Source organism: Sorex araneus, chromosome 5 (genome assembly GCF_027595985.1).
Source record: "Sorex araneus isolate mSorAra2 chromosome 5, mSorAra2.pri, whole genome shotgun sequence".
Lineage (NCBI taxonomy): Eukaryota > Metazoa > Chordata > Mammalia > Eulipotyphla > Soricidae > Sorex > Sorex araneus.
The window spans coordinates 208787198-208916298 of record NC_073306.1 but is presented as its reverse complement, the minus strand read 5'-3'; the positions used below and the strand labels follow the sequence as shown (position 1 = coordinate 208916298).

At 54.2% G+C, this 129101-nt stretch overlaps 3 protein-coding genes across 6 annotated transcripts in view; 2 read left to right on the top strand and 1 right to left on the bottom strand.

The window, feature by feature from the left end:
* Positions 1–32244: 32244 nt before the first annotated feature.
* HSD17B11 (hydroxysteroid 17-beta dehydrogenase 11) lies at positions 32245–56999 on the top strand. The gene is made up of 7 exons (XM_055140836.1): positions 32245–32538; positions 40958–41065; positions 42900–43031; positions 45760–45866; positions 49765–49902; positions 54051–54167; positions 56156–56999. Exons 1-7 carry the CDS (start codon positions 32329–32331, stop codon positions 56244–56246), a joined length of 903 nt encoding a protein of 300 aa, XP_054996811.1. The 5' UTR covers positions 32245–32328; the 3' UTR covers positions 56247–56999.
* A 19573-nt stretch (positions 57000–76572) lies between these two features.
* On the top strand, positions 76573–101204 carry KLHL8 (kelch like family member 8). 2 transcript variants are annotated; one of them, XM_055139410.1, is made up of 10 exons: positions 76573–76774; positions 86931–87294; positions 89136–89603; positions 93160–93346; positions 95579–95722; positions 96975–97086; positions 98397–98565; positions 98801–98960; positions 100061–100262; positions 100841–101204. In XM_055139410.1, the coding sequence occupies exons 2-10, from the start codon at positions 87082–87084 to the stop codon at positions 100962–100964; spliced, it is 1779 nt and encodes a 592-aa protein (XP_054995385.1). In that variant the 5' UTR covers positions 76573–76774; positions 86931–87081; the 3' UTR covers positions 100965–101204. The 2 variants fall into 2 exon arrangements, with proteins under 2 accessions (XP_054995385.1, XP_054995384.1); XM_055139409.1 differs by having other exon boundaries at positions 89055–89603.
* A 7153-nt stretch (positions 101205–108357) lies between these two features.
* AFF1 (ALF transcription elongation factor 1) overlaps positions 108358–129101 on the bottom strand; it is a 143052-nt gene continuing 122308 nt past the window's right edge. For all 3 annotated transcript variants that reach the window (XM_055137931.1, XM_055137932.1, XM_055137934.1), the window contains 10 exons: positions 128538–129101; positions 121596–121699; positions 120618–120858; positions 119646–119737; positions 119163–119223; positions 117647–117783; positions 117367–117435; positions 116489–116626; positions 114542–114726; positions 108358–112875 (listed from right to left, as the gene is read on the bottom strand). The exon at positions 128538–129101 is cut by the window's right edge and continues 237 nt beyond it. In XM_055137931.1, the coding sequence (XP_054993906.1) occupies positions 112769–112875; positions 114542–114726; positions 116489–116626; positions 117367–117435; positions 117647–117783; positions 119163–119223; positions 119646–119737; positions 120618–120858; positions 121596–121699; positions 128538–129101 (1698 nt within the window). In that variant the 3' untranslated portion in view covers positions 108358–112768. The remainder of the gene's footprint in view (positions 112876–114541; positions 114727–116488; positions 116627–117366; positions 117436–117646; positions 117784–119162; positions 119224–119645; positions 119738–120617; positions 120859–121595; positions 121700–128537) is intronic.

The following is a 129101-nucleotide window of genomic DNA, read 5'->3' as shown; positions in this document are numbered from 1 at the left end:
ACTCCAGAAAGTCAAATACCTTGGGCTGAGGAGGCAGCCCAGGACTGGTGTGCATGCTTTGATGCGGGTCCCAAGGCCCCTCACCCCTCTTACCACATCAGACATCATCCCTGAGCAGCACCATGTCTGACCCCAAAACAGCTGTCACTGTCACTGTCATCCCATTGCTCATGGATTTGCTCAAGCGGGCACCAGTAACGTCTCCATTGTGAAACTTGTAACTGAATTTGGCATATCGAATACGCCATGGGTAGCTTGCCAGGCTCTGCTGTGAGGGCGGGATACTCTCGGTAGCTTGCCGGGCTCTCCAAGAGGGGCGGAGGAATCGAACCCGGGTCAGCCACATGCAAGGTAAATGCCTATCTGCTGTGCTATCACTCCAGCCCCCCCCAAACAACAACAATTTAAAAAAAGATAAAAATAACTTTTTTTATAAATTGCGCGAGATTGTATGTGCTGTCCAATAATTTCTGAGTCCAGCTGAATTCCTGCTAGAACAGAGAGACTGTAATGAGCTAGCACAGGAGTGTGTGTGAGCTGACGTAAACTGTGAAAGACATGCGTTTCCTGCTGGTTTGAGGGCCACAATTCAGGTGCTAAACTCCAGTTGTCAGCAGAACCCTCCCACTCGCATGGAGACTCTTGGTCACTGTTCTTTGCCTCTTCCTGTCTTCAGCTGTGCTCTGGGCCTACAGCAGCACTCCGGGTGGTTTCTTGCCTTCCTCACTTGTGAAAATGCTGACGGCTTTGAGCACTTACAACTTCAGTCACTTCTCACCTGTTGCATCTGGAGTCCACTCAGCATCTCAAGGCCTTTGATGACCTCTGCAAAGATCCCTTTTCATTTCAGATAATGTTTACAGGTTTCAGGATCTTTTCTTCATTGCTCCGTCCATTGCACAAGGATTCCTCTCTGTAGGTAGAAGACTCTTAGACTCAGATTTCTGCGTGTGGGTTTGGTTTGGAGGCCACGAAGCTGTGTTCCGGGGCTTCCTCCTGGCTCTAGGTTCAGGAATAACCTCTGGCAGGTCTTAGAGGATCATCTGTGGTCTCGGGAGCACCTTGCTTGTGTTGTGCTGGCGCGAGCCACAAGTGGGCAGAGACAGAGAGAGAGAGAGAGAGAGAGAGAGAGAGAGAGAGAGAGAGAGAGAGCTCAGGATAGGATAGTGAGTTTATTAGAGGCTCAGCGCTGAGGACCCCAAGTCAGAAGAGAAAGAGACTCGGAGCCCCGTTTGCGGAGAGGGCCTCTGTCTTATCTTCTAAGAGTGGGCTGCAGTCTCCGTACCTTCTTATCAGTGAGACAGGAGATACAGAGGTTGTTGGCAAAAGAAAAAGTAATCCATGCACCCTTCCCACACAGCTCGGCCCTCAGGCGCCCCAGAGGAGAACATCCTGTGTCAGTCTGTCTTTTTTTTTTTTTACCATTTATTTATTTATTTTTTAATTGGTGAGTCACAGTGAGGGTACAGTTACAGATTCACACATTTTCGTGCTTGTTTTTCCCTCATGCAATGTTCGAGAGCCCATCCCTCCACCAGTGTCCATTCTTCACCACCAATGAACCCAGTATCCCTCCAACTCCCAGTCCCATCCCCCCCACACCCCGCCTCTGTGTCAGGGCATTCCAATTTGATATCTCTCTTTCCTTTTGGGCGTTGTGGTTTGCAATAGGGGTATTGAGTGGCCATCATGTTCAGTCTCTAGTCTACTTTCAGCACGCATCTCCCTTCCCGCGCAGGATCTCCAATCACATATTACTTGGTGTTCCCCTCTCTATCTGGGATGACTTTCCCCCGTGTCAGTCTGTCTTGCCAGTGGTGTGGCCCTCAGGCGTGTCTCCCGGCAGGATGCTCCCAGAAATCCAGTGGTGGGCTTTGAACTCCATGAATTGGGGTCATCAAAGGAATGCTTCTCCCTGCCTCTCTCCAATTTAGGGGGTCAGTGTCAGTTTCTCAGTCCCCATCACATTTTCTTAATTTTCACTACAGTTTCCTAATTCTCATGACATCCAGCTTCTTATTTGTCATTTCACCTGTATACTATCTCTCTGCCCCTGAGCGCAAATTCTTAACCCTGCTCTGATGAATACAATGGTATGAAGCACCAGGTATGTACAAACAGAGCAACGGGTACCGTGAAACAAAAGGAAACGCCAGCGACCCAATGCAGAGTTCCGGGATCAAGGCACCGGCCCTGCGTGTGATAAGTCCGGCTGGGTTCCCAGCCACAGACCTGGCCCCTGAGCACAGAGCTGAGAGTCACCCCGGAGCATCTTCGGGTGTGGCCCAATCCCTGCCAAAATGCAAAGTTCTAGAACAATTAGAAGCAGGGCTTGGGAGTCAGCAACAAGCTTGTTGGGAGAGAGAGAAATTTTCAAAAAAATTGCAAAAACTGTCAAGTTGCAACTATGATAGATGTTAAGAAGAGAGTTTTAGGGGCTGGAGCGATAGTACAGCGAGTAGGGCATTTGCCTTGCACGCAGCCGACCTGGGTTCGATTCCCAGCATCCCATATGGTCCCCCGAGCACCGCCAGGGATAATTCCTGAGTGCAGAGCCAGGAGTAACCCCTGTGCATCACCGGGTGTAACCCAAAAAGAAAAAAAGAGAGAGAGTTTTAGGGGCTGGAGTGATGTGTTGCAGGTAAGGTGGTTTGCCTTGCACATGGCCAACCTGGGTCTGATCCCAGGCACCCCACATGGTCCCCTGAGTGAGCCAAGAGCAAGTCCTGAGCACACTTGAGTGTGACCCAAAAACAAGGAGGGAAAAGGAGGTGGAGGAGGAGAGGGAGAAGGAGAGGGCTTGGGAGAGGAAGAGGGAGAGGGAGAGGAAAAGGGAGAGGAAGAGGGAGGGAAAAGAGAAGAAGGGGAGGAGGAGAAGGAGGAGGAAGAGGAGGAGGAGGAGGAGGAAGAGGAGGAAGAGGAAGAGAGAGAGGAGGAAGAGGAAGAGAGAGAGGAGGAGGAGAAGGAGGAAGAGGAGGACAAGGAGGAAGAGGAGGAGGAAGAGGAGGAGGAGGAGAAGGAGGAAGAGGAGGACAAGGAGGAAGAGGAGGAGGAAGAGGAGGAGGAGGAGGAAGAGGAAGAGAGAGAGGAGGAGGAGAAGGAGGAAGAGGAGGACAAGGAGGAAGAGGAGGAGGAAGAGGAGGAGGAGGAGAAGGAGGAAGAGGAGGACAAGGAGGAAGAGGAGGAGGAAGAGGAGGAGGAGGAAGAGGAGGAAGAGGAGGAGGAGGAGGAGGAGGAAAAGGAGGAGGAAAAGGAGGAGGAAGAGGAGGAAGAGGAGGAGGAGGAGTTAGTTTAAGGTAGCCCTAGACAGTATGCTAGGGAAAATGGTTAATCTGTGATACAGTTTTCCTCAGCAAGGGAGAAGCTAAGAAACAAACTTACTGTACAGAAATGCAAGCATGTCAGTCGAATCAGTGTTCCCAGAGGAGTCTGGGCCACAGTCAAGGACATTCAGCAGTGGACAAACCAAGCCCTCACGAACATTGATTCAAGAGAAGGGTTTGATTATGAAAAAGGAGTCTTGAATGGTCTTTATTAGATAAGAAATCTTTCCAAGGATAATCTTTGCAAATGTTACCATTTCATATTTAAAAGATTTCCAAAATGATTTTTGTTTGTCTTTGCTGTTGAGACACACGTTTCCCAAAGTTTCCTTACTATTTTTAGAGTTGATGTGAATAGAGGAAGCCTGTATAACAACCAGTTGGAAAAAGCAAACATTTCGATTGCATGCTTAAAGTCTATTTGTTTCCCTTTTGGTGAGATCCACAGAGTTTTAAGTAAATGTTCATCAATATTATAGCTCAAGAAACAATTCAGAAATGTCGAAATGCGGGTTAACTAGAAGTTGAAGTTGTGTGCGGTGGGGCCGCAGAGCTCCGGGAGGGCTTGTCTCGGGCCGGTCCACACCACGGAGCAGTGTCCTCCGAGCCCCGCCAGGAGCGATCCCAGAGCCCAGAGCCAGCAGGAAGCCCTGAGCCAGCCCAAAGCAAACAGTCTGTCCCAGTGGCAGGGCTGCGGGGAACTGCACAAGAGCCGTGATTCCATTATGGCCTCTAGCCCGTCCCTCCCTCCATTTCCTCTATTAGAACAAATGTACTACAAACTGCGCATTAGTCATCCCTCAACTCTGTCTGTTCACACACACAGAGGGAGAGGGAGGGAGAGAGAGAGAGAGAGAGAGAGAGAGAAAGGGAGAGAGAGAGAAGAGAGAGAGAGAAAGGGAGAGAGAGAGAAGAGAGAGAGAGGGAGAGAGAGTGAAAGAGAGAGAGGGAGAGAGAGAGTGAAAGAGAGAGAAGGAGAGAGAGCGAGAGAGAGTGAAAGAGAGAGAGGGAGAGAGAGGGAGAGAGAGTGAAAGAGAGAGGGAGAGAGAGTGAAAGAGAGAGAGAAGAGAGAGAGGGAGAGAGTGTGAAAGAGAGAGAGAAGAGAGGGAGGGAGAGAGAGGGAGAGAGAGTGAAAGAGAGAGAGGGAAAGAGAGGGAGAGAGAGGGAGGGAGAGAAAGTGAAAGAGAGAGAGGGAGAGAGAGTGAAAGAGAGAGAGGGAGAGAGAGAGAAAGGGAGAGAGTGAGAGAGAAGAGAGAGAGTGAAAGAGAGAGGGAGAGAGAAGAGAGAGGGAGAGAGAGGAGAGAGAGTGAAAGAGAGAAAGAGGGAGAGAGGGAGAGAGAGTGAAAGAGAGAGAGGGAGAGACAGAGGGAGAGAAAGGGAGAGAGTGAGAAAGAGAGAGGGAGAGAGAGAGTGAAAGAGAGAGAGAGAGGGAGAGCAAGAGAGATTAATAGTTTGGCATCTTCTAAAATGCATGTGATAGTTTGCCTGTTTGCCTGTAAGAGGTAATTGCATATAAACTGTGTTCACTGAAAGCGAGCAGGGATGGGGAAGGAGCGGCTGAGGATGCAGATAAGAATGTCGGGAGAGTGGACACAGGCAGCCTTGGCACGCACACGGCACAGCGACGGTCAGCAAGCAGTCGCCCCCTTGGGATCTGCCTTCCTACAGCAAGAGGGATTTGAGGGCACCCAGGGGATGTGTCCGTGGCTAAAGGCATTTGTCTTGCAAGTCAGGACTGACCCTCGGTGCCAACACATGCACCAAGTGTGACCCCCACAGCGATGCTGTCTGGGACCCCATTGACATCAGCACATGGGACCTCTGGGGAGCACCTGACTAGAGATGAAGGAATGCAGCAGCCAGGAGTGTGGCCTCCCTGCCCTCCCACCACCCCCCTGCACACCACAGCCGAGTGTGTGATGCTGCCTGCGAGGGAAGGAGGGAGGGAGATGCTCGATACTGCCCCCGTCTGTGACAACCTGTGAACCAGCTTCAGCTAACCACTGAGCAGACACAGGGGAGCGGGAAAACCAGCCAATGAAGGGATGTGACTCCCTCGCTGAGGAGACCGCCTACAATCTTCATTCCCTTTGCAAAAGAAAATCTTCGTTTATTCTTTCAAAAGCAAGTCCTAGGGCTAGCGAGATCTCGGAGCCCAGTAAGGCGCTTGCCTGGCACACAGACCACCTGGGCTCCACCCCCGGCATCCCAATGGCCTCTCACCTTCTGAGTGCAGAGCCTGGAGTAACTCCTGAACATCGCTGGGTGTAACCTCAAAACAAGAATGACTTAACTAAAAAGTAGATTATCTCTTGGGGCTGGAGCAATAGCACAGCAGGTAGGTCATTTGCCTTGCACGTGGCCAACCCAGGTTCGATTCCCAGCATCCCATATGGTTCCCCAAGCACCACCAGGAGTAATTCCTGAGCACAGAGCCAGGAGTAACCCCTGAGCATTGCCGGGTATAACCCCCCCCCCAAAAAAAAAAAAGTAGATTATCTTGATTCAACAGAGAAGAGGCCAGGCAGTCTGGTGAGCAACGCGGCCCGAGAAATGCTCCGGTCCCGAAACCGGGCCAGCAACACTGGGGATCCAGACGGAGGAGGTACAGCTGGTACACCTTCTCCAGACGGAGCCCTGGCGACACTGAGCAGCAACTAACACGGCTCTGGGTTTCGGGACTGGAACACATCCGAACCGCTAATGCAGCTGCGCGACCTTTTCTAAAACCTGAAAACAAACAATCTTTTAATGGAAAACCAATTATCAAATGTTTCCCTACTAGGGCTGTCTTTCTTGGGGGGAAACTCCAACAACAATAGTGAGTTTTGTTTTGCAATATGGAATGTAATCAAGGTAAAGAGAAAATGAAGTGAAATTCATCAGTTATACAGTTGGGGATGGGGGGGGCGGGGGTGGGGGGCGGGGTATACTGGGGATTTTGGTGGTGGAATATGGGCACTGGTGAAGGGATGGTGTTTGAATATTGTATAACTGAGACATAAGCCTGAAAACTTTGTAACTTTCCACATGGTGATAAAATAAAAATTTAAAATAATAATAATAATAGTAAAATAAATAAAAGTAATTGCTCTGAAAAAAAAAAGTAGATTATCTCCCCACTCTGGAGGAGGGCCAGGGGATTCTGCCCTTCAGTTTCCCAGAGTGGGTGAGAGTGGGCGCGTTGTCCTGCAAGGGGGCTGGGAAGACCCGGGCGGGTGCAGAAGCCCTGGGTGCCACAGGCGGTGGGGCCAGGGGTGCCTTCTGTTTGTCCACTTGAGGAGGGTAGAGCCCGGGGAGAGGGGTGTCAGTCTCTTTTGTCCAGAAACAGGCGTCTAAGTCAGATAAACATGGGGGTCCTCAGCTCCCGTCAGCAGCAGCCAAGCTCCCCCGTTTGTGGCGTCAGGCCTTTCTGCCCAGGTGGACGGCAGGTGGAAGTAAGGGTGGGGGTTATGGAGCCCCACATCTCCCCTCACACTCCAAAGGGTTTGTTCGGTGGGCACCACACCACGAGGAGACCCCCTTCTTATCCGAGTCAGCCTGCCTGGGAAAAGAGACAGGTGAACGCAGTCACTCCAAGGGACCCGCATTCAAGCTGTACCTGAACTTGTCATTTTTCATGTGGTTGTAGCCACTGTAGCACTGTAGCCCTGTTGTTCATCAATTTTCTCAAGCGGGCACCAGTAACGTCTCCATTGTGAGACTTGTTACTGTTTTTGGCATATTGAATATGCCACGGGGTACTTGCCAGGCTCTGCTGTGCGGGTGGGATACTCTCGGTAGCTTGCCGGGCTCTCTGAGAGGGACGGAGGAATCGAACCCACGTCGGCCACGTGCAAGGCAAATACCCTACCCGCTGTGCTATCAAATTAAATGTAGCCACTGTAGCACTGTCCTCCCATTGTTCATCGATTTGCTCGAGTGGGCACCAGTAATGTCTGCATTGTGAGATGTGTTGTTTCTGTTTTTGGCATATCAAATACACCACGGGTAGCTTGCCAGGCTCTGCCGTGTGGGCGGGATACTCTCGGTAGCTTGCCGGGCTCTCCGAGAGGGATGGAGGAATCGAATAAAAATAAAATAATAAAAAAAAACCTTTCTACACACACACAACCTTTGCCCACAGAACACACACACACACATACACACACACATTCTTTACTTGCGGTACTCACTAAATGTAGCCATTGAACATTAAATACAGAGCACAGAGTGTGTCCTGGCGTTACACCTGCAGTTTTGCAGTAGAAAGGTGGGTGAATGAGCGAGTGGAGTAAAGGAAGCAGGTGTCAGTAGAGATGATACAGTTAGATGTTTCGTGACCAGGTGATATACAGTTTACTGTGTGATCTAGTGGTGGTGAAGTCCTGGGATGACACAGGCCACAGTGTCGCCCCATTGGGACCAGAGGCTGGATGTGAAATGACAGGAGCAATGAGAGGACAGGGCTGTCTGGGGGTGGGGGGGCGCGGGGGGCTCTCTGCCGACAAAGACTCTCCTGCCCAACCACGAGCCAGACGTCAGACGTCGAAGGAGCGTGTGCTTTGTCAGCAGGGAACGCGCCGTACTGTGCAAAGTCGGCATGAGCTGGGGTCCCGCAGAGTCAGCGACAGGAAGGTAAATCGGGTCATCCCAGCTCCAGTTATGGGTCAGCCAGCTTAAAGGCGGCAGGATGGTCAGCGGGCTCAGCGCCAGGCAATGCGCTCCCAAAGATTAGGCTTGTTTTTCATTGAATCACCGTGAGATACACAGTTGCAAAGCTGCTCATGATTGGGTTTCAGTCCTAGAATGTCCCGACACCTGTCCCCTCACCACTTTCACCCCCAGTGTCCCCAGCTTCCCTCCCGCCCCCACCCAACCTGTCTCTGTGGCAGGCACTTTCTCTCCCTCTCTCTGTCTCTTTGTCTCTCTGTCTCTCTCTGTGTCTCTCTGTGTGTGTGTCTCTCTCTGTCTCTGTCTCTCTCTCTCTCTCCCTCTCTCTCTCCAAAGCCTGAGATTTGTAGGAAGAACCAGCATGTTGGACTTAGGACAAAAATAAGTAGTGAATTCCTAAAAAGAAAAAAAGAGAGTCCATGTTTATTATACTAATGAAAGACACGTTTCTTGGATGCTTCCCTCAAAGTGGCGCTGTTTCATTTTATCGTGGTGAAACGCACGGCACAAAATGTTCCGTGTTAATCAGTCTTGATTGTGCAATGCGTGGGCTCAAGTCCTCTGCGCTGCCAGACGCCAAACTTCCAGGTCCCTCAGGAGAAACATTTCCCTCCCCACCTTTCCAACACACGAGCCCTCCCTGGAAAGCCCCAGAAAGACCTTCCCCTCGAGGCCTGCGGCCCCCTGGCTGCCCCTGCCCCTGTCAGAAGTCTCTCGTCTCCTTCCCTGGTCCCAAGCCTGGAAGCACCGACGTGGGCCGCAGCAGAGAGACCCCCCGCTGCTGGGGAAGTGTCCCGATTGCAAACTTCACACGGGCCTGCAGCTTTCGGGGACTGCCAGGGACCGGGAGACCTCAAGCGCTGGCCCAGTGTGGGGATAAACAAGAGTGAAAACCCACGTGGAACTCGGAAAACGAGCTTTCCTGTGAAGCCTTCTCCAGGGGCAGAGCAAAGCCGGGGCTACGCGAGGCCCTGGGTTCGACCCCAGCCACAGCTTCTCTCGGAGGACTGCCGGGTACCGCCCCTCTGGGTCCCCACACCTCCAGGCCACCTGGAGACCCCCTCCACCTGCTCTGGACAGCCTCCACCCCACCCCCATTTCACTCCTACAGAGGTGCTAACACGGGGGCTGGAGACAGCACAGCGGGCCCAGCGGGGACCAGGGGCAGCGGCCACGGGCAGGAAGATGGGTGCTGAAGAGGCAGCGTGTGCTCCGGAGAGCACGGCAGGAGGACGCAGCATCCTGCTACGACGGAGACTTCTGACCCCTTGCGGGGCTGCCACGCCAGCAGCAAAGCAAGCAGCGCTAAGGAAACACCCACCTTCCTAAGGAGGTGAAAAGGTGTATTTGCAAAGGCAGGACCGGAGCAGCCAGCGAGGGTGTCTGAGTGGAGGAGGGAGGGAGGCAGGTTAGAGTCCTGTGTGGGGAGACGTTATCGAGATGGACACCGTCCCCACTTTGGGTCCACGTCACATGAACCTTTGGGTTCCGTCCTAACTTGCCGGAATCTATCGTGACAGGCTGTGGGACACGAGCTGAAGGCTGGCGCTGCCTCATCCGAGCCGTGGAGACACTTGCCGATGCGTCAGGAGACAGGAATGTGCGAGTGGGTTTATCACCCGAGACCAAGAATCTGCTCCCTCCCCGAGGGTCCTGGCAGAGGGAGGGGACCCGCCTTCACTCCGGGGCAGGAACTGCAGTCATGGCAGGGGCTCCGGCCTGTTCCCTTGGGGAGGGGCTGACGGTGAGGTGCCTCCTGATACTGGCCCCCGGGGACACAGGCCCTCAGACTGTCACTAGCCAGCGCAGCACTGAGCCAACAGTTCCCCCGACTCCCCCGAGGGGAAGTGAGGCTGCGAGAGGACAGTTGCTCACGGAGGATGAGGCCGATGTCGCAGAGGTGAGCACTGCAGGTGGAAGTACGCAGGTGGGACTGTACACCGGGAGCAAGAGCTGACGAGGCTGCCATCAGGATGGGAAATCATGATTTTTTTATCTTGTGAAGCTGAGTTACCTCCTAGAGTCACTAACTCGGGGTTTTTGGTGCTTGTTTTGTCTTGGGGCCACCCAGCAGTGCTCGGGGCTGACTCCTGGCTCTGCACTCAGGGGCCACTCCCTGACTGATGGGCTGGAGGGCCATGTCAGATGCTGGGACTTGAACCCAGGTCTCTGCATGCGAGGGAAATGCACCATTGCTCTGCTGTACACTGACTGCTAGACCGTCACTCTAACCCCAGAAGCAGCATCTTCGGGGATGCCGAAGGTTTGCACAGGTACCAAAGACTGGTAAAGGCAGGAGAGGGGCTTGTCATTCTCAGTCACTTCACACCTCAGGCCTTTGCCGAAACCAGAGAGACTGCAGGGGTGCAGGAAGGCGGCAGACCCCCACCAAATGATCGACGTAGTGGCTGCCTTCTCAGCAGCGCCAATGCTGTGACCTCGTGACCAAACCAGGGGCCTCTAACAGGGGTGTATGTTCAGCTCCCTAGCTGGTGAATAGCTCCTACTCCATCCTCATCATGTTAAGACTCAGGTAGATTTTCCTTTGGAAAAGGGCAGATACTGGGACTGGAGTGATAGCACAGTGGGTAGGTCATTTGCCTTGCATGTGGCCAACCCAGGTTCGATTCCCAGCATCCCATATGGTCCCCTGAGCACCACCAGGAGTAATCCCTGAGTGTAGAGCCAGGAGTAACCCCTGAACATCGCCGAATGCGGTTCCCCCTACCCCCGCAAAAAAAAAGAAGAAGAAGAAAAGAAAAGAAAAGGGCAGATACTAACCTTCAGCTGTCTCTCCTGATAGAGTTTTGGACACAAGGGAAATGGTCAGACTGTACTATCACCTGAGGGGCTAGAAACCGCGATGCAGGTTCAGCAGGACAGAGGGCAGATTCAAAAGGCCGTAGGGAATGGCCTGGGCTCAAGATCATCTGTTATGGGAGCCTTTCAACTGCCTTCATCCAATCAGTCTGCAGAAACCCCCTGGAGGCCGGGGCTGGGGGGTGCGAGAGGATCAGCAGGGCTGTTTCTTCAGAGCACTGATTGCTGACTCAGCCTCTTTAATTTCCACCTCGAAGTCTCCGCGTGACAGTCTGGGACAAAGGAGTCTCTCTTGTCTCTCTTGTCTATCTTGGCACCAGCATCCACAGAAGGACCGGAGAGCTACCACAGGGCGTGGGGCCCTTGTCCTGCAGGCAGCCAGCCCAGGTTCGATCCAAGGTACCACATTCGGTCCCCAGTGCCTGCCAGGAGTGCTCCCTGAGCGTAGAACCAGGAGTAGGCCCTGAGCTCCGTGTGGCACTCGCGCACAGCAACCGTGAGGGGTGGGGTACACGTAGGTGGGGTTGCAGACTGTCGTAGCACCAAACAGAGGTAAAACCACCCCCTCAGGGGAAGTTCGAGGGTAAATCATCTGAGGGTTCAGCACTCCAGATTACTAGCAGATCTGCTCAAGGGCGGGATTCCACCCAGGGTGTGTTGCTTTCTCCTTTCCTCAGGTAGTAATCCACCTAAACTGTCACTGTCACTGTCACTGTCATCCCGTTGCTCATCGATTTGCTCAAGCGGGCACCAGTAATGTCTCCATCATAAGACTTGTTGTTACTGTTTTTTGGTATATCGGACACGCCACACGAATCTTGCCAGGCTCTGCCGTGCGGGCAAGTTACTCTCAGTAGCTTGCCGGGCTCTCCGAGAGGGGAATCTACTTAGACAGTCATAGTAAATTTACTTCTGACTAATATTTCTAGTCGTTTTGTATGAACACAGTAAGAGATATGCTAAGCTTAAAGGCTGGCTCTTCCTGGGGACATCTTGCTGTGTGTTCCAGACCACAGTCTCAGGCCAGGTCAGTCTTTCCTAACCCCAGCAGGGTCCGTATCCAGTTACTTCATTTTGGGTCATGACAGAGTTTGTGCCATGACCACGCTCTTAACTTATACTTATGGCACTTAGCTTGTCCCCTTTCGATGCCAGGGTAGCTCACAGCTTGCCCTGGGTCCAACCAGTCCCTTCATCAGGACCCTGCTCTTGGAGTGCGAGGAACTAAGGGCAACTGAGGCTTCAGTCAAGTAACTATGGATGCCCAGGAGTAAATATTACCTTGGAGTCAATGAGCTCCCATGTTACATAGCACAGCATCAACTGTCTTCCAGTGTCTGTACAAAAAGGACACTGCTAAATAAACCGTGCAAATGACATAAAGGAAAGAGAAAAGCAATACAGCGCTTGATGGAATTGGGTGTGCCTCAGGGGCACTGTTGTGGGAGTAGCTCAATAAACCTGAGCTCCCCGAGGGAGCAGCAGGGGCAACCCAGTGTTATCCAACACATAAGAATCCGACCTGGGGGCCGGAGCGATAGCACAGCGGGTAGGGCGTTTGCCTTGCACGCGGCCGACCTGGGTTCGATCCCCGGCATCCCATATGGTCCCCCAAGCACTGCCAGGAGCAATTCCTGAGTGTAAAGCCAGGAGTAACCCCTGAGCATCACTGGGTGTGACCCAAAAAGCAAAAAAAAAAAAAAAAAAAAGAATCCGACCTGACTTGCCATTCTGCAGAACTGTATCTCGTGGCCCAGGTGTTGGCATCAAGACGCTATGGCACCAAACAGACCCCTTGGTTTCCTGTCCAGAGGTGCCTCAGAAGACACTTGTGAGCGCCAAAGGGTAGGCAATAAATCCTGCGAAAGATCAGACATCTGGCGCATCTGTGATGTTTTGGAAGGTCCCGTGGTCTGAAGCCTTCTAGGGAAAAGCTGCCTTGCTCACCCTCCACCACTAAGAAGAGGGACACTGTGCCATGAACGCTTTGGGCTGGAGGCGGCATATACACAGACATGCACAACTGTTGGGAGTGCTTCCCCGACCCATTTCTAGATGAACTCGGGATGCTGCCCTCTCCGAGCGTTGCTTTGCAATTGCGATTCTGCTTCTTGTTCACACGTCCCTGCAGACCCCCGGGGCAAGTGCTGTGATGCACAGTGGGTCAGGCTGCTCTGTGAGGGTCCTTGAGCTGGTCCTGATGCTGCTTTGCAAAATAACACGCTTGGAAGTTTCTACTTCTATATTCTCCCACCAGTTGCCTGCAAATGTCTCGTCATGTTCTACAAAACAGAATTCTCTCTTTGTTCAGGGTCGAGAGGAATGACTGTTAGGCTCACCGGAGTAATAAGAGTGAGTCCTCCCTCTTCTCAGATGGTGTCACTTTTTTTTTTTTTTTTTTTACTCTCTCACCAAAAGAATATTCACATGACCTGTTGGGATTCAGCTCCTGGCATGATTCTCGGTCTTGGCGGATCCCAAGAAGCCCACCCTGGGCCATGAGGTGACAGGTCATCTCAAGGGACCCCTGCTCCCTTCACAGCATCTGGGCCAGCCAGTCTCTCACTTGCTGCTTGTCCTGTCTCTACACATTTGTCCCACTGAAATGTTGGTGCACCCCCAGCCCCTGGGTGCTGTGGTTCATTTCTGCTGGAGACGTGGCCACTCGAATGTCTCCCGGTGAGGACAGGGTCAGAGGCTAGCTGTGAGAGGGCAGCATGAATGGGCCTCGGGCGACTTTACAATGCACCGGTCCCGTGAGAATAGGTGAGTGAACAGACCAGGAAGCTTGCAGGCTCTGGTTTTTCTTTTGGAAATCTCCCTCTGGCTGTTGTGGAGTGATGGGTGTGATTAAGCAGAGATTGTGGTTTGAGATAAAGAATAAAGCACGTTCACATGTCAGTGAAGATGATTCAGTGTGGCAGGTGAGAGAACACAGCCCTGCAGCATGAAGGTGACTTGAAACTGAAGGCATTTGTTTTATTTTATTTATTTATTTATTTATTTTGCTTTTTGGGTCACACCCAGCGATGCTCAGGGGTCACTCCTGGCTCTGTACTCAGGAATTACCCCTGGCTGTGCTCAGGGGACCATATGGGATGCTGGGAATTGAACCCCGGTCAGCCACGTGCAAGGCAAACGCCCTACCCGCTGTGCTATCGCTCCAGCCCCCAAACTGAAGGCATTTGAGGAGAGGCTTACATGAACGTCCTTACCTGAGAGTCTTGCAAAACTCAGTTTTAAATCCTCTTCCCAAAGTGTCTTTTTAACATCAATTTTATTTAGAGTGACATAAAAAAAAATCCATAGGAACTAATTTAAGAAACACAAATTATAGACTCTGAAAACTGGGAAAGCTTGTTGAAAGAAATAAAACAACTTAAATTCCAAACCGGTTTGGTTCGTGAATTGAGAACCAAATTTGTGCTTTTTATTTTTGATATGGTATATGATTCTTTTCCTCTTGGGGGAGGTGGGGAGGCACTCTGAGGGCTTACTCCTGACTCTGTGCTCAGGCTCAGTCCTAGTGGGTTCAGGAGACCGTGTGTGGTGCCAGGCACTGAACTGGGGTCACCCATGCACAAGGCTTTAACGCCTGTCCTACATTTCTGGCCCTAGAAGTTCTTTTCTTCTTTTCACTATGTTTACACTTTTTACAGTGTGGGCTTGGGTTCCACGTTGTATCTGTAAACATTTATTCTCCATGATTTATGAAACTGTTGGCAATAGAGCTCCAGGCTTTGAGTGTTTCAACTCCGAAACCACCACCAGTCTCAACGTTCCTGCACCAAAGACTTCTTATAGCTGAGAAGTATTCCACCGGGCATCTATGCCAGGACTCGTCTTTCTTTCTGTTCTTGTTGTTTGCTTTGCCAACCTGTCCACGTTTAGGGTCTACTCCTTGTTTGATAGTTGGGGATGTTGGGTGACTTTCCCCAGTGGTATTTAGGCACGTGGTACCAGAGACTGAACCTGGAGCTCCAGAATGCAAAGCTCATGTGCCAGCTTTGAGCGACCTCGCCAGCCTTCCTGTAAAGTCATTATCTGCTCACCTGTCCTGGGCATTAGTTTCCAAACCCTGCCGATGGTGATCTGGAATAAACACAGATATGCACGTATCGTTTCAAATTAATGTTTCTGTATTTGGAGGATAGATGCCTAGGAGTAGGGCCACTGGAACAAGAATATTTTATACTGTTCTTTATACTAGAAATTTCCATACTGTTTTTCATAGAGGCCGAACCAGATGACAGTCCCACTAACCATGAATGAAGTTTCCCTTTTCACCATGTCCCTTTGTGCTAACACTGGTTGTTTCCCTTCGTCTTGATACAGGCCACACACGTTGGTGTGAGGTGACATCTCCTTTTGGTTTGCACTTTTCTGATAATCAGTGACCACGAACACTTTTTTTAATATGAATTTTGGCCATCTTTAGTCCTTGAGGCAGTATCTGCTCAGCTCCTTTATTTTACGATGGAATTTGTTTGGATTTTGCAGTTAAATTTTGTGAATATGTTTATCTTGTTTTATAACAAAATTTTATTTTGCTATTTATTTAATTTTTGTCTCAGGGTCATGCCCGACTGTTGTCAGGCTTTCTGCTAACCCTGCACTAAGCGCTGGTTCCTGGCAGGGCTTGGGGGTCCATCTGTGGTGTTGGGGATCATCAGGGGTGGATGGCGTGCAAAGTAAGTGCCTTAATCCCACACCTTCATTTTGCTTTTGCTACCAATAGAGTCAAATCATTCTAGATGTTTCTGAAATCAATATCACAAAGAGTTCTGCCAACTTTCTCTGCGACGTGTTTTACTGATTCTGGCCCAACATCAAGGTCTTTTCTCCATTTTGAATTAATTTCTATTTATTATATGAAACAGGAACACGATTTCGTTTTTCTTATGTGCCTATCCAGTTTTTCTCAGCACTGCTCATAGAAGAGGCTTTAGATCATCCAATTAATACACCGACTCCTTTGTTATAAGTTAACTGTCCATCTTGGGTAGTCTCAGGCCGGAGCCGATACTGGCTCATGCTCCGCCGAGATTCAACCCGGGTGGCCACACTTTTGTGCGCCCGCTTTGCTGCTGATCATCCACGATCTGGAGGCCAGCTAGACTGCTTTTGGTTCCAGCAACTGCTTGCAGCCATGTCTCTAGACTGTGAACTAAGCCATTGCCCCATGCTGCCCCAGGAAGGGAAATGATGCAATTTCTAACATAGATCTCCCTGGACTTAGTTACTAAAATACTAAAGTACAGAAATCCTAAATCGCGGTAGCGGCCGCGTGACTTCATATCTCTTCATTATCAGCAATGGAAAACTAATTATCAAATGCTTCCTTGTAAGTAGGGCTGTTTTGGGGGAGGGGAACTCCAACAACAATAGTGAGTTTTGTGTTGAAATATGGAATGCAATCAAGGTAAAGAGAAAATGAAGTGAAATTTATCAGTTACGCAGGTGGGGGTGGGGGTGAGGGGTGGGAGGTATACTGGGGTTTTTGGTGGTGGAATATGTGCACTGGTGAAGGGACGGGTTTTTGAGCATTGTATAACTGAGACATAAGCCTGAGAACTTTGTAACTTTCCACATGGTGATTCAATAAAATAAATAATTTAAATGAAAAATAAATAAATAAATAAATAAATAAATAAGTTAATTGTCTGTACATCTGGTGGGGGCTACTTCTGGGCCCCCAACTCTTTCTCACAGACCGAGAATCTTTTTTAATTCCAGTACCACACTGTTCTTATACCCATGACTCTATAATATAGTCTGAGTTTAGGACAGTTTATACTTTACTCTGCCAGTGTAGTATTCAATGCCTTTCTTTTCCTTCAAAATTGCTTTGGCAATGCTGGAGCGATAGTACAGCGGGGAGGGCATTTGCCTTACACGCAACCGACCCAAGTTCGATTTCCAACATCCCATATGGTCCCCCAAGCACCACCAGGAGTCATTCCTGAGTGCAGAGCCAGGAGTCACCCCTGTGCATCACCAGGTGTGACCCAAAAAGGAAAAAAAAAATTGCTTTAGCTATCTGTGCACTGAGTAGTTTGCAGCAGGGATGGGGGAGTCTGTAACCCGGGGGACCGAGAGGGAAAGTGGCACACCCCTAGTGGGCACTAGCACTACACAGTCACGTCTCCCGTGGGCTCTCCCACAGGCCTGGTATTCCTCTCTGGATCCATTCCTTTTTCCCAACAGACATCTGTTTTCCTCAAGTGTCTTTCCCATCTTTCTTTCCTCTGTTAGAAATGGCCCCAAATTGGGGGCCCTGAGTGATAGGATAGTGGACAGGTGCTTGCCTTGCAGGCAGCCTACCAGGGTTCGATCCCTGGCATCCCATACAGCCTCTCCCCTCCCCCTCCCCGCACCACCAGGAGTGACTCCTGAGCACCACAGGGTGTGGCCCCCAAACAATAAACAGACCCAATAAATGGCCTCCAATGCTAGCACCCCTTTGAGTTCATTTTTCTGTAAGTTTTCACACGTGAACTTTTTTCCGTGACCTTTTATTTATTCAGGAGATGAAGGTCTTTCTTGCTAATGAGGTTTTTTCATTTGTTGAAGCTGCAGATGCCCAGTGCTGGGTAAAGGAAATGCTTTTCCTCCCTGAGAGCTGGAAAATGATTCAACAACTGCCAAATAACTGACCTCCAGGGCTGTGAAGGAGGGGAAGTGCTCGTTCTGTTGAACAGTCAGCTCCAACAGGAAGTGGTGGATACTTCACTGGGCAGGAGGGCAGCGGGGAGAACTGGACGCAGGGTACGAGCCTGGCCGGAGGGAAGAGGAAAGAGGCTGATAGGCGTAGGGTATGAGCCTGGCCGGAGGGAAGAGGACAGAGGCTGAGAGGCATAGGGTACGAGCCTGGCCGGAGGGAAGAGGACAGAGGCTGAGAGGCGTAGAGACCAGGTGCAGGCACAGAGCTCACTCAAGGTGGCAGCTAGCTGGGGCAGCCACGCCAAGCTCGCTGGCTCGGCCTCTTCTCTCGCCAGGACGGGTTCATCAGCTGAGCTGGAGAGGAGGGATGGAAGTGAGGGTAGTGTGCAGAGCGGAACCTGGGGAAAGGCTCCCTTCATGGAAGGAGAGGAAACAGACTAGGAAATTTCCTCCTCGGGAGAACGTGGTCCACATCTGAGATTTGTGCCGGTAAAGTTGTCTGCACATATGTATCTGTAAGGATATATGTTGTCTGTGTTGAGTAGCTGGAGCGATGGCACAGTGGGTAGGGCGTTCGCCTTGCACGCGGCCAACCCGGGTTGGATTCCTCCGTTCCTCTAGGAAAGCCTGGCAAGCTACCGAGAGAATCCCGTTCACACGGCAGCGCCTGGCAAGCTACCCGTGGCCTCTTGGATATGCCAAAAACAGTAACAACAAGTCTCACAATGGAGACATTACTGGTGCCCGCTCGAGCAAGTCAATGAACAGGATGACAGTGATACAGTATCTTAAGTAGACATGATGTTTGTTAAACAGCCCAAGAAAGCTAGAAGCAAAAATTAACAATAGATATTTACAGTCCACTATCCTCTCGGAGGATCTCAGGCTAGTGAAAAGAATTTTCCACATGGTCCTCCACATGCTTGTGAACTCCAATTCAACTATTGATTTTTATTGCATTGGCTCACTAAACTGTCATAAGACCACTGTTTTAAAAAATATTTGTTTTCTATAAAGAAGGTTTTTTTGGGGGTGGGGGGACTGGAGCAATAGCACAGTGGGTAGGATGTTTGCCTTGCACGTGGCCGACCCAGGTTCTATTCCCAGCATCCAATAGGGTCCCCTGAGCACCGCCAGGGGTGATTCCTGAGTGCAGAGCCTGGAGTAGCCCCTGTGCATCACTGGGTGTGACCCAAAAAGCAAAAAAAAAAAAAAAAAGGTTTTTTTTTTTCCCCCTTCTAGCAGAAAATGACTTATGTCTTCTTCTATTGGTTTAAAAGTAAACATATTTGGGGGGCGGTGAACAAAAAAAGTATTGATTCAAAAAAACTCAAAGTACTCATAAAACCATTTTGTATAAAATTCCTCTAATAATTTTATTATCTTTTCATCTTTATGTTTTCACCTGGTGGAGATCACACTGTCTGTGCTACTTTGATTTTTCTTTTGTATTTTGGAATTTCTTTGTGCAAAACAAATACGGAATAATAAAAATGTGGGGGGAAAAAAGAGTCGTCTGCGCAGTTGAGGCTGGAGATTTGTTTGCAGGGCGGCTGGGTCCGGGGGCCGACACCGAGTAGGAGTTGGGAGCTTCCCAAGGCTCGGATCTTTGCCGGTAAGCCCAACAGAGGGAGCTCGAACCCGGGACGAGTGCCAGTGAGGGGCTTGGTGTCTAAGCTGAGAGTGAGAGGGGGCTGAGACTGTCCCGAGGGGACCGGAAGTGAATGAGCCAATGCCCGAACACCATGGCCCATGGGTGCCGTGTGGGTGCCCTCGCGTGGGGAGAGGGGCCCAGCTCTGCTGAGCTTGGGACGCTGCAGTCCCTGGGGGCGTCAGAATCACGACCACCCTCCCAGAAACCGGTGGGCAAGAGGAGGCTGGGCTGTCCCCTCGGGGCCGATTCTTGCCTCCTTAAGGCCCATGTGACTCTGTGCCACAAGAGCTGGCCACCCAAGCTGGTGAGAGCAGTGAACTCTCTAAGGTTATCGCTGGCATGGAGACAGTGCAGGTGGCGATGGTACAGCTCCCACGGGAGAAAGCACAGCGCGCGTCTCCAGGGAAAACAGTGCACAAACCCCTGTGACTCAAAGGCTGCTGACAACTAAAATAAAAAAAAAGAGAGAGAGAAGTGCTGAGTGCTTTCACCCGAGATGAAGCGAATTAACCGCTTGGTCAACGGTGGGAAAGAATTGAATGAAGCAAATTGCTTTTAATTCCTAGGGTTACAAGGTAAGGACTAATAGCCCTAAATATGCTGCTATTTACTCCCTCATCTCACACAGGGGAATGTTTTCATTTGAAGTAAATCATTACAATCAGCCTGAAGAGGAATGTAAATGAGCGGAGAACAGAGGTGAAATGATAAGGAAGATTCTGAAACGCTCGCAGCCCAAGGCTTACTGAGTTACTGAGTAACAGAAAGCAGTTAACCAACTGGACAGAAACTACACCACATTCCAGAGCAAAGTGCAAACCAACCTCTTTCAAATGTTGGATTAATAATTTTTCAGTTTTGGGCGGGAGCAATAGCACAGCGGGGAGGGCGTTTGCCTTGCACGAGGCTGACCCGGGTTCGATTCCCAGCATCCCATGTGGTCCCCCGAGCACCGCCAGGAGTAATTCCTGAGTGCAGAGCCAGGAGTAACCCCTGTGCATCGCCGGGTGTGACCCAAAAAGCAAAATAATAATAATAATAATAATTTTTCAGTTTTGGCATTCTAGATACAAATGTCCTTAGGTAAGCTCTCTGGCCTCAATTGTTTACTTTTTCTATTTGGGTTTTGAAGCCAAATATCCAGCAGTGCTCACTCGAGCACTGTACTCGGGAGAGCACGTGTGGCGCCAGGATCAGACCTGGGCCCGCTGCATGCAAGGGGGCCCTGTCTGCTGTTCTGTCTCCAGCCCTAGGCTCCATTTCAGTCTCGTACATAAAGCAGGACAAAACACACATATCCAGATCAACCGGCCTAATACCATATTAAGCCATATTTAATACCATATTATAAATGTGCTAATATCTTTTTTGCTATTGCTACAGGCTGGAGTGATAGCACAGTGGGTAGGGCACTTGCCTTGCATGTGGCCGACCCAGGTTCGATTCCTCCGTCCCTCTCGGAGAGCCCAGCAAACTACCGAGAGTATGGAGCCCGCACAGCAGAGCCTGGCAAGCTACCCGTGGCGTATTCGATATGCCAAAACCAGTAACAACAGGTCTCACAATGGAGACGTTACTGGTGCCCGTTTGAGCAAATCGATGATTGATGGGATGACAGTGATACAGTGAATATCTTTTTTGCAGAGCCTGAACAGATAATTTTCTTATAGGGTAATTGCTTATCAGTCCTTGTATTTATGATTTAAGTTTTTAGAAACTTTCCACTCTAATAGCTAATTACTCTAATACTCTAATAGCTAATTAACTTTTGTGCCTGATCTTTTTCTTGATTCAATCAATCTAATCTCATCACCTTTCAAGTACTAAGCACTCAAGTTTAATGTCTCTAGTCAATGAAATGGTACTTTGGGCAGGGGTGGACTTTTTTGATGGGGGGGGCAGTTGCATCACACCAGCATTGTTCAGAGCTTACTTCTGACTCTGTGCTCAGGAGTCACTCCTGGTGGTGCTCAGGAGAACATACGTGGTACTGGGGATTGAAACATGGTCGGCCACATGCAAAGCAAATGCCAAGCATGGGAGAGATGACCTCTGTGCTCTCTCTCCAGCCTAAAACTTTAATGCATTTCATTATTATTCCTATCAATCCCTCAAGATATATTTCAGCATAATTATACTTTTTATAGTCATTTTGAGTAACATTAAAGAAAACCATGAAGTTTAAAAATGATTTTTAAATTCAAAATGGTCTCATGTTTAAAAAATAAAGCATTTGCTTAGTTCTTAGTCTTAGGTCTGATGGTTTCTTAGATATGATACCAAGAATGCAAATGCCAAAAGATAATGGATAAATTAGTGACTTTTGGAATTCAAAGAGCACACCAAGAAAATGAAAGAACAACCTACAAAATGGGAGAAAATCCTTCATCACATAAGGGTCTAGTCTGGAAAATATCTGGCAGCTCAACAGCTAAAAGGTAAATGATTCAGCTTAAAATTAGACAAAGGACTTGAATCAACATTTTTGAATCAAAGATAGATAAATGGCTAATAAGCACATGAAATTAGTCTTTAGGAAATACAAATCAAAATCACAGTAAGATCCCACTTCACACCAATGCAGATGACTGTAATAGCACTTTTAATAGAAAATCAGTGTTGAGGAGGCTGTGAGGACATTGATAAAGAATTGGGCATTTCTTCAGAAAGATTAACCTAAGGGCCTTGGGCACTCTGGTGGTGATGAGGTACAATAATTGCATACACAAGACCCATAAATGTTCATAGTATTGTAAACATTTCTAAACTATAAAACATAAAAAAAGAAAATAAATGATTTGAAAGGATCACTTACCAATAAAAATTGTAATGTAGAAAGTAGAAAGAAGTATAGAAAAATAAAGGTAAACATGGAGTTATCCTATGACCCACAATTCCACAATACCTCAGAGAACTGAAAACATGTGTTCACACTAAAACTTGCACACTTGTGCATTCACAGCAGCATATTCAGAGTACCCCAAAAAAAGTAGAAACAACTTAAGGTTCCATTAACTGATAATTAGGCAAACAAAATACACTACGTTCCTAAAAGGAATACTACTTGGTAATAAAAAAGGAATGAAGTGCTAGTATAATATACCACAACACGGATAAAGCTGGAAAATATTATGCTAAGTAAGAGAAGTTGGTCACAAAACACCGCATTTGTTTTGATTCCACATATAATAAATGGGCAGAACCATAGCTGGAAGCCTGCTTAATGAGCGAAGGGGAGAAGGCTTTACTAAGGGATTACTAAGAAAAGGATCACTAATAAAATGATGGCTGGAGGAACCAGTCAGGATGGGAGATGTGTGCCAAAAGTAGATAATGGACCAAACATGATGACCTCTCAGTGTCTGTGTTGCAAGCCATGATGCCCAGAATTAGAGAGAGAGTATGGGGAATATTGTCTGCCGTGGAGGCAGGGGGAGGGTGGGAAAGGGCGGGTATTCCGGGGATATTAGTGGTGGGGAATGTGCACTGGTGGGGAATGTGCACTGGTGGAGGGATGGGTGTTTGATCATTGTGTGATTGTAACCCAAACTGAAAGCTTGTAACTATCTCACGGTGATTAAATAAAATTAAAAAAAAAAAAAGAAAGAAATGGGCAGAACAGCCCATCTGTAATAACGGAAAGTGAGCAACAGGCTGTGTGGAAGGGAAGAAGTAGTGATAGCCACTGTTGAGTAGAAGGGCTTTTTCTGTGGTCATGAAAAATTTCTAAAATTGATTGTGATGATGATTGTACAACTCTAAGAATACTCTTAAAACCATTGGGTGGGAATTTATCTGGATGAATGTTATACAAATCATACTTCAATAAAGCAATTTAATTAAAAATATTTTAAGCCGTGGATCTAAACCACACCCTTGCCACTTCTTGGCTGCATCACCTGGTAAGTGACTCAGCCTTCCTGAAACTTCCTTCTTCATAAATTGGGAGTTTATTTTTCATCTCTCAGAAGAGAAGAAATCTCCCATTTTTTTCAATATTTAGGGAGAGTACACTGCCTTAGAGGGAACTAGAAGTCAGATTATCCCTTTCATCTAAAATTATTATTATAAATAATCAAGTGTGTGTCCTCAAAATCTGAAGTGTCTGGATTAATTCTTATTAGACTAGACGAGTGACTTCCAAAATATCTTGCTTGAGATTCCTGATCATGTGTGCCCCAGTTATCATCTTCCAAGTCCTATGATGTCACTGTCACCGTCATCCCATTGATCATCGATTTGCTCTAGCAGGCGCCAGTAACGTCTCCATTCGTCCTAGCCCTGAGATTTTAGCAGCCTCTCTCTATTCATTCTTCCCAGCAGTGCTGCATTGGAGGCTCTTTCAGGGTCAGGGGAATGAGGAGAATAGCCAATAGGTACATGAAGAAGTGCTCACCATCACTTATCATTAGGGAAATTCAAATCAGGACTACAATGAATTATAATCTCACACCAGTGAGAAAAGCACATATCAAAAATAGTAGGAACAATCTGTGCCGGTGCAGATGTGGTGAGAATGGCCTCCAGCCCCCATTGGCATCCCCCCTTTAAACCATTGCATTTCCTTATCTGGTTACTCTAAATACCACATGTAAGTGATACCATCCTGTGCTTAACCTCCTTCTTCTGGCTTACTTCATTTAACATGATATCTTTGAGTTCCATCCACGTTGCATCAGATTACATGATTTCATTATTCCTTACTGCTGCATAATATTTTGTTGTACATATGCACCTCTTATAGCCTAGTTCTCCCTCATGGAGAACCTGGCAAGGTACTGAGAGCATCCTGCCCACAGGGCAGAGCCTGGCAAGCTCTCTGTGGCGTATTTGATATGCCAAACACAGTAACAATGACGGGTCTCATTCCCCTTACCTATGATGAAAGTTTATAAATATTATCTCATTTACTCTGAGATAATAATAAGGCGATCATAATTATCTTACAATCCATAATAGCCACAGTAAGACAGATACTGTAATAATCTTCTGTTCATAGCTGAGGAAATGAAAACCAGTGGTTATGCCAAAAACAGTAACAATAAGTTTCTCAATGAGAGACGTTACTGGTGCCTGCTCGAACAAATCAATGAGCAACGGGATAACAGTGACAGTGACAGTGATGTAACTTGCTCAAATCTTATCTAATCACATAGTAATTGGAGGACTTAGGATCTCAGGCAATCTGTCTCCAGAATCTATTCTCTTAATCTTTTGCTTTACAGACTCTCAAGTAACCAGTACAGATAAATACACACACACACACACACACACACACACACACACACACACACACACACACACTCTTATCTACCCACGCATTCTTCAACCCAATTTATCTAAAGCTGAAATAAAATTTTCACCTATATACTTATCCAAAGCAATATCTTCTAATAGTTTTCATTAACTATTCTATGTGTCATTTATTAAATAAATACATCTACATTTAAATGCCTTTTACATTCACTTTACAAAAAATTTGATTCCTTGACTAACCAATATCAATTAAAAATGTCCCTGATTGGGCAGGAGTTTTTCTTTTTTGCTTAGATATTTTGCTCTTTACAAAGCTAGTGGATGGATTTAAATGAGCTTAAGAAAACAGAATTTAGAAAGTGGAGTCTCTCGGGGCTGGAGTGATAGCACAGCTGGTAGGGCATTTGCCTTGCACACAGCTGACCCAGGTTCAATTCCCAGCATCCCACATGGTCCCCTGAGCACCTCCAGGAGTAATTCCTGTGTTCAGAGCCAGGAGTGACCCCTATGCATTGTTGAGTGTGATCCAAAAAGCAAAAAAAAAAAAAAAAAGTGGAGTCTCAGGGCTGGAGTGATAGCACAGCGGGTAGGGCATTTGCCTTGCACGGGGCCAACCCGGGTTTGATTCCCAGCATCCCATATGGTTCCCTGAGCATGGCCAGGGGTAATTCCTGAGTACAGAGCCAGGAGTGACCCCTGAGCATCACTGGGTGTGACCCAAAAAGCAAAAAAAAAAAAAGTGGAGTCTTTTTACATGGTCTTACGTCATTTTCCCCCTTGACTGCAATCAGAAGCTGGGTTGAAATGCCCAGTCCCAGCAGTTCCCAGGTAGAGTCACAACTAACCACCACATGACACAAATTCAGTTCGCCAGCAACTAGGATGGTCAGCCTCTCTTCCCTGCGCTCCAAAACCACCTTTTCCTTTTTCATTTCTATACAAATATGTGAGAGCACACACATATACATGCCCCCGGACCTGGCTGTCTTCCTTGGGGCCCCTCGGAGCGGATGGGTTTCAGTTTCCCTCCCCAACCCAAGCAGAGCTCCTGAGGCCGAAAACCTCCGGACCCTAGCCACAGCCGTTCAGACGAGCCTTACACATGAAGGAACCAGCAGAGGAACCCAGGTGTGTGGGACCCGGGGCTGAGACCTCCAAGCCTACTCAGATCCCCAGGCGCCATGTAATCCCATCAACGGCCAACATCCAGAGACTATAAAACCAAGTTCCCAGAAGACATCTTATAGCCTACTTCTCCCTCTGGAAGAACCTGGCAAGCTACCGAGAGTTTCCTGCCCACATGGGAGAGCCTCACAAACTCCTCATGACGTATTCATATGCCAAAACCAGTAACAATGCTGGGTCTCATTCCCCTGACCCTGAAAGAGCCTCCAATGCGGCACCATTGGGAAGGACAAGTAAAAAGAGGCTGCTAAAACCTCAGGGCTAGGACGAATGGAGATGTTACTGAGACCACTCAAGAAAAAGTCGACAATCAACGGGATTATGATGATGATGATGATTCAAATATGTGATATTCTGCTCCCATCCCCAGGTTATTTGTTGGTCTGGCATCTTTCTTAAATTAGATGCCTTTTCTTTTTCTTTTTTTTGGCAGTGATTTTTTTTTTATTAGTGAATCACCGTGGGGGTACAGTTACAGATTTATACATTTTTGTGCTCATGTTTCCCCCATACAAAGTTTGAGAACCCATCCCTTCACCAGTGTCCATTCTCTAGCACCAGTAAACCCAGCATCCCTCCCACCCTCCCCAGTCCTATCTCCCCCCACCCCACACTGTCACTATGGCAGGGTATTCCCTTTTGTTCTCTCTCTCTGATTAGGTGTTGTGGTTTGCAATAAAGGTGTTGAGTGGCCATTGTGTTCAGTCTCTAATCTACATTGGCATGAGTCACCCTTCCCCGCATGACCTCCGACCACATTTTACTTGGTGTTCCCTTCTCTGAGTACCCAGAATGAGAGACCAGCATCCAAGCCATGGAGACAGCCTCCTGGAACTTATTTCTACTATTCTTGGGAGTTAGACTCCTATTCTATTATTCTATATTCCACAGATGAGCGCAATCTAGATGCCTTTTCTTTAAAGAAAAAAAATCTCAGTGTGTGCTGAAAGTAGACTAGAGACTGAACAGGATGACCACTCAATACCCCTATTGCAAACCACAACACCCAAAAGGAGAGAGAGAGATCAAATTGGAATGCCCTGCCACAGAGATGGGGTGGGGGGATGGGACTGAGGGGGTGGGAGGGATACTGGCTTCATTGGTGGTGGAGAATGGACACTGGTGAAGGGATGGGCTCTCAAACATTGCATGAGGGAAAAACAAGCACGAAAATGTGTGAATCTGTAACTGTACCCTCACTGTGACTCACTAATTAAAAAAATAAATAAATTTAAATAATTAAAAAAAAAAGAAATCTCAGATAGAGGAACCCTTCTCTCTGCTTCATATCACTCATGGTGTCTTGCAAGAGAATATATTAAAATGTAAAATGTATTAAATAGGATTGGTAATAATTTCTTCAAAATAAACTATTAAGATGAACAAATACGTTAGAAAAGTGTTTTTCTTAATTTTGTGTGTGTGTGTGTGTGTGTAGTGCATGAGGGGGGGCGATTCACATCTGACCATGTCAGGGGCCACTTCCAGCTCTGTGCTCAGGTGTTTCTCCTTGTGTGGTGCTCAGGGGACCATGTGGTGTTAAACACCAAGCCCAGCCCTCCTCGTGCAAAGCATGTGTTCCAGTCTGTTGAATTATCTCTATCTCTCCAGCCCTAGAAAGGTTTCTTTCGGGGGTGAGGGGGGGAAGGGGGTAAAGAAAAGGAAGAATTTCTTTCTGGCTTTTTATAGCACAAAAATGGCATTAAAAAAATTAAGAAATATCCTTCTTTCTCGGGAAGAAACGCGGCGTGGCGTTAACCATAGTATGATGTCCATTAAGCTGACACGGACCTGGTGGCGTGGGAATGGGATACAAGGGAATAAATTATTATGTACTTGGAACAGCGGGACGCTGGTGGAATCTCGAGCCGGGGCCGATACCAGCGTATTACTTTTGGTTCCAGAAACTGCTTGCAGACATTCTACCAGACTATCAACTAAGCCAGAGCCCCACGCCGGCTGATGACGAGAAATAACCATCTTTTTTGGTTTGTTTCCCTTTGTCAGGCAGCGTGGTGATTACTAAACAGGCGTGATCTCGGTGGCGCGGGACGAGGGGGGAAAAAAATAGAAAAGTTATGTAAAAAACAGCGGTACTTAATATCTCTACATTCTCAGCAATGGAGAGCCATCAAATGCTTCCTTGACAGTGGGACTGTCTTCTCTTTTTTGGGGGGAAACCCTAGCGACAATAGTGAGTTATGTGTTGAAACATGGACTGTAACCAAGATAAAGCGTAAACGAAGTGAAACTTATCACTTACAAGGGCGGGGACTGGGGGGGCGGGAGGGGGCGGGAGGTATAATGGGGTGGTTGGTGATGGAATATGGGCACGGGTGAAGGGAAGGGTGTTTGAGTACTGTATAACTGACATAATCCTGAGAACTTTGTAACCCTCCACATGGTGATTCAATAAAATTTAAATTAAAAAAAAGAAAAAATCAATAAAACAAAACAAAAATAAAAATTGAAAAATTCTTTTGTTTTAGAAATCTCATTTCCTTTTTATGAAGCATTTTTATTTTTATGTTTAACACAGAAGGTAATTTTAAAAAGGAAGCCAATAAATTATATAACATTCTTTGCTTTTCAATAAATGAATTACTGAGCTTCACAATCTGAGATTTCCCAATGGATCGTCACCTTTTGTCTAGGACAATTTGTGACATCTCGATGTAATTTTTAACAATGATTTTTGTTTTCTTCACTGTAGACTACAAAATGAAATAATGTAATATAGCAAAGGTTTTTAGGAAAAAACAATACCAGAGAGAGTTTAATTGAGTCTTTTGTTTAATGTTAAATAGAGAAAATGGTTTCATTTAGATTCAGCCCCCTTAAACAACAATATCACAATAACTGGGAAATATTCCAAGAAAAACATAAATGGCATAAATGGCATAAAATAACTTTGCCAAATAACCTTGTAGCCACAGCTGTCTCTCTTTCCTACTCTTTCATAAGAACCTAAAGTCATTCAGTGCTTCCCTCCCCCCTGCGCATATCTATAGCACTGACAATGAACCGCGGCACTGTTCTAAGCACTGAAGCACTGTCGTCCTGTTGGTCATCGATTTGCTGGAGCGGGCACCAGGAATTGAACCCTGGTTGGCCACGTGCAAGGCAAATACCCTACCCGCTGTGCTATCATTCCAGTCCTTGTTCTAAACACTTTGTAAATGCTCTGAATTCTCCTCGTGAACTAATATCCTCATCCTATAAGGCTCTGCACTCGGGAATCACTCCTGGCCGTGCTTGGGGGTGCTGGGATCCAGCCCAGCCCTGGTCGGCCACGTGCAAGGCAAACGTCATACTCTCTGACTGTTGCACCAGCCCCCGCATTCATTAAGTATATTTCTATACAAGATGTCCTCTAAATTTATCATTTACACAACCGGGCTACAATTACCCACTCTCCAGATGGCATCACTGAGGTCTTGGGGAAAGTTAAATAACAAATATCCAAAATTGTCACTGTCACTCGGTTGCTCATCGATTTGCTCGAGCGGGCACCAGTAACATCTCCATTGTGAGACTTGTTGTTACTGTTTTTGGCATATCGAATACACCACAGGTAGCTTGCCAGGCTCTGCTGTGTGGGCGAGATACTCTCGGTAGCTTGTCGGGCCCTCTGAGAGGGGCGAACGAATCAAACCTGGGTCAGCTGTGAGCAAGGCAAACGCCCTACCTGCTGTGCTATCGCTCCAGCCCAAATATCCAAAATTGGTAATAATAATTTTTTTAACAACTTGACAGAACTTCAAACTCACAGGAAGAAAGAAAGGAGAGAAGGGCTGGGGTAATAGCACAGCGGGTAGGGCGTTTGCCTTGCACGGGGCCAACCCAGGTTGATTCCCAGCATCCCATGTGGTCCCCTGAGCACCACCAGGGGTAATTCCTGAGCACAGAGCCAGGAGTAACCCCTGTGCATCGCCGGATGTGACCCAAAAAGCAAAAAAATAAAAAATAAAATAATAAACTGTGTGATGGTGTGGGAGGGAGGTCTGAGCTGCTATAGGAGTTGTAAATAGTAGGAGTTATTGTAAATAGCAGGAGGCTTAATCTTTTTTTTTTTTTTAATTTCCAAGGTGATTCAGAACTGGCTTCGCTTTTCCTCTCTCCACTAAAAGAGGGAGCACCGAAGCACGATGATAATTGCCTGTGTTTAAGTTTGGTTCTACCTTTTATTATACTGTGACCTCAGCAGGTCTCTGAACCCTTCAAATCTCTTCATCCCTTTTTTCTGTTTACAGCATTGCAGCAGCACCTACTGCTCGAGGTTACTGCAAGGGTGAAGTGAACTGTGGATGTATGAGGAGCACTGAGATTTATGCCCTGCCAGGGGAGTTCTCAGGACATCCTGAAAGGGCCCTTCTCTTTCCCTTTCTAAAATACCATTTCAGCCTCTGGAAGGGCAGCATGAAGTGAGGATACTCTACCTTGTAAATAAAAATTTTAAACTCTCCCAGTGAAAAGCAAAGTCTAATTTAGAAAACCTTTTGCATATAGTTATATTAGTGCTAATAATAATTCAGAGTTGATCAGCCCATCAAGCCCTAACACCATTCACCCTAATTCTACAGAGTACTTAGTACATGCCAACTACTAAGCTAAGGGAATGTGTTGGGGAAGTGAGGCCACATACACACACGGGATTTAGCACCACCCACCCAAAACTGGCTTCTTTCACTAGGTCTTTCACTTGCTCAACTTAGTGGATCAAAACCAAGCAGTTTGTATAGGTGAAGGGCTTGGTGTGGAAACATTGTATCCTGAAACCCCATCATGAATAACTTTGTAACTCATGGTGAATTAATCGCTGTGTCCCTGTATCACTGTCATCCCCGTTCTCATGGATTTGCTCAAATGGGCACCAGTAACGTCTCCATTATGAGACTTGTTACTGCTTGGGGCATATCGAACACGCCACGGGTAGCTTGCCAGGCTCTGCCATGCAGACAGGGTACTCTCGGTAGCTTGCCGGGCTCTCTGAGGGGGACGGAGGAATCGAACCCAGGCCAGCCGCGTACAAGGCAAACGCCCTACCCGCTGTGCTTTTAAACCAAACCCCTTTTATTTTTTATTATTTTGGTTTTTCACTCCATTTTGGAAAGCCACTGTCCATTTTGTGCCTTAGGATCATGAGTTTACAACCTAGTAAGAAAAACATGCCAGCCCCCAAGCGCTGGCATTAATGCCCAAACTTTTAGGCAGATAACAAGGATGACTCAAGCCAGTGGAAGAAGATGTGTGAACCTCTCTGTTTGCCTCTGTACCCTCCACTTGCTTGCTCAAGGCCTGGCAGGGGGTACCTAGGCAGGTAGGCAGGAGGGCACAGGGCTTAAAATCCTCCCCGAGGGCCATCAGGGTTCCAAGTCTCTTAGGCTGGTTAACTCTCAGTGCTGAGTCCCTTGTACGTGTCCTTTGGTGTGTGAATAAAACCTTCACGTTATCAGCCCGTGGCTGAGCTCAGGTTTGTGTAACTTTTTTTTCTCTACTCCCCAGGGAAGTGTTTTCTTTTTGGAAAACCAAACGAGACCATGAATGTTGGGAACAGTCTGGCATAAATGCCCAAAACTTTACAAATAATCGTACAATACATTGTAAACTTGGAGGCGGAGAAAGACGCAGCTGACATCATAGTTGTAAAGAAGACGACAGAGAGGCGCTGCCGGGGCCCCACTATCCTTCATCACCCAAACAAGAGCTGAGCTGTAGGTCAGAGGGACACAAGCAGGAGCTGTTTGTGAGCTTCGACTTTTGGGATCTTCCTGTCTCCTAACTATAACTATAAAGGATGACCATCAATTATCGACCCGGCAGAATCTCTATCCAGCCGCTGCAGAACATGCTCCAAAGTCCAGTTTTGATTACTGTCAGCGACCGAGTTGAAAAAAAACATACGCATGCATCAGTGATTAACCTCTTCCTGCAAACAAAGGCTGGAGTTTAGCTATTCTCTTGCCGGGACCAAACCCAGAACGGTACAGGGGCTGTTGGGGCGGGGGCTATTGGGGCTAGGCGGTTCTATTTCCGTTTGTTTGTTCTTGTTTTGCGGGTTTGGGACCACACCAGGCGAAGCTCAGGGCTTTGCTCCTGGCTCTGCACTCGGGGATCACTCCCAGAGCGCTCAGGGAACCATATGGGGTGCCCGGGGATCGAACCCGCGTCGGCCACGTGCAAAGCAAGCGCGGGACACGCTGCCCTTGGGGAGGAGTTCTGGAGCAGCTCCAGGGCCGTAGGTGCCCCCGCTGTCCTTGGAGAGACCACTGCCCGACGGGGCTCCCGGTGCACTCTCCCGGGCCTGCAGAGACTGGAGCAGGGGGTAAGGGTGCGGGAAGCCCCTCTGCCGCCCAGCTCCGCCCCGGACTCCTCCCACCCTGGAGCACCGCCCCTGCTGGAACCCCGCCTCTCAGCGGCCCGAGCCAATGGAAAGGCGCGTCACAGGACAGCCCCGCCCTAAACTCCGCTCATGCTGGGGTCTTCGCCCCTGATGGAAACCCGCCCCTCAGATGTCCGAGCCAATGAAAAGGAGCGGCACGGACCAGCCCCGTCCTGAACTCCGCCCACCCTGGAACTCCGCCCCTGGTGGAACTCCGCCTCTCAGCGGCCCGAGCCAATGGAAAGGCGCGTCTCGGCCCCGCCCCTCCCCGGACTCCGCCCCTCCTGGAACTCCGCCCCTCGGCGCTCCCGGCGCACCCGCTTTCACTCCTGCGCTGCTACGCGTTTGGCCGGCGGAGCTGCAGGGGGGAGAGTGCACGGAGCACGGCCGCGATGCTCTTCTTCCTGTACAGCTTCCTGCTGCTGCCCCTGCTGCTCCTCTTCTACGTGGAGTCGCTCCTGAAGCTTTTCGTGCCCAAGAAGAGAAAGTCGGTGGTCGGGGAGATCACCTTGATCACCGGCGCGGGACACGGCATCGGGAGACTGACCGCCTATGAATTTGCCAAACTTGGAAGCAAGCTGGTTCTGTGGGACATAAACAAGGTAACGGTGCCTGCTCCGGCCCGCTTCTGCCGCCGTGCGTCTTGTTTTGCAGCCGGTCCAGGAGGAGCTAAATTCCTGCATTTGCATGCCTCTCTTAGGGATGCAGGGAAAGAGAACCAAGGATGTGTTAACAATCACCTGATAAACAGACCCTGAGGATTTAAATGCCTCAGTGATGATTCATCACTAGTTGGACTGTAAATCGATCCTCTTGCCCTGAAAATAATTTGGAAAATAACCCCGAAACTGGTCCCAAAGCCTCACCGATCCTCTACCTCAATCATAAAGAAATAGTTTTGCTCCCATATTGAAAGAGGTTTGTAACTGTTTTAAAAAAAAATCCTACTTGAAATTTCTGAGATAAATTAATTTTAAAATATCATATCCAACCTAGAACAACATTATGTTTCCTTAGTGATTGCAGAGAGTTAAATTTTCAAACCTTGGTTCCAATATCACCAATCCCTTCCATCTGTTGTTTTATGCCAGAAAGGTGCAAGCGTAAGTAAAAGAGGAGGAAGCTTTGCTTACCTTTATTTGCCCAAAGGCAGACAAAGAAGTTCCTGAAAGGCACCCAGGGGCTGAACCCCACCCCATGGGATCAGTCAACGCCCAGGGCGTAAATGGGGCTCCGGGCTTGTGATGGGAGATGGGAGATAATACCGAGTGGGTGCTGATGGAGTAATGAACAAATAATTGTGAGGATCCTTTTCCTGATACTCACATCTCGGGGCAAACGGGCACTGGGTTGCATGCTCTCAGTCCAAATCAAAAAAGACTTCAAATAGCCCATGCTCAGGGAAGGACAAACCAAGCCCGGCTGGCAGGGAGGGGCTGGTGGGGAAGGGTGGTGGTTAGATGCACTGGGGCTCTCCTCTTTTTCTTGGCACTGCACTAAGCATTGGGGGTGACTTCCTCAAATGTCAAGTTCCTTCTTTTCTAACAAATAAAGAGAAATGGATAAAAGAACCCCAGAGGAATGGGTGAATTATACCAGAGCACCCCGAGCGCTGAGCACATTGCCTGGCATTTTTCGTGTCTGGCGCTATGCCTAGTTCATATTCCTTCACAAAGCGAAGCTTGAGGTAAGATTTGAAATGCTCGGTGTAGCTCGGCGTAGCTCGGTGGTTCCCTCCCAGTGCCTGTTGCTGGTCTGCGCACCGTTCTCTGATCTGGAGCGTAGTGGTCCCAGATATTTATTGAGCACCTCCCCCCGCCAGAGGCCGTTCTAAGGCAAAGCTGAGGCGGTAGAGCAGCAGGAGACCATCTTGAGGAGCTCAGGGCAGTCAACTAGACGCACAGCCAGTCATGTAGGTGTGAGTGATAGCGGCAGTAGTGTTTGCTTTGGGAGGGGGCTCACGGGTCACACCCAGCGGTGCTCTCTCTGGTGCTGTCCCCAGCTCTGTGTCAAGGGTCTTTGCTCTTGCTGCTTAGGGGACCTTGCAGTGCCAGAGATGGAACCATGGTTGACTGCATGTCAGACAAGCATCTTAGCCCATGGTCCCATGAGCATCGCCAGGAGTGATTCCTGAGCACAGCCAGGAGTGAGCACTGAGCACTGAGCATACTGCCAGGTATATTCCCCAAACAAACAAAAAAGAGCCCTGACCTGCCTCTCCGGCCTGAGATGTCACAGTAAGGGAAACCGTTGGTGGTGCTGAGTGCGGAGACGCAGCGTGACCTGGGGGAGGGACTGTGGCGGGAGGGTGACAGGCAGACAGGGGGTGTGGCCTTACGGACACCTGACTGGGATGGAGAGGTGGGGTCCACACATAGGTTGCAGGAACATGAGAAGTCCGGTCACGGATGGCGGAGCCCAGGGTCCGAGTGAGGGCCAGGAGGGAATGAGTGAAGGGCCAGGAGGGAATGAGTGAAGGGCCAGGAGGGAATGAGTGAAGGGCCAGGAGGGAATGAGTGAAGGGCCAGGAGGGAATGAGTGAGGGCCAGGAGGGAATGAGTGAAGGGCCAGGAGGGAATGAGTGAAGGGCCAGGAGGGAATGAGTGAAGGGACGCTCTGGAGCTGCGCACCCATCACTTGATAGGTGGCTCTTCCGCATGGAGACGCTTTTGTCTGATCAAAAAAGAGTGTAGAGTATCTCACTAAGGACTTCTATAGGTCTTACGTGTTGGATATTATTATCCCAATATTATTGCTTTGGATGCATCAAGTTAAATAAGATACACAATAAATAGGTTATGTATTCTAATGTGGCTAACAAAAAATTTCATGCACAAATTGTATTTCTAGGGAACAGAATTAACCTAGAGACTTAAGGGACAGTGGCTTCAGATCATACAGGTTCCTTTTTTTTAAAACTTTTTTATTGAATCACCATGTGAAAAGTCACAAAGCTTTCAGGCTTAAGTCTCAGCATACAGTGATGGAACACCCATCCCTTTCACCAGTGCACATGTTCCACCATCAAGACCCCAGTAAACCTCCCATCCCACCCTCACCCCCCGCCTGTGTGGCTGTTGATTTTCACTTTACTTTCTCTTTACTTTGATTACATTCAATATTTCAACAGGAAACTCACTATTATTATTTGGAATTTTGCCCCAACAATCAGACTTGCCGAAAAGGCAGCATTTGATAATTTGTTTTCCATTGCTGAGAATGGAGAGCATATGAGGTTTTTGGATTTCTGGTATTTTAGTAACTAAGTCCAGAGAAATTTCTGCCAGAAATTGCATCATTGCAAGCTCGTACCTTTGTTTAGTGGCCTTGTAAGCTGGCATTCGCCATGCCGCCACCGGGGGAAGAAAAAGCTGAGAGAGAAAAACCTTTTCCCTCCCGTGGCGGCACGGGGCTGTAGCTTAGTTCACAGTCTAGAGGCATTTCTGCAAGAAGCTGCTGGTGCCGAAAGCAGTTAGTGGCCTCCGGGATCACGGGCGTTCAGCAACCTCATACAGGTTCCTATGGGCTATTTTATGTGCTTCCGTTTCATCATCCCACAGTGAAACTGCGCGTCTGTTCGCCAACAGATCCCTTCTTCCTTCCCCCCCAACTCAGAGTCAGAATTCTGCTTTCTGTCCGAATCTGACCATCGGTTCCTCAACGACCAAGCACGGGATCCTACTGGTTCTCGTACATTCGACTTAGTTCTCTTACTATCCTTGTGACTCATTAGCTGAAGTCACAGTTGAGTTTCCCCCGCCCCACCAGGGTACAGTCGGTCTGTGTGCGGTTGGGTTCCGAAGCCCATGGGCCAGGATTGAATGTCAGAACCAGTCACACGTGGCCCGGACCAAAAAGTACAGACTTGCCTCGTCCTGCGTCCCTCGCCAGAACCACACGGCTCTTGTGTCTGCATCGGACCCAGGGTTCTGAGTGATTCAGGGACGATGGAAAGTGCTCAGGGAGGTGTGGGCTGGACTGCAGGCTGTCGCTTTAGGCACGAGATCTGACCGCCTGCCAGTTTGGGTGTCGGGAGGGACGCTGGGGTCAAACCACCACGATGACTGAGTGCACATGTGTGCAAGTGAGTGCTTGTGAGTGTGTTAGTGCATATGTGTGTAAGTATGTGTGTGAGTGTGTGAGTGCATGGGAGTGTGTATGTGTAAGTATGTGTATGTGTGCATGTGAGTGTGTGTATGTGTGCGAGCATATGCATGTGTGAGTGTATATGTGTGCAAGTGTATGCATGTGTGAGTGTGTATGTGTGCGAGTGTATGCATGTGTGAGTGTGTATGTGTGCGAGTGTATGCATGTGTGAGTGTATATGTGTGTGAGTGTATGCATGTGTGAGTGTGTATGTGTGCGAGTGTATGCATGTGTGAGTGTATATGTGTGCGAGTGTATGCATGTGTGAGTGTATATGTGTGTGAGTGTATGCATGTGTGAGTGTATATGTGTGTGAGTGTATGCATGTGTGAATGTATATGTGTGCAAGTATGTGCATGTGTATGAGAATATATATGTGTGTACACGTGTGAGTGTATGTGTGTGAGTATGTGCATGTATATGTGAGTATATGTGTGAGTGTGTATGTGTGAGAATGTGTGCATGTGAATGTATGTGTACATGTGAGTGTGTAAGTGTGTGAGTGTGTATTGTGTGCATGTGTGAGTGTATATGTGTGAGAATGTGCATGTGAATGTTACGTGTGCATGTGAATGAGTGTGTGCAAATGTATGAGTGTGTGTGTTCTGTGTGCATGTGTGTGTTAATGTGAGTGTATGAGTGGGGTTGGTGGGTGTGTATGTTGGTTTGTGGCAAATGTTTTCTGAGTGTGTTTATGAGATTAATGAAAATGTTTTAAAATATTTTGATTAGTAAGTTAACATGCCCTGGGGGTTGGAGCAATAGCACAGCGGGGAGGGCATTTGCCTTGCACGTGGCCAGCCCGGGTTCGATTCCCAGCATCCCATATGGTCCCCTGAGCACCGCCAGGGTTGATTCCTGAGTGCAGAGCCAGGAGTAACCCCTGTGCGTCGCCGGGTGTGACCCAAGAAGAAAAAAAAAAGTGAACATGCCCCGACAGCCGGCCTCCACTACCCAACAGCTGCCACGCCTCAGGCCGCTTTCTACACGCTCAGGTCGAAACTCACACATGAGCGAATGTATTCCTGGGCCTCGCAACACATCATCATAAAAGGACATAGGTGTATATGCCTCTCGGAGAGTCCGGCAAGCTACCGAGAGTATCTCACCCACACGGAAGAGCCCAGCAAGCTCCCCTTGGTGTATTCGATATGCCAAGTGCAGTAACAATAGCAGGTCTCATTCCCCTGACCCTGAAAGAGCCTCTAATTGTTGGGAAAGACAAGTAAGGGGAGGCTGCTAAAATCTCAGGACTGGGACGCACGAAGACTTTACTGGTGCCTGCTCGAGTAAATCAATAACAATGGGGTGACAGTGATACAGTGATTAAGTTAGCATGGCTAAACTAGTGCTAATGCTTTTGCTTTGACTGTGTCGTTATTCTCGCACCCAGTGCCACTTTGGAGAGTGCTGAGGGGCTTGTGAGGGATGAAGGGCAGTGGGGGGTCATCTCCACCAGTTTGATACATCTGGGGACGAGGGCGCCTGCCACAGGGAGTGACAGTCTGCGTAGGGCATTGCAGTGGAAGAAAAATGTCCGTTTGCTCCCGTTGCCCCCGAAGTGTGGCCCGCACACGGCCAGTCCGTGCGAGCGGCTCCTCTTCCTCCTGCAGAAGCAACTGCCGTTTCTAGTGAATTGGCACACGAGTGTTCTGCTCTGCCCGCTCTCTGTGGGGCCGCGTGGCGACTCCTCTCTCCTGACAGGTGAAAGTGCTCTGTCCACTTTGCACTGGCCGACAGTCATTTCTGGGCTTGCAGAGCTCCAGACTAACCCCCCATCCAACATGTTCTTGGGGGACATCCTCTTAGAAGCAGAAGCTACGAAACTTGGTCATTGAAACAGCAACAAGAACAAAAGATAAGGGATGGGGGAAAATCATCAAAATTGTTAATTTTTAAACTGCAAAAGTGATCAAAACCATCATAGACCAAGAAAAAAATAATAAGTCTGAGCCCTGTGGTCTGCTCCTGAATCATTGCCCAAATACAGACTCATCAGCCCTTCCCTCCATGAACTCCAGAGCTGGCATTTTCTGCTGCCAGAGTTCAGTCACCAAGCCCTGGTCATGCCTCCCATAGCATCGCTTAAAGAGTCTCGGGGCTGGGGGCCGGAGCTATAGCACAGCGGGTAGGGTGTTTGCCTTGCATGCAACTGACCCAGGTTCGATCCCCGGCATCCCATATGGTCCCCCAACCACCGCCAGGAGTAATTCCTGAGTGCAGAGCCAGGCGTAACCCCTGTGCATCGCTGGGTGTGACCCAAAAAGCAGTCTCGGGGCTGGACTGTTAGAGCAGTGGGTAGAGGTGCGTGCCTTTCATGCAGCCAAGCTGGGTTCAGGCCCCGGGTCCCCCTGGAATGACCCCTGAGTGCAGAGCCAGGAGCAGTCCCTGAGCATCGCTAGGCATGGTCAAAAAAAAAAAAAAATCTTCCTGCCTTGGCAGCACACAGCCTGCATGAAGTCAGGATGACAAAGTCACGTTCCTCATGTAGGAAGCAAACTGACCAAAGCGTTCCAGGTTGAATCCTTGTACTCCGAGCACCAGAGAGAGAGTTCACGGACTGGTGTTGCAGCCAGTCTCAAACAGTGACAGGAGTGCCACAGTTCAAGCTTGTGTTGTTTACTGCTCACACACACACACACACACACACACACGTCGCCTCCTTTTTCTCTCTTCCTGCACTGTCGACCCATCGGCCTTATCAAGGGTCGTCAGGGTCGCACGAATGTAACTCGACAGTTTTATTTGGTGCGTCCCCATGTTCTCTTGGCGTAGACCCTGGTATGTAGACAGAACGCATAGCATGCAGAGAACCTGGTGAAGAGACACGGTGGGAAGAACCCAGCTTCTAGCCAGCACGCCTTCTAACCTGACGCCCCCCGGTCTGCCCCGCACGCCCTCCCCCGCCTCCTGACTTACTCACAGGTAAGCCCAGTCCAGGGCAGGAGAGGTGACACAGCAAGTAGGGTATTTACCTTGCACCCAGTTAACGCAGATTCGATCCCTGGCACCCCACATGATCCCCCAAGCACAGAGCCAGGAGTAAGCCCCAAGCACCACTCAAAAAGTATGGCCCCTGGGGCCGGAGCCATAGCACAGCGGGTAGGGTGTTTGCCTTGCACGCGGCCGACCCAGGTTCGATCCCCGGCATCCCATATGGTCCCCCAAGCACCACCAGGAGTAATTCCTGAGTGCAAAGCCAGGAGTAACCCCTGAGCATCACTGGGTGTGACCCAAAAAGCAAAAAAAAAAAAAAAATTATGCCCCCCCCCAAAAAAAAAGATTCAAGTCACATCTTCTTGCCAAGTTGCATGGCTCACCTGTTCTCCGCGATCCCGTAACGTCTGTACGTAGCTGTCGCTATCCGTGCAATACTCTGCCAGTGGTCAGCCTTGTACTCCAAAGCAGTAGCCACTTTATGAGGTCTGCCCTGAGAGCAGACTTATTTGGCGTTTCTCCTCCACCGTAAGCTCCCTGGGGCGAGCTTTGGTCTCTCCAGTCTGCGTCCACATAGCCGGAAGCACTGTGACCTGTCCTGCCTGCCAGTGTGCTGAGGGAGGGAGGGAGGGAAGGAGGGAGGGAGGGAGGGAGGGAAGGGAAGCAGGACAGAGTCAAACCATTCGGTATTTATTGTATAGCCAGAGAATTGATATCCGTGCCTTGTTTTCCAGTGATAGGGAGAAACTCTTTAAAGCGTCATCTGGATTATACCCACATTCATACATCACAAGGAATGTAGTTTGTGACTATGAAGCTACTATTTTAAGAGTTTTGCCTTTCCTTACAGAACTTCGTTTTAGGGCTGAAGTGATAGTGCAGCGGGTGGGGTGTTTGCCTTGCGTGTGCCTGACCCCAGCTCGGTCCCCGGCACCCCATAGGATTCCTGAGCCCGCCAGGAGTGATTCCTGAGTGCAGAGCCAGGAGTGGGCCCTGAGCACTGCCCGGTGTGGCCCCCAAGCTAAAACAAAATCTAACGAGCTTGTTTTAAATTTAGTTGCACGCAGGCAGGGGGAGGTGTGGAATGGGTGGGGTGAGGGTGGATACTGGCGGTTTTATTGGTGGAAAATGTGCACTGATGAAGGGATGGGTGTTTGATGACTGTATGATCAAAGCTCAAACGTGAAAGCTTTGTTACTCTACCTCATGGTGAACCAATAAAAAAAACCAAAAATTCAAAAAAAAAAAATTTAGTTCCAAATTTTATGACAAAAAAAAAAAAAACGGGGCTGGAGCAATAATAGCACAGCAGGTAGGGCATTTGCCTTGCACGCAGCCAACCCGGGTTCGATTCCCAGCATCCCATAGGGTCTCCCAAGCAGTGCCAGGGGTAATTCCTGAGTGCATGAGCCAGGAGTAACCCCTGTGCATCGCCGGGTGTGACCCAAAAAGCAAAAAAAACAAACCCAAACAAAAAAACCCTAGTTCATAAAACTGAGATTACCAAGGGGGGGTGGTTAGGGGGACAAGCGCCAGCGTGAGGAAGCGGAGGAGGTTGGGGGTTGGTGGTGGTGGCAGAGTGCAGTGACCACGTCCAAAGCGCAGGGCTTTGCGAGGGGCCAGCCCGGGGGATCCCTGACACTGTGCGTGGCCCCCAAGCACCTGCAGGACTGACCCCTGAGCACAGGCGGGTGTGGCCCGACTGCAGCCTCGAGCCCGCACACGCCAGCGGTGACGTAAGCGTGGTGCCTCAACTGTCGTAAGAATCCGTGGTCGACTGAGCAGTGAATCCAATTCGAGTAAGAGACACGGGGCGGAGTGCCGGGAGCTAAGTGTGGCCGGGCCCAGGTCAAAGGAGAGTTCCACGAGGCCCGGCCCAGACTGCCCTTGGGGTGGGGTGTCCCGAGGGGCTCTGACGCGCTCCTCTGTCCTGCCCAGGCCGGGGTGGAGGAGACGGCTGCCGAGTGCCGGCGGCTGGGCGCCAGCGTCCACAGCTTCGTGGTGGACTGCAGCAAGCGAGAGGACATCTACAGCGCCGCCAGGAAGGTGAGTGCTGGCCTTGGCGGGAGCGGGTCAGGGTGGCCGAGCGGGCAGCCCGGGGCCAGGCAGGGGGCCTCGTGCCCGGCAGCCCTTGGGGGCCGGCTGGTTCCTTGCAGGGCAGGGCTGGCTCTGCCCGCCCACCGCTCGCCCATCGACTCCGAGACGGGCAGATCCTTGGAGGACGTGGCAGGGTGGGGGACTGGGGGGCTGGGGCAGCCCCCGATCCAGTTTTCACTGCACTGGGGCCTGTTTCTGCAGAGCACGGTCAGCTCTCTCTGCACCCCGCGGCCCTCCCAGGGCCTGTCCCTGCTGGGGATTCACCCTGCTGTGGATTGGTGCGTAAGGGCAGGGCCGAGAAAGGGTGGGCGGAAGTCCTTCAAATCCAAACTCCCGCCCGCCAGCATGCAGGTGCCACCAGGCTCAGAGCCTCTGCTGGGAGAACTCGACATCCGGGGGGAGATTTTTCACCCATACGATGGCATCTTACGATGACCCGGGTTCGATTCCTCCGTCGCTCTCGGAGAGCCCGGCAAGCTACCGAGAGTATCCCGCCCGCACGGCAGAGCCTGGCCAGCTCCCCGTGGCGTATTCGATATGCCAAAAACAGTAACAGCAAGTCTCACAAGGGCTGTTTTTCATCATTTGACCTCCCAGAACGCCCGTTTTATTCCCCCAGGAGCTGATCAGTGGGTATGTGAATTGAGGAACAGATACTGTTGATCTCAGGCCGAATCCAGGTGGACTCTTCACTTAAATGCTCGCTGATGCTGTTGGTCCGGGCTGCACGGTGGTACACGCAGGAGTGGACGGGCCTTTGCACTGGCTTCCTTCCTGTTCACGGTCTGAGGCTACTCTGGGCCCTGGGTCCGGCCGTTCCAGCTCTCTGGCATCAACAATAGCCGCGTGTCCCGGTGCATCTGTGATTCATGCGTCTCATGTTTACATTGGGCTTACCCAGAGTTGTTTGTCCAACCCTTTTGGGAATCAAATATGATGAAACAGAGACACCTTACAAAGTGTAAATCCCAGGAAAGCTCTTACAAGGCTGTTGCTTACTCCCTTAGCCTCCCCCCAGAACTATATAAATAATTTTAATTCTGTTAGTCAAAGCTAAGTTGTATTTGGAATAGGATGTGTAATAAAATATAGCGGGACTGTTTGCCAAGAAACTTTGTTACTCAGAGAACCGCAGGCTTTGAAACCAAGTTCCCATTGCTGGCTCCTGAGTCCACGCCACCTGGTGGACAGCAATGGAATTGGGGATAAGGGCGTGAGCACAAAAATCAGTGTGTGTTCTAAGTGCATGCCAATTTAATGCATGTCGCATCTAAACGGTTTAACGCTGCTCCCTCTTGCAGTCCCTGCATTTTCCGGTGAGGCTGCTTTTGAAAAATTACCTCCTGAAGTCATAGTTTAAAAATAAATGCTTATTTGATGCTGGCCGCCTGCTGGCTGTAATTAATAGAGCAAAAACTGCATTCAAAAAACTAAGTTCTGGTGCTGGAGTGATAGCACAGTGGGTAGGGCGTTTGCCTTGCACGCGGCCAACCCGGGTTCGATTCCCAGCATCCCATATGGTCCCCTGAGCACCGCCAGGAGTAATTCCTGAGGGCAGAGCCAGGAGTAACCCCTGTGCATCGCCGGGTGTGACCCAAAAAGCAAAAAATAATAATAATAATAATAAGTTCTTCCTGGGAGCCTCCGAGGCAAACCGATATCGAACTTTCAAAGGTGTTTTTCTTCTGTGTTGACCGAGTATTACGAAACCCTTTCCCTCCCCCGTCTACTAGGAAAGCGCGTACTTACTAAACAAGCAAACGTTTGCATCTTATTTCTGAAGGTGAAAGCAGAGGTCGGAGACGTTAGTATCTTAGTAAACAATGCCGGTGTCGTCTGCACCGCGGATTTGTTTGCCACACAAGACCCTCAGATCGAAAAGACGTTTGAGGTCAATGTTCTTGCACATTTCTGGGTAAGTTGGTGTCCTGTAGAGAACCACCCCCTCCCGGCGGGATTCGGGAAGGCTTGGTGGGACTGCGGGTTTAGCACAGCCAGCCCTGGGGCGGGGGGGCTGTGTGGTGCTGGACCAGCCCTGCAGCCCTCCGGGGGTCTCCAGAGAGATCCTCTCCAGCCCCAGAAAGGAAGTTTAAAATGGAACTCCTAGGTTTTTTGTTGAAATATTGAATGTAGGGGCTGGAGCAATAGCACAGCGGGTAGGGCGTTTGCCTTGCATGCAGCCAACCCAGGTTCGAATCCCAGCATCCCATATGGTCCCCTGAGCACCGCCAGGGGTGATTCCTGAGTGCATGAGCCAGGAGTGACCCCGTGCATCACCGGATGTGACCCAAAAAGCAAAAAAAAAAAAAAAAGAAATATTGAATGTAATCAAAGTAAAGTGAAAATAAATTGAAACTTACCAGCTACACAGGTGGGGTGGGGGGCTGGGGAGGTGGGGGGAGGGGGGAGGTATACTGTGATTCTTGGTGGTGGAATATGGGCACTGGTGAAGGGATGAGTGTTCGAGCATTGTGTAACTGAGACTTAAACCTGAAAGCTTTGTAACTTTCCACATGGTGATTCAATAAAAGAATAAATTAATGAAAAAAAAAAAGGAACTCCTTGCAGACAGATGAATCACTACTAGACCTTCCTGTGTAAAGCAACTGTTTTTCACTCTGTGACCAAATCCCCTCAGTGTTTCTTCCTCTCCGCCTCAAAGCTCTCAGTGATGATGATGATGGTGACAATAAACAGCTGAAGGGGCCAGAGTGATAGTAGAGCAGGGAGGGCATTTGCCTTGCACGCGGCTAACCCAGGTTCCATTCCCAGCATCCCGTATGGTCCCCCAAGCACCACCACGAGTAATTCCTGAGTGCAGAGCCAGGAGTATCCCCTGAGCATTGCCAGATGTGACCCAAAAAGCAATAAATAAATTAAAAAGCGTCTGAGTCTGGTGTGGCCATGCTCTAATCCTGAGCTGCAGCCTCTTGTGTGATTCTCTCAAAAGTGCCCTGAGGGGCTGGAGTGATAGCATAGCGGGTAGGCATTTGCCTTGCACACTGCCAACCCGGGTTTGAATCCCAGCATCCCATATGGTGCCCCGAGCACCACCAGGAGTAATTCCTGAGTGCAGAGCCAGGAGTAACCCCTGTGCATTGCCGGGTGTGACCCAAAAAGAAAAAAAGAAAAGTTTCCCGAGGGGCTGGAGCGATAGCACAGCAGGGAAGGCGTTTGCCTTGCACACGATCAACCCGGGTTCGATTCCCAGCATCCCATATGGTCCCCTGAGCACCGCCAGGAGTAATTCCTGAGTGCAAAGCCCGGAGTAACCCCTGTGCATCACCGGCTGCAGCCCAAAGAGAAAAAAAAAAAAAGGTGCCCTGAGTTTGCTTTTACATTCTTGGTTATTTCTGGCCCTGAAATCGCAAATTCCAAACTCACTCTCAGGACCTTAATATATTATACATTTAAGTGTATTTAAGCATATGCTGTCTATTTAGTACTTAAGACTCAATAATATATTAATGCTCTAACGGCACACCGCCAATACCACCCATAGTGATATTGCATGTTGCTATCCAGAGCTTCTTAGAAGCTGGAAAAATATCCAAACGCCCAGTGTTTCAAGAAGCCACCAATTTTCTTGAATGTGCATTTAAGATAAGTAATCACAAGAGAATATTGAGGTTCTTGAAAATACGGTTTTATTTTAATATTCTCAGGTTTCCTGACATTGGTCCTTGTCTTTCCCTGATGTCAGCTTGCCTGCCATCCCGCACTGTCTCATTCTAGCACCCAGCACGTGGGAGTGATCCGTATTCACTGTGTGCGTCAGCAGTGGCTATGGGGCACCCAGGATTTTATAATGTGAGCAGCTGTATGTTCTGGCCATCTCACATGGAATAGGAGTTATTTTGAGAGCCGGTTTATTATGTTTGAATATGGTAATGCTATAGAATACATCAGTGACCAAGGGGGACGATCAGAGGATGTAAGAAACTCCCGTGAGCTGGGCCAGAGCCACAGTGCAGTGGGTGGGGCATGTGCCTTGAATGTGGTTGACCCGGTTCAATCTCTGGCACCACATGTGGTCCCCCGAGTCTGCCAAGAGCGATCCCTGAGAGCAGAGCCAGATAGAAGCCCTGAGTATTGCCAAGTGTGACCCAAAAACTAAAAGGAGAGGAAGGAAGGAGGGAGGGAAAAAGAGAGGGAAAAAAGAAGGGAGGGAGGGAGGGAGGGGGAGAGGAAGGAAGGAAAAAAGGAACGAAGGCAAGAAGGAAGGAAGGAAGGAAGGAAGGAAGGAAGGAAGGAAGGAAGGAAGGAAGGAAGGGAGGGAGGGAGGGAGGAAGGAAGGAAGAAGGGGGGAAGAAGGGAGGAGGAAGGAAGGAAGGAAGGAAGGAAGGAGGAAGGAAGGAAGAAGGAAGGAAGAAAGGAGGAAGGAAGGAAGGAAGGAAGGAAGGAAGGAAGGAAGGAAGGAAGGAAGGAAGGAAGGCTGTTTTAGTTTTCTAATCCAGGCATCCTACAAGATTGCCTTACGCTTTTACAATAAGATTATTGTCTTATATGCAATAAATTATCTTAATTTTCTCACTCCTGTCAGAAACCGCATGAGTAAATGTGCCCTTGTTTTGAAGTAGCTCCAATGGGTCTGTGAGCCAGAAATTAAAGTATTTCTCTCCCCTGATGCAAACGGTCTCTAGACGACCAAGGCCTTCCTTCCCGAGATGATGAACAGCAACCACGGCCATGTCGTCACCGTGGCCTCGGCGGCCGGGCACTACGGGGTCCCCTTCCTGATGGCCTACTGGTGAGTGTGTGTCTCGGGGGGGGGGGTTCCTGCGCTTCACTGCGATGGGCGTGCGGTGACACCCAGCAGAGCGTCCCGCCGAGCCCCGTCCGCCGGGGGCCCCGCCACGGGGGCGCGTGGGGAGTGGCCGCAGGAAACGGCCCCGAGAAGCTACTTGGAAGAATTCCTCCATTCCTGGGGGCTGGAGCGACAGCACAGCGGGGAGGGTGTTTGATTCCCAGCATCCCATATGGTCCCCTGAGCACCGCCAGGAGTAATTCCTGAGTGCAGAGCCAGGAGTAACCCCTGTGCATCTCCGGGTGTGACCCCTAAAAGCAAAAAAAAAAAAAAAAAAACCAACAAGAATTCCTTCATTCCTGGGGAGTGTTTCGGTTCTTTGGTTTGGTTTGGGGCCGCACCGGGCAGTACTCACGGGTTGCGCCTGGCTCTGCACTCAGGGATCCCTCCTGGCAGAGCTCAGGGGACCTTATTGGAGCTCAGGGGATGAACCCAGGCCGGCCACGTGCAGGGCAGATGCCCTCGCCACTGTGCGGTGGCTCTGGCCCGTCCGCCTCACTTTTACACAAGCACTGTCGCACTGTCGTCCTGTTGTTCATCGTTTTGCTCAAGCAGGCGCCAGTCACATCTTACTGTTGTTGTTATCGTGTTTGGCATATTGAACACGCCACGGGGAGCTTGCCAGGCGGGATACTCTCAGGAGCTTGCCGGGCTCTCCGAGAGGGACGAAGGAATCGAACCCGGGTCTGCCGTGTGCAAGGCAAACGCCCTCCCCGCTGTGCTGCTGCTCCAGTCCACTTTCACACAAGGCTGGAACCATGTTTTGTGCTGTGAACAGTAGTTGCTGTTGCCAGTTTTGTTGTTGTGAGCCGTGAGGGACCCACACTCTGTGCAGTGGGAATGGGGAGACTTGGGAGCCCCCTGGTGCCAGAGGGGAACCCACGGCCTCACATATACGGGGGATGTGAGCTAACCCTTGAGCCACCGTGCAGGGCTTCTGGCGACCTGCACTCCCGGGGCCCAGGGTGGCCCCCCTGCGAGCGGAGTGCCCGGTCCAGCCTGTGGAGCTGTGTCTCTGGCCTCGAGCCGCCTTCTGTTAGATTCTTTCTTTACTCCCGGGCTTGGGCCACACCTGGCCGTGCTCGGGGCTCACTAGCCCGGACCCCCGCCGCTGAGCGCGGTCTGCTGTGGGCCGGGTGGCCCCCAAGCCCCTCCAGTGGTGGCCCCAGATTCCCAGGAACTGCTGGGGAGCAGGAGGAGGGGAAGGGTAAATGATTTAAAAAAAAAAAAATGTTGGGCTAGAGCGATAGCACAGCGGGGAGGGCGTTTGCCTTGCACGCGGCCGACCCGGGTTCAGGTCCCAGCATCCCATATGGTCCCCTGAGCACCGCCAGGGGTAATTCCTGAGTACAGAGCCAGGAGTAACCCCTGTGCATCGCCAGGTGTGACCCAAAAAGAAAAAAAAAAATGTTGATTTAGGGCCAGAGACAGTACAGTGGTTAGTGCATTCGCCTTGCACAGAGCCGACTTGGGTTCAATTATGGGCACCCTGTATGGTCCCCAAGTTCTATCAGGAGTCATCCCCGAGCACAGAGCCAGGAGTAACCCTGAGCACTTCTAGCTGCCATCCAAATAAACAGAAAAGGGAAGGGAAGGGGGCCAGAGCACTAGCACAGCTGTGCACCCTGCCGGCCGGGCGTGACCCCCCCGCCCCACATGGTCCTGGAGCACCGCAGGGAGGAGTGTGGAGCCAGGAGTAATCAACCCCTGAGTACCGCTGGGGTTTTGGCCCAAAAACCAAGAAAGAGGGGCTGGAGCAATAGCACAGTGGGTAGGGCGTTTGCCTTGCACACAGCCAATCCAGGTTCGATTCCCAGCATCCCATACGGTTCCCTGAGCACCGCCAGGGGTGATTCCTGAGTGCAGAGCCAGGAGTAACCCCTGTGCATTGCCAGGTGTGACCCAGAAAGCAAAAAAATAATAATAATAATAAATAAATAAATAAATAAATAAACAAGAAAGAAATGAAAAAAATATTCCTCAGACTCTTAATAAGAAATTGATGCATGGGGAAAATCTACTTACTGTTAGCTTGTTATTTCACTCTTAAATTAACAGGTATCCTTTTAACAAACTCACAGTCATTAATTCTGAGTCTTAATATAATTCTACACTTTTGTTTCACTTAAGAAAAGTCAGGAGTTAGAGCAATAGCACAATGGGTAAGGCATATGCCTTGCACATGGCCAACCTGGGTTCGATTCCCAGCATCCCATATGGTCCCCCGAGCACCGCCAAAGAGTGATTCCTGAGTGCAGAGCCAGGAGTAACCCCTGTGCATCGCTGGGTATGACCCAAAAAGAAAAAAAAATCACAAAATACGAGTAAGCAAAAATAAAGGGAAGTTTACTCTGAAGTTTCACCCTGAAGAAATACCCATATTAAATACTCGTTAAATTTCTTTGGGGCATTTTAAATACAGCTGTGAAGTCTTGCCTTGTAAAAACAAACAACAACAACAACAACAAAAACCTGCAAGCATCATCTGATGATTAATCCCACCAAATTGAATATTCACTTAAAATGATAGCCCAGCAAGAAGGTCTATGCTTGAACTCTTTATGCACAACCTTAAGAGTAATCATCTAGTATTCTTTAGACCGCTGAATTGCACAAGTGAAGTGTTGGATTCTGGGGCATGTGGATTTCTATCCTAACAAACCCGTTACTGAGAAAGGAAACAGGGGGCCCGGAGGGATAGCCCGGCAGGGAAGGCACTTGCCTTACATGCGGCTGATCCGAGTTCAACTTCCAGCACCGCCGGGAGTGATGGTGATCTCTGAGCACTGAGCCAGGAGTAACCCCTGAGCATCGCCAGGTATGGCCCAAAAACAAAAAAAGAAACAGGTGTCTCAAGTGCTCCAGCACCTGCCTAAATTTATCCCCAGCACCCCTTTCCACCCCTCCCCTGCACCGCAAACTGTCACCCCAAAAAACAGAAATTAACTCAGTAGCTGCTATTTCCTTTTATTCAGTTCTTTCTGGTTCTTGTTCCAAAAAAAGGAGCAGGGACAGTGAGAACTGCTCTGTGTTGGGGATAAACTTATTTTGAAAAGTATTTACTGAGCACCTAGTATAGGCCAGGTATAGACCCGTGGGGAAAAAATCACAGGACACCAAACAGCCATGGAGCTTATAATCTCCAAGAATGGGGAGGGGGGGGGAGGGACAGGCTTTTTAAAAATCCACCCAGTTACTATTTGTTTAGGAGTTTTAGGTGGGTTCCCATGGGAACTGCAAGTAGCTTAGACCTCGTGTCGAGTTAAAGAAAGAAGACTCCACAGGCAAATAAATCCAGGACTTCCAGGAACAAATCTTCACAAGCCATGAAAAACCTGCAGTGGAAACAGCAAGAGCAAAGCCAAGCACCCAACAACTTTGTTTTGATTTGGGGAGGCCACACCCGGCACTGCTCAGGGCTACTCCCGGCTCTGCTCTCAGGAATTACTCCGGGTGGTGCTCGGGGGTCCAGATGGGAGGCCGGAGATCGAACCCAGGTTGGCCGCATACAAGGCACACCTGCTGTGCTCTTGCTCTGACCCCTGAACACCCAGTAACTCTGTAACAGCAACAATAAATCTCAGTTCTCACTGTGGTTAAGTGGTGAGGGGACGCCGTGGATGCTGTGTTGAGTGCTCAGGCATGAATAGTTACCCGGGAATCTTCTAGAATGTGGGTTCTGATGCAGGAGCACTGGGCTGGGCTCCTGCACTCTCCAAGCCAACACCCCCGTGCACACACACACACACACACACACACCTCCACCCCCCTCAGGCAGTCGCCCCTGAGTTCAGTGGCTGCAGTCCCGCCCTGCCGTGCTCTGACTTCTGCTTCTTCTCAGTTCCAGCAAATTTGCTGCCGTCGGGTTCCATAAAGCCCTGACGGAAGAGTTGGAGGCCTTGGGGAGAACCGGGGTCAAAACCTCGTGCCTCTGCCCTAACTTCATCAACACCGGCTTCATCAAAAACCCGTCGACCAGGCAAGTGGGGCCAGAAACGGGGACCGCGGGTGCCGGCTGGGTGCTCTGTCCCGCGGGTTCCCGCCAGGCGTGGAGTCTGTGTCTTCGATTTGTTCGTCCACGTCCGTCCCGGCATCTGTGACTTGCGAGCTGCCGGGGTGGCTGCGCTGTCACCGTCCCTACGGCTGACCGTGCCCGTCTCCCGCTCCTTTTAGCCCCCTCGCTGTGGCCCAGACTTAGTTCATCGCACATAACTCACACCAGGAGGGAACCACGTCGGGCTCCCCACGCCCCAAATGCCGACTTGTCAGCTTTGCTGGGATGGGGTTTTTTTTTTTTTTTTCTTCTTGGGTCACACCCAGCGATGCACAGGGGTTACTCCTGGCTCTGCACTCAGGAATGGCTCCTGGCAGTGCTGGGGAGACCATCTGGGGTGCCGGGGATTGAACCCAGGTTGGCTGTGTGCAAGGCAGACGCCGTCCCCGCTGTGCTATGGCTCCGGCCCCAAAGGTTTGCTGGGATAGGATAGTGCTGGCGAGAAGGGGACGCGGCGTTGAACTCGCCTCTCGGTTCTGGTAAGGATGGGTCTGTGCAGCCCTTTCCTGGCACGATCAGAGACGCTCCTGCAAGGTGACAACCAGACTCGGAGAAAATCACTGAGCTGTAGAGGAGGCGGCGGCAGCACCAGGCGGACTCAGAGTCGGGTCCATGCGGGCACCCTGGGCTAGCTGAGACCCCCCCCACACACATGCACCTGCCCAGCACTGCCGGGAAATCCAAAAGAATGAACCGGCTGGTGAAGGGTCAGCCCCGAGGTTAATGTTCGGCGTTTCCTCTCTCCGAGGGACATCACTGCAGCACGCTTAGTTGTTGTTGTGGTTTTTTAATCTATCGTAGGGAAGAACACAAGAATTCTTTTCGCAGTTTCCTTAAACTCCTCCCCACCCCCCAGCCCCCACTTAATATTTTTTTCTTTGGGAAGTGCCGGGCGGTGCTCAGGGCTCACTCCTGGCTCTGCTCCTGGTGGTGCTCAGGGAACCTTGTGGGATGCCGGGGATTCAGCCCGCGTCAGCCATGGGCAAGGCAAGCGCCCTGCCCACTGTTCATTACTTTCCTTCTTCTTCTTTCTTGTCCCCTTGATATCTGTCCTTCTCTGTCCTTCTCCTCCCATTCCCTGGGGTCAAGGGAAATACAGGTACTCTCCCTTTGCTGGACTCAATTTCCTCATCCAGTGGTTCTATAAACCACAGGTACATGAGATCATCCTGTGTTTGTTTTCTGGCTTATTTCACTCAACATGATCTCTTCCAGTTCCTTTCAGGTTGCAGCAAATTTTATGATGTCATCTTTGCTCACAGCTGCGTAGTATTCCATTGTGTATACATACCACATCTTCATAATCCACTCGTCTGTCCTTGGAAAGCTAGGTTAATTCCTGTTCTTTGCTGTTGTACTGAGTGGGCTAGAGTGATAGCACAGCAGGTAGGGCGTTTGCCTTGCACGTGGCAGACCCGGGTTCGATTGCTCCATCTCTCTCAGAGAGACTGGCAAGCTACCAAGAGTATCCCACCCGCATGGCAGAGCCTGGCAAAATTCCCGTGGCATATTCAATATGCCAAAAACAGTAACAACAAGTCTCACAATGGAGACGTTACTTGTGCCCGCTTGAGCAAATCGATGCACAATGGGACGACGGTGAGACAGTGCTGTTGTACCGAGCGCAGCAATATAGAGTGGTGTGACTATGTCCTTTCGAATGAATGTGTCAGAGTCCTGAGGGTAGATGCCCCAAGTGGAATTGTTGAGTTATATGGAAGCTCAAGCCTAGATTTCCTAAGGATGCTCTCTACTGTTCCTCACAGGGTTTCGCTCAAGTTTCCCTGTGAGCATTGCTTTCGCTGCATCCCCAAAATTTTGGAATTGGCTTTTTGCTCATCTCAGAGTATTTTCTCATTTCACTGGACTTTTCTTTGCCTCGTTGGTATCCACATCTGTGAATTTTCACCCTTTCCTGTCTGCTGATGCTAGTGACGTGGTTTCAGTCCATTGTGATGAGAGACCCTCCCTTGATTTTGGTGCCCCGAGACGTGCTGAGCATTGTTCTGTGGTCTCTCCTGGAAAATGTTCTCTCCTGTGCCCTTGAGAATCACCAGTTTTCTGTGTAGTTCAGTTCATCACTAAATTTGGTTAATATGGGACCAGAGAGAGAGTTCAGTGGGTAGGGTGCTTGCCTTGCACACAGCTTACCTGGGTTCACCCCCCGGCATCCCGGATGGTCCCCTGAATGCTTAGCACCAGGGTGATTCCTGAGCACAAAGCCAGGAATAACCCCTGAGCACCACCAGGTTTGCCTCCCCCACAAAAAAAAAAAAAGATTTTTTTTGGTTTATGTCTCCAATTTTCGTTGTTAATTTATCTCTGTCAACCTTCAGTTTATCCACTTCTGCTTCATGTATTTTGGGTCTCTTCTGCTAAACAGAGGAGTTGAGTAATGGGGCTGCGGGCGGCCTCACTCAGCATGCTCTGTGCTCAGGGTCACTGTTGATGGTGGTCGGGAAACCCGGATGCAGGTGTCGGTGCAGGAATGTGACGGCAGGTCTCCGCCTATATCCACAGCTCCTCGCTTCTGTGATATTTTAAAAATGAAAATATTGAGTAATAAAGATGCTCCGGGGCTGGAGCGATAGCACAGCGGGTGGGGCATTTGCCTTGCACGCAGCCGACCCGAGTTCAATCCCCAGCATCCCATATGGTCCCCCGAGCACCGCCAGGAGTAATTCCCGAGTGCAGAGCCAGGAGTAACCCCTATGCATCGCCGGGTGTGACCCCCCCCACAAAAAAAAAAGAAAAAAAAAGGTCAGATTCAGAGTTATAGGAAGGTTTGTCGGGAAGGAGAAGGGCGAGGGAAGGGAACTCTGAAGTCTGCGAGTGGGGAGGAAATGGGAGTAGAGGAAGGCAGGAATGCAGGGTCCAGTCTGGGCAAAGGGCTGAATTCTGATTAAGTACCTTCCTATAACGAAGCAGAAGCTGAAAACTCAGGAGTGCCTCTTGCAGCTAGTACCTTCGGGGCACTTGTTCTGATACTCCTTGGATGGCTTCTACTTGGAAGGAGCCGTCTACCGCCCAGCCGCGCCCCTGCCGGGGTGGTGGCGCAGGGAAGACGCCACGTGCAACTCGGTGCCAGGTGGGAGATGAAATTGCTCTCGTAGGCGCATGAGAATTCATGCATGCGCCCGTGTAGCCTCAGACACGACCTCGACCCAGACACGTTTCTATCATGTTTTAATTTCACCAACATTTTAGAAATTGCTCACTGGTTTTAGTATACAGGTGGGTTTTTTTGTGTTTTTTTTTTGTTTGTTTGTTTGCTCTTTGCTTTTTGGGTCACACCCGGCGATGCACAGGGGTTCCTCCTGGTTCTGCACTCAGGAATTACTCCTGACGGTGCTCAGGGGAGCATATGGGATGCCGGGAATCAAACCTGGGTTGGCTGCATGCAAGGCAAACGCCCTCCCCGCTGTGTTATTGCTCCAGCCCCTTTAGTATACAGTTAAACTTCTCTAAAGATACTGATTCCTTTCCCAAGACCGGTAAGGGTTTCTAACTTGTCAGTTCTTTCTTTTTTTTTTTTTTTTTTTTTCTTTTTTGGGTCACACCTGGCGATGCACAGGGGTCACTCCTGGCTCTGCACTCAGGAATTACCCCTGGCGGTGCTCAGGGGACCATATGGGATGCTGGGATTTGAACCCGGGTCGACCGCATGCAAGGCAAACGCCCTACCCGCTGTGCTATCACTCCAGCCCCTAACTTGTCAGTTCTAGTCTAAATTATTTTCTGAGTCGAGTTGCTTCTGTAATTCCCATTTGCGAAATAGCAACAATCCTGACTCTCTCACCGGGAACTTGCCCATTTGCAACAGCCTGCATGGAATGTCCATCACCAAGTGCAGTCTGCGATAAGCACTAAGCAGGGTCGCCTGTTACGACTGTTATTAGTAGCCGTTGTTGTTGTTGTTGTTGTTGTTAAAGCTTCCGGCCACGCAGGGCAGGCTGGGCTTCGTGTCCGGCCCGTTGCGGTTTCGGCAGTAGCGGGACGTGCTCGAGTAGCGCCCGGCTGCCGCTGAGGCGTCCGCGCCAGGGTTTGCTCCTGAAGATTCTCTCTGCTTTCAGCCTGGGCCCCACGCTGGAGCCCGAGGAAGTGGTCAGTAAGCTGCTGCACGGGATCCTGACCGAGCAGAAAATGATCTTCGTTCCGTCTTCCCTGAGCGTGTTAACAACGGTGGAGAGGTGAGTGGCACGGGGGTCAGCGGCACCTCTCTCGTGGTTTGTACTCAGATTATTATACGCTTTACGGCACTTGGTTTGTCGCGTTGCGACGCCAGAGTAGCTTGCAGCTTGCCCTGGGCCCACCCAGTCCCGCTGTCGGGACCCTCCTCTCCGGGTGCTGGGAGTAAGGGCAGCTGAGGCGTGAGTCGAGTAAGTCTGACAGATGCCCGGAAGTAAATAGTATTCGGAGTCATTAACACTCCCGTAACAAGAGCATCTCCTTAGCGGTCATCCTGAGTCCATCCAGAAGAACAGTGCTCTAAAGTGAACTGCAGGGGCCTAAGGGAGAGAGAAAGGCAATATGTCAGCTACAGATACAGAATCCAGAATCCTCGGGGGGGTCTGGCTTTACGTGTCCCGGGTGCTGGTTAGGGGAAGGGAGTGATTAACAGGTAGGGGAAGAAGAGCACAAAGGAGGAGTCGAAGATGAATTCCGAGGAAATGGGATGCTTCAGGAGCACTGTGACGGGTGTGCCTCAGTCGGCCTGAGCTCCTGGCTGGGGGGGCTTGGGGGCAGACCAAGCACACCCATGGTACCCAACAGCCGTCTCTGACTTTCACCTGTAACCCCCTTGGGCTGTACAGGGTGCCAAGCCTTGGGAAAATATGGTAGTATTTTGTTTCAAAAAATAAGTATTTTGGGGCTGGAGTGATAGCACAGCGGGTAGGGCATTTGCCTTGCATGCAGCCGACCCAGGTTCGATTCCCAGCATCCCATAGGGTCCCCTGAGCACCGCCAGGAGTGATTCCTGTGTGCATGAGCCAGGAGTAACCCCTGTGTATCACCGGGTGTGACCCAAAAAGAAAAAAATAATAATAAATAAATATAAATAAATAAATAAATAAATAAATAAATATTTCAGGGGTCAGAGCAATAATCCAGCAGTTAAGGCCACCTTGCATGTGGCCAATCGGGGTTCGCTCCCTGGCACCCCATTTTGTCCCCTGAAACCACCAGGAGTGACCCCTGAGTGCAGAGCCAGGAGTCAGCCCTGAGCATAGCTGGGTGTGCCCCCCCACCCCCAGCAAGCAAGCAAAGTGACCCTGAATATCCCACCACTCCGACTCTAGCACTGTAGCACTGGCGTCCCTTGTTCATCGAGTTGCTCGAGCGGGCACCAGAAACGTCTCCTCCATTGTGAGACTTGTTACTGTTTTTGGCATATCGAATACGCCACAGGAAGCTTGCCAGGCTCTGCCTTGTGGGTGGAGTTCTCTCGGTAGCTTGCCAGGCTCTCTGAGAGGAGCGGAGCAATCGAACCCGGGTCAGCCGCGTGCAGGGCAAACGCCCTACCTGCTGTGCTATCGCTCCAGACCTACTCTCCGACTCTGCAGAAGGCTAAACCGCCTTCCTTTTGAAACCAAAGTGGATTTGCTTGGAACACTTAGAGGTGACGCCAAGTTCAAGTTCCTAATCTTGTTTAAGAAGACCACAGATAGACTTTTTCTTCTGAGTCCCTTCTGTATTCTCTCTTGAACATTTCTCTCTCTCTCTCTCTCTCTGCTCTGTCTCTCTCTATCTTTCTGTCTCTCTCTCTGTCTCTGTCTCTCTCCTGTTTCTCTCTGTCTCTCTCTCTCTGTGTCTCTCCTCTGTCTCTCCTCTATCTCTTTCTCCTTGTCTTTCTCTCTTTCTGTCTCTGTCTCTCTCCTCTCTCTCTTTCTCTGTGTCTCTGTCTCTATCTGCCCCCTCACTCCTCTGCACTTCTCTAAACTCTACACTTCCTCTGCACTACATCTATTTAAATTTCTTTAACTATTTTACTTTACAAAAAAAAAAAAGAGTATGGATATAATGCATGATAAATATCAAATGTTATGTCTGGTCATGATTTCAAAGGTCTAGTGTCCCACGTGAGCCCAACACACATGCACGTGCTATTAATAGTAATTTAAATGTAATATTAATATGTAATTGTTATCTTGATTTTTTTTTTGTTTCTTTCTTCTAGGCTTCTTCCTGAGCGATTCCTGTCAATTCTGAAAAGAAAGCTTAATGTTCAGTTTGATGCAGTGGTTAGCTATAAGCCCAAAGAACAATAAGTGTTTGCCTTTGTTAAAACACTAATCTACTAGATGTAAATTTATTTCACTCAAATCACAAGCAATGTTTGGTTTTTCACATTTGCTTTCCTTAATTTTTATAATTTCTCTTCAGTATCCTCTCTGGGGATGTGGGCAGTCATCATTTATTATTACTATTTGTTCTTCAGCTGAAAACTAACGCAGAGAGAACAATGTTAGGAATCGCCTTTATAGAAATAGCGAAAAAAAGACAAAGCAGTTTTGTAATAATTTCTCTGTGGCTCACCCTTGGGCCTTACAGATTTTGTACTAGATCAGTTTCTGATATATTTTTACTTTCAATTACACGGAGACTTTTTTATAATTGCCCTTTCCCTTCCTAGTCCATACGGAATGTAGACTTCATCATGTTAGATAGAGTGAGGGGCTCTGCTGGCGGCCTTTCACGGTGAACACCTGCGCCCTGAGAAACGGCCTTGAGTTCCCCATCCTCTGCCGCGCCCGTCTGCTCCCCGGCGACCCTCCCTCCCACATACGGGAGCCAGAGGTGGGTGCGCGGTGCAAAGATGGAAGCATCACTGGGGCTGAAAGCAGCCTTGGGGGACGGCCCAGAGGTGACGAGGAATAAACGGACCAAAGCTGAACTCTGTTCCCGCCTGTTCCCTTGTAGGACAGGGCTTCAGTGGGGTGTGCTGGGCAATGAGCAGTCTCTGCTTAATGGCCTTGTCGTTGTGTTGCCCGGAGTGGGGCCAGTGCCAAGCCATGTCGGGCCGAGTGGTGCTGGGCTCTCACCCAGGCCTCCTGGAGGCCAGGCGTGTGCTCCGACCACACGGGTCTGTCGCTTCTCCGTGTCTGAAAGTACCCTGGGTGTCAGTGAGGCTCAGTGAGATCATTCTGGAACTCCAGACCTAGATATAGAAAATAAGTAGATTCACTGGCTTTCCTCCAGAAAACTCTTCTCCAAGATGATGTTGGGCACAGACTAAGGCTACAGTGCTGCTCGTGTGCGTGTGCGTGCGTGTGCATGCGTGTGTGTGTGTGTGCGCGTATGTGCATGTGGGGGGTGCATGTGTGTGCAGGTGTGTGTGTGCATGCATGTGTGTGCATGTGTGCAGATATGTGTGGGTGCATGTGTGTGCGTGTGCGCATGTGTGTGCATGCGTGTGTATACATATGTGTGTGCATATGTGTGCGTGTGTGCATGCGTGTGTACATGGGGGGGTGTGTGCTACCTGCAGGGCTGCGCCGGTGACGCTGAGCAGGGGCCACACGGTGACCGACCCCGCCAGCCTGTGCCATGGCCTCTGTCCTCTCCCCAGCGCTCCCCCGGTTCCCTGACCCGGACCCCCTGCATACGGCACCCTCCTGGAGGGTCTTCCTGCGGCCCCGGGCTCAGCTGACAATGTGACAGGCACCAGGGGCCCCTCTGCCCGCAGCATCCGCCCGGCCAGCTGCAGGGCAGCCAGGGCAGGGGTGCGGGGGGAGGGGCCTTGCTTTTTCACACCATAGACCTGGGTTCAAGCCCCTCTTTCCAGGAGTCGGCCCTGAGCACAGAGCCAGGAGTCAGCCCTGAGCACAGACAAGTGTGGCCTAAAAGCAAACAAACAGAAGCAGTGATGCCGCCACCCTTCTCACTGGCCACCAGTACATGCTAGTGGAGGAGAGGGGGGAGAGAGGGAAGGGGCAGGGGTGAGGGGCAGAGGAAGGGGCAGGGGTGAGGGGCAGAAGAAGGGGTGGGGGAGGGATGAGGGAGGAGCGGGGTGAGGTCAGAGGAAGGGCCCAGGCAGGGGGATGGCTGGTCCCTCCTGCGACAGTCACTTGCTGGGACCTCGAGGTGGGGACGGGGACTCGGGCCTCCCACCCAGGCTGGGTGAGGCGTTTACTCCCCGGGCAGTTCTCCACGGTGACATCGCTCTATCCCCGTTTCACGGGGATCAAACTGAAGCCCAGAGAGGCCAAACACACGAGGACCAAGCAGCTCTCGGAGGTCCGGCCCGAGCAGCTGGCCCCACTCTGGGCATCCGTCACTGAGAGGCCCAGGTCTGGGCACAGTCCACACAGCTGGGTCCCTGTTCCTTCCCTCCTCACTGTCCCAGGATCAGGACAGCGCCCGCTTCACACAGCTCTGGCCAGAGCGACCGCTGCCATCTTAGCCGGGGACTCCCAGATGCAGAAAGACAAGACCCGGACCCTTCACTGGATGGAAACACAGATGAAAACAGTACAGATGGTTTTCAAAGTTGCCAAAGGGCAACTTTTAATTTAAAAAAAAAAAAAGCAGCTGCTTATTAAAACAAAAGCAAGAACATGACAGATAGGCTGGTCGGAGAACAGCTCCTGAAGCCAGCATCTCCTGGGACTAACGTCGCTTGGTCTGGTCAACCCCACCGCCTACATGTTTGAAGCAGGTGGCTGAGAGGCTGAGGTATTGGCTGAACAGGTCAAGGAAGGTCAAACTTCAGTCGCTGAATCAAAATATTTAGATACCGTCTCACACCAGCGAGAATGGCCTGTAGCAAAAAGTCTGGAAAGAGCCAGTGTTGGTGCTTTTGTTTTTTTTGTTTTTGTTTTTTTTCTTTTTTTGCTTTTTTTTGGGTCACACCCAGCAATGCACAGGGGTCACTCCTAGCTCATGCACTCAGGAATCACCCCGGCTGTGCTCAGGGGACCACATGGGATGCTGGGATTTGAACCCGGGTCAGCCGCGTGCAAGGCAAACGCCCTACCCACTGTGCTATCGTCCCGCCCCGTGTTGGTGCTTTTGTGATGAGAACAGAACCTTCGTCCGCTTGGGTGCGAATGTCCAGCCTCCGTGGTAAGCAATAGGGAAATCTCCCCCCGAAATAGGAAGGAGCTGCTATACCTGCGGAGGCCGTTCCCCTTGCCAGATGCCGTGAGGAGTCCCAGGGTTCTGCTGGCCCACCCCGATAAACAGGAGTTAACAATCGCCCGTCATAAAATCCTTCCCCCTCCCCCCCACACACACACCTCAGGCTCCCGGGGAGACTGAGATGACGGGCGGTCCCTGAGGCAGACGGCAGACAGACTCCAACCAACCCGACCCACCGCCTGTGGGTTTTCTGCATTCTCGGTAATATTTGTCAGTTGGTAAGAAATGCAAGGGCTGGAGCGATAGCATTCGCCTTTCACGGGGCTGACCTGTGTTCGATTCCTCCGCCCCTCTTGGAGAGCCCGGTAAGCTACCGAGAGTATCTTGCCCGCATGGCAGAGCCTGGCAAGCTACCCGTGAGTATTGGATATGCCAAAAACAGTAACAATAAGTCTCTCAATGAGAGATGTTACTGGTGCCCGCTCGAGCAAATCGATGAGCAACAGGATGACAGTGACAGTGACAAGAAATGCAACGGGCCCATAAAGGCCCACACGAAACTGGACCTTTAACTTAGTGCTGGGCTAGGTTCCTCCCAACCTGTCGAGTCCCTTTCCTTTCTCTTCTACTTTCCAACAAACTTTTCTACCTTCCAGCTCTGAGTCTGAGCATCTTTATTACACAGCATTTTCATTCTTGAAAGTATTGAAGAACCTGGGAACCGGGAATGAACAGAGACGCGCCTTCACCATTCCGGCATCCTCTGCGTCGACACAGCCCAGCCCTGCGGGCTCTTGGCTTCTACCCCCTCAGCACAAAAACGTTAATCTCAAGGGACGATGCACAGGAACACTTGTGGCAGTGCTTCGTACAATAGCTGATCAATTAATTGTTACCCTTTCCTAGGTTAAGGGGTTACTGATTATTCTTTCTCTAATTGTCCCTATTGTGTTGTAAGTGCACCAAGAATCTCAGTGGGCAACCCTGCTGGACACACTCGGCCCCTCTAACACCAAGGCTATGCCCAGTCCCCTGCAATGCTCAGGGGTTACTCCTGGCTCATGCATTCAGGAATAACTCCTGGCGGTGCTCGGAGGACTATATGGGATGCTGGGAATCGAACCTGGGTCGGCCACATGCAAGGCAAATGCCCTCCCCACTGTGCTATCGCTCGGGCCCATTCCCAGTCCTTTGTTCCCTGTCCCTACACACGTGAAACCTTTGTTTACTCACATGCACAGAGCTGGTAAAAGTATCCGATCCCCCTGACCTACATGTATGCGTGATCCACTTGGCAGGCTCCTGGCGTGAAAGAAACTCCCATCTTTTCTGGGTCCTCACTGGGTTCTTCCCCACTGAGTTGGGCTGCTTTCTTGTAACCAAGCCATGGAGGCCTTTGACACAAAAGACCCATCTCAGAAGCCCGGTAAAACAGTGAGATGCAGAATTCCAAGACTAGCTCAGCTGGATCCCCAAAAGGAGAGGAATGCAGGGACAAAGGCTAAGAAAGGAACTCCAGGACGAACCACAGAAATGCAATACCTTTCCTTGGGAGCAACTCCAGTTGTTAGTTCCTACTTGTGTAAAGAATTTGGAAGAAAGGCAGATACAGAAAATATCTGGGGGCTGGATGGGGCTGGAGCGATAGCACAGTGGGTAGGGCGTTTGCCTTGCACACAGCCGACCCGGGTTCTAATCCCAGCATCCCATATGGTCCCCTGAACACTGCCAGGAGTAATTCCTGAGTGAAGAGCCAGGAGTAACCCCTGTGCATCGCCGGGTATGACCCAAAAACCAAAAAATATATATTATATATATAATATATATGGGGGCTGGAGCAATAGCACAGCAGGTAGGGCATTTGCCTTGCACGTGGCTGACCTGGGTTCGATTCCCAGCATCCCATAGGGTCCCCCGAGCACCACCAGGAGTAATTTTGGTCACTGGGTGTGACCAAAAAGAAAAAAAAGCCCCCTTGAACAAAGGGAGGGCACGCATATGCTGCCAGAACCCATGTACTGCTGGTGCCCACACGGCTGAGCACATGTGGCGCCTGAGCCACATCTCCCCACTTGAGACGTGGAATTTCTTTTCTTTTCTGCTTTTTGGGTCACACCCAGCGATACACAGGGGTTGCTCCTGGCTCTGTGCTCAGGAATTTCTCCTGGCGGTGTTCAGGGGACCATATGGGATGCTGGGAATCGAACCTGGGTCAGCCGCATGCAAGGCAAACGCCCTACCCACTGTGCTATTGCTCCAGCCCCGAAACGTGGACTTTCATGCCTTTGTGTCTAATGCTAGGATGTATGTAGGGGCTCTCTCCGCCCCTGGAGAAGCCCGTGTTCTCTCTTGAGTGCATTAATCTCAATCTCTCTCTCTCTCTCTCTCCCCCCCCCACCTCCACACCTTAAAAAAAAAAAACTCCAAATAAAATCTATTTATTCACTGTCTGTCTATTTCTGAAATTCCTTTCTGGGAGGCAAAACAAGAACCCAGCAACCCTGGGTCCTGGGTGGCAGAGGGAGATGGGGGGAAAGTGACTGTCTTTCTTCTCCCCGCTTCACATCAGTCACCATGGGGCCCGCTGACATCAAGGGGGCCATTAGGATGCTGGGGACTGAACCCTGGGTAGGTTGCGTATAAGGCAAGTGCCCCTACCCACCGTACTATCACTCCAGCCCCCTACTTTTAACAAATAAATATTTTTATTCTCAGGGGCCTAATGTCTTCAAATCACAGTTACTAAATATTAATGTTATGGTTTTCTAATTTTCTTGCACATGCATAACGAACGGTAATCTCATTTCAAATGTTTTGACAAAAGGTCACAGAAAAATTATCGGTCTTCTCATTGATCATTAAGATCATTCCATGTGGACATCAGCATTTTTATGGTCCCATAATACTATGCAAAGAAAATGTTGCCTGTGCAAGAAATTTCTTACCTGTCATTGAATTTTCTTGTGGGGGAGGAAGTGGTGAGCCACAGGGTACCAAAAGACCTTTTCTGTGTGAAACAACTGTTCCCCCTGGACTACACCCAAATCCCCACTTACATGGTTGTTTATAGCTCCTAGGTTCAGACTTATTTGGAAAGCAGGCTTAATTTTAATAAATAAAAGTATTCTTGGGGCTGGAGTGATAGACAGTACAGCGGGTAGGGCATTTGTCTCGAACGCGGCCGACCTGGGTTCGATCCCCAGCATTCCATGTGGTCCTCCAGAACTGCCAGGTGTGATTCTTGAGTGCAGAGCAAGGAGTAACCCCTGAGCATCACTGGGTATGACCCAAAACGGAAAAAAAAAAAGTATTACTTAATTAGAATTAACCTCGTGGCTTCAAGGAAAATAAACTGTTTTAGGAGCTGGTAAATTGCTCTCAGGAGAAACATTAAGGATCTGATCTCCCCTAACTATTACCCTGTTGAAATATTTCCCCTTTTTCAGCTGCCTTCTGGAGGCATGAACACAGGACCCGGGTTCCACATTTTTATCCTGATCAGTGAATATTTCAGAGGCAGCTTCCCTTTTCTCACTAGAAGCCTGGCTGGTCTTTGACATGCAGATTTTAGGTGCTAGCCAGGCCTGACTTGACATTGTAGATTCCAGGCTCTGGCCTAGCCTAGTCTTTGGGATGTAAATCCGAGTGCTCTCAGCCCAAGGAAGGCTTCGGTTTTGGTTTTGTATCTTCTTTGGCGGGGGGGGGGGGGGGGGGGGGGGGGGGGGCTAGATTAATGGGCTGCAGATACAAGAGAATTATGTTGTCTCAATGTTCTTCCTGTAACATCTTTTGGTGCCTTTGGTGATGTCAATGTATTGCGCCCTTTGGAGGTGCCATGAGGAGAAAAGGGGGTTGTGGGGGGAGAGAGAGGGAGAGACAAGAATAGAGGAGAGACTAGAGAAGGAGGCGGCGGTAGCGCGGGAGATGGAAGATTAAAGATTGAATAAACGGTAACTAATCAGCAACCAGCTTGGCCCTTGTTCTTCCTTCGCCTGTCCTTGACCACCGGCCGTCCCGATCCAATCCACACACTGCGGTTCCAGAGCACCGAACGTGGGCGGTGAGACAGAGCCGCCCGGAGAGCCCGCGAGTGCACGCGCCCCTTGGCAAGCCTTAGTTTTACACAGGACCCCTGAGTCCATTTCAGTGATGCGGAGTGAGCGACACACATCTTCCTTGGGAGTAGACGCTTTCCGTTTCAGGATAAAAATGTTATGGCTGCATATAAAAAACTGAAAACCTTCCCGTTGTGAACCATGCCAGCGCCGTGGGGTCCGGAGGCGTGGAACCCGGGTCCTGTGTTCATGCCGGCTCTTTCGGCGATTTGAGCCAGAGGAGTTCATGCACAAAAGGCAGTGTGCAAAACTGTTCTAAGAAACAAAGAGTTCTGTGTCAGACGTCCAGGAAGATAAAGGACTTGCAATTCCGCGCCTGACGGCCTCGTGCCTGCCACATTCCCAGCGCAGAGGTGACTTTGGTCCGCAGTTCCAGCCAGTCACTACTGAGCATGCTCAGAGAGCGCAGGCCTGAGCCTAGTTCTCTTTTCTCCTCATTACGTACAATAGACTTATTAACGTAAGCGCCACCCAGGCGCACAACCAGATACTCATATTACACATGACTTGCGAACAAGGATGTGTGTACAACTTATACGTATGTACAATTTTGACACACCCAATCACCTGTGTGTCTACCTCCCCCTTGGTCAACCCACTCCTAAGCATGACTCCTGTGCTGGAGAGAGAGTACAGTGGGAAGGGCGCTTGTCTTCCATGTGGACAACCCTGGCTCAATCCCGGGCATCCCATAAGGTCCCCGCGCCTGTCAGGAGTGGCCCCAGAGTGCAGAGCCAGGAGTAAACCCTGAGCACCGCTGAGTGTGACCCGAAAGCCAAACACACAAACATGACTCCCAACAGTGACCCTTGCCGAATAGCTAAAGCCGTCTGTGGGGAAAAGAGGACGGGAGGCACCTCGTTCCCCAGCTCCAACCTGTGCTACAAAATGCTAATTAAAGCAGCACGGTATGGAATCAAGACAAGCTCAGATCATCGGAACAGAGTTGAGTTTCCTGACCCTCGGGTATCTGATCAGTGAATAAAGGAGCAAAAATTATGAAGTGGAGCAAGTGTAGCCGGGGTGTTCGCTTAGCCAAGCACCAGAGGTGATCCCTGGCAGGGAACCAGGGGGTCTTCATTAAACCGGCTGGTCAGACCTGGGGCGGGGGGGGTGGGGGGGGTGGGGGGGTAGGGGGAGGCTAGGCCAGCGCCTGGAGCCCCAGACAAAGCGCAGGGGTCCCAGAGCCTGTTTTCCTCTGGCATCCCTGCAAACTCATCATCACTGGCGGCCTCTTATCAGCCTCTTATGACTCGCTCTGAGGAGTTTCTCAGCTGCAGGCTCCGGGCGGAACTGGGAAGTTCGCTGTGAGTGCAGACAGGGAAGTCCATCTTTGCAGAACTTTCCGCCCACAAGCAAAATCATCTCTTTAAGCCCGTTCTATAATCAATTATAAAACCAAAGATGCATGCTGTCAAGTTCCGTAATGCTCTGACATGCCCGGCGGCAGGGCTGAGCCGTTCGCTCAGGCGAGGGTCAGCCGTGAGGCCCAGCCCAGCACGTCAACACAGGGGGGACCTGGCAGCGGGATAGAAAACTCCTCCTGACCGGCAGAAACTCCCCGGGGGACCTCCCGCGCCTTCTTTGAGGTTGAGGGATAAGCAGGAATTTATCCCAAGTCCTTCTTTAGCGCTCTGGCTTCCCTGAGACTGGTCTCCAGCAACATCATGTTTCAAACATTAATGATTTCTATTTCTTTCCTGTGCCAAGCAAAAATGCTAGTGAAAAAATTAAACTGAGCCACCAACCAAGTTCACACCACACACACACAGACACACACACAGACACGCAGACACAGACACACCAGACACACAGACACACACACACACACACCCTTACAAAAGGTGAGTGATGACAAAATCATAGCACTGCTCTCCTGCAATTAGATGAATGAAAACCACTATAGCACTGTCATCCCATTGTTCATCCATTTGCTCGAGTGGGCACCAGTAACGTCTACCATTGTGAGACTTGTTGTTATTGTTTTTGGCATATAGAATACGCCACGGGGAGCTTACCAGGCTCTGCCATGTGGGCAGGATACTCTCAGTAGCTTGCCGGGCTCTCCGAGAGGGACAGAGCAATCAAACCCTAGTTGGTCACGTGCATGGCAAACACCCTACCCGCTGTGCTGTGGCTCCAGTCCATATTTTACTATAGGGCAATTATAACTAATTGTAAATTTGGAGAGGCTAGATATGTTTGGAGAGAAGAGTATGCTTATAATACTGCTTTAAGTACATAAATATGGTGTATTACTTATTGAGTTCTGTTTTATAATTTTTATCATTCAATAGACATTCATTTTGTTATCTTTCTTTTGTATTATATAAATAGTCACTGTCACTGTCATCCCATTGCTCATCGATTTGTTTGGGCAGGCACCAGTAATGCCTCTCATTGTTAGACTTATTTGTTACTGTTTTTGGCAAATAGTAATTTCATAAAATTAAATTTCTAATTGGTACTAATTGGTACATAGAAAATACTATTTTTGATATGATGTATTATATAACCTCTCCAAAAACCAATATACCTGGAGAAAAAATAAGTTTTCACATAGGAGAAATAGGAAAAATGCAAAAGAGGCTCTTGTACATGTTGCAAGTATTTCTTCTAAGACTTTTTTCATGCTAAATTATCTTACCCTGACAATCTTTAGTTACACAGATCTACAAAATCCTTTCCTGATGCATTTCCTCCCATCTTCTCACCAGCCCAGGGTATCTAAACACGGGCTTTGTACTAGCTACTCGAAAGCTAGAGTAAAGACTGAATAACCTTTAAATACACGTCTCCAGGTCGAGCCTGAGGCTTGTACCACCATTTTTCCCAGAGTCAAATTTCTGCTGCCAAGAGTCTGAGTTTCCATCCATCGCTCCCGGCAGCTCTGGAACTATGGGGAGTTTCAGGCAGCGCTAGACTGAAGTGTTGCAAGAGTGGGAGCGTGAAACAGAAACGGAAACAAAAGAACCATGCAAACTGCAAGTGGAAGGGTCAGCAGAAGCCTGCTGGCGCAAAATCCCATTCGTCCTGGCCAATGCACTAATTAATATAATAAAACCCACAAAGATCTTGCTTCAATGGAAGGGAGCCGGCAGCCCACACAGCCGCCCACTGCTTAGAATGGACCTGATTGTCTCCTTGGGAGGCTCCAGGGAGGGCGGGGAAATGGCTTGGAAGGAGACTTTGACCCTTCACTGTGCCCTTTTGCAAACTAGCATTCTTACCCTGCTTTCCACACCGAGCACATACTATGTCGAGTAAATCAGTCCTGCTCCAAAACATGCCCAAGAGTGGGAGGTGCCACTATCTCCACGGACAGGAGTGAGAGGGGGGGAGATGGGGAGCACCAGCCACACCGAGCCAACCAGTATTTAAAACTTTCCTTCCTGAGGGCTGGAGTGATAGCACAGCGGGTAGGGCGTTTGCCTTGCAGGCGGTTGACCGGGGTTCGATTCCCAGCATCCCATAGGGTCTCCTGAGCACGCCAGGAGTAATTCCTGAGTGCATGAGCCAGGAGTAACCCCTGTGCATTGCCGGGTGTGACCTAAAAAGCGGAAAAAAAAACCAACTTTCCTTCCTTCCAGCTTGTGTTCTGCTCTTCGACAGAGCTGAGCCCGTTTTAGACACGCGAGAAATAGGATACTTAATAACATTCACGGAAGCCTGTCATTGGGGGGCGAGAAATAGGATACTTAATAACATTCACGGAAGCCTGGGGGCGAGAAATAGGATACTTAGTAACATTCACGGAAGCCTGTCACTGGGGGGCGCCAGAGAGAAAGCGCAGGGGCGGGGGCGCGTGGCCTTGCAGGGAGCCAACCCTGGTTCCTGGTTCCCCTCCAGCTCCGCATGTGGTCGCAGAGGCGGCTCCCGGGAGCCTAGAACCAGGGGAAGCCCCAGAGCACCAGCAGGGGTGGCCCCAGGTCCAAAGGTCAACAAATAAAACCGTCCCCTGGGATCTAACTCAGCAGCCAAGCCCACGCTTTGCGTGCCCGGCACCCGAGTGTGCTCTCTGTCCTGCAACCCCTACCCCCCCCCCCCCCCCCCCCCCCCCCCCGGCCCCGTACACTGTCAGAGCGAACCTCACTTGTTTCCCGTGGCCCCTCTGCGCAGACAGAAGGCGGCCCGTGGCCCACCCAGCTCGCCGGTGGGACTCGGGGCCCAGTTGGCATTGCGGGGCGCAGCAGCTTTAAAAGAAACTCAGTCCTCGTGACGATCCAGGCACATGCCCCAGCCTGTTTCCTTCCAGCTTCCACTTCAAAATAAAATATCTCTACAAGAGGCCAGGCAGTCTGGTGAGAAACGCGGCCAGAGAAATGCTCCGGACCCCAAACCGGGCCAGCAACACCGGGGATCCAGACGGAGGAGGTACAGCAGGCACACCTTCTCCAGATGGAGCCCTGGCGACACTGAGCAGCAACTAACACGGCTCCGGGTTGCGGGACTGGAACACATCCGAGCCGCGAGGCCGCTAATGCTAATGCTAATGCTAATGCGGCCGCTCGACCTTTTCTAAAAACTGAAAACATACAATCTTTCAATGGAAAACCAATTATCAATGCTTCCTTAGTAAGGCTGTCTTTCTTGGGGGGGGAAACTCCAACAACAATAGTGAGTTTTGTTTTGCAATATGGAACATAATCAAGGTAAAGAGAAAATGAAGTGAAATTCATCAGTTATACAGCTGGGGGTGGGGGGCGGGGGTGGGGGGTATACTGGGGATTTGGGTGGTGGAATATGGGCACTGGTGAAGGGATGGTGTTTGAACATTGTATAACTGAGACATAAACCTGAAAACTTTATAACTTTCCACATGGTGATAAAATAAAAAATAAATAAAAATAATAAAATAAAATAAAATATCTCTAATACCACTGAGCACTGCCAATAGAACTCAAAGGTTTCGCAAAAAATACACTTTTCAAAAAATGATTGATCATTGGGGTCAGGGTGATAGTACAGCAAAAGTAGGGCGTTTGCCTTGCACACGGCTAGTCAGCCCTATTTAACTCCCCGGCACCCCATATGGTTCCCCCCAAAAGTGCCAGGTGTGATCCCTGAGTGCAGAGCCAGGAGTCAGCCCTGAACACTGCTGGGTGTGACCCCCAAACAAAAATTAATTATTTTACTAATTAATTAGCTGCCAGTGATATCTGGAAAAGTACATGCTGGCAAAGCACTTTCCTGAACCAAGGATGATGAATAATAACTTGCTTTATTCTGTTTAAATAATTGCATTTTCTGGGGGCTGCAGAGATATTACAGCAGAGGAAACACTTAGTTTATTCATTGGATGACCCGGGGTTTGAACCCAGAAACCTTGTAAGGGCCCCCCAGCCCCACCAGGACTGATCCCGACCACTGCTGGGTGTAGCCTCGGAATAAAAGAATAGATAAATAATTACATTTTCTAGTCCTCTCTAGAACGCACAATAATTTTGTAACCATGAAGAATTTGTGTGTGTGTGAGAAAAATATTTTTTATTGAACAAAACTTCCAATTCCTAGGACCGGAATCAGATAAATAGAAGGCATAACGGTTTTTGCTCTGGTTTTGTGTTATTTAGATGACTTTTTTATTCTTTTTAACAAATACAAACTAAGCATGAAAAACTATTCACCAGAATCCCAGCAGCCCAAGGCAAGCACAACAACTCCACCCTTGATACCTCACCCACGGGGCATTGTATAGTCGAAATAAGGCCGGAGACCCGTTCTGTGATCACATACCCAAAGAAACTCCAAGAACCCTCTTATTCAGCTCTTGGACCCCTCAAGAAGAGAACTGGATGCTTTTTTTCCCCAGGGTGAATTATCCGCTCCTAAAGAAGGCCATGGCTCGAAGAGAAACCACTTGTTACCCCTGCCTTCAAAATGTTGGTCAGGGGGCTGGAGTGATAGCACAGCGGGAAGGGCGTTTGCCTTGCACGCGGCCGACCCAGGTTCAAATCTCAGCATCCCATATGGTCCCCTGAGCACCGCTGGGGGTGATTCCTGAGTGCATGAGCCAGGAGTGACCCCTGTGCATTGCTGGGTGTGACCCAAAAAGCAAAAAAAAAAAAAAAAAAAAAGTTGGTCAAAGCCTGTTTTTTCACAAGCTTTGAAAACAAAAAACAAGACATATTCCAGTGAATGAAGCACACCAGGGGTCAGAGTTAAGACAGACACACACACACACACACACACACACACACACACGCACACACACACACATACACATTCTCACACTCTCTCTCTCTCTCCCCCCCCCCCTTCGGGGAAAGGACTGTTCAATAACCAAAAGGGAGGGAAGAGGGGGCGGAGCCTTAGTACTGCGGGTAGGGTGCTTAGCTGACCTGGGTTCAATCCTCGGCACCCTATACGGTTCCCAGAGCCCTGAAGGAATGACCCCTGAGCACAGAACCAGGAGAAGCCCGGAGCACCACCAGCTGTGCCTCCTCCCCGCCCCGCCCCCCAAATAACAGCAATTATGACAAGAGTTGGCAAAGACACGGAGACCAAGGGACGAGGTGACTCAGCAGGACGGCCTGTGTCTGTGGGGTTTGGGTCCTGGCACTACCAAAGAAGGCAGGAAAGGAGCTGCTGGGCGCTGGCCCTGCCAACGAAAGCCGTGCCACCATTCTGGAAGCTGAGGCTTCCTTAAGGAGCTGAGGCCAGAGCTGCCAGCGGCCCAGAGAGTCAGGAAGCATTAACACGAGCAGTTACAGCCTTCCCGGAAGGAAGTCTTGGATGATTTCTTTTTACTCTTTTTGCTTTTTTTTTCCTGCTTTTTGGGTCACACCCGGCGGTGCACAGGGGTTACTCCTGGCTCTGCACTCAGGAATTACTCCTGGTGGTGCTCGGGGACCATGGGGAATGCTGGGAATCAAACCTGGGTCGGTCAGGTGCAAGGCAGACGTCTCACCCGCTCTGCTACCGCTCCAGCCCCAGTCTTGGATGGTTTCACGTGGACACACGATTAGGGTCTGTAAAACAGACAATCTGATAAAAGGAAGACATGCCCCTTGACCCTGATAACAGCGAAGGTTATCCGAGACAGGGCTCAGGGAAGCGGGACAAGGTGGGAAGATGGGGAAGAGAAATGCTGAAATAGAAGCCAGAGCAATGATAGCACAGTGTTTGCCTCGCACACGGGTTGAAGAGGAGGGCAAGTTAAGAGTCAAGAACTGAAGGGCAGGTTAAGGGTTAACCGCTGAAGTTGCCCTTTGTAACTACTTGACTGCTTTGAAGATGTCTTCAGGACCTTCGGCTGGGCAGGACTCTGTCACCAAATGGGCCAACAAACTGCCCCGAGGAACTGTAAACAAACATTTGCTCTGAACGGTCAACAAATGTTGAAATTAGCATATTAAGTGAAATAGGTATGGTTTTCCCTTTTGTATGGTTTTCCTATTGATCCAATACCTGTGATTTTCTTTGATATGTATGATTCTCCTTTGATTCAATACATGTAATTTTCCCCCAATATGTGTGATCCCCTTTGATATATAGATGTGATTCCCTTTGATATGTGAGATTTTCATTTGTCAACAAATGTTTAGATATGCAAATTAAGTGACCTATGTGATTCCCTTTGATATGTGAGATTTTCATTTCTCCCCCAAAAGGGTATAAATACAGCCTGCTTTTTGGAGGTCGGGGCCTTCAGTTATGCCACGCTATTGAGGCACAATTGAAGGTCCCAATATAGCTATATTGGCTTAAATAAACCCCATGCATTTGCAGAAAGAGTTATCTTGGTTTTGTTCTTTTATCTCTCCAAGCCTCCCCCGGGCAGAGATCTGCCGCCCCTAACAGGGTGACCCAGGTTCAATCCTTGGCATCCCAAATGGTGCCCCAATCACTGCCAGGAGTAATTCTTGAGTGTAGAGCCAGGAGTAACCCCTGAACATAGCTGCGTGTGACCCAAAAAAGAAAAAAAGAAAGAAAAAAGCTAAAATACAGGGGCTGCAGAGATAGGACAGCCGGGAAGGTTTTTGCCTTGGCCGTGCTCTACTGAGGTTATTATTCCTGGCAGTCCACATGACTCCTGACTGCAGTAGAAGGGATTCCTGGGTGCAGAGCCAGGAGCAACCACAAAGCATCACTAGGCCCCCAAACCGAATCCCCCCTCAAATACTAATCCCAAAATTAACAAATAAAGAACAAATGCTGAAATACAAAAAAAATGGGAGGAGTAAACCCTCTAACTTCATTCTTTATAAAGATTATTGACTCTTCTGTAGGCTTGAAATTTCCAGTTAAAATCTCTGGTTTCTCCATTTCTGAATTATTTTTTAAAAGGGAAGGAAACAACCAAAACGTGTTTGGAATTATGTTGAACGTCTACATTAGTATCACAAGAACCTTCCTCTTATGGTATTAGGGACTCCAACTACAGATACAAGCCATTTTAATTTAGGCTTCCCTATTTTCCGTGATTTGGGGGCGGGGGGCAAGGGGAGGCCCCAGCTGGTGGTGCTCAGGGCTTCCTCCTGGCTCTGTGCTCAGAGACCATGCCTGGAAGTCACCTTTTTTTTTTTGCTTGTTTGTTTTTAGGTCACATCTGGTGATGCACAGGGGTTACTCCTGGCTCTGCACTCAGGAGTCACTCCAGGCAGTGCTCGGGGGACCATATGGGATACTGAGGATCAAACCCAGGTCAGCTGCGTGCAAGGCAAACGCCCTCCCCGCTGTCCTATCTCTCCAGCCCCTATGCGTTCTTTTGTTTGGGGGCCAAATCTAGTACGCTCACTCAGAATCCTTCCTGGCGGTGCTCGGGGGCCATATAGGATGCTGGGGACAGAACCTGGGGTGACCACATGCGGAGCAAAAGCCCTCCTCGCTGGGCTCCGGCTCCTGCTCTTTAAAAGTTGGTTTTGAATGAAACTAAATAAGAAGCATGTGCGGGAAAGACTCCATCCATCACTCCCAGCTCAAACACAGGCGTGCTCTGAGTCCTTGTCCCCCAGGACACACGTGTCCATGCTCAGTGGCCTGAGAAAGAAACAAGGTCACGGGGCTGGAGCAATAGCACAGCAGGTAGGGCATTTGCCTTGCACGCGGCTGACCCGGGTTCAATTCCCAGCATCCCATAGGGTCCCCCGAGCACCGCCAGGGGTGATTCCTGAGTGCAGAGCCAGGAGTGAGCCCTGTGCATCGCCGGGTGTGACCCAAAAAGCAAAAAAAAAAAAAAAAAAAAAAAGAAAGAAAGAAACAAGGTCAGTTCTTTCTCAGTGGCCTTGTGCTGCTGTTGATGATGACGTGACCGTTCCTGCGGCCTCACCCAGGGGCTGGCTGGGGGTCAGGGAGCTGTTAGACCAGCCACTTCCTCCCGGGACACCAGCCCCGCTAGCAGCCTGCTGGGACTTGGTCCAGAAGGGACTTGCACTCTGCAGTCCATCTATTGTGGGTCCAGCCGGCGTCTCCCTGCCTGCCTATAACCAAAGACTCGAGCTGCTTCACTTCTTTCTTTTTTTTTTCCTTTGTGGGGTCACACCCGGCGATGCACAGGGGTTCCTCCTGGCTCTGCACTCAGGAATGACTCCTGGCAGTGCTCGGGGGACCCTATGGGATGCTGGGAATCGAACCCGGGTCAACGCCGTCCCCGCTGTGCTATGTCTCCAGCCCCCTGAGGTGCTTCACGTCTTCTGGGGGGTGTGACGCGAGAACGTCGCCTGGGACAGAGGCCAGCGGCTGCCCCAGACCCGGCCTGGGCAGGGAAGCCCGCGGGGAGCCCAACGGCCGCAGTGACCCGCGCGGGACGCCTCCAGCGCCGCGAGCGAACCCCAGGGGGAAGGGCAAACGGTCCGCGCAGTCTCTGGGCCGCCTGAAGCTGTCCCGCTGGTCCAGGGCCGCCGCGACCCCTGGAGGAGCATCTCAGGCCGGTGATGGTCAGGACTCGCGGCTTCCTGAGCGGCCACTCTCGCCCATTAGGGGGCGCGTCCCCGACGTCCCAGCAGAGGGCGCTCCAAGGGCACGGCAAGGTACCATGCGGATGGTGGGGGTTCCTCCTCCTCCTCCACCTCCTCCTCCTCGTCCTCCTCCCCCTCCTCTTCCTCCTCCTCTTCCTCCTCTTCCTCCTCCTCCTCCACCGTCCTCCTTCTCCTCCTCCTCCCCTCTCTTCCTCCCCTCCGCCCCTCTCCTCCTCCCCTCCTCCTCCTCCTCCTCCCCTCCTCTCCTCCTCCTCCGATCCTCTTTCTTCCCTCCTCCTTTCCTCCTCATCTCCTCCTCCTCTTCCTCCTCCCCTCCTGCTCCTCTCTTCCTCCTCCTCCTTCTCCTCCTCCTCCTCCTCCATCCTCTCCTCCTCTACCGTCCTCCTCCACCATCCTCCTCTCCTACCTTGTCTTCTTCCACCTCCTCCTCTTCCACCACCTCCTCCTCTTCCTCCCCCTCAGTCCTCCTCCTCCTCCTCGAGACCCCGTGCTTTGCCAGACCCCTCCATACTGACTGAGCAGATCATACTACCATACACGATTGTGCAGTATAAAACATGGGGCATGAGGCTTGGTGATCCAAGCAGTGTTCAGGGGAGCCGGGGACCCTTCTGGGGGTGCTCCAACTGGGCCAGTGGCTCCGTGCAGGGTCCAAGGATGTGGGGTTGCTCTGCCCCTGCGTCGTGGACTTACCAGGCTTTCCCAGCAGTACCCAGGATTGCACCCACCAAGCCCCAGGACCGTGTGGGCCGGGGATGCAACTGGGGTCCCTATGGGGGAAGCCTGGACCCGCACCCCTGTCCTATCTCTCCAGCCCCGGGCACGCTTTTTAGTGTGCAACCTGCTCCATCGTGCGGGCGATGAAATGGTACCTCCTCAAATGTGCTGTTGAGCCAACTTATCTCAAGGGAAGTTTTCTTTATTTAGTAGGTAGAGATCAATTTTAATCACTACAGAGGGGCTGGAGCGACAGCCCAATGGGTAGGGCTTGTGCCTTGCACGCAGCAGGCCCAGGTTCAATTTCCAGCATCCCATATGATCTCCCGAGCACCACCAGGAGTAATTCCAGCGTGTAGAGCCAGGAGTAACCCCTGTGCATCGCTGGGTGTGACCCAAAAAAAGCAAAAAAAAAATTTTTTTTAGATCACTACAATTGGGGTCAGAGAGGTATAGGTTTTGCCTTGCGTGGGGGCAATGTAGGTTTGATCCTCGGCATCCCAAGTGGTCCCCAGAGCCTTACCAGGAGTGATCCCCTGAGTACAGAGTCAGGACTAAGCCCTGAGCACCCCTAATGTGACCCCACCTCCCCAGAACCTCCCCCACACCCCTACCCCTGTGCACACTCCCCCCAACCCCTGCACATGTACTCCTCCCCCTACACCCCTACCACTCACTCCCCACCCCTGCACATACATACCCTCTCCCACACCCCTGCCATTCTCACTCCCCACCCCTGCACAGACATTCCTTGCTCCACACCCCTGCCACTCCTATCAAATCCCTACAGAATAGATCTGTCCAACAATCGAATATTGATCGTGGTGAATTGTTGGCTTGCCTTGTCGGGTGTAGTTTATTAACAAATAAAAGGAAAACAAAGAGTGCATTGTGGCGCGGGGCGGAATGCGGGTGGCACGAGGGACTGATTCTCGGGAGAGTGGGAGTGCAGGTGGTGTGGAATTTCATCAAGCTGAAACTCAACTCGGGCAGGAGAGCAGAGGCAGGCCCTGCACGCCCGTCTCCGGGAAGATGGGTGTGAAAGGGCATCGGTGAACGCCAGCGTCCAGGCCTCAGCTGAAACCCAGCAGGAGAGGGGCTGCGAGGTGCGGGAGGGCAGGTGACCCACTGAGGCGCGACCTCGGCCTTCGGGCAGAAGGGCAGCCATCCAGGTTCCCACAGTCTGGAGATGGGAGCAAGTCGGCTCACGGGGAGAGACAAGAAGGGTCAGTGGGAATGTTTAAAAAAGCTTCCTTGGGGCTGGAGCGATAGCACAGTGGGTAAGGTGTTTGCCTTGCACGCAGCCGACCCAGGTTCTAATCCCAGCATCCCATATGGTCCCCTGAGCATTGCCAGGGGTAATTCCTGAGTGAAGAGCCAGGAGTAACCCCTGTGCATCGCTGCGTGTGACCCAAAAACAAACAAACAAAAAATGCTTCCTTATTGCTCAAGGAAGTAAAATATCGGTAAAGACTTAAGAAAGAAAGAGGAAGTGTGAGGGGCAGTGGGGCTAGAGAGCGGCTACGGGCATAGGCTGGCCCCGCGTGCGCACACTCCAGCTGACCCAGGTTCAGTTCCCGAGGGGCCCACTGGGTCCTTCCTTGTGGTCATAGCTCTGGACACTTTCTAAATGCAAGTGCTTTTTGCTCTTTTGTCTCTTGGGTTAAGAAACGCTGTATCGCATGGCCCAGAGACACACAAAGGAACCTCCCAACTGAGCAGCTCGAGACAGAGATTTCTCCAGACCCTAATTATCTAAAATTTTAGAGTTCCAGGAGCACGTAGCGGCTCTTGCAGCCTCGAGACATCTTATGCTATTCATAAGGAGCAATACGAAAGAGAGTCTGGGGGAGATTGTCTGCCACGGAGGCAGGGGAAGCAGTGGGATAGGGGGATAGTGGGAACATGGGCGGTGGAGAATGTCAACTGGCGGAGGGTCGGGTGATTGACCATTGTATGACTGGAACTCAAGCAGGAAAGATTTGTAACAGTATCTCACGGTAATTTAAAATAATAATAATAATAATAAATAATGGGGCCGGGGCGATAGGACAGCGGGGAGTGTGTTTGCCTTGCATGCGGCAGACCCAGGTTCAATCCCCCGCACCCCATATGGTCGCCCAAGCACTGCCAGGAGTGATTCCTGAGTGCAGAGCCAAGAGTAACCTCTGAGCATCGCTAGATGTAACATAATAATAATAATAATAATAATAATAATAATAATAATAATAATATGAGATTATCATTCTGAGTAAAAAGTAATGTGGCGTTCATGCACAATTCAGTCATCTTAATCAACGGCTGAATAAATGGCAGTACTCCTACACCAAAAAAACGAAGCAGAAATGCCATATCTTGAAAGCATTCTTGGGGCTGGAGCAATAGCACAGCGGGTAGGGCGTTTGCCTTGCACGCGGCCGACCCGGGTTCAGTTCCCAGCATCCCATATGGTCCCCTGAGCACCGCCAGGAGTCATTCCTGAGTGCAGAGCCAAGAGTGACCCCTGTGCATCGCTGCGTGTGACCCAAAAAAAACCCAAAAAAAACAAAAGTATTCTTACAGTGATGGGAAACTTGGAAGCACCCGCAGGTAACCAGGCAGGGGAGCTCAGGGCCCTGGAGCGTGCACTCTGCGGGAACCACACCTCCCAGGGTGCTGTGCGCGGGCACGGCTGGGACGCGGGCGGAGTCGCCCTCGACACACCTCCCAGGGTGCCTTGCGCGGGCGCGGCCGGGGCGTGGGCGGAGTCTCCCTAGCCACACCTCCCAGGGTGCCGTGCGCGGGCGGAGCGGGGCGGGTTGTGTGCGCTGTCGGGGGTCGCGAGGGGTCCCAGACCTCGCGGCTCTGGGGCGCGGAGCCTGGGTCGGCCGGGACTACGCGGGAGCCGGCGGGAGCCGCCCCTCTGCGCGCCCTCCTGTGCCCCGCGAGCCGGGGCCGCGCGCCGCCGGGATCTCCTCGGCCGGGGTGAGCGGGGCCGGCGGGGGCGCTCGGGGGGCCCGCCTGGGGGCCCGGGGGGGAGCCGCCCGACCCCGGGGTAGCACGGCCGCGCCGCCGGGCCCCCGCAGGGTCCCGGGGTCGGGCTGCGGGTGTCCGGACCACCCTGAAGTCGGGCTGCGGGTGTCCGGGCCCCCCCGGGGTCGGGCTGCGGGTGTCCGGGCCCCCCTGAAGTCGGGCTGCGGGTGTCCGGGCCCCCCTGAAGTCGGGCTGCGGGTGTCCGGGCCCCCCTGAAGTCGGGCTGCGGGTGTCCGGGCCCCCCTGAAGTCGGGCTGCGGGTGTCCGGGCCCCCGCCCCCTCCCTGCGCGCTGCCCCCGCCCAGCGTCCCGCTGTCCCCCCCGCCCCCCCCCCGGCCCCTGGCACGGGCCCGCCCGCATTGGCCGTGGGCGCTGGGGCGCGTCCCGGGGTCCGAGGGGCAGGGCGAGGGGGTGGGCAGGGGGCTTGCCCGCACAGGGCCCACCTGGGTTCTGTCCCCGCCCCCCAGAGCGACCCCCCTAGGATGGTCCCCGCCCACCGCCAGGTGGGGCCCCGCCCCCAAGCACGAGTACCTGAGGGACAGCGGCGCCTCTGGTCATCCTGCCGGGAAGTGGACTGGGCGGACTTGCCGGGCAGCGGCGCTGGTGGAGGGAAACGGGGCTCGGGGCTTCCGTGTCCCCGTCCCCACTTTAGCGGAGTTTGCCCCGAGAAAACGGTGGGTCTGGGGGGTCGGGAAGCCGCGGGGCCACCTCGGCCCTTCTTTGTGCTGGCCCTACTGTGTGCAGGCTCCTCTGTGGGCAGGCCCTACTGTGTGCGGGCCCTACTGTGGGCAGGCCCTTCTGTGTGCAGGCCCTACTGTGTGCAGGCCCCACTGTGGGCAGGTCCTTCTGTGGGCAGGCCCTACTGTGTGCAGGCCCCTCTGTGTGCAGGCCCTTCTGTGTGCAGGCCCTACTGTGGGCAGGCCCTTCTGTGGGCAGGCCCGACTGTGTGCAGGCCCCTCTGTGTGCAGGCCCTACTGTGTGCAGGCCCCTCTGTGTGCAGGCCCTTCTGTGTGCAGGCCCTTCTGTGTGCAGGCCCTACTGTGTGCGGGCCCTTCTGTGTGCAGGCCCCTCTGTGTGCAGACCCTTCTGTGTGCAGGCCCTTCTGTGTGCAGACCCTTCTGTGTGCAGACCCTTCTGTGTGCAGGCCCTACTGTGTGCAGGCCCTTCTGTGTGCAGGCCCTACTGTGTGCGGGCCCTACTGTGTGCGGGCCCTTCTGTGGGCAGGCCCTACTGTGTGCAGGCCCTACTGTGTGCGGGCCCTTCTGTGTGCGGGCCCCTCTGTGTGCAGACCCTACTGTGTGCAGGCCCCTCTGTGTGCAGGCCCTACTGTGTGCAGGCCCTTCTGTGGGCAGGCCCTTCTGTGTGCAGGCCCTACTGTGTGCAGGCCCTTCTGTGGGCAGGCCCTTCTGTGTGCAGGCCCTACTGTGTGCGGGCCCTACTGTGTGCGGGCCCTACTGTGTGCAGGCCCTACTGTGTGCAGGCCCTTCTGTGGGCAGGCCCTACTGTGTGCAGGTCCACACTGCCCAACAGACCCCGCCTGGCGTTGAGGCGTTTCCTTGTACCCACGGGTGCCTGTACCAGCGCACACTGGCTCTGGTTTACTTTTTCTTGGGTCTACTCTTGGTGTTCTGACAAACTACCTTTAAAATATATATATATATGTATATGTATATATATATATATATACTTATATAAACATTTTGCTTTTTGGGTCACACCTGGCGATGCACAGGGATTACCCCTGGCTCTGCACTCAGGAATTACCCCTGCTGGTGCTCAGGAGACCATATGGAATGCTGGGAATCGAACCCGGGTTGGCCGCGTGCAAGGCAAACGCCCTCCCCGCTGTGCTATCGCTCCAGCCCCTATCTTTTAAAATTTTCAATTTTAATTTTTGTTTTCTTTTGGGGCCGCACCTGTCGTGCGCAGGGCTGACTCCTGGCTCAGTGCTCAGGGGTCACTGTTGGCGGTGCTGGGGACCCTCTGGGGTGCCGCGGACCCAGCCCAGTTGGGCAGTGTGCAGGGCAAGCACGCGGCCTGCTGTCCTCTCCCCGGGCCCCCTCAGCTGCCTTTCTTAAAGTTAAAAATGACAGTTTTTGTTTGCTTTTGCTGTGCCGGAGACCAGGAGGTCTCGGGCCTGTGGGACAGTGCGGGGCCTCTGGCCGCAGCCTGCCGGGGCGTGGGTGCGAGCCCAGAACCAAGAGCCCTTCCCTGGGGGCTGCCCCAAGTAACACCCGAGTGTCTGCCTGGCCCACGTGACCGCTTCTTTTTTAAAAGTCAAAAACTGAAAACAAATTTTAGGGAACTGAAATAACGTACAGTCATTTTTTTAATAGAAGGAAATATTTTAACACCCTAAATATTAAAAATAAAACCTTTTGCTTTTAAAATTAGAAATTTAAACCTGATTTCTTCTATTTGCACTGGAGCGATAGTGCAGTGGGTAGGGCATTCGCCTTGCACACGGCTGACCCGGGTTCGATTCCTCTGTCCCTCTCAGAGAGCCCAGCAAGCTACCGAGAGTATCCCGCCCGCACGGCAGAGCCTGGCAAGCTCCCCGTGATGTATTCGATATGCCAAAAACAGTAACAACAAGTCTCACAATGGAGACGTTACTGGTGCCCGCTCGAGCAAATCGATGAACAACGGGATGACAGACAGTGCATTCTTCTATTTCAAGTTCCAAGGCCATGTATTTTATTATTTTTTTTAATTTTTTGCTTTTTTTGGGTCACACCCGGCGATGCACAGGGGTCACTCCTGGCTCATGTACTCAGGAATTACCCCTGGCAGTGCTCGGGGGACCGTATGGGATGCTGGGATTCAAACCTGGGTTGGCCGCGTGCAAGGCAAACGCCCTCCCCGCTGTGCTATCGCTCCAGCCCCACGGGCCATGTATTTTAATATATTAACTAAAAAGATGAGAGAAGAAATGCTTCATCAGATAACAAAGCATCATTTTATTATTCAGTCCTTAGTAAGTTTGGTCATTTTACTTTTCCTGAAAAAAAGTCTAATATTGAGCAATGATGGAAAAAAGAAATACTACATTGACAGATATTAATGCTTTTCTCGTGGACATGTGACCATGAACATTTTTTCTGTTTTTTTTTTTTTTTTTTTTTTTTTTGGCAAAGAGGTGTTTGGGAGTGTGAGACTGATCCAGCCAGCTCTGGAGAAATGCACGACTCTGGGCCATAACCTGGTACTGTGCTCAAGTCTCTGTCGCCAGGGCCAGAAAGGGACGAAACGTTAGCGCCTGTGGTACGCGAGCGGGCAGTGTAGCACTCCCTGTCACTGGTCGCACCTGTTCTCAGGTGCTGCCCGAGGGGGAGCAGACGGGCAGAGCCGTGCTCCTCGCGGGTGCCCAGGCCGCCCCCTTCAGGGACTGTCCCACAGCCCCGCTTCGAACCCGCCCCCAGCAAAACCAAACGAGCACCGCTGCCCGTGTAGGGAGGTAGAACGCGGTGGGTGCTGCCCAGGGAACCTTCTCGGCGTCGGGAGCTGGGGCAGCGGGCGCCGTTCCTCCTCCCCCACTCCTGGTCTCCCAGCCCACAGGGGGATCCCGGGCACCCCTGGGCGTGGGGGGCCTCGTACCTTCCGCAGAAATAAAACCCGGACTTTCTGGTTTTGTTTTTGTGCTGCTTGGGGCTGACTCCTGGCTGTGTGCTGAGGGCTGACTCCTGGTTCTGTGCTCAGGACTGACTCCTGGCTGTGTGCTCAAGGCTGACACCTTGGCTGTGTGCTCAGGGCTCACTCTTGACTCCGTTCTCAGGGCTGACTCCTGGCTGTGTGCTCAGGGCTCACTCTTGGCTCTGTGCTCAGGGCTGACTCCTGGCTTGTGCTCAGGGTTCACTCCTGGCTCTGTGCTCAGGGCTCACTCCTGGCTGTGTGCTCAGGACTGACTCCTGGCTTGTGCTCAGGGTTCACTCCTGGCTCTGTGCTCAGGGCTCACTCCTGGCTGTGTGCTCAGGACTGACTCCTGGCTGTGTGCTCAGAGCTGACACCTTGGCTGTGTGCTCAGGGCTCAGTCCTGGCTCTGTGCTCAGAGCTGACACCTTGGCTGTGTGCTCAGGGCTGACTCCTGGCTGTGTGCTCAGAGCTGACACCTTGGCTGTGTGCTCAGGACTGACCCCTGGCTCTGTGCTCAGGGCTCAGTCCTGGCTCTGTGCTTAAGGCTGACTCCTGGCTCTGTGCTCAGGGCTCACTCCTGGCAGGACTTGGAGCACCAGCCCAGAGATAGAGCTGGGGTCAGCCTTCACCCCTGTACCCCACTCCAGCCCCCCAACAAGCAGACTTTCTAAGGGGGCGTCTTTACAGGAGAGTTCATGTCTAGTTATGAATAATTTAACTCTTGTGTATCAGAGCTAAAAGTGTGGACGAGCGGCAAAGAAAATGTCCACTTCATCTCTCTGTCCCTCGCCTGGGTCTGGGCCCGGGGAGGTCCCGGAAGGCTGGGAGAGCGTGTGCTGGTGCGCCCCTGGGCAGAGCACTGTCCTCTGAGCATGCGAAGGGGCCGCGCAGTGTCCTGAGCTGCTTTAGTCCTGACCGGGCAGGCGGGTAGTAGGTACTTGGCTTTGCTTAAGAAAATTGGTGGTTTATTTTGAAAATAAGGTATTTTTTTGAGACAGGAAAGTGAACGTGATTTTTGAAGTTCTGTGAGTGCTCACTTCAGGAGCAGTGAACTCATGACGGAGCCGGCACCCTGGGGAGAGGGCAGGGGAGATGCGGCTGGCCTTCCGGGACAGCGCTGCAGCCACGGAGCCTGGAAGGGAAGACGGGGGCGGAGGGAGTTGGGGACGGGACTGGGGACGCCGGCCGGGGGAAAGGGACACCGGTCAAGGCACTGGTGCTGGAACATTGTAGCAGTGAAACCCAGTCACAAGGAACTTTGTAACTGATACCTCACCGAGAGTCCAAAACCAAAACCAAACAAAGATTAAAAAGAGAGAGAGAGAAAATGTCACCTTAATACCACCCAGCAGGTTTGAGTTTAGTCCAAAATTATGATCTTTATTTTTCTCAGTAAAATACCAACTGTAAAGGAAAATTTAACTAGGAATTTATCTGACTAGTTTGATGCTGTGTAAGTGATCTTCATGTAACATTGAATTGCCTTCCTAATTTGATATGTATAATTCATATTGTATCACTGTATCATGTTTTTTCTTATATCGCGTGGTTATAGTAAATCTTAGTTGATGGCCACATTTACATTCCCTGCTGCCTTTTTGGAAAGAATTGGGTATATTTTCTAAGAAATTTGTAGTCTACTTAGATAGACTAGATCCTTTTGATTTTGAACATTTCAGGTTCTCCTTTGTGAGGGGCGATGCTCAGGGCTTGCTCCTGGCCGTGCGCTCAGGAGTTCCTCCTGCGGGTGCCCGGGGACCGGGTACGGGGCTGGGGGTGGGCTCTGGTCGGCCATGGGCAAGGCCGGCAGCTCAGCTGCTGGACCGTCGCGTCCGCCCTAGGCTCACTCTTACTTGCGTCCTGGCAGTCTCGGAACTAGGCTAAAGTTCTGTGTTTGAACTCCTTCTTGGACTGGAATAGACTGCCAGGCTGCCCGGCTGTCCTCGGCCAGGGGCCAGGTGGGGGTGCCCAGCTCTGGCGCCCGGCCAGCGTCCACTTGGGGCCAGCTCCCTGTGGCGGGCGGCGGAGTCCGGGCCGTGCGTGGTGGTCCCCGGTGCCATGCGCGTGGAGAGGGAAAAGCACTCTGTCTCTTGAGACCTTGCTCTCGGTGTCCCTTTGAGATGGGCCAGGAGTGCTTTTCTCAGTTCCTAATCAGAACCCAGGGCTTACAGAATAAAGGAACAGGCCGCTGCTTCTCTAGACTCGCTCTCTGCAGAGCCTGAGAGGTCCGTGTTGGAGGTGAATACCAGCCTATGGAGAGAAGATGAGTCACCGTGCTATATGTGGAGTTATTTTTTTTTCTTTTTGAGTCACACCCAGCGATGCTCAGGGGTTACTCCTGGCTCTGCGCTCAGGAATCACTCCTGGCCGTGCTTGGGGGACCATCTGGAATGCCAGGGATTGAACCAGGGTCAGCTGCGTGCAAGGCAAATGCCCTACCTGCTGTACTATCGCTCCAGCCCCTGTCGTTATTTTATTTTATTTTTTTGCTTTGGGTCACACCCGGTGATGCACAGGGGCTACTTTTGGCTTTGCACTCAGGAATTACTTCTGGCGGTGCTTGGGGGACCATATGGGATGCTGGGAATCGAACCCGGGTTGGCCGTGTGCAAGGCAAACGCCCTACCCGCTGTGCTATTGCTCCAGCCCCCCCTGTCGTTATTTTAATGCAGAGGATTGCTAGCCCCCTCCCCCGTTTCTGGCTCGATCCCTTGCTCATGGCAGACAATTTCTCTGTCACTTAAGCTCCTGGCTCTACTTAGGACTTTAATAATGATAGTTTGAGTTACATTAATGGATACAAGGTAGCATTTCTTTTTTTTTGGGGGGTCACACCCGGCAATGCACAGGGGTTACTCCTGGCTCATGCACTCAGGAATTACTCCTAGCCATCTCAGGGGACCATATGAAATGCTGGGAATTGAACCCGGGTCAGCTGCGTGCAAGGCAAACACCCTACCCACTGTGCTATTGCTCCAGCCCCCACAAGGCAGCATTTCAGTCAAAAATTTACTCATGGTCATACTATCATTTTAAGAAGTTAATTGCTGTGATATATATAGGTATAGGTGTCTATATATATACTTTCTTGAACTCTAAAAGTTTTGGGAGTGTTCTTTGGGGAGATTATTATTAAATGCTCCCAATTTGGGTTCTCATGAAGTCACGCTGTCCCTTTCAGAGGTCAGAGTTCACGCCGGGTGAGCCCAGCTGAGGGGGCGGCAGGGGGAGGGGGGCTGGTAGCCAGTTGTCACTTGGCATTTGGTGGCTTCTTTCTTTGAGTCTGTGGGTGTGGCCTAGAGGCTCACCGGGTGTGGCACGCACTGTCACACCTCTGTTCAAGACAAGGCCACCTCGTTTATACAGACTGTTGCTGATGGCTGTACAGGCCTGTCTGTTCCCACAGCACAATCCTCCTTCCACCATTGTCCCCATTGCCCGCCCACCCCTCAGGCCGGCCCCCGCAGCAGGCCCACCAGGATTCATTTTATATTATCTGTGACCACGAAGTGGCTAATGGAATGATCCAAGACAAAATACCTCGGCCAAGAAAAAACACTTGGATAAAAGAAAATTTGTGAAAATTCCTGTATGTCGAGCTGGAGCAATAGCACAGTGGGTAGGGCATTTGCCCTGCACGCAGCTTGACCCGGGTTCGATTCCTCCACCCCTCTCGGAGAGCCCGGCAAGCTACTGAGAGTATCCCGCCCGCACGGCAGAGCCTGGCGAGCTCCCCGTGGCATATTCAATACGCCAAAAACAGTAGCAACAAGTCTCACAGTGGAGACGTTGCTGGTGCCCACTCGAGCAGATCGATGAGCGACGGGACGACAGTGATGCCGTGATACTGTGTGTGACCACGGGGAGAGTAACTAAACTGCGGCTGCAAGCTCAGCCTTCTGCGTCAGTGTTTTGCTTTGTTGAGCTTAGCTGGCTTCTCCATTACATTCCCGTCCGCTCTGCTCTGCTCCTCCTGGGAGCACTGCAGAGTTTGACGTGTCCTTCGGCTATGGGTGTGGCCACGTGCCCCCCAGGCTCCAGATGGTTTAACGGGGTGGTGAGCTTGGTCCCTGTGGGTGCGGCGCTCGGCCTTCCAGAGGCACAGGGAGGTGGGGAGGGGACCCAGCCTTGCCCCGAGAAAGCCCAGAGTTCTCAGCCCCCCGGGCCAGCACACCCGCACCCGAGGTTGTCTGCAGTTTGGCATCTCCAGCCGTGGGCGTGGCAGCAGCTGTGGGGACGCCCCTCGAAAGTTCTTAGTCTTCGCTGAACCTCGTTCCCCACAGCTGTGATTATGGGGGTAGCACGCCTGGGCTTGGCGAGGGGGGATGCGTGCATCAGAAGTGTCTAACTCAAGTCATAGCAATTACTTATAGCTTTTTTTTTGCCACAGAGTTTATTAACTCCTTTTTATCATTGTAACATCATCATCATCATCATCATCATCATCATCATCATCATCATCACGATGATTCTGTTGATCGTCGAATTTCTCGAGCGGTCTCAGTAACGTCTCCATTTGTCCTAGCCCTGAGATTTTAGCAGCCTCTCTTTGCTCATCCGTCCCAACACTGCCGCATTGGAGGCTCTTCCAGGGTCAGGGGAATAAGACCCATCATTGTTACTGGTTTTGGCATATGAATACTCCATGGGGAGTTTTCGAAGCTCTCCTATGTGGGCAGGAAACACTCGGTAGCTTGCCAGGTTCTCCGAGAGGGAGAAGTAGGCTATAAGATGTCACGCCATCAATTCCAGGAGCTTGGTTTTATAGTCTCTGGATGTTGGCTGTTGATGAGATTACACGGCTCCGGGGGCAGTCCCTGGGTGTGACCACCTAGCTACTGGAAAATGGGGAATCTGAGTGGAAGAAGCCCAGTCCCGATCCGAGCAGGTGTGGAGATCTCAGCCCCGGGTCCCACATACCTGGGTCCCTCCGCCGGTACCTTCATGCGTGAGGCTCATCCGAACATGTGGAGAGGGGCCTTGAGCATGGCTGTGGCTAGGCTCCAGAGGTCTTCGGCCGTAGGAGCTCTGCTCGGGGCAGGGAGGGAAGCTGGAGCCCACCCCTCCGAGGGGCCCCCGGGGAAGACAGCCAGGCGTGCGGGCAAGAGACTATCATTGTAACAGTTCTGTAAAGTCATTTTCTTCAACTTTGGAGATCAGGAATGAACAACAGTTCTACAGTGCTACCGCAGTGCTCGAGCTTCTAAGTTAAATTGTCATAAGCAGTGTTGTAGCCTTCAAATTAAATGCCACATAAGTGACTCCAGCCATTTGGAAGGGTCTTATTTTTCTTTTTAGGGCAGGAGCCCCTTTAAAATCAGAGGATTAGGGGACCAGCAAGATAGTGCGGTGGACGGGACGCCTGCCTTGCAAGTAACTGACCGGGGTTCGCTCCCTGGGACTTCTATAGTCCCAAGAGCGGCCACTGGCCAGGAGTGAGCCCTGAGCACAGCCAGGTGCCTCCCAAACTGCCACCCACCACCCCCCAGCACCCGAGGATGGAAGATGGAGAGTCGGTGTCCCGGAAACCGCCCGCCCTCCGCAGACTGCCGAGACCCTCCGCCACCGTGGCTAGTCAGGGGGCGCGGCGTGCTCACTCGCTGCCCCACGCCGTCTTTACAGAGAAAACAGGATGGTTTGGGGCCACGGCTGGTGGTGAGGGGCGCACAGCAGGGGCCCTGCGTTTACTCCCCGGAGCCACCTTGGAGGAAAGTCAGAATGATCTTCTCTTCCCCAGCCGCGTAGAGAGTCACGGGGGGGTGGGGGGGGGGAGACCGCTGCTCCTGGGACTCCGCCCCCGGCCCGGCCCGGCCCGGCACGCACCGGGCAAGCAGGGTGCGGAGAGCGAGGCTGGCAGGGCCCGTCAGCCGCGGGAGCAGGAGGCCTGAGCGGAGCACTGCACGTAGCCCCGCAGAGCCTGGTTCCCACCGTCCTCACGCGTGTGGGTGCAGCTCACGGAGGTGCAGGAGCAGAATGGGCCTCCCGGCCTGGGCGAGGCCTCGCTCCGTAACGCCTGCGTTACTCCTCCTCGAACCTCCCTGCGCTTGGGTTCACCTTGTCAGTCTCACATACTCTCAGTTTCTTTTTTTTTTTTTTTGCTTTTTGGGTCACTCCTGGCTCTGCACTCAGGAATCACCCCTGGCGGTGCTCAGGGGACCCTATGGGATGCTGGGAATCGAACCCGGGTCGGCCGCGTGCAAGGCAAACGCCCTCCCCGCTGTGCTATTGCTCCAGCCCCTCAGTTTCTTTTATTGCGGCGTCCCGAGTGGTGAAGCTGTTCCAGACACTCCCAGTTCTCACCACCACCGAGGGCCTCAGTTTCCCTCCCACCGCCCGCGCCCGCCGCCCTGCAGGCACTAGCGCATGCGCCCCGTGTCGCTTGCGGGCACTCAGGCACGATTCCTTGTCCTTCTGCAGTGCCGTGGTACAGGCGTCCGTCAGGTCCTAACGGCAATGTTTGTCTCTTTTCCTTCCAGTGTCTCGTTGGCTTTTTCTCTCGGCAACGCACGATGGCGTCTGACTGCTTCTGAGCGACGCCCCGAGTCAGTGGCCCACCTGTGCCCCCGCCGCTGCCAGAGGGCTCTGGCATGCCCCCTGCGAGGGCTGTCTGCGGAGCAGCAGGCGCCGATGGCTTCCGAGGCCGTGAGTGGCGTGCGGGCGCGGGCGCAGCCGGCCAAGGGCAGGAGGCAGCCGCCCCCCGCCAAGGGCGCGACCCCCGCGCCCAGCGACGCCGACGGGGGCGACTCTTTCCTCTTTGAGGCCCACGAGGCTTGGAAGGATTTCCACGGCTCTCTGCTGCGCTTCTACGAGAACGGGGAGCTCTGTGACGTCACCCTGAAGGTGAGCCCGCCCGGCCCCCTGCGGCCTTGGGCGTCGGGGGAAGAAACGGTGGTTCCTAGAGCACCGCGGGCGGCCGAGCGTGTTGTTTGCGTGTGACTTTGCTAAAGCTAGGGGCACAGGACGTCGCAGTGGGCTTTTCTTTAGTGGAAGGGAAGGGGCGTCGGGGTGTTGGCGGAGGGAGCGCAGCCTGCCTGTTTGTGCCACGGGAGCGTTGATGCCCAGGGGCTGCAGGATAGTGCAGTGGGTAGGGCGTCGGCCCTGTACGAGGCAGGCTGGGCTCAGCCCCCGGCACTCTCTGTGCTCCCTGGAGCCCACCAGGGGGGATCCCTGTGCACAGAGCGGGAGTGGGGGAAGCCCTGAGCATCCCAGGATGTGGCCCCTCAGCAAACAAATCAGTGTTGCTGCCTAGATTTCTTTGTTAAAGTCACCACCTAAAATAGCCACCACCAAATAGCTGTGCAATGAATACATTACTGTCTGCCAGATAAACTTCTGATTTAAAAACTCAAATTTTAGGGGCTGGAGTGATACCACAGCGGGTAGGGCGTTTGCCTTGCACGCGGCCAACCCGGGTTCGATTCCCAGCATCCCATTTGGTCCCCCGAGCACCGCCAGGGGTGATTCCTGAGTGCAGAGCCAGGAGTGACCCCTGTGCATCGCCGGGTGTGACCCAAAAAGCAAAACAAAGCAAAACAAAATAAAAAGCTCTTTTAAGTGGGGCCAGAGAAATAGCCCAGCGGGTGGGGCTGTTGCCTGGCCTGGCGCTGACCTGGTTCAATCTCTAGCGTCCCCAATGGCCCCTGGAGCCTGCGACAACAAGTGGTCTCTGAGGGCAGAGCCAGGCGGAACCCCAGAGTACGGTCCACGTGGCCCAAACACCAAAAAGTAGAAAATCTTCAAGGGTTCGCTTAATTCTCGATATAGGTCCGAAGTCACAGTCTTGCTTGGTGCCCGAGGGTCACCTTGAGTTACTGTGTTTCTGTCCTGGTGATTTCACCCGTGTCTCGGTGCTGTTGACTCTGGCGTCTCCTTAGACCTGGAGGAGAAAGTTCCCAGTGAACGTCACCGTCCCGAGACTTACTGCTGCCCGAGCTGGTGTCCAAGCGGCCCAGGTGCTTGCCTGGGGTGCAGCCGACCCCGGCTCCGCCCTGGCTCAGCATGTCCCCAGGGGCCCAGGTCAGCCCCGGCTGAGCCCAGAGAGGAGAGAGCCGTGGCGAGAGGGGAGGGGCAGAGCGGGTGTCTCCTTACTGCTCGGCGCGGGAGTCGAACCCGGAATCCAGCTGCAGCACTGTCCACAGCACCGGCCCCATGTGCTTCCTGGATCTGGCTTGCTGCTCCTGTCACAGTGCTCGGAGACATGCTCGGGATGGGGAGTGAGCGATGCTCGGCCAAGTCTGTCAGCTGCGCCCTTGAGTTTTTTGGTTTTATTTTTTTTGGGGGGTGGTGCGTCACACTCAGCAATGCACAGAGGTTATTTCTGGCTCTGCACTCAGGAATTACCCCTGGCGGTCTGGCAGTGCTCAGGGGACCACTTGGGATGTTGGGAATCGAACCCGGGTCGGCTGTGTACAAGGCAAACACTTGACTACTGTGCTATCGCTCCAGCCCCGAGCGCCCTTGAGTTTGGGGCTGGTCTCTGTGGCCGGGGGCGGGGCCCGAGACCCCCGTCGGGGGTCCTGGCAGCCGCACACGGTCTCCCCTGAAGCCGGGGGCCCGTTAGGGTGAGGCTGAGCTCGCCGCGCGCGCGTCTGCCCCGGCAGGTGGGGCCCAAGCTCATCTCCTGCCACCGGCTGGTGCTGGCCTGCGGCATCCCCTACTTCCGCGCCATGTTCCTCTCGGAGATGGCCGAGGCCCGGCAGACGCTGATCGAGATCCGGGACTTCGACGGGGACGCCGTGGAGGGCCTGGTCCGCTTCGTGTACTCGTCGCGCCTGACGCTGACGGTGGACAACGTGCAGCCGCTGCTGTACGCGGCCTGCATCCTGCAGGTGGAGCTGGTGGCGCGCGCCTGCTGCGAGTACATGCAGCTGCACTTCCACCCGTCCAACTGCCTGGCCGTCCGGGCCTTCGCCGAGAGCCACAACCGCACGGACCTCATGGCCATGGCCGACCAGTACGCCTGCGCGCACTTCCCCGAGGTGGTGGAGTGCGAGGACTTCGTCAGCGTGTCGCCCCAGCACCTGCTCAAGCTCCTGGCCTCCAGCGACCTGAACATCGAGAGCGAGACGCAGGTCTACGCCGCCGCCCTCAAGTGGCTCCTGGCCAACCCGCAGCACCACTCCAAGTGGCTGGACGAGACCCTGGCGCAGGTAGGGGCGCGAGGGGCGGGTGGGAGGGGCTTAGGCGGGGCGCGGGTTCGTGCGTTCCGACGAGAGGTGCCGTCCTCTGCCGCCTGATCTCTCTGGTGGACGTCGGGCCGGGCGATGGCCCACCCAGTTGGACCCCGGGAGCCAGCCCTGACCACCACTGGGTGTGGACTCCAAACAGAAACAAGCAAACCAGGCCATGGTTACAGCGCGCTCGCGCTCAGCGTGCCGGCTGCCGTGTCACTGCACACGCGCACCGCACCTGTGGCTGGGCACTGCGACGTGCAGTGTCTCCCCCACCACTGGCCCCGAGGCCCTTCTCGCCCCCTGGCCATTACTCGGTCCCACAGGCAGAATCTTGGGCTTTGTCTCCTTGTCTCTTCTCTTAGGTTGTCTCTTTACACTTGATGCTGGCTGAGGTCATTGATACTTTGTGGCCTTCTGCCTTCCCCTAGCAGGACCTCTCTGGTTCTGGTGCAGTGTAGAAGGGGAGATCTCTTCCTCCCAGATAGCCTGGGTATATGCTACAGTCTCTTGTTTTGTTTCACTGTAGGTACATGCTACAGTCTCTTGTTTTGTTTCATTGTAGGTATATGCTACTGTTTCTTGTTTTGTTTCATAGTGGGTGTATGCTCCCGTCTCTTGTTTTGTTTCACTGTGGAGGTATGCTACAGTCTCTTGTTTTGTTTCACTGTGGAGGTATGCTACAGTCTCTTGTTTCATTTACTTGATTTTGGCTTGGGTCACAGCCCGCAGTGCTAAGGGCTTATTCCTCGCTCTGCGTTCAGGGGTCACAGGCCATATGGGATGTAGGGGACTGACCCCAGATCACCCATAGGCAAGGCAAGCGCCTTACCCTCTGTCCTGTCTCTCCAGCCCAGCCAGTATGTTTTTTTTTTTTTAATTAATGTTTTTATGTTCTTGGGATAGATGCCAAGAACAGTATGGTAGAGAGACGTTCTGTTTGTGAATTTTGTTGTTGTAGTTTTGGGGAGCCTGGCAGTGCTCAGGGGTCTCTCCTGGGCGGGGGTGCTGGGGCACCATATGAGATGCCAGGGACCATCAGGCTCGATGCATGCCAGGCAAACACCTGAGCAGCTATGCGGCCACTCTGGCCCCGGCAGCCTCCTTTCAGGCTGTTCTTCACACGGCTGGTGGCCGCCCGGCCTTTCACGAGTCTTCATTCTGTCTCCAGCCACGTCCAGTGTTGCTCCAGGACTGCTGCCCGCCCCGCCCCGGGGAGGGCAACGTTCCCAGCATGCTCCGAGTGGACCCCGGGCCTTCTGCAGCGGGGGCGTCGACCCTCGCCTGCCTGCCTGCCAGGCGGGTCACGCTTGACCTGGAGAAGGGTCGAGGCTGCTCCTACGTCAGTCGATAACGCTTTCTCGTCGCTCTTTCTGGAATCTTACACTGCAGATGGTCTCGACGGGGGCCCATAGATGATGTTTTCTTTTTTTTTTTTTTTTTTTTGCTTTTTGGGTCACACCCGGCGATGCACAGGGGTTACTCCTGGCTCTGCACTCAGGAATTAACCCCTGGCGGTGCTCAGGGGACCATATGGGATGCTGGGAATCGAACCCGGGTCGGCCGCGTGCAAGGCAAACGCCCTACCCGCTGTGCTATTACTCCAGCCCCGATGATGTTTTCTTTATCTTCCATTTTCCTCCATTCAAGTCTTTCATCCTCTCTTCCCTGATGCCCCCCTCTGCCTTGTCCTCAGGCACTCCCCCTTTCTTTTTCTCTTTTTGGGTCACACCCAGCGATGCTCAAGGGTTACCCCTGGGCTCTGCACTCAGGAATTACTCTTGGCGGTGCTTGGGGGACCCTATGGGGTGCTGGGAATCGAACCCGTGTCGGCCATGTGCAAGGCAAACGCCCTCTCGGCTGGCACTCTCACTTTCCCCAGCTTCAGCCCCTCCTGTTTCCTTCCACCTCATCTACTGTGTTGCTTTCCAGCTCAGTGATTTCCGATCAATGTTTTCTCATACTTGGCTTTTCCTTGTTGTAGTCAGGAATATTCATATATGTTAATAGAAAATGCTTCTAGAGAAACAGCTCAGATGGCTTTTATAGCATCTTGCAATGAAGTTTCTAAGTTTCACTGAATTATCTTGCTGATGAAAGGACATTTCTTCCTGATACAGATAGTTTATTCCATAAAGATCTACACATCACTTTCCATCTCTTTTTCCTGACTGTAGTTTTACTTTTTTTTTTTCTTTTTTGGGTCACACCCGGCAATGCACAGGGGTTCCTCCTGGCTTTGCACTCAGGAATTACTCTCAAATATATCCTTCACCTGTAGGTTGCAGTAGCCTGTATCTAAGACCTGGCTTAACTTCGGCTAAGGCACTTCCTGGCCTTGCACGTGGCTGACCTGGGTTTTAATCCCTGGACCCTGGGACCATCAGGATCCATGAGCACAGAGCCAGGAGTAAGCCAGGGCACTGTCCCACATGAGAAAAAAACTAAACGCGAAGAATCATCTTAATAGAGTTACTTACTTCCCAACTAACACTTTTTTTTTTAACTATGGGGGCTATGCTTGGGAGTGCTGAGGGGGTCGTGCCGAAACCCGGGTTGAACTCGGGGCCCAGTCCAGTTGAAGCTGTCTTCCTAGACCCCCAGTTTACAGTCAGCATAAATCTAAGGTCCAGCTTGGCACTCTTCTCCATCCAAGAAACCCCTGTGGACAGTAAACATGAGTGAAAAAGATACATTTCTGAGCTTATAAAAGTAAAACTACAGGGCTGGAGCAATAGCACAGCGGGTAAGGCGTTTGCCTTGCACGCGGCCGACCCGGGTTCAATTCCCAGCATCCCATATAGTCCCCTCATTTCATTGCATTGCAGACTGATGCTGGAATTTTCTTTATATGTGACTTGGTACTTTTCACTCACAAGTCAGACATTTAAGAAGTCAGATTTTTGTTTAATTTATTTATTTTTGGCCCCACCTGGCATTGCTCAGGGTTTCCTCCTGGCTCTGCATTCAGGGGTCACTCCTGCTGGGCTCGGGAGACCGTATGGGGTACCAGAGATCAAACCGGGGTCAGCTGCGTGCAAGGAAAATTGCCCTGGCCACTGTACTGCTTTTCTGGCCCCAAGAAATCAGTTTTGTTTTTTTGTTTTGTTTTTTTTTTTGCTTTTTGTATCACACCCGGCGATGCACAGAGGTTATTCCTGGCTCTGCACTCAGGAATTACCCCTGGTGGTGCTCAGGGGACCATATGGGATGCTGGGAATCGAACCCGGGTCGGCCGTGTGCAAGGCAAACACCCTACCCACTGTGCTATCGCTCCAGCCCCAGTTTTTTTTTTTTTAATTGATTTCTGTTTTAGGGACCAGAGGGTGTCGTGGGTAGGGCTTTGCCTTGCGAGCAGCTGGCCCTGGTCTGACCCTCAGTGCCCCACGTGAAGGCCCGAGCACAGCCAGGGGCGGCCCCGGGCCAGACCAAGCAAGACTATGAGGAGAAATTCCCTGGAGAACGTCCCTTGGTGAAGGTGGCGCTGGAGCCCTCGGGGTCCGACCCGTGTCCCCCCTGCTTCTGCCCGCCTCAGGTCCGCCTGCCGCTGCTGCCGGTCGACTACCTCATGGGCGTGGTGGCGAAGGAGCAGATGGTCAAGCAGAACCTCAAGTGCCGAGACCTCCTGGACGAGGCCAGGAACTACCACCTGCACCGGAGCAGCAGGGCCGTGCCCGACTTCGAGTACTCCGTGCGCACCACCCCGAGGAAGCACACGGCGGGTAAGCCCCCGGCCCGGGCTCCCCCGGCTGTCTGGACGCAGGCTTGGCGGTGACGATGGCAAACTCGTCCTGTGGTGCCCGTCCCCGGTGCTGCCTCTCTCTGGGAGGCTCGTTTCTCTGGGGCCGCGAGTGACTCTCGGAGAGAGACAGGACGCGGCGGCTTCCTGGGCCGGCAGCGTCAGGCGCGCGGGAAACCTGCTGGAGGAGCTGAGGCTTGGCGCCCCCCCTCACCTGCAGAGTCCGGAGCTCGGGGGGCTGGAGGGGGCTGAGCAGCCTGGCGCCCTCGGGGGGTCCTGGGTGAAGGCGTGGTGTGAATATCATGGCAGCAAGAAGAGACATCAGTACGCACACGTAGGTGTGTTGCCGATGGGTACCACAGATGGAATATACACATGTACACGTACAACTGTGTGTGCATGATTCTGTGTCTGTCTGTGTATGCAGATACGTATATGACGTCAGGTTGCCTTTTTGTTTTTTCTGGTGCTCAGGATGGAAGCCAGGACCTCGACGTGCAGGGCAAGTACTCTACTACTGAGCCACGTTCCTAGCCAAAAATCACCATTTCTAACTATTTAAAAATGTTCACTTCAGGGGCTGGAGCCATAGCACAGCGGGTAGGGCATTTGCCTTGCACGTGGCTGACCTGGGTTCGATTTCCAGCATCCCATAGGGTCCCCTGAGCACTGCCAGGAGTAATTCCTGAGTGCAGAGCCAAGGGGTGACCCCTGTGCATCGCCGGGTGTGACCCAAAAAGCCAAAATAATAAATTTAAAATTTAAAAAATTAAAAAACCCAAAGATGTTCACTTCAGTGGCATTCACTAAGGTTTTAAGAACTGCTGGCTTTCAAGGGTGTTGTAATAAGATTTCCTCTGTTTGTGGCACAAAAGCCCAAAGAACGCAGGAGGGCAGGATTGTGAACGGTCAGCTGGGCTGAAGAGGGCCTGGGCTGAGGCAGGACAGTGAGAGGGAGGGGAGAGGACTCCTGGGACGGTGAGTAGGGAGGGGCTGCCCGGGGAGGGCAGTGTGGCGGGCTCCAGGTCATTCTAATTCAGATGCTGTTAAAGATTCAGTGAATTGGGGGCCAGAGTGGTAGTACAGCAGGAGGGGTGTTTGCCTTGCACAAGGCGACCTGGTTTCATCCCTGGTATCCCGTATAGGCCCCCGAGCACCGCCAGGAGTGATAGACCCAGGAGTAACCTCTGAGCATCGCTGGGTATCACCGAAAAAGAAAAAAAAATAGAACGAGTGAATTGGATGAGGCTTTCTGTGTGAGCACTGGAGTCTCACTGCTGGGTGAAACACGGGAAGAGAAATGTGACTAGGAGAAAAGGCCTTTTGGTACTATAGGACTCAAGAGTTACGGAGTTCCTCCCCACAGCAGGAGTGACCAGGACACCTGATGTGTCCAGTCAGAAACCAAGTGATTAGAGGATTCTGTTAGGACTTGACCAAAGTCTGTGTAGTGTGAGCGAGGGCGTAGCTGGGCTCTGGACGTTAGCGAGCAGAGATTGCTGATGCCTCTCGAGTTTCACCGGGTGGCCGAGGGAGTCTGGCAGGCCGGGTGCTGCCTCCCCGCGGTGGTCCTGCTTGCCCTTGCTCTGGGGTCCTCCAGACCGCACCAGGCGTGACCCCTGAGCACAGAGCCAGGAGTAAGCCCTGAGCATCGCTGGGTGTGGGCCCCCCTCCACCCCCCACCAAAAAAATAAAGCTGAAGAAAGAACTTCTTCACATGAATTTTTTTAATGACGGGGAAGTATCATGACCTCACAACACTGAGTGGAACCGGACACCTGGGCTGCTGCTGCTGTTACTCAGTGTTGCAACAATGTTGCAGTTTTACTTGACAGTCCTAGGCATTTCACTCCCGGGAGAAATATACTTCTGGGGCCAGGATCACATGACTGCCTCCGGAGGTTTTTTTGTTATGGCCTGCCAAAGAGCAGCCTGTTCAACCTCCTTTTATTTAGTAGGTTAATGTACTAACCAATGATATTCAGCCACATAGGCCGAGTATGCAAATTAACTTAGCCAACGGAAACAGTAACAAAGTCAGTTAAAGTGACAGTAACAATAACAGAAACCTTCCTTTACATCCAGGCCTAGCTAGGCCTGAGATTATGGATGTTGGATACCAACACTCAGGATATTGGTTTCTTAAGCATTTCCTCATTCTGATTTCCCAAATCCGGAGGGTCCCGTTCATGCCTGCCCGTGGCTCTCCCCGCAGGCGTGCTCTTCTGCGTCGGCGGCCGCGGCGGTGCAGGCGACCCCTTCCGCAGCATCGAGTGCTACTCCATCAGCAGGGACAGCTGGTTCTTCGGGCCGGAGATGAACAGCCGGAGGCGCCACGTGGGGGTCATCTCCGTGGAAGGTGGGCATCTCTGCGCGCAGGCTCTCCCGGGGCTGAACTCGGAGCATTTTGGCGAGAAGGTCGGGAAACTCTTATTTCACTCTTTCCAACACACCTGGGGGTGCTAACTTCCTGCCTCGGCCAGAGCTGCTGGGCACCCCGCCCTCTGCGTGCGGGTGCGTCACAGTGAGGGGCCCGGGGACAGGACTCGGACAGCCGCAAGAGCCTGTGCTCCGGGTGTGTGCAGAAGGGTCACACTAAGGACGGTGTTCATTGGACTCTAATCGAGCTGGCTCTTTCCTCGTCACACAGTCCTTATGGAATGGAGAAAGGCTTTTTCCTTTTTTCAGCTGGGGCCTGAAAACTAATTTGTTTTGTCTTGTCTTTTTTTGGTGTCGGAATTATAACCGAGACCTCAAGCAGGCGTGCGTAGCATGCCCCGCTTGGTTTTGAGGCCACACCCACAGTGCTCAGGGCCCCCTCCTGGCTCTGTGCTCAGGGCTCACTCCTGATGGGGCCCATATGTAGTGCTGGGGGTCGGACTCAAGCCCGCCACGTGCAAGGCCCATGCCCTCACCCTGGACCGTCTCTCTGGCCTCACTTTCCCCTCACTCGTCAAGCAGAGATGCTCTCGGGAAAGCACGGGGCATCGTTTGATCCGTTCTTCAGGGGCTGCCCCAGTGGTGGTCAGGGGCCGGCCCCTCCGGACACGCCGGCCCAGTGGCCGGCCCTGCTGGCCCTCTGCTCAGCCCGGCAGTGGCAGGGTGGCCAGGTGCCACCTGCGGGGCTGGGCAGGGCCGGGCCACGCTCAGGGTAAAGCCCCGGCTTAGCGTGGCCCCGTCAGTGCAGAACGGTCACTCTGAACCACCCCCAGAGTCCGAGGCGCGTGGGAGTGGGGTGTGTGCTCCTTCCAGTGCGTCTCTGTATATTTTCACTTAAGAAAGAATTGATCATCCTTTTGTAAGAGTTTCGTGTTTTCTTCACATACCACATTCATTCAGAGCTTTTTTTCCCTTCCCATTTTATTCAACACTCTTTGAAAACTTGAGTCGAAGCGATTTCATTTCCTAACTACCCAAAGGCCGGGAGGCCTAGGGAAGGTCCGTGTCGGCACCTCACAGCCAGTGTGGAACAGCGGCTGCCGACTCTGCCGGGTGGGCGTGTGCGTGTGGTGCTGGCGATCAGAGGGACAGCGCCTAGCGTTGAGGAGAAGACAGTCACTGGACATTGAGACGTAGGTGCTTGCAGTAAACGGAGTGCCTCTGGCCTGCAGGGAAGGTGTACGCCGTGGGCGGCCATGACGGGAACGAGCACCTGGGCAGCATGGAGGTGTTCGACCCGCTCACGAACAAGTGGCTGATGAAGGCCTCCATGAACACGAAAAGGTCAGGGGCTCGGGGAAACCAGACTCGTGTGTTGGAAGGGATGGTTTCTGGCTCTGGGAATGACTGAGCACCGTTTGTCGGAGCATCCTGGCGTTTCCTCACTGCGTTTCCTGGTTTCCTGTGAGTTGGAGTCAGAATGATGTTTGGAGTGACAGTAGCGAATTCTACATTTTCTTTTTCTTTTTTTTTGTTTTTTGGGCCACACCCGGCGATGCACAGGGGTCACTCCTGGCTCTGCACTCAGGAATCACTCTTGGTGGTGCTCGGGGGACCCTATGGGATGCTGGGAATCGAACCCGGGTCGGTTGGGTGCAAGGCAGACACCCTCCCCTCTGTGCTATCGCTCCAGCCCCTCTACAGTTTCTGTTTAAACCCGAGCGTTGATTTTGGGGAGGAGGGGGCTCTCCAAGCAGTGCTCAGGGCCCCCAGCACTGCTTGGTGCCCTGGGGCACAGCTGCGGCACGAGGGGCCTCCGCGGTGCTGGGGACCGAGCCGGGGGTCGGCATCGTTGTGCCCTGACCCTCAGCCGTCTGCCAGCCCCTTGATTTGGGGGAGGTTGGGGCCAGCCCAGGGTGCTGTGTCGGGGTCGCTGCTGGAGCTGCTTGGGCCTGGGGCCGGGCGTCTTCCTGCAAGACGCGCCCCGACGCCCTCGTGCTCTCTGAAGCCCGAGGGAGCCCGTGTGGGCTTGTTTTCTAAAAAAGTTTAATTTGAATTTATATTTTTGACAGTTGCTAAAAACAGAGTTCCTGTCTCGGGGGTTTTAGCTGAACTATTTCCTCTCCCTCGGTGGAACGCTTTGCATTGCCCGGTGGGCGGGGAGGGGTGTGTGTGTGTGTGTGTGTGTGTGTGTGTGTGTGTGTGTGTGTCTGTGTGTCTGTGTGTCTGTTTGTGTCTGTATGTGTCTGTGTGTGTCTGTGTGTGTCTGTGTCTGTGTGTCTGTGTGTGTCTGTATGTGTCTGTGTGTGTGTCTATGTGTCTGTGTGTCTGTATGTGTCTGTGTGTCTGTGTGTGTGTGTGTGTCTGTATGTGTCTGTGTGTGTCTGTATGTGTCTGTGTCTGTGTGTCTGTGTGTCTATGTGTGTGTGTGTGTGTGTGTGTGTGTCTGTGTGTGTGCTTGTCCCGGCTTTGGGGTGGACAGGTCAGGGGCATTGCCAGGCCCCCCGTGGAGTTGGTCAGGCCAGGAATGCGGCTAACAGGGACACGGAGCCCAGGGCGGACCCCACTCCGGGGAGTGGAGACGCAGTAACGGGAGGGAGCCGAGGTCTAGCGTGGCGGCCCCTGGCGTGACGCCTCTGCCCTGCCGCCCGCAGGCGCGGGATCGCCCTGGCGGCCCTGGGGGGCCCCATCTACGCCATCGGGGGCCTGGACGACAACACCTGCTTCAGCGACGTGGAGCGCTACGACATCGAGTCGGACCAGTGGAGCCCGGTGGCGCCCATGAACGCCCCCCGGGGAGGGGTCGGCTCCGCGGCCCTGGCAGTAAGTGGGCCGGGCCCCGCCTCCCTGCCTGGCCCCGCCTCCAGGGCCGGGCCACGCCTCCCTGCCTGGCCCCGCCTCCAGGGCCGGGCCCCGCCTCCCGGGCCTGGCCCCGCCTCCCGGGCCTGGCCCCGCCTCCCGGGCCTGGTGTCGCCTCCCGGGCCAGCGCGGACGGACGGACGGACGGACTGACTCCCGGCGGCCCCGGGTAACCCGCGCTCTGCTCTCTCGCGCGCAGAGCCACGTCTACGCGGTGGGCGGCAACGACGGGGTGGCCTCGCTGTCCAGCGTGGAGCGCTACGACCCGCACCTGGACAAGTGGACGGAGGTCAAGGCCATGGGGCAGCGCAGGGCCGGCAACGGCGTCAGCGAGCTGCACGGCTGCTTGTATGTCGTGGGTGAGTGCGGGCGGGACGGCCTCGGCACAGCGGCCCGGACAGGTCAGAGGCGGCGTTGTCATTAGGACTTTCTGCGGTGGCCGTCCCCAGCAGCAGCGGGCAGGGGTGGGGCGGGGCGCAGGCCTGGCGGCTGCCTGGCGCGGCAGCACCGCACGGCTTGGTTCTGAGCCGGAGGAAGCGCCAGCCCTGGGCTGGGAGCGGTGGGCTTTGCTCTCCCGACTTGCGGGCACCCTGGCGCTGCTCGGGGCCCCAAGCCCAGGCCGGCCTTGCGGGGCCGGAGCCCTCCCGGCTGCGCGGTCCCTCCGGCCTGTCGGAGTCGCCGCGCCAGCCGGCTTGACCAGCGGTCGAGTAAGCGGCTGGACTCCTGCTGAAGGGAGAGACGCTCAGAGCGCGGGGGAGCGCGGACACTGTGCCGGGAGGCTGGGCACACTGCCTCGCTCTCTTCTGTTTGTTTCGGGGTCACACCCGGCGGTGCTCAGGGCTTACTCCTGGCTCTGTGCTCAGGAATCACTCCTGGCGGTGCGCAGGGGACCCTATGGGATGCTGGGAATCGAACCCGGGTCGGCCGCGTGCAAGGCAAACGCCCTCCCCGATGTGCCGTTGCCCCAGCCCCAATTCCTCTCTCTCTGTTGCTCGTTCTCCTTCCTTTCCCTCCTTCCTTTCCCTCTTTCCTTTCCCTCCTTCCTTTCCCTCCTTCCTTTCTCTCTTTCCTTTCCCTCCTTCCTTTCCTTCCTTCCTTTCCCTCTTTCCTTTCCCTTTCTCTCCCTTTCCTCTGCGTTCCTTTGGGCCACACCCAGCAGTGCTCAGGGCTCGCTCCCGGCCCAGCAGTGCTCAGGGCTCGCTCCTGGCTCTGCACTCCGGGGTCACTCCTGGTGGTGCTCAGGGGCCCCTCAGGGTACCGGGGGTCAACCCTGCTGGGACGCATGCCGGACAGCCCCTGCTCCCTGCACTGTCTCTCCGGCCCTGTGGGGCGTGTTTTCCCCCTGAGGTGTGCACGCTCCCCTGACACATGTCCCGTGTCTTCTGCTTGCTCCCGGTTCTCTGGGTGACCCCCAGGGGTCGGGTGGCCGCCTGACCCCGTGCCGCCCCTTCTCTCCCAGGCGGGTTCGACGACAACTCTCCGCTGAGCTCTGTGGAGCGCTACGACCCTCGGACCAACAGGTGGGACCAAGTGGCCGCGCTCACCACCCCCCGGGGCGGGGTGGGCATCGCCACCGTCATGGGCAGGATCTTCGCCGTGGGCGGCCACAACGGCAACTCCTACCTGAACACGGTGGAGGCCTTCGACCCCGGGCTCAACAGGTGAGCCTCCACCTTCCTGGGCCTGTGGCAGGGGACAGCGCACGCTTAGGGCATGCTTAGAACATGCTTAGGTCATACTTAGAACATGCTTAGGGCACGCTTACAGCTTACTTAGGACATGCTTAGAGCATGCTTAGAACATGCTTAGAGCACACTCAGAGCACCCCTAGAGCCCACTCAGCGCACCTTCATAGCACACTCAGTGCACCCTCAGCTCACACTCAGAGCACACTCAGCTCACACTCAGAGCACACTCAGCTCACACTCAGCTCACACCCAGCTCACACCCAGCTCACACTCAGCTCACACTCAGCACACACTCACCGCACACTCAGCGCACCCTTAGCATGCACACGGCTGGCCAGCTTTACCCCGGAACCCCACCTGGTCCCCCGGGCTCCTCTAGCGGTGACTCCTGAGCACGGAGCCAGGGGTGAGCCCCGCCAGGTGTGGCCCCAGAACACAACCCCCCAGAGACCCCAAAGCAGACGAAGCTACGTTGCTGGCCCGGGGGAATCGTCTCTGTCTCCGAGGCCACCTCCTTGGGGCACCGCCCTGAGCCCGCGCCGTCCCCGCAGGTGGGAGCTCGTGGGCTCCGTGTCCCACTGCCGGGCCGGAGCGGGCGTGGCCGTGTGCGCCTGCCTCACCAGCCAGATCCGCGACGTCGGCCACGGGGCCAGTAACGTGGTGGACTGCATGTGACGGCGGCTGGATGGCAGCGACGACCCTGGCACAGTGCCGCGAGCACCGGAGTCCCCCTGCGGCAGGAGCCGGCGCACCCTGGCTGGAGGCGGGGAGCGGGTCAGACCCGGCACTTTGCCCGCGGCAGGAGGCGCGTGTGGCCTTGGAGGGCACCTGCTCTGAGAGCGTGTAGAGCAGCCCTCGGGGGTCTCCCTAAAACAGAGTTTGTTTGTTTTTAAATAAATCAAAATACGAAGCCGAGTCACTCTCGTGGGTACCTTCTCTCCTCCCTGAAGGTAGGCGTGAGCGGGCCGCCTATCGAGAAGGTTCGGACCCTTGGTCAGCGCAGGGCGGGACGCACTTCCTCTTCAGTGTGGGTGCACTGACGCTCTCTTCCCGGGGCGTTGGTCCTCGAGGTTCGTGGGGGATGGACGGAAGTAGGAAACCGTGTCCTGGCTGCATTTCCCAAGTTTGTCGGAGGCTGCGTGAGACTCCTCAGAAGATGCTGCTGAACCAACTCCGCCCTGGGAAACCGCTTTCATTTGCGTCGTCTGAGAAATGGGTATGTTTCGTACCAGCAACATGGAGCCAGGGGAAGCGGTCAAGGAGAAAGCCCCATAGCCGCTCTGTTCTCGTGCCGGGCGCCCTCGGAGACCGCTGGGCCCGCGCCTCCCGCCGCCCTGTGCCCTGCTGTGTGCTGCCGGCCTCGCTGTTCACCCCCTCTGTGCAGTCTGGATTGGGTACCAGGAAATGGACCCGCTCTGCAGACACCCTCTGCAGACCATAGCGCTGCTTCCTTCGAGTCCGTTACCACCAGCAAAAGGCCCCATTGACAGAACCGGGGAGACTGACACGAGCGTCTCCCCGTTACCTGGGTCCCCTCCGGTGGCCCCGGGCCACCCGCTGCCCTGAGCACTGCCCACCAAGTGCGGCTCAGAAAGGGAAGCACGGATGTTCCTAGTACCCAGGAGCGAGGCCACTGACAAGGCCCTTCACTGAGCGTAGAGCCGTGCTGTAGCGCGGCCTGCTCGGCCCTGTGCCTGCCCCACGGGGCTCGTCTCCGCGGCGCGTCTCCGCGGCGCCTCTGGTCCTCGTGGCTCTCCCGACAGTTCGCCTTGGGCGTGTGGGGGGACTCGGCCTGGCTTGCCGCTGGAGGTGGGCTGGTGAGGAGCGTGTCCCCAGGCCCCGGCCCCGCTCCGGGCCGACGGCAGCTGCTCACAGCAGGGCGGGAAGGCAGAGGGCACGAGAGCAGAGACGAGAACGGGGAAACTGAGTCAGAAGGGAGGGGGCTGGGCGTGGAGGCGTGTCTCCGCCGTGGGGACCACTGCTGTGTCTGCAGGCTGGGTTAGAATCCTCGGCAGGCCCTGGTTAGGGAGTGTTCACTGTGTTTTTGTGAGAGGAGAGTTTGGTCTTCTAGTTTCAGAACTTTTATCTTTTTTTTTTTTTTTCTTTTTGGGTCACACCCAGCGATGCTCAGGGGTTACTCCTGGCTTTGCACTCAGTAATTACTCCTGGCGGTGCTTGGAGGACCATATGGGATGCCGGGGATCGAACCCGGGTCAGCCGCGTGCAAGGCAAACGCCCTCCCCGCTGTGCTATCGCTCCGGCCCCCTAGTTTCAGAACTTTTAAAATGAGAAATTACTGCTGCTGTGCGTGTGCGGTGACTCGAAGCGTGGGATTCTTCTGTTTCCACGTTTGAGTCTCACTGGGTCGCTGCCACCTGGCCCAGTGCCTGGGGGCCTGCACAGGGGACCGTGTGGCACCCGGGCGGCTTCCATGGCCGACGGGAGCACAGCCCCGAGCAGGCTGGAAAAAGGTCGAAGAGGACAAGGAAGTGGAAGCACGACGCACCGTCCCTCAGTGAAATGCGCCTCGGGCGGAAGGAACCGTGCAGTGGAGAGGTGATTCTGTTCCTGGGGAAAGAGGTGCGGCAGAAAACGGCGCGTATCTCAAAGACGTATTCTTCCTACTTCAGATGTTAGCAGCTACCAAACACTGATCAATCACATCTAAAAATGTGAAATTGTTAATGTGGAAAAGAAAACAAGAATTGTATTTGAAAGCTTGTTTAGGTGCCTTTCTCGGCCTTTCCCCTGTGGTCACCAGAGATGCTGCTTTTCCTGGTGCACTCGCACTGGGGAGACAAATGACTTGGTGTTTGTTTTGCGACTAATTTCACGATGCTCTGTAACTCACTGGGTGTTTTCAAGGGTCTGAGTACACCGGGGACCCTCCGAGGGAGTATCACTTATTCTCTTGATTCTCGAGTGAAGCCGCCTGGTAAGAGATTGTTGAAATCGTATAAGCTGTTCTTCCAAGCAATAAACCTCACTGTTTTCTGTATTCCTTTTCTTCGTGTTTTATATGACGCAAAAATGCACGGAGACTCAAAGTCATGTCTTATCTGCTAAAGGTGCCATTCTGCCAAAGACAGACTTTTCCTCGACTCGCCGTACTGTGTCTGCCAGTTACGAGCAGGAAGTTCTGTATCTCACCTGACTTTTTATAATCTTAATAAGAATTGTGTATTCTCCATCCCCTCAATACAAAATTGAGGGGCCGAAGCCATAGCACAGCGGGGAGGGCCTTTGCCTTGCATGCCGCAATCCGGGCTTGATCCCCAGCATCCCATATGGTCCCCGAGCACCGCCAGGAGTGATTCCTGAGTGCATGAGCCAGGAGTGACTCCTGAGCATCGCTGGCTGTGACCCAAAACACAAACAAAAAAAAGGTATTTTCATTAATGTCTACCTCTTAAAAATGCCACAAGCTTTTCTTTGTCTCTTGAGTTTAGATTTTTTTTATTTTTTTGGTTTTTGGGTCACACCCGGTGGTCCTCAGGGGCTACTCCTGGCTCATGCACTTAGGAATTACTCCTGGCAGTGCTCGGGGGACCCTATGAGATGCTGGGATTCGAACCTGGGTTGGCTGCATGCAAGGCAAACACCCTCCCCACTGTGCTATCGCTCCAGGCCCGTCTCTTGAGTTTAGAAGTACACCTTTCTGTTGTTTTCGTTTGGGGGCCACACTTGGTGGTGCTCAGGGCTTGCTCCTGGGAATCTAACTTGGGTCGACTGCAAAGCCTGTGTGTATGTGTGCGTGTGTGTGTGTGTGTGTGTGTGTGTGTGTGTGTGTGAGAATCTAACTGGGTCGACTGCAAAGCCGTGTGTGTGTGTGAGTGTGTGTGTGTGTGTGTGTGTGTGTGTGTGTGTGTGTGTGTGTGTGTGTTTGGGCCACACCTGACGAGGCTCGGGGGATTATATGGGATGCCGGGGATCAGACCTTGGAGTGCAAGGCAAGTGTCCTTCCCGTGGACTCCGGCCTGAGTGGGAGCATTTTTCTCTTAGCTCTTAATTCTTTTTCCGTTCTTTGCACATTTTATACACTTCAGTTCTGTATCCTGTGGCGGATAATCCCCAGGTCTTGGTGCCCCAAACCCCGTCTATCAGCATGTTCGCTGAAGGCATGAACCTTCTCCTTTTGGGTGGGGCTCTTTTGTAGCTGGCCCCCTGGGACGAGAGAGCCTCGGCCCGGCATGTTCTGAGAGGCCTGCACTCGCTGCTCGGCTCGGAAACTCACCGGAGACATTCTCGCTCTCCTCGGCCTGGTTTCTCCACAGCCGGCTGCTCCCGGCGCCGACACCGGGCTCGTGTGCCCGGGCTCTGTTCACAGTGCTCGGTGCCCCGGGAGGAAGCGCCCTGCCGGGAGGAAGCGCCCCTGAAGCATCTTAGTTGTGGGAGGGAGGCGGGGAGAACACTTAAATAGGCCCGAGTGTGATCACACTCACTCACACACACACACACACACACACACACACACACACACAGGCACACAGGCACACACAGACACACATCATGGCTGTGGCCTTTGGGCAAGACAGTCTTAAACAGTTGTTTCGGGGAAGCCCCGTGGATGAGGTAATGCTCCAAATCACCCACAAGCAGAAAATTGCCTCTTGCAGCTTAGAGCCGAAGTAATTCCGTGTTGGCACTCGCCTGCCTCTGGGTCTCTAGATCCTCCTGCATGTGACTGGGTAATTGGCACAGTGAATCTGTCCCGTGATCTCGCACCCGAGTGTCTGCTGGTTCAGGCCAGGTGAGGCCGCTGGCGTGTGTGCGCCTGTATCGTGTCCCTCCGCCCCAGGACCAGGTCCTCTCTTCCCGGTGACCTAAACCCCTTGGTCACGTGACCCCAAGGTACCAAAGCAGATTCAGACGATCATGTTCTTCCAAAAACCATTTGTGCCTTGGCCACCAGCCAGAAGTAACAAAGTCCTTGCTGAAGCGTGACTGCCCTGACCCTCGCGCCAGGCAGACCCGGCTGAGGACTGACCGCGGCTGCTGGCACGCGCGTCCTTCCCTGCTGAGCCACCCCCCCCGCCCCCGCAGCTTCATTCCCAGGAAGCGCACGCGCGTGTTTCAGGACGGAGGGCGTCCAGGAAACGCGTGCCAGCACCACCGCCGCCCTGCTCGGGCCTTTCCCGGGGTCTCCCGCCCGATGCCCACGCCCCTCCGTGCAGCGGCCAGCTCACCCGCCTGCTCTGCGTCTGCACGTCCGTCTGCACTTCCTGGGCGCCGGGCGTCTGTGCAGAGCCGCCACCTGGGCTCGTGCAGGGCCAGGACGCCGGCTGCCCGGGGAAGGGGGGGGCCGGCCCCTTGGTGCCCACCAGCCCCGACTCAGCATCACTGGGGCTGCCCTCAGCTGTGTCTGCTGCCGGCGGGCCGCAGGCCCTGGAAACGGGACTGAAAAGGAGCCCTCGGGCGCTTGCCTTGCACGCCCACACCTGTGGTCTCCGCGCCAGGAGTGAGGGCCAGGGAGGACGAGGCCACGACACCCCAAAGAAAGCACAAAGGACAAACTTAGAGTGGCTGTTGGTGAGATTTCTGGCGTCTCCATCAGCTCCGAGTCCGTGCCCCTGTCTGGAGGTGGCTGCTGCCCCCTGGTGGCGCATCCACAGATGCGCGGGAAGGGCGCGACCCAGGGGACCAGAGGGCGTTTGTTTGCCTTGCCCGAGGTTGACCTGGGTTCGATCCCCAGCATCCCATAGGGTCCCCTGAGCACCGCCAGGAGTGATTGCTGAGTGCAGAGCCAGCAGTAACCCCTGAGCATCTCCGGGTGTGACCCAAAAAAGAAAAAAAGGGGGGGCTCGACCCAGATGCGTTGCGCTTTCTCAGGTGCTGGCTGGCATGGCTCTCTGCACGTGACCGCACGCAGGGCCGAGAAGGGCGGGAAAGGCCAGCCAGAGGGAGGAGGCGCACTGAGCACAGCCTCCCAAAGCAGGGGTGGAGAGCTGAGTAAACACGCCCTGCCAGTGTCCTGGATGTAAATTCCTTTTTTTTTTTTTTTAAAAAAATGAATTGTACACCAATGGGAGGGCTGCTGGCCCCTTGTTCCTTTCAGACAACTCCGTGTAAAATGTGCCTGGAGAAGGCCGTGAAATTTTAGGAGCCCCGAGTTCAGCCGCCCGCCCCGCACACTGGAAACAGGCGCCCGCCTGGCCAGGGCGAGACTGCAGGCGGGTGTCGGGGCGGGAAGGAAAGTCGAGGCCGCAGGAATGAGCGGAGCAGAGCCGGGGTGGGGGTGGGGGGGGACTCTGCAGCGGGAAGCCGGGCCCATGCGAGGTCCAGTCTCCCCGGTGTCTGGAAGACAACTGCGTGTGTGTGATGGGTGGGGCCGCCCAGGTGGGCTGCTCCGAGCACCGAGGAAGTGCCCTGCCAGGGGTGGGGGGGGGGGGGGGGACAAAGGCTGTGGCTCCCGAGGAGCAGTGGGAGCTGATTCAGCTTCAGCCCGGACAGGGGGAGGTCAAGTGGAAATATGAAGCATGTTGATCTCGGGGCCAGAGCGGTAGTGCAGTGGGTAGGGTGTTTGCCTTGTATGTAGCCGGCCCATCCTGGGTTCGATCCCCCCCCCCCCCGCATCCCATATGGTCCCCCAAGTAATTCCTGAGTGCAGAGCCAGGAGAGACCCCTGAGCATTGCCAGATGTGACCCAAAAAGCTGGAGGAGTGTGTGTGTGGGGGCTGTTGATTGAACTCCTTTGCACGATATTAAAGAATCATAATAAAAACAGTGGAAGCTAGGGCCAGGTGGGACAGCGCCCTGCGGCCCCGTCTTAGCCTGCCTCAGGGAGTGAGCCGGCGTGCTGTGAGCACTGGGCACCCCTAGATTCCCAGAGGGCACAGCCAGGCCCTGGGCCTTTGGATAACACGTAAGCCCAAAATGCAGGGTGCGAAATATTTCTGTCCTGGATTAATAACTGAGAATTGAGGGGTCGGAACGACAGTACGGTGGCCTCCTGAGCACCACCTGGGGTGACCCAGAAACAAAAACAGAAGCAAGTATTGGTCAAAAACAATGCATCAAATTGACTGGAATCTGGTCGGAAAAATAAACTATGAAACTTTTTGGAGACAACTGAAGAAACTTGATGCTGAGAAACCTCCATAGATGACACAATGATTTTTTTTTTGGGGGGGGAGGGTCTTGTGCCACACCCAGCGGTGCTCAGGGGTCAGTCGCTCCCGGATGGAACCTGGGTTGGCTGGTGCCAGGAAGCTTGAACCCCTGTAAACCCTCCGACCCCAAGACGCTGTTTTGGTGTCACCGGGCAGTGTCCCGGGAAATGCTGTTCTTCACCACGAAACAGAGGTTTATGGAGAACGTGCTAGGATGCTGGCTCTTTCTGCTGAAGAGCCGGCTTTGGGGGTGGCCACGACAGCGTCAGGACACGCTGCCCAGGCACTGGAGCGACACGGCGGCAGGGAGGGCACGAGCCTTGCTCCTGGCCCGCCGGTCCCCGGGATTGGTGCAGAGCCGGGAGTGGCCCTCAGACCAGGCTGTGCAAGAAGGCGCCAGTAACCCCCGGCGGCCCCCCTCCCCGGCTGAGAGGGAGCCCCCGCGGCGGAGGGGACACGCTGCCTGCCAGGCCAGTGGCTGAGGGTCAGAAAGGCCCAGGCCACTCGCGCCGTGGGCCGGTGCAGAGGCCTTTGCACTGTCCACCCACGGGCCGAGGGCTTCCCGCTAGTTGTTGGCCAGGGCGGGCCCTCGTCTGTGCACTGGGACCCCCATTCCAGGAAGGACGAAAGGCGGTGGGCCCCGCATGCGGGCGCCGGGCGAGAGGCCTGTGTCTGAGTGGGCTGGGCAGTGCCAAGGCCCCGGGGCCCCGCCAGGGAGAGTCACATTCCAGCCCAGCTCCAGGACCCGTGGACTCCCAGCCCCCCCCCGTCCCAGCACCCCCCAGCTGCACACCCCCAGGAAGACTGGAAGCAAGTGGCGGTCACGGTTCCGGCCTGCAAGAACGTGGGCAGGGCCCCAGCGACCCTGTCCCCACCCTCCGGGGGGTCAGGGGCGATGAGGGGGGCGGCACGAGGAGTCCCCGACGCGGCCCAGTGGAAGTGGCTCAGCCCCGTGGTTTTTCTACACGTTTTTATTTATTTATTTTTTTTGAACAGCTCGATCCTCTCGTGACAAGAACCCGAGGATGAATTAGTCAGTATAACATGTTTGTTTCTGAACAGCAACTGATCCTCACTACAGAGAACAAGCAAAAGACCTGTGGCACGTCATCTTTGGAAAGATCTTCTGCAAATTTTTCTTCTTAAAAAAAAAAGAAAAAAAATAGATTATGTAGGTCTCACAGAGCATGATGTGAAAGGACGGTGCGAGGCAGCTCCACGGCATCCACGCCACCCCCGAGTGGGGGCACATCGCCCAGGGCGGCTGGGCACTCGGACCCCCGAAATAGTCAACGTGGTTTGCAGACTCCAGGGAGGTTGCTCCCCCCCGCCCCCCACTGCACACCGGGGGGGTGACAGCTGGCACAGTGCCCCGCAAGCAAAGGGAAACTCGGATTATTCGAGAGACAGACCGGTGATTCTCATTTCTCAAATGGACAATGTATTTCATTTTTTAAAAACAATTTTAATAATACCAAGATTCATCTTTTCTCTAAAGTTATAAGAAAGCAAATATATATATATATAATATAATATAACATATAATGGTAATAAATAAAAAAAAAAGGCAAACCTGCTCAGGTATCATCCAAGACATACATGATCACATTCAGAAGAAAAAAAATTCAAACAAGATTTAGGACACATGTGCACACGCGCTCGAACACACACACACACACACACACACACAGTGTACACTTGGTATGTGACGGGGACGTGCAGTCGACGGGGCCCGAGGCGGGCTAATACTGCCCGTGTGAAGCGTCCCTGGAGCGCCTGCAGGTAGCCAAGCTGACCGGCCTTCCCGGGGCTGCTCTGTCCAGACTCGCCGTCCCCGAGACGGCCCCCTGCCTGCCTGGCGTCCCCCATCCTGTACCTGGTGCTCCCGTGTGAGAGAATCGAGTGACGCCCCCTCCGCCCCCTCCCCCCCCCCCCGGGGAGGCGAAGATGACTGTCAGCTGAGGAAGGGGGGTGGCTGGTGCTTGCCAACTCATGGTGGAGGAGGAGGGGGCAGGGCTGGCGACCCTGTCCGGTCCCGGCCACCGAGACACCAGCACGGCCGGCTGCAGTCAGAAAGCCCCTCAACACCGCCTGATGGAAAACCCCCGGGTCGCGGGGAGGGGCTGCGGCCAGGCCGCCTCCACCAAGCAAAATGACAGACAATGAAGAAGGCACAGGAGAAAACTCAGCATCCGTCAGCTCGAAACAGGACCGAAGGCAAAGGGGAGAAACCCAGCAGAGAGAGGGGTGGGGGGGGGGGGAGAGAAGGAACCGGGGCGGGCACCCCCAGCCCTCTGCCGGGAGCCAACTGGCCCTGCCGGGAGCAGAGAGACAAAGGGGACCCGGAGGGGCAGGGGCGAAGTTTCTCAGAGTCTGAGTAGTGTCTGAGAAAATAAAGCCTTAGGAGAGAAGGCGGAGGGAGGGCGCCAGCCTCTCCTGCCTGTTGACCTCACCACGGACAAATACGCCCCGGCTTGAGGAAGCAGACGGACGGACAGAAGGTGCAAGAGCCAAATCATCTCAAAGCCACAGCAAAAATAAATACAGCATTATTTCTAAGTTAGATCTGGTCAAAAAAGGCACAGTAAAATCATCCTTTATCTATGTGCAAGTGAGCACACACACACACACACACACATACACACACACACACACACACAGAGCACTTCTACACAGAGATACAGAGTTTTGTTCACTTTGGAGGGCACAGTGGTTCTGAATCCCAAACTTACTGTGCAGGAGTCACCATGGAGAGTAAGCTCCTGCTCTCACCAACTCGAGGATTGACTTTTGGCTCCCACCCGCGGTGCTCAGGGCTCACTGCTGGGGACCGGTGTGGTGCCAGGAATAGAGTCGGGCCGGCCACGTGTGAGACAAGCGCCCCCGAGCCCTGTACTAGCCCTCTGGTCCCCAACATTAGTATTTAAGGTACCGATTAAGGCAAGTTTTTAGCTAGAAACACAGTTTGTTTGCTTCCAAACATCCTGAGTTAGAGGACAGACAAAGGGAGAGGAGTGTGGTCCAATTTGTCGAGGAATATATCGGTCAAATGGGTCTGTAAAGTAAAGGTGCTTTCAATAAAATAAAATTAAAAAAAAAAGAAATCCGATGCTTTTCCCTTGCGGCGCTGGGTGCCGTGTCCGTATCAGACCGGCCACTGCTCTGGGGAACAGCGCCCTCTGCCTGCCGCCTCCCCACTCTGCACCCAGACACGCAAGCTCAGTGATTCACATTCTAACCACCTCCAGAATGGATGCAAACACCACTGTGAAAACACAAGTGTTTTTTTTTTTCCCACTTCCTAGGAGACGCACGCACACACACACACACACACACACACACACACACACACACACAGCTGTAGTGGCAAAGGCAAGGCAAGGTTTGATGCTCAGTTTTCACTCAAGGAATTCTGTATCTGTCCCACTGTGAAGCGTGCGCTGACATTGTTGCCCTAAGAACGGGACATGGCCAAGTCCTCCCGGGGTCCCCCCACAGAGCACTGACCCAGGGGAGCTCAGCACACAGTGACAAAGTGCAAAGATCCGCTAGCCTCCTATGTACAGCTGCAACAGCAGAAAGGCTGTGTGGACACCAAGAATTCGCCCCAGCCACCCCCGTCCCCACGCCCTGTCCCCAAGGCTGCTGCCGGGGATCCTCTTTCAGGGTCGATGCGTGTGGCAGGGGGACGGCACCGTCCAGGAGCACAGACCACCCCCGGGAAGCCGTTCATCCCCCGAGCAAGAAACGAAACAGGCCAACAAGGCCTGGCTGAGGAGAGGATGAGGACCCGGTTCGTCCCACAACTGGACGCTGCCCCCCGGCTCCACGGGGACCAAGGACGTCAACAGACACCCCGTCGTCCACCAGGACCACCGGTGTCCCTGTGCCCAGCATGGCTGCCGCCGTTCCCGGGGGCGGGCTGGCTAAGGCACCTCTCCCGGGCTGAAGCCTCCGCCCGCCCGCCCGCCCGCCCCCTGCCCTGCTCTATCTGCTCATCAGAGTGGTTCCACGCGTCACGTGGGGGTCAGGCGTGCGACGGGGAGAGAAGACCCTCTCCCCCGGGTCCCGGGACTCACGCACTCGGCCCCAGTGGCACGGGGAGAGCAGCCAGGCCCAGGGCGGGAAGGGGAAAAGCTCCGTGGGTGGGGGGGGGGGCACTTGCCCTCCGTGCTAACCCGTGTGCAAACGCTGCTGCCGCTTTCTGACAGGGACCGAGAGAACTGGCTTCAGAAAACACTGCGCTCACAATAATGCTTCCGAGAGATCCCCCGCGTCCCGCGGGCGAGCGTGTGCGGCGGGAACTCTGACCGTGCGCTCCCACTTCCGCTCACTCAAAATGAACTGGTCTGACGCGCCTGCCCCGGCCCTGCGACCGAGGGGGACCCACGCGTCTCTCCCGTCCCGCCGGGTCTGGCTGGCTGGAAATACCCCGGACTGAAGGCATGTGGTGATGGGTCTTTTTTTTTTTTCTTCCTGGTCTCACCCCATCCCCCTCTCTTTTTTTTTTTTTTAAAGACTAACCACCCCAAATCCCCACATCTTCTCAGTGAGTTTATTTCTTCTAGACAACTAAGGGTTCTGAGGGTCTAGGTTTTCTATAAATATAAAAGGATTTGTAGCAGAAAAATAGAGCCTCTCTAGAAAGTAGATTTCATTTTCCTTTGTTCACTGACAAAACTGCGTTGGCTTTAGTTATTACCACAGAGCCACCGGCCGAAGACCCGGCCCCGAGCTCCAGCCCCCCGCGGGCTCCCTCCTTCCTGGGGTGGGCCCTGGGCGAAGAGGGGGGCCGGACCTCTGCTCGACTCTGTGATCAAGGCCAGAAAGTGTGGTGCGATGGAGCCTCTCCCAACACGTGTTTCAGAGATGACTGCTAGGAGTCCATAAAACACGTATCCCACCCAGAACTTTCTGAAAGGAAATAACAACAACAAAAATCGCTCACAAAACCCTGCAACAAAATCCGCTGTGGGAAACGCTGGCCCGGGAACGGACCAGCATGGCAACGGGAGATGGCGCGGGTGTGCTTTGGGAGTTGGATTCCGCTCCCCCTCATCCCACCTGCAGTGCGTCCTGGCGGTCGAAACATGGCGGAAATGGTTCTAGAGCAGCCACAGGCCCCCGGCGCACTGCTGCCCGTTCCCCAGGGAACCGAGGTGGCGGCGGGTCTGGGCCCTTCGCCCCCCGCTCCCGTTGGGCCTTCCGTGTGGACGCAGCTCCCCAGTCCACACGGGCGAGTGCCCCGGCCCCCTCGGGGCTTCTCCGGGGCCGGGCGAACTGGCGAGGCAGCGTCGAGAGCGTGTCAGAGGCTTCCAATGTGCAAAGAGCTCCCGGGCGTCCATCCCCGCGGCCTCTCGGGGCGCCCGGTCAGGGTTTCAGCTGCTGGAGGCCCTGCCTTGCGTGCTGCACCAGGTCCGCCAGGCTGCTGTTGAGGGCCAAGGCACACACACTCGCGCCGAGCTGAGCGAGAACGTCTGCAAAGACCAGAGCCGAGTGAACATACTCGCACACGCAAAGACACACACACACACACACACACACACACACACAATCAAGGTACCAGAAACTATTTGCATGAATTTCACTTTCGGTTACACACACACACACACACACACACACACACACACACTCTCAAGCTACCAGAAACTATTTGCACAAATTTCACTTTCGGTTGCGTGAACTACATTTTTCTGCAATTCAAGAATCAGAGCGAGCTTTCTCCGATCTGCTCCAGTGCCCTGCGGCCCCCAAGTCCTCTGCCATTGTGGGGCGGGGAGGATGCAGCCTGTGCCTCTTAGCTCTGTGGCTGGCCCTGGGAAGCTCAACACTGACACTTCCATGTACTGAAGGCCCGGGTCATGAAACACACAAACCCCACGCATCAAACACCCAGTGTTTAGGCCCAGGGGCTTCTATCCTGATTCACTTTCCTCTGGGCATCAAACACTCAGGGTTTTATTGATTATTATTATTATTTTTTGCAGGGCGGGGGGTGGGAGGCGCTTTCTGGGTCACCCCCGGCAATGCTCAGAGGTTACTCTTGGTTCTTCTCTCAGGAATTACTCCTGGCAGTGCTCAGGGCACACGGGGGATGCTGGAGACCCAGCCAGGGCCGGCTGTGTGCAAGGGAAGTGCCCTCCCCACTGGACGAGGGCTCCGGCCCACACGCAGGATTCGGGCTCAGGGACTCCCGGCTCAGGTTCACTCTTCTCCGGCCGGCTCATGCCTGTCCCTTGGCGGTTCCTCTACCTTTGCTGCCCTTCAGTGTGGGCGCCAGCTAGGAGTGCCGCGACTCTTTCTGTTTGTTTGGTTTTTTTTTTTTTTTTTTGCTTTTTGGGTCACACCCGATGATGCACAGGGTTTACTCCTGGCTCTGCACTCAGGAATCACTCCTGGCGGTGCTCAGGGGACCATATGGGATGCTGGGATTCGAACCTGGGTCGGCTGCGTGCAAGGCAAATGCCCTGCCTGCTGTGCTATCGCTCCAGCCCCGACTCTGTCTTTCTGAGGGTCACACCTGGTGGTGCTGGCACGGAGCACCTGAGCGGCTACACTCTCTCAACAGCCCCCTCGCCTCTGCTTTCAAGAGGCAGATACTCGAGACCCGCTTACTGGGTGCTACTGAGATTGGGAACAGAGACCTGCCTTCCTGCCAAGGAGCTCGAGAAGGAACTGCACCCAAGCTAGGAGGCAGAATGGAGGCAAGGCAGGAAGGGGGCCTTCCTCGGGAAAACTAAGCAGGAGCACTGGTTATAAGCACCTCACCCGAACTACCATTTTTTTTTAAAAAGTTTGTTTTGGGACCACACCCGGCGGTGCTCAGGGCTGGCTCCTGGCTCTTTCTCAGGGACCACTCCTGGCCGTGCGTGGGGGCCCACGTGGGACTCCGGGGATTGGAACGGGTGGGCCGCGTGCCAGGCAAGCGCCTTACTCGCTGTATTCTCTCTCCACCCACCGGGCTATAATTCTTGGAAAGAACGGCCTAAAGGCAGAAAAGAGAGCCTGCACCCCTGTAAGCAGGGCTGCGGGCCGAGGGACACTGGTGAGAGGTAGTGACGCCAGAGCACTGTGAGCTAGGGCATCACTCCCAACGCGACCGCAGGCCCCGGGAAAGGTGCCGCGACACCCGGGCCAGGTCACCTTTATTCTTCCGCGCGAGGCCCTCTGCCTGCTCCCAGAGCTCGAAGGCGGTGAGGACGTGGGAGGTGATGGTCACGTAGGACGAGGTCATGTTCTGGATGGTGACGGGCATCCCGCTGGCCCCCACCCCGCCGGCGCTGGCGGGAGAAGGCGTCGGAGAGAGGGGCGAGGGGGCGCCCGTGTTCCTGGGAGGCGGGAGGAGAGAGACTTGGTTAGTGGCCTCGGGCGAAGGTCTCCTGCCCCCGAGCCCCAGAGCCCGGGAGCCCCGAGAGATGGGGCCGGAACGTCCGCTTCAGCGGCAGCGGCAGGGGCTGGCCTGGCCCCCCACCGCACGGGGGCTGGTCTGTACACACACACACACACACACACACGGGGGCAGGCAGGCAGGTCTGTACACACACACACACACACACCCAGCACGCTTGCCCACACACACACACACACACACACACACACACGGGGGCAGGCGGGCAGGTCTGTACACACACACACACACACAGACACACACACGGGGGCAGGCTGGCAGGCGGGCAGGTCTGTACACACACACACACACACAAACACACGGGGGCAGGTGGGCAGGTCTGTGTACACACATGGGGCAGGTGGGTAGGTCTGTATACACACACACACACACGGGGGCAGGCGGGCAGGTCTGTACACACACACACACACACACACACACGCACGCTTGTCCGTGGGGATGGCCGGGTCTCTCCTGCCGCCACCCTGGGTTGGCCCGATGCCACGGACGGGTCCTGGGTCTGCACCCCCGACTCCCCCAGACACCAGGACCCTGAGGCCAGGCTCTGCCCTGCCGCCTCCCTGGGTGCTGTCGCTCCCTGTCCCCCAGGGCAGGTTCCCGGCAGCCCAGGCCGGCCGCACGGTCCTCGGGGAGAACCCGCCAGGTGCTGCAGCCACCGACCAGCCTGGTGGACAGCAAGGGGATGAGTGCAAGTAAGTGCCTAGACCAGCGTGGCTGGGGGAGGGGTGCGTCTCCACCCAGGGGTGCGGGGACCGTGGGGGCCATGGGGGCAGCCTCGGGGTGCCCCAGGGCACTGCCTGTGTGTGCCCAAAGGGCTGCGGGGCCACCGGGCTCCAACAGTGGACAGCAGGCCGGGGCCTTGCCGCTGCCTGGCCGAGACGGGAAGTGAGTCGGGGAAGTGAGTCGGGGAAGGGAGTCGGGGGCGCCGTGTCCCCCCGCACAGGAGCCGAGAACACGACACCCCACACGAGGCCGCCTGGAGGGCGGGACCTAAAGGGGCACGTTGCCGGCTTCCAGGCCAGCCCCCAAGGCCTCGGGGAGGGGGCTCAAAAGTGAGAGGCGCCAACAGGCGGCCGGGGATTCCTCCTCTCCCACGGGCTCGTCCTTGAGGGCACGTGCGTGGGCGGGGGGCAGGACCAGGCGCTCCTCGAGGAGGGCGGGCCGATTCTTGAGCTTCCTTTTGACTTCAGACCCAGGGCCGGCCGTGCTCAGGGCCCCCTGGGCGGCTGCAGACGGAGCCGGGGTCCGCTGTGTGCGGGGAGACGGCCCTGCACGCCGCCAGCCCCGGAGCCTCGGGGACCCAGAGTTCCCTGCTCTGCGGCCTCATCTCCTGCCCAAGGACAAGCTGGACCCCAACCCTCGAGGCCCCCCAAAGACGGCCTGTCACAGGCGTCTGGGAAGTTCTGGTTTAAGGAAAGACCCCGAGGGTTTACTGACAGAGAAGCTCCTGCCCTGCCCCGTCTCCGGCGGCTCATAAGGCCCCACTCGGGCACGATCTGTCTCCCTCGGTGGCACTGCAACAGCGATCGCCTCGACTCACTGAGGGGGGAAGGATCTAAGTGTCGAAGAAGGTCACACACAAAGGCCACGATGTTTGCCTTAGGAACGACCGCAAAGGCCAGGAGCGAACGAAGCAGCCACTCAGCTCTGGGGGGCCTCTGGCCAGCCTCCCCGTTCGTTACCTGGCGATGCAGGGAGAAGGGGCCCGGGCAGCCTTGGAGGAGCTCTGGAAGTGCTCATTGAGGGCGCGCGAATACTTGAGGACGGTGTCCTTCTTGCAGCGGAACATGGCCATGTGCAGAAGGGACTGGCAGCGTAGGCTGTGGAGGAACAGGCGTGAAGGGAGGCACCGGGGCCCGGGGCCGCGTCGCCCAAGGGGGCGGGAGCCTCTGGCCTCCGCTGGGGTGGGGGTGCACGGTCAGCAGGCCCCCAAAGGACCCTCACAGAGTGCACGTCATGGCTCAGTCGCCAGAGGGGCATCGAGGTGGGAAGGCGCCCGCGAACAAGGGTACGAGATGGAGTGGCGAGCCCCCGGGGGAGACACGCCAAAGGGGCCATTTCGTGATTAACGAGTGCAGGGACCGACCTCGGGACCCCCCGAGTACCGAATCATTCGTCAAAGTTTTCATGTTTGAAAAAACCCAAACAGAGGGGCTGGAGCCATAGCACAGCGGGGAGGGCGTTTTCCTTGCACGCGGCCAACCCGGGTTCGATTCCCAGCATCCCATATGGTCCCCTGAGCACCGCCAGGAGTAATTCCTGAGTGCAGAGTCAGGAGTAACCCCTGTGCATCGCCAGGTGTGACCCAAAAAGCAAAAAATAATAATAAAAAAAAAAAACCCAAACAGCAGAGGCCAGGGAGTTACTGGCACAGCAGCTGGGCCCGGCCCAGCCCCCAGGACAGCCCGGGCAAGTCCACAGCAAAGCCCAAGTCCCCGGGAGGCCGGAAGGGGCCCCCGGCCTGCCCTGCAGACGACGGGGGCCGCCGAGCACTGCTGCGGGCTGCGGGGGCGAGACAGGAAAGCAGATGCCACGCAGAGCCAACGGAGAAAGCACGTACCACAGAACGGCGAACGCCTTCTCCTGGGTGCAGGCGGCGCCGGGGAAGGCCTTCAACGCCACGGCGACGCTGTCGGGGAAGAGCGCGCGGGTTAGGGTGGAAGGGGAGCGGCAGGAGACCCGCCCCGGGGCCGGGCCGCCTCAACCCCGGGTCCGACTTCCCTGCCCGCGTGGGAGTCAAGACCAAAGGGACGGAGGGTGGAGAGCAGGGCTGAGGCAGGCCGGGGAGGGGAGCGGAGGGGAGGGGGTCTGGGGAGTGGGGCGGGAGCCCCGGCACTCACCCCACAAGCTCCAGGGCCTCCGAGTACACGGCGTGTGCCGCCTTGGCCGAGGGCGCGTCGGCCTCCATGGCCATCCCGGCCTCGACGAGGGACAGAGCGGCCTCCAGGAGCCGCACGGCCTTGGCGACCTTGTCCTTCTGCAGGAGAGGAGCCGTCACGCGCGGGTGACCTCGGGGTGGGGACCCAGGCCGGCTCGGCGGGAAGGAGGGAGCCCCCTGTCTGGAGCATGGCCCCCGCGGCCCCGGGAAAGCTCCTGCACCGACTGCGCGGGAGGTCGGCCCCGTCCCGCGCTCGGGGTAGGAGGAACCACACACTCTCCCGAGCATAGGGCCGCCGGCGCGGCAGGACGGGGACAGTGTCTGCCGGGGGCCGAGCTGCTCGTGCAATGGCAGGGAGCACTGCGGCCTGCAGACACCCTGGACCCCCCAACTTGTGTATTCCCAGGGGACGTCGGGGCTAAGCGTGGCGGTGCGTCCCCGGAGACAGCAGGGATCGTGGGAGAGTCCCTGGAGGGGATGCCGACACGGGGCCCCCTCCTCCCCAGTCACAAGCCCCCTGCCCTTCCCCAGCCGCGTGAGACTTGGCCCACGAGGCTGTGTCACACGGCAGCGGGCGACCGAGACACTGCTTCTGTGGAACCAGCTGAGGGGCCAGTGCGGGCCGCGGGGGCTGGGCGGCTGCTGGCTAGGGCAGGCGGGGCCCCCGCGTGCTCCTCCGGGGCCCCCAGTGCCACACGTACTGAGTGTGGAGGCCGAGTGAGGCTAACGAAAGCCCCCGGGTCCTCACTGTTTGAGTGGGACAGAGCGTGCAGGGCTCAGACCGCCGCAGAGACCCCCGAGTGGGTTCCACCGTGGATGCAGTGACGCCCCCGCCGGGAAGCGGGTCTGGAGCCACAGCTGGCGGGGCCCAGGGAAGCGTGTGGGGGGTCGGGTGGGCCCCAGGCCACTCTCCTGCGGAGCCGACTGTCCCCGAGTAGACTCTGCAGGCCGAGGACAGCGGGGACCACTACCTGCCCCCACTGGGTGGCCCTCACTCATTGGGGTCAGTCCTCCGGGGCTCCAGGGTCACCTTAGGATGCCAACAGGCTACCTACACCCCCCTCCCAGAGTGCTTAGGGTGGGGGGACACAAACCCACACACTTCCGGTACCAGAACCTGCTTCCCACGAGTCGAGACGCCATGCAGCGGGACAAGGAGACCCCGGGAAGCCAACGAAACAAGCAAACAGGGGGCTGGGGCAACGGCACAGCGGGGAGGGCGTTTGCCTTGCATGCAGCCGGACCCGGGTTTGATTTCCAGCATCCCATATGGTCCCCTGAGCACCGCCAGGAATAATTCCTGAGTGCAGAGCCAGGAGTGACCCCTGTGCAATTGCCAGGTGTGACCCAAAAAGATACAAAACAAGACAAAAAAACCAAGCAAACAAAACTAGCGACAGAAAACCGAAATCCACCTGGGGAAGACCCTCGAGGGTGCCCTATGGGCCAACAAGACTGCCAGTGCCCGGCCGACTCACCGTGTTCTCTGCTTTCTGCTTCAGCCGTCTGGCCTCCTTCATGTGGATGTCAGCTCGTTGTCTGAAGGAGAAGAAATGCTCAGGGCTCAGGCGCGGCCCGGAATGGGCTGGGCCAGGTGGGCTGGCTTCTGAGGCCCAGGGGAGTGGGGAGGGAGAGAGGGAGATGGGAGGGGAGGGGAGGGTAGGGGAGGGAAGGAGAGAAGAGGAGAGGATGGGAGAGGGGAGGAGAGGGGAGGAGAGGGGAGGAGAGGAAAGGAGACGAGAGGAGAGGAGAGGAGAGGAGAGGAGAGGAGAGGAGAGGAGAGGAGAGGGGAGGAGAGGGGAGGAGGGGAGGGGAAGGGAGAGGAGGGGAGGGGAAGGGAGAGGAGGGGAGGGGAAGGGAGGGGGTGAGGAGGGAAGGGGAAGGGAAGGGAGAGGAGGGGAAGAGAGGAGAGAGGAGGGGAGGGGAGGCGATGGGGCTGGGGGCAGGAGGCAGAGACTCACTTTTCCGGCTTCCCGGGAGGCCTCCCCGGCTTGGGGTTCCCGTTGGGCAGAGAAGGCACCGGGAAAGGGCTGGGCGTGTCCCCAGAGGAGCCCTGGGAAGGATCACGGCAGGATCAGAGGCCCACACGCCCCGGAGGCGCCGGCCCACCAAACCAGCCGTGACTCCCCACAATTCCCCCCTGCAGGCTGGGCTCGTGCCAGGGACTCAGTGAACAGCCCCTCAGCCAAGGCCCAGGGAACAGCGTCCCAGGGCTCCTCACACACACACACACACACACACACACACACACACACACCATAGGCAATAACTGAAGTTGAGATCAAGCACCCAAACCGAGAACTAGCCAGTGTGGTCCCTGCAACCAACCCATGTTCGTGGAAAGAGAGGAGAAGACACTGGGAAGGAAACTGGCGGGAATTTAGTGCGGAAGTCTATTTTAACTTCCCACCAGTCCCCGAACCACGTTAGGACTCAACCAACATCTAAAACTGTCATAACATGAACTATCCTACATGCCCTTTAAAAACACGTGACTGGTTTTTATCTTAGAGAAAATAACCAGCTCTGAAAGCAATGTGAGAATTATGTTTAGTTCCTAATAAAAAAAATCGTGTGTGTGGATGTGTATGTGTGTGTGCCTGTGTGCATGTGTGTGGGGTGTGTGCGTGCGTGTGTGTGGTGTGTGCATGTATATGTGTGTATGGTGTGTGTATGTGTGTGCATGTGTATGGGGTGTGCGTGCGCGTGTGTGCACGTGGTGTGTGCATGTACATGTGTGTGTGTGTGGTGTGTGTGCATGTGCGTGGTGCATGGGCACCTGGGCCGTGCTCGGGGCACTGTGCAGAGCTGGGCCGAGTGGGCTGAGCCTGGCGGGGGGCTCGGCGAGTCCCTCCCTGCCTGCATCTCTCCGAGACGGTTCTCGGGGGGCGGGGGGGGGCAGCTCTGCGAGCCCACCGGGGGCTCCCGCTCACCTTGTGCTCCGTGGCGCTCGCGGGGCCCCTGCCCTCCACCTTCCTGTGCTTGGACGCGGCGGGGTCCTTGTGGCCGCCCTTGGCACTGCTGGCGCCCCGGGGTGCATCCTGGCCGCCGGGCTCCGCCTCCCGCCGGGAGCGCTTCTGCGCAGGCTTGGCGGGCTTGTGCGGGGAGGGCGAGGCCCGAGGCGCAGGGGGGAGCATGTCCGGTCGGGAGCTCTCGGAGGGCGCCCGCGCCGCTCTGGAATACAGCATCAGGCCACTCAGGGGGGGCAGGGCTGAGGCCCGGGCCCGGGAGAGCCAAGTGGGCCCCGCGCTCCGCGGTGACACGGGCACACGGCAGCTCGCTCCGCCTCAGCCCTGCCCTCTGCGGGGACAGGGGCACACGGCAGCCTCTCTCCACCTCAGCCCTGCCCTCTGCGGGGACACAGGGGCACAAGGCAGCCTCTCTCCGCCTCAGCCCTGCTCTAGACACCCGCAGCTTTCCCGCCTCTGCTGCCTGGCACGGCACCGGTGGGCACTAGCTCTCATCAAGTCACTTCAGGAAGCGACTTCTTCTGAGTCAGGGAGTGGACAAGCGACCGTCCACTCCTTCCCGACAGCCCCGACTCTCCCCGACACACTCCCAGGGAGCCACCCTGCCAAGGGCCCTGCGGGTGCCGACTCGGCCCCCGAGAGCGAGCGCAGACCCCAGAAACGGGGGCGTGTGTGCGCCACAGTGCACGGGCCGGGCCCTCTCTGCTCCCAGTGGCACCGTGCCCTCCGCGTCCTGCAGTGCTCCTTTAGGAAGACGGAATCGCCGTGGTCTGGGGAACGGCCGTGATCCAGCGCGGCCCGGGGCCCCACCCGCTGCCCGCTTGGGGCACCCAGCCATGCCACGGACCCCGCCATGGAAGGAGGCTGTGAGCCCCGCCAAGACGGGCCCTGCCGGGTCCTGCCGCCCCGCCCCCCCCTCCCCTCGGCCCCCCGCGTGCTCACTTGGCTTTGGAAGACTCCTTGCCGGGAAGCGAGGGGGACGGCTGCGACTTCGCCTCCTTCTCCAGCCTGGCCCTCTTGCTGTTGTGCTCCCGCTCGCCTTCACCCTGTCACACAGCAGAGCAAGCGCACCGTCACCAACACAGCCCGAAGCCCAAGAGGCCTCCGGCGCAGACGCCTGCTCCTCCGGCCGTGCTCCCCGAGGACACCGTCTCCCGCTCTCCCCACGCCGGGGGGCCCAGTGGGCTGTCGCCAACACGCACTCTCGCTCCCGCTCTCCCTTCACACCCAGGTAAGCCTCAGTAAAAACTACCTAGGTCCGGGGCTGGAGCAATAGCACAGCGGGTAGGGCGTTTGCCTTGCACGCGGCCGACCCGGGGTCGATTCCCAGCATCCCACATGGTCCCCTGAGCACTGCCAGGAGTAATTCCTGAGCGTAGAGCCAGGAGTTAACCCCTGAGCATCACTGGGTGTGACCAAAAAAGAAAAAAAGAAAAAACAACTACCTAGGTCCATGGCATACATGCACTTACAGAGAAAAAAAAGAAAAATCCGGAAAGTGGTAAGACAAATCAGATCCTGGAAGGCATCGCTATGTGCAAGGAGCCACCGCACATAGCGCTGGGCTGAGGGGCCGGGTCAGCCCCCCGAGCCGAGGGGTTGAGGCTCCCCAGTCTGGCAGGATGAAGAAGCAGAACTGGGCACCAAGTCTCAGGGCCAGTATACATGCAGACTCGCGTTAGGTGGTTCCCGGGGTGAGGCCGCCTCCGGCCCAGCGCGGTCTGCTTCCTGGGGCGGAGGGGCGTGGTGTCAGTGACCCGGGAAACGGCTCCGGAGATGGCTGGTCTCGGCTGAGCGAGACCAAGACTCAACCTCAGCAGCGAAAACAGAAACGGCAAACTTCGCAGCGGAGTGCTTACAGGTAAGTTTCTCCTAACGGAGAGTCAGAACACTGTCGAGGAAGCAAGAGACTGAAAAATGCCCTATCAGAGACTGCCCGGGAAAAAAAACCACTGTTCCTATACACATGAAGTCTGTTTCTCATTTTCCAAAAATTCAAAAGAAAATAAAGGACTGGGGCTGGAGCGATAGCACAGCGGGCAGGAGTAATTCCTGAGTGCAGAGTCAGGAGTAACCCCTGTGCATTGCCTGGTGTGACCCAAAAAGCAAAAACAAATCAATAAATAAAATAAAACAAAAGGACTGTATATGTGAGTTCAGAGATGGAAATGACAATCAAAGGGCCATCGATCCCTACAGGAATGAGGTACCACAAAAGTGTTGCTCAATACCAGCACAGCGTATCATGTCACGGAGACGCATTGTTCTTTTTTTTTTGTTTTGTTTTGCTTTTTGGGTCACACCCAGCGATGCTCAGGGGTTACTCCTGGCTCTGCACTCAGGAATTACCCCTGGCGGTGCTCGGGGGGACCATACGGGATGCTGGGAATTGAATTGGGTCGGCGGCGTGCAAGGCAAATGCCCTGCCCACTGTGCTATCGCTCCAGCCCCGAGACGCATCGTCCTTAAGAGAATAAAGAACGCTTCGCGGCGAGAAGTCCTCCCCACATCCTTGTCTCACCAGCTCTGAGGCACTCAGGTTTACACACGGTTTAACATGCAGGGCAAAGGCTTCTCCAAACCCTGCCCCAGAGCGGGCTCGGGGCCACAGACTGGCAGCGGGTGAGTGACGCATGAGGCCCCGCACTGACCCCGACGCCTGTCTGGAAGGAAACGCCTCCCGCTGTCACTTCAGCAGGAGAGATCTGGGACACCCCCGTCACTCTCGCCCAGCCCGGGGGTGGGGGCTGGGGGAAGCCTAGATCCTTTAGGAAGTCGGCAAGGAAAGCGAAGCAGGCTCCAGGGCAGCTGGTCTCGGGAGGGCCAGGCTTCCACGATTCCTTGAACTTCCCCAGGGAAAAAGGAATAGATTAACACGTGTCGGGGGCTGGAGCGATAGCACAGCAGGTAGGGCGTTTGCCTTGCACGCGGCAGACCTGGGTTCGATTCCCAGCATCCCACATGATCCCCCCGAGCACCACCAGGAGTAATTCCTGAGTGCAGAGTCAGGAGTAACCCCTGTGCATCGCCGGGTGTGACCCAAAAAGAAAAAAAAAAAAAGCCCCCCCATCAGCTGCCCGGACACAGAGCTGGTCATCAGAGGGTGGACGCGTGTCCTTCCTTCTGTGCTGGGGGGCCCGGGCTGCACCCACAGCAAGGGGCCCCACCACCCCAGGCCCTGGGAACAGCCACCTTGGAAGGCTGGCAAGGCAGAAAGCCGTCAGGGAAAGGAGTACATCCTACAGTCACCCTGAAGAGGCAGCGTCTGTCCCAGACACGAGTGGCCCCGGTGCAGAAGCAGGGGACATGCCGGGGGCCCGGGAAGGCCCCGGTGGGTGAGAACGGTGCAGGTGTGGTGGTGGCACACAGTTGTGAGCTGGCAGGCACTTGCCTCGCACGAGGTCCATCCAGGTTTAGTGCCCGCAGAGGGTCCTCGGAAGCCCACCAGGAGTGACCCTGAGCAGAGCCAGGTGTGGCCCCCAAAGGAAAACAAACAAAAAAGTGCGCTCTGGGGAGAGAGGCAATGTTGGCAGAGAAAAGTCAACTGTGGTGTTAGAGAGGCCACCGCCGGGTCTCTCTCTGCCTGTCTCTGGCGGGAAGAGGCCACCGTGCCCCAGGGGCTCTGCTTGAGGGGTCCAGCGAGTCCCCTCTTGCCCAGCCGGCGGGAGAGCCACAGAGCCCCGTGTCCGGAGGGGAACGTGTATGTGACAAGCTGCTCGCAATAACAAACTTTTTTTTTTTTTTACAGGAAGCAAGTTTACAGGAGCAGTTGGTGACACAGAGGCTGAGTCTCAGGCAGAGGGAGCGTGAATCACCCACGGATCACTGCCCACCGCAAACACCAGGGCCCGAGGTGGAAACAGAGTCCATCTTTCTCTGTGGCCGCCTGTGTGCCCACGCATGGAAGCACCTTCCCCGTTCGACAGAACAGCACCGGACCAAGAAATCACGGAACCCGAACCCAACAGGCGCCACTATCACCTGTGCTGGCACATGCTAGAAAAACACACTTCACACAGACGGGGAGCGACCCAGAAGCTGCTACGGTTACGGAAGTCAGCAGAAAGCAAGTCACTAAACGGACCAAAACCAAAAATCAGACAAACAAAAACCCGTGTAGATTCTGCTTCACCGGGCCCAGGCCTGCGGTCAGCGTGTCCGGACACGGTCACCTGGAAGCCTGTCCTCGCCTGTCTGCCCCCGGGCAGCTGAGGGGCATGGCCGAGGCCCGGGGCGGCAGGACACGCGGTGGGCGGATCCCGGAAGCACCACTCGAGCTGTGCCGCTTTGGGGGCAGAGAAGGCAGACCCTGAACCGCAGGAAGGAAAGCAGAAGGCAAGGGGGCGGGGACAGGCGTGTTGAGATTTTTCTCGGTCCAGCAGCCGTTGGCCTCCTGTGCCCCTGCCCCATGCGGGGTCAAGCCTGTCCCGAGACCTCCCCGGAGGGCGGTCTCGAAGACCAGGAGGTCTGCAGTGGCCGCCTGCCCAGGGCCGGCCGGGCTGTTCGCTCTGCTGAAGCTGCTGGGTCAGGCCGCTCCGGAACAGGGTGGAGCCCGAGGGCAGGGGTGAGGCGCGGGGAGGGAGAGCGAGCGAGCTGGGCACGGCCCATCCAGGGAGCTGCACGCCCGAGAGCTGGAGGGCGGGGGAGAAGCGGGCAGTGGCCGTAGAAGGGTAGAAGGGAGCTCGTCTGGGACCAGAATCCGGGGCTGTGCAGCGCAGAGGGCGGCCCCGGGGGTGGGGGGGAGGGACACGGGCAAGGGGGGCTCCAGGCGGGACGAGCCCCAGACACGGACGCTGACGCAGACCTGGTGCCTCTGCCCCAGGAACCCCCCCCCTTGACCCGAGCAGCCTCGTTCCAGCCAGGACTCCGAGGCCCCACCGTGTTCCCGCGGGGACAGGAACGGGCCAGGGGCCGGGGGGAAACGGGCGCCTTCCCTGGGACCTGCGTCTGCACCACGCAGCCGAGCGCGAGGCGCAGAGAAGACGGGAAAGGAGCCCCGGCTGCTTGCTCCCCCCCGTGCCGCTAGCACCCCGTGCTTCAGGGGCGCTGCTCGGACCCTGGGCCCTAAACGACAGGAAGTAGAGAATCCCCCCCACCCCCCGCCAAGAGTGAGCTTGGGGGGAGGAGAGAGTCCGCAGCCCCAACGCGCACCGCCCCCTGCTCAGCACAGCGGTGTCAGGAACACCAGGGGACCCGGGTCGGGACCGCCACCAGCGAGAAACAGGCGGACTCAGAGGGATGTGCCCCCCAGACCGTGGCCGGTCTACACCAGCGCGTCACAACACTCTCCCTCCTGGCGCTCAGGAAAGCAGGACAGATGCCCTGGCCTCCCCCTCAGCCGCCTGAGAACCAGCCAGACCCCGGGCCCAGAAGCCTTTCGTCACTGCGGCCGAGTCTCCTGGGACCCCCGCACGTAGCCACGCCGCCCCCGCACTTAAGAAGCTCGGGTCACTCAATGCGACACCAGCTCTAAGGGGCCCAGGACGATGGCGTGTGTGTCACATGGGGCCTCGACGACCCCCCTGCAACAGCCCGGGGGCACCGCAGGCTGCTCAGCTGCACTCAGGGCCTCCCCCTCCCCCCACAGTCCGGAAAGCATAAACTGGACTTAAAAATTACATAAGAGAAAACCAAAAGTCCCCTTTGGAATTTAAAGCGTGAGCCGGCTGGGGAAGTTCTCCTGTTCCCGGAAGGGGCCGACCACTGAGCACCAGGGCCTCGAGCTCTCTCACGAGCACACGACCACGGCCGCAACCTGCCTTCCTGTCCCTGCACTTCTGTTTTTTTATCCCCCCTGCACTTCTAAATCTAAAATCTGTTCAGATTTAGACGGAATTTGCTGAATTTTACACCAGGAGTGAGCAGATTTTTGAAAAACTTGAAAAAGTTCTAACTTAACTAAATAAAAGAGTCCCTGGGGCTGGAGTTGATAGCACAGCAGGGAGGGCATTTGCCTTTTAGGTGGCCGACCCGGGTTCGATTCCCAGCGTCCCATACGGTCCCCTGAGCACCGCCAGGAGTAACTCCTGAGTGCAGAGCCAGGAGTGACTCCTGTGCATCGCCAGGTGTGACCAAAAAAGAAAAAAAAGAAAGTTCTACCAGTGTGTGTGTGGGGGGTGCTACGGGGGGGTGGGCATTCTCTCAGCACGGTCACTAGGGCCGCAGAGGTCACGTGCCAGAGCACACATCCCGGGGCCCACGCAGCTGTCCACAGCCTGGGCCCTATGCAGCTGTCCGTAGGTGTGGCTGGGCCTGAGAAGGTGACAGTGTGGCACTTGCTCGGGCCCACAGACCTGCCGGGGCTGATGCAGATAAACCTGATGTGCAGGAGACCAGAGGCCCTGAGGGGAGCCCAAAGTCAGCCGGCGTAAAAGCGGCTTCCCTGCAGAGGATACACTGTAGCAGCTCCCCTGCAGAGGATACACTGTAGCGGCTCCCTGGCAGAGGATACACTGTAGTGGCTTCCCTGCAGAGGATACACTATAATGGCGCCCCTGCAGAGGATACACTGTAGCAGCTCCCCTACAGAGGATATACTGTAGCAGCTCCCCAGGCAGAGGGTACACTGTAGTGGCTTCCCTGCAGAGGATACACCGTAGCCCTCGGAGCTCCTAAGTGACGTCCCTAACCAGGGATAGTGCTTTAGGCTAAAGTTCCCTGACCAGACCCAGTGCCCAGGAACACGCACTGAACAGCAAGTCCCAGGTGCCGAGAACGAGCCGGGCATGGTCGCCAGCCCCCGCCCATTCTGCTGCGGCACTTCAGAGGCCCCACATTTGGATCACAGTGGCCACTCCTGGGCCCTGGGCAGCCTGGCCTAACTGAGAAGGGCACTGACCCCAGGGGCAGTTCCGAGGCCAGAGGGGTTCTGGAGCATTCCCAGATGACCAGCTGGAGGCAGCTCCGCCCCAGGCAGCTCTGGGCAGTTTCCTCTGGTGACAGCGCGGGGGGGGGGAGGGGGGGAAGGTAGGGTGGGGTGGGAGGGGTGGGATCTCCCCAGCTCGTCCTTCTCCGGCCCGGCCTCTGTCCCTGACACTCTCTGCCAAGCCCACGGGCAAGAAAGAGTCTCTCCACGTGCTCGGGACACGGACCCTCCCTGGCCCCTCGGCGGGAAGTGGCCAGCTCTGCGCGTCCCTCGGAAACAGGAAAGGGTCTCCCAGGGGGCAGCGGCCAGCAGGGGCCAGGCCCACAGCACCAGGGAGCCGGCGACGTCCAACAATGCAGCTCTCTTGCCACGGGCCTCCCTCCCGCCCACAGCCGGGGCAGCGCTCAGAGTGAGCGCCTGGAGGCACGACACGGGGACGGGCCCACGCTTGAAGCCTGCTGCTGCCAAACCACGGACGCATGCGGGCCAAGGCTGGAAGGAGGGTCGAGGAGAGAGTGCAAAGGTCAACGCCTGGCACGTGGCTGGTCCAGGTGTGCCCTGTGCCCCCACCCCAAAAGGGTGGCACGTACAGTGCAGCAGGCCACCTACGGGCAGAGGACACCCAGCCTAGAGCGGTTCTCTGGTCACCGTGACGCGCTCATGAACGCTGGCGTTTGTGAAATTTATAACTATGACTTTGAGGGCAAAACCAGGGGTTCAAGTCCAACATCAGGGCCGGGGCGACAGCACAGCAGGGAGGGCATTTGCCTGGCCCGCGGGCCGACCCGGGATTGACCCCTGGCATCCCACAGGGTCCCCCGAGCACCACCAGGAGCAACTCCCGAGTGAAGAGCCAGGAGCAACTCTTCACCCCGCAGCCGGGTGTGACCCAGAGGGAAAATAAATAGATGAATAAATAAATCACATCGAGCCTCATCAGAACAAACAGGAACATGGGCCCGGGGGTGCCAGCCCCCGCCCTGGCCGCCACGCCGCCCGCCAGCTGCGGGGCCCCTCACCTTGCTGCGCTTGGCCCCCCTGTCCGAGCTCCTCTTCTCGCAGTCCGGCCTCCTCCCGGTGGGGGGCGGCCTGTCGTCGGGGTGCTTGGGGTGGGCCCCCCTGGCCGGCGCCCGGGGCACCCGGGAGAGGAGGTCGAGCGTGATCCTCACCAGCAGCTGCCCAGGCGGGGACGGGTCCCTGGGCTGGGAGGGCGCCTTGGGGTCCCTCCGGCCGCTGCTCGTCCTGCTCCGGGCCCCATGCAGGGGGGCCACCAGCGTCACGTGCCCGCTGCCCACGAGGTCCTTGGCGGGCTCCGGCCCCGCAGGTGCGTCCAGGGGGGGAGGAGTCGGGGGGCCGTCCTTGTGCTTCTTCCGCTCTCTGGGGGCCGCCTCCCTGGCCTCCCCAGCGCGCGGCCTGCCTTTCGTCTTCACCTTGGGCTTGTCCTTGGACGGCTGCGGGCCGGGGGTGCAGGGAGCGGGCGGCACCTCGCTCTCCACCTGCAGGCTGGGCCGGGTCGCCCCCGGGCCCTTGCATGGTCTCTTGGGCTGCTTGGTTCCCACCGTCTGCCTCTTGGCCGGCTCCTG

Bases quoted from the DNA above. Each gene is read 5' to 3' on its own strand.
- HSD17B11 (XM_055140836.1), top strand. From the start codon at position 32,329: ATGCTCTTCTTCCTGTACAGCTTCCTGCTGCTGCCCCTGCTGCTCCTC. The intron at 43,032-45,759 runs GTAAGTTGGTGT...AACGGTCTCTAG, and splicing joins ATGTTCTTGCACATTTCTGG to ACGACCAAGGCCTTCCTTCC. The intron at 45,867-49,764 runs GTGAGTGTGTGT...GCTTCTTCTCAG, and splicing joins CCCTTCCTGATGGCCTACTG to TTCCAGCAAATTTGCTGCCG.
- KLHL8 (XM_055139409.1), top strand. From the start codon at position 87,082: ATGGCTTCCGAGGCCGTGAGTGGCGTGCGGGCGCGGGCGCAGCCGGCC. The intron at 87,295-89,054 runs GTGAGCCCGCCC...CTGCCCCGGCAG, and splicing joins TCTGTGACGTCACCCTGAAG to GTGGGGCCCAAGCTCATCTC. The intron at 98,961-100,060 runs GTGAGTGCGGGC...CTTCTCTCCCAG, and splicing joins CGGCTGCTTGTATGTCGTGG to GCGGGTTCGACGACAACTCT.